General features: G+C 37.4%; 18 protein-coding genes, 1 non-coding gene and 1 pseudogene across 30 annotated transcripts; 12 read left to right on the forward strand and 8 right to left on the reverse strand.

Moving 5' to 3' along the window:
* The first annotated feature begins 423 nt into the window (after positions 1-423).
* LOC126596629 (uncharacterized) lies at positions 424-3,813 on the forward strand. Its single transcript, XM_050263281.1, has 7 exons — positions 424-592; positions 1,359-1,617; positions 1,806-1,864; positions 1,969-2,047; positions 2,138-2,276; positions 2,767-2,880; positions 3,284-3,813. Exons 2-7 carry the CDS (start codon positions 1,451-1,453, stop codon positions 3,473-3,475), a joined length of 750 nt encoding a protein of 249 aa, XP_050119238.1. The 5' UTR covers positions 424-592; positions 1,359-1,450; the 3' UTR covers positions 3,476-3,813.
* LOC126596628 (phytanoyl-CoA dioxygenase-like) lies at positions 3,806-6,938 on the reverse strand. Its single transcript, XM_050263280.1, has 9 exons — positions 6,801-6,938; positions 6,552-6,676; positions 6,379-6,439; positions 5,967-6,035; positions 5,715-5,833; positions 4,983-5,130; positions 4,686-4,830; positions 4,491-4,577; positions 3,806-4,255 (listed from the first exon to the last, which is right to left on the reverse strand). The coding sequence occupies exons 1-9, from the start codon at positions 6,853-6,855 to the stop codon at positions 4,192-4,194; spliced, it is 873 nt and encodes a 290-aa protein (XP_050119237.1). The 5' UTR covers positions 6,856-6,938; the 3' UTR covers positions 3,806-4,191.
* An 883-nt stretch (positions 6,939-7,821) lies between these two features.
* LOC126597320 (protein ESMERALDA 1-like) lies at positions 7,822-13,511 on the reverse strand. Its single transcript, XM_050264105.1, has 10 exons — positions 12,938-13,511; positions 12,093-12,162; positions 11,824-11,891; positions 11,601-11,689; positions 10,971-11,168; positions 10,104-10,308; positions 9,826-9,993; positions 9,233-9,400; positions 8,956-9,146; positions 7,822-8,659 (listed from the first exon to the last, which is right to left on the reverse strand). The coding sequence occupies exons 1-10, from the start codon at positions 13,301-13,303 to the stop codon at positions 8,497-8,499; spliced, it is 1,686 nt and encodes a 561-aa protein (XP_050120062.1). The 5' UTR covers positions 13,304-13,511; the 3' UTR covers positions 7,822-8,496.
* A 3,728-nt stretch (positions 13,512-17,239) lies between these two features.
* LOC126597771 (10 kDa chaperonin, mitochondrial-like) lies at positions 17,240-18,227 on the reverse strand. Its single transcript, XM_050264600.1, has 3 exons — positions 17,987-18,227; positions 17,743-17,882; positions 17,240-17,643 (listed from the first exon to the last, which is right to left on the reverse strand). Exons 1-3 carry the CDS (start codon positions 18,089-18,091, stop codon positions 17,595-17,597), a joined length of 294 nt encoding a protein of 97 aa, XP_050120557.1. The 5' UTR covers positions 18,092-18,227; the 3' UTR covers positions 17,240-17,594.
* A 2,998-nt stretch (positions 18,228-21,225) lies between these two features.
* TRNAS-AGA (transfer RNA serine (anticodon AGA)) lies at positions 21,226-21,307 on the forward strand. Its single transcript has one exon. It is a non-coding gene; the product is annotated as a tRNA-Ser (tRNA).
* A 677-nt stretch (positions 21,308-21,984) lies between these two features.
* LOC126596726 (uncharacterized) lies at positions 21,985-22,471 on the reverse strand (annotated as a pseudogene).
* A 2,409-nt stretch (positions 22,472-24,880) lies between these two features.
* Positions 24,881-30,758, forward strand: LOC126595161 (probable sulfate transporter 3.3). The gene is made up of 12 exons (XM_050261540.1): positions 24,881-26,008; positions 26,350-26,398; positions 26,632-26,839; positions 27,005-27,176; positions 27,387-27,452; positions 28,120-28,233; positions 28,334-28,450; positions 28,593-28,719; positions 29,072-29,358; positions 29,569-29,839; positions 30,141-30,217; positions 30,304-30,758. Exons 1-12 carry the CDS (start codon positions 25,568-25,570, stop codon positions 30,499-30,501), a joined length of 2,127 nt encoding a protein of 708 aa, XP_050117497.1. The 5' UTR covers positions 24,881-25,567; the 3' UTR covers positions 30,502-30,758.
* A 1,743-nt stretch (positions 30,759-32,501) lies between these two features.
* LOC126596589 (SEC12-like protein 2) lies at positions 32,502-35,544 on the reverse strand. The gene is made up of 10 exons (XM_050263220.1): positions 35,224-35,544; positions 35,022-35,116; positions 34,667-34,814; positions 34,426-34,517; positions 34,236-34,335; positions 33,882-33,948; positions 33,664-33,784; positions 33,374-33,490; positions 33,234-33,301; positions 32,502-32,748 (listed from the first exon to the last, which is right to left on the reverse strand). The coding sequence occupies exons 1-10, from the start codon at positions 35,494-35,496 to the stop codon at positions 32,645-32,647; spliced, it is 1,185 nt and encodes a 394-aa protein (XP_050119177.1). The 5' UTR covers positions 35,497-35,544; the 3' UTR covers positions 32,502-32,644.
* A 169-nt stretch (positions 35,545-35,713) lies between these two features.
* On the reverse strand, positions 35,714-43,537 carry LOC126596588 (uncharacterized). 3 transcript variants are annotated; one of them, XM_050263217.1, is made up of 25 exons: positions 43,237-43,537; positions 42,751-42,863; positions 42,533-42,659; positions 42,349-42,447; positions 42,208-42,276; positions 41,975-42,109; positions 41,836-41,904; positions 41,310-41,365; positions 40,999-41,158; positions 40,530-40,697; positions 40,304-40,388; positions 39,895-40,128; positions 39,713-39,807; positions 39,538-39,580; positions 39,199-39,356; positions 38,613-38,723; positions 38,417-38,485; positions 38,145-38,288; positions 37,940-38,014; positions 37,679-37,855; positions 37,416-37,556; positions 37,157-37,282; positions 36,909-37,022; positions 36,535-36,651; positions 35,714-36,427 (listed from the first exon to the last, which is right to left on the reverse strand). In XM_050263217.1, the coding sequence occupies exons 1-25, from the start codon at positions 43,351-43,353 to the stop codon at positions 36,362-36,364; spliced, it is 2,868 nt and encodes a 955-aa protein (XP_050119174.1). In that variant the 5' UTR covers positions 43,354-43,537; the 3' UTR covers positions 35,714-36,361. The 3 variants fall into 3 exon arrangements, with proteins under 3 accessions (XP_050119174.1, XP_050119175.1, XP_050119176.1); XM_050263218.1 differs by having other exon boundaries at positions 40,530-40,694; positions 43,237-43,536; XM_050263219.1 differs by lacking the exon at positions 43,237-43,537 and having other exon boundaries at positions 42,533-42,651; positions 42,751-42,864.
* A 3,271-nt stretch (positions 43,538-46,808) lies between these two features.
* LOC126595717 (nudix hydrolase 25-like) lies at positions 46,809-48,954 on the forward strand. The gene is made up of 6 exons (XM_050262022.1): positions 46,809-47,046; positions 47,375-47,425; positions 47,695-47,787; positions 47,915-48,009; positions 48,486-48,597; positions 48,686-48,954. The coding sequence occupies exons 1-6, from the start codon at positions 46,981-46,983 to the stop codon at positions 48,788-48,790; spliced, it is 522 nt and encodes a 173-aa protein (XP_050117979.1). The 5' UTR covers positions 46,809-46,980; the 3' UTR covers positions 48,791-48,954.
* Positions 48,955-50,181: 1,227 nt separating this feature from the next.
* On the forward strand, positions 50,182-53,379 carry LOC126595714 (uncharacterized). The gene is made up of 4 exons (XM_050262014.1): positions 50,182-50,471; positions 50,951-51,394; positions 51,632-52,150; positions 52,356-53,379. The coding sequence occupies exons 1-4, from the start codon at positions 50,247-50,249 to the stop codon at positions 53,136-53,138; spliced, it is 1,971 nt and encodes a 656-aa protein (XP_050117971.1). The 5' UTR covers positions 50,182-50,246; the 3' UTR covers positions 53,139-53,379.
* A 252-nt stretch (positions 53,380-53,631) lies between these two features.
* On the forward strand, positions 53,632-57,506 carry LOC126595715 (mitogen-activated protein kinase 9-like). Of its 5 annotated transcripts, none has more exons than XM_050262015.1 (11): positions 53,632-54,033; positions 54,697-55,105; positions 55,197-55,324; positions 55,452-55,511; positions 55,705-55,854; positions 55,942-56,097; positions 56,163-56,300; positions 56,411-56,484; positions 56,604-56,705; positions 56,813-57,071; positions 57,167-57,506. In XM_050262015.1, the coding sequence occupies exons 1-11, from the start codon at positions 53,809-53,811 to the stop codon at positions 57,215-57,217; spliced, it is 1,752 nt and encodes a 583-aa protein (XP_050117972.1). In that variant the 5' UTR covers positions 53,632-53,808; the 3' UTR covers positions 57,218-57,506. The 5 variants fall into 5 exon arrangements, with proteins under 5 accessions (XP_050117972.1, XP_050117973.1, XP_050117977.1 ...); XM_050262016.1 differs by having other exon boundaries at positions 54,700-55,105; XM_050262020.1 differs by lacking the exon at positions 53,632-54,033 and adding an exon at positions 54,065-54,178.
* A 55-nt stretch (positions 57,507-57,561) lies between these two features.
* On the reverse strand, positions 57,562-59,361 carry LOC126595718 (uncharacterized). The gene is made up of 4 exons (XM_050262023.1): positions 59,099-59,361; positions 58,899-58,980; positions 58,576-58,692; positions 57,562-57,870 (listed from the first exon to the last, which is right to left on the reverse strand). Exons 1-4 carry the CDS (start codon positions 59,215-59,217, stop codon positions 57,820-57,822), a joined length of 369 nt encoding a protein of 122 aa, XP_050117980.1. The 5' UTR covers positions 59,218-59,361; the 3' UTR covers positions 57,562-57,819.
* Positions 59,362-60,486: 1,125 nt separating this feature from the next.
* Positions 60,487-62,095, forward strand: LOC126595716 (serine carboxypeptidase-like 50). Its single transcript, XM_050262021.1, has one exon. It carries the CDS (start codon positions 60,529-60,531, stop codon positions 61,879-61,881), a length of 1,353 nt encoding a protein of 450 aa, XP_050117978.1. The 5' UTR covers positions 60,487-60,528; the 3' UTR covers positions 61,882-62,095.
* A 2,296-nt stretch (positions 62,096-64,391) lies between these two features.
* Positions 64,392-81,066, forward strand: LOC126596595 (ATP-dependent DNA helicase homolog RECG, chloroplastic-like). Of its 3 annotated transcripts, XR_007614002.1 has the most exons (21): positions 64,392-65,020; positions 65,158-65,247; positions 65,779-65,861; positions 66,012-66,147; positions 66,294-66,551; positions 66,661-66,849; positions 66,950-67,062; positions 67,557-67,788; positions 68,369-68,532; positions 68,878-68,959; positions 69,198-69,287; positions 69,365-69,598; positions 69,925-69,996; positions 70,122-70,274; positions 70,371-70,514; positions 70,793-70,951; positions 79,147-79,230; positions 79,541-80,113; positions 80,357-80,457; positions 80,537-80,613; positions 80,728-81,066. XR_007614002.1 is itself a non-coding variant. In XM_050263228.1 (20 exons), the coding sequence occupies exons 2-19, from the start codon at positions 65,218-65,220 to the stop codon at positions 80,447-80,449; spliced, it is 2,889 nt and encodes a 962-aa protein (XP_050119185.1). In that variant the 5' UTR covers positions 64,392-65,020; positions 65,158-65,217; the 3' UTR covers positions 80,450-80,457; positions 80,728-81,066. The 3 variants fall into 3 exon arrangements, 1 of the variants encoding a protein (XP_050119185.1); XR_007614001.1 differs by having other exon boundaries at positions 80,357-80,613; XM_050263228.1 differs by lacking the exon at positions 80,537-80,613.
* Positions 81,067-84,405: 3,339 nt separating this feature from the next.
* Positions 84,406-87,352, forward strand: LOC126595140 (homeobox-leucine zipper protein HOX3-like). Its single transcript, XM_050261517.1, has 4 exons — positions 84,406-84,779; positions 85,226-85,413; positions 85,532-85,611; positions 86,911-87,352. Exons 1-4 carry the CDS (start codon positions 84,683-84,685, stop codon positions 87,224-87,226), a joined length of 681 nt encoding a protein of 226 aa, XP_050117474.1. The 5' UTR covers positions 84,406-84,682; the 3' UTR covers positions 87,227-87,352.
* Positions 87,353-94,996: 7,644 nt separating this feature from the next.
* On the forward strand, positions 94,997-100,898 carry LOC126596429 (auxin efflux carrier component 3-like). Its single transcript, XM_050263018.1, has 6 exons — positions 94,997-96,595; positions 96,799-97,123; positions 97,228-97,313; positions 99,601-99,758; positions 99,844-99,920; positions 100,259-100,898. Exons 1-6 carry the CDS (start codon positions 95,329-95,331, stop codon positions 100,323-100,325), a joined length of 1,980 nt encoding a protein of 659 aa, XP_050118975.1. The 5' UTR covers positions 94,997-95,328; the 3' UTR covers positions 100,326-100,898.
* Positions 100,899-107,464: 6,566 nt separating this feature from the next.
* Positions 107,465-109,174, forward strand: LOC126595785 (probable aquaporin NIP-type). The gene is made up of 5 exons (XM_050262091.1): positions 107,465-107,808; positions 107,922-108,143; positions 108,240-108,437; positions 108,532-108,593; positions 108,692-109,174. The coding sequence occupies exons 1-5, from the start codon at positions 107,707-107,709 to the stop codon at positions 108,942-108,944; spliced, it is 837 nt and encodes a 278-aa protein (XP_050118048.1). The 5' UTR covers positions 107,465-107,706; the 3' UTR covers positions 108,945-109,174.
* Positions 109,175-112,930: 3,756 nt separating this feature from the next.
* On the forward strand, positions 112,931-117,392 carry LOC126597298 (protein WVD2-like 7). 4 transcript variants are annotated; one of them, XM_050264079.1, is made up of 10 exons: positions 112,931-113,275; positions 113,374-113,454; positions 114,026-114,691; positions 115,158-115,379; positions 115,483-115,526; positions 115,609-115,695; positions 115,793-115,901; positions 116,008-116,079; positions 116,294-116,404; positions 116,650-117,392. In XM_050264079.1, exons 2-10 carry the CDS (start codon positions 113,413-113,415, stop codon positions 117,118-117,120), a joined length of 1,824 nt encoding a protein of 607 aa, XP_050120036.1. In that variant the 5' UTR covers positions 112,931-113,275; positions 113,374-113,412; the 3' UTR covers positions 117,121-117,392. The 4 variants fall into 4 exon arrangements, with proteins under 4 accessions (XP_050120036.1, XP_050120037.1, XP_050120038.1 ...); XM_050264080.1 differs by having other exon boundaries at positions 113,378-113,454; XM_050264081.1 differs by having other exon boundaries at positions 112,931-113,110; positions 113,378-113,454.
* Positions 117,393-120,435: 3,043 nt separating this feature from the next.
* On the reverse strand, positions 120,436-121,258 carry LOC126594790 (uncharacterized). The gene has a single exon (XM_050261045.1). It carries the CDS (start codon positions 121,025-121,027, stop codon positions 120,551-120,553), a length of 477 nt encoding a protein of 158 aa, XP_050117002.1. The 5' UTR covers positions 121,028-121,258; the 3' UTR covers positions 120,436-120,550.
* Positions 121,259-121,786: the final 528 nt, after the last annotated feature.

Here is a 121,786-nt window from a genome sequence, read left to right on the forward strand (position 1 = left end):
TTGAAATTTGAATAATGTTCAGAGTTTATAAATTGACATGCGCTAATTCTCTTTTTTTAAATTATAAACATAAAAATCTAAATTTTATGCTTGAAAAAAAATATTAAAATTTGAGACCTCTAATTTTCATGTTTAAATTATATATAAACATGTGTCATTCCATAAAGTTCTATGAGCGAGAATTTAAATATAACAAATTTCTTATTCAAATTTTATTGTTATTTTAGATTAATCAAATAAAAAAATTGACAAATTCTAAAAAAATAGAACTCAATCATTTTTAATTTTTTTCGTCGAAACAAAGTATCAGATTTCATAAATTAAAATTTGACAAAAGAAAAAAAAAAATCTAATGGTTGAGAGAAGAGAGAGAACAAAACGCTGCAGAAACGAGTGGTCACCGACTCACCCTTTGGCTTTATCATTGCTTATGAAATTAGAATTTTGGTAGGACTTGGATGCGAATTGGGGAATATGCTCATCAGGAGGGGAGATTCCCAGCGTCATGCGCATCTTCTTCCCCTTTCTCCTTCCTCCCAACTCAACTGAATTAACTCCCCTTCCTTTCCTCACCTCCACCAATCCCACCCAGGTTCTCTCTCTCTCTCTCTCTCTCTCTCTCTCTCTCTCTCTCTCTCTCTCTCTGTGTTTTGGTTGTACAATTTTCTGTGATTTTTCTAATGTGAATGTTGGTGTCTTGCCTGCTTTGTAATTAATGGGTTTCTTTTGGTTCTGGGGAGAATTTTATTATTTACTTTCTGGAGAAAATCAGGTAATGGATTTTGGTCCGGGGTCGGGATTATATCATGCACACAACCTGTTTAATAAAATGTCGCTTCGAAATCTCAAGTGCTTCTGGGCCGTCCGGTTATGTTGATTCAAAATTGCACCTTTAACCACATTTGCTCAAACTAATTCCTGCTCGATTGAATCGATCCATTTGTCTTGCATGTAGCACTACAACACACAAATTCTGGGCCGGCCGGTTATCTGGTCTTGTGGGTGATTTCGGGTTTTTACTAGTTCTTTATGACCCTACTTAAGTTACATTGAGGTTTCTACCTGGCTAGCTAATACAGTTCATTTTGTAACAACGGTAACATCATTTCCTATGACCAGGCTCTTACTTTGATTGCTTAAAAGATGCAATGCAGCAGTACAACTTAGAAAAATACACGGGTCCGGGATAGCTTGTAGTACACATGTTTAGATTAATTTCCAGGGTAAATTTGGCGATACGGTTTAAAAAGATTCGAGCTTTTCTTTTCGATGCACGCTTTATTTGTAGCTTCAGTGGTTGCTCAACGTTATGATTTGTTCTGCTCTTAATTTGTGGAAGTACTGCTGCTGTTTTGTAGTGGTGCACTTTTAGGCAGTATATTGGCTCGCAGCCAGCACGCTTCTTCCAACATTTGCCAGCAAGTGATTGCTGGCAAAAGGTATTTCAATTATGAGTCCCAAAAGTACATTGAACCCGAGCAGAGCCCTACAGGGCATGCATGGGGTGCATGTGGTGTCCAGTTCTCGGTTTGAGTCAGAAGAGACTACTCAAAATGACCTTTCTCACTCAACTTATGGAACCTCACCTATTGGAGCAAATCAGCAGCTTTTTATGCAGTGAGTGAGAAACCTAATTAATGAGACTTGTTTTTCAACATATGCTATTATTATTTTGGATTATGAATAGTTCCCATCAACGAGACAAGACTAAGCGATATTTATTTAAGATAATTGTGATGAATTTCTGCAGTCTTGATGTCATGCTACATTCAAATATTTATTTTACTTTGTCTACTTGTTTTCAGGCGAGTGTGGCAGCAAAGACCGCCATGCTTGAAACTCATCCAGGGCTGCTGCATTCAAGGTATTTTAGATACAATAGCATTTTTTTTAATCTTCATCTGGTTTGCAATCCAATTTCTTGCATGGCAAACAAATATTTGCTTACATATTTTCCCATTTTATCAGGTGATCAGAGTGTTGCAGAAACAGTCGTGAATGTGCTCACTTCACTTCCTTTTATAGTTCTTGGAATCCATGCCCCGAGGTAATACTTTTTTGGAAGTCAGTTGATAGACATAAACGTAATCTTACTGATGCATCAGGTTTATTAAATTTATCCTCCTTGGGGAAGCAGGAAGAATCTAAATACCAAGCTATATGCTAATTCATTAATCGGAGTTGGAGTCGCCTCAAGTTTATATCATTCTTCAAGAGGAAAACTAAGGAAATATTTAAGATGGGCCGACTATACGATGATAGCCACAACAACAGTAGTAAGTCAGATAAAAATCCTTAAATAAGCAATAGTTGGCCGCACTCTTTATTATCAGCATCCGTGAGCTTTTTCTGGACGATGGCAAATTGCTTGAGTCAATATTAAACTCATAAAAATATTGTAATGGCAATACTTCCCTCAAACTTGAATGTATGGAATCATGTATCATATATAGAATTGTTAGAGCTTAAGAGGGATTTTCCACTTAGAAATCATTGCTCAATTCAAGCACTAAAAGTTAATGCTTCTCCACCTCCTGCTCTCTGAACATTTACCTGGATTTTATTTATCTGAAGAAGTGCTAGGATTAATTTGTACATACTCAAAACTCATCTTTGGCATGTTTATATGGATTATGCCCTGCCAGTTGCCAATGTGTCATTTCTTGTACGAATTATTAGTTGTATCTGTATATTTTGTTTCTGTAAAGTTTCTCAGTTGCTCACTTAGGCATATAATCGGAAATGGATCAACTCAAATTTTTGCAGTGTCTATCAAGAGCCCTCAGAAATGAAAACCCAAAACTGCTGACGGCAGCTTCCGCATTATTTTTACCTTTCCAGCCTCTGATGGTTTCTGCCGTTCACACGGGATTAATGGAGGTAACTTTTAAGATTTAACCACCGTTCTTTATCAATTTTATGACTAGTGACATCCTTGTTGGAAATGGTGCGTGATCAGCTAGTAATAGGTAAAATCATCCGACCATGATATTTATGATTTGAAAAATCTACGGTTTTAATGCATTTACAGAGTCTAGTATCTACAACTCTGCGTTGTGGATGAAGCTTGACAAATCTGGAAACATGTTTTACGGAAGTAGGCTGTTAAATATCACGAATTTCAGACTTAAAGCTTGGAACTTTCCGGTAATTGTATGGAAAAGGACCATGTTAGTAATTAGTCATAGCCATAGGTAACCTGAAAAGTTTTATGTTAAACTCCTCTCACTTTCTGCTAAAACTGTTTCCACTTTTCTCATCACCCGTTATTTCTTGTTTTCAGGTGGCATTTGCCAAGAGAGCATTGAAAGATCCAGAGCTAAGAACGGCCCACAATGTACATAAGATGTCATCACTATTGGGAGGTGTTCTGTTCATTGCCGATGACATGTTTCCTCAGACTCCGTTCCTTCATGCTGCGTGGCACCTTGCTGCAGCCGTCGGTGTTGGCACCTGCAATAAGCTTCTGGAGTAGCCATCATTCAAACAGATAGAAGACCTGGCTAGCAGGCTAGATGCAATTCTACAACCAAATTTGTCGATCCAACCTTATTATTTTGCAGAATGCCACCGGAATTATTATTTAGTTAATATCTAGGTAAAATCATAGGCGCAGGGACAAGGTACGAGGTACGAGGTACGAGGGACAAGGTTTAGGGTTGTCTGAGAAAGTCGGAACAATAGTAACTGAAATGTTCCGATTGACATGTAAATAAGATAATAGCATTATTATTGTTGCTGGTGGATATTCTGTGTAATTGAAAAATAGTGGCAAACAATTTCAGTACTAAAAGGGAGTATGAGATCACTTAATATTTTGTGTCATTTACTGAACAAACAGTGACTTGAGCGTTAAAGTGTTTTACAAGTTCCCTTCCTCCCTCAACGACGACAAGGGAATATGTGTGTCGTGCTTCTCAACATGTCTACAAGATTATTGTTGGAGGATTTGAATTTTTCCGCTCCAATATAAAAGCGTATAAGAGCGAAAATAAGTGTGCAGAAATCATTTTCTAAAGAAAAGAGAGGCCAATAGCAAGAGAAGATTATAAATTACGATGATATATGGCTCATCCAAAGAAACAAATGTCTCAGCGTTCATCGACTTTCTTGTCGACAACCCCTTGTAGATGTAGATGTTCTCGGGAACTTCGAATACCGAATACCTCGATCAGATGGCCTGCTTGAGATCTAGAGATCAAGTTTTAAGTCAGAAGATACGTACAGAGGCTCTGGCTCCACTTTTCTCCTGATCCTGCAGGTTAAACATAAAACCATGCACATTCTTCAGAAAAATTCAGTTCAGACTTCAGAGGTCGGAGACGCTCAAGAAAACGCCGAAAATTATTCCAAATCCAGAAGGGACATTTAAGTTACAATCCTAGACACCGCACAAGCCCTACGCCTAAGGTGGTACTCGGGAGATTCTCTCATTCGTACCACTAGCAACCGGTAAAGCTCAGTAATTCTACAAAGAGAGACGTAATTACCAGTTATCTTGAGACCATCTGCAGCCATCGGTATCCACCACGTGCAAGCTGTACGCGTGCCTTGATTTTGAGGACTGGTTCTCGAAACTGCAGTTGAAGCATTTGACAGGAAAACGGCAAAATTAAGCTCTTTAGAACCACCCGACTACGAATAAATATTTAAAGGATCAACAGAAAGAGTTTATTTGAACTGACCTTTGATGAATAAGATCACCGTGAATAACAACTAAAGACCCAGCTTTCACTTCGATGGGAACAAAATCCTTTTGATCATACTCAGGGGAAGGCCGATCAAAGGTCACACCGTCTTCACCTCTAATGAACCGTCTCACAAGCCCATCTGTTAAACAACATAAAGACCGATTACAAGAAAGAATTACTAGGCAAAACAATTTCGAAGCCTTTCCGGCTCAGATGCAGAAAATTAAAATAGGCAAAGATATCATTTAGGGAAGAAATAAAATAGAAAGAAGATGTGGAGGAGAATGCTACTCTTTTGAGATCCAGGAATAGCCCGTAGGCAGCCATTCGTTATTGTTGCATCTTCTAAAGCCAGCCACAGCCCTGTGCAAGTTGGTGGATCGGTATAAAGAAATGAGTTATCCTGATGTGGCACTACCTCACCTCCGATTCCTGGTTGCTGCCAACAATATTCTTGCAGATTAGTTTATGCATACTTGAAGAAAAACAACCAGTATAAACATATAACATAACCAATCTCTCAAACACAAACTATGTTCCGAAACTATGTCAACTTAAAATCATGCAATCAAGGTTTAGAGCCTTCAAATCATAATATTGCTAATTCACAACTCTGTGGACACAAGAGATCCCATTGTAGACCTAGTCCCAACAAAATAACAAAAAACTTGTTCTAAGCGGGGTGAGGCAGGTATTTCGATAAAGACTTGCCCCTCTCTCCCTAATTATGTGTGTGCATACCTGTCTAAAAACTGTTGTATTTTTATATGCAAGTGTTTTCATATAAGTGTAGAAATGTCGATCAAGTGTTCCCCATCTGCAACCACGAACACCAGTCTATAGGTACAAGCCTCCATGCCAATTGTAAATTGTATCTAGTTATTCCAAATGCACTGTTTCTAATATTTTTAGGGTTCTTTCAACCAGGTAGCCTTATTTCATCCAAATGGACCTTAAGTCTTCATCAATAAAAACTAAAAAAGCCGCAGAACTAAGCATTAAACACGAGCGAAGATGTAATACCTTGAAAATGTACATAGACTGAATGACAATGGGCCTTTTGTAACCCAAGGAGATGAACAAGCCTGAAACTTTCTCAGAAAAGGTGAACCCTTTAAATACTGGATCGAGCTCATGTAATGCTGCACCAACAGACCACACGTTTTACACTCTCAGTTCGAGTTAAAAACGCAGAGACAAAAACCACAATCCATTTCTACAACTTTTATGATAAAGATAAAACTAAAGGGTTTGTGGAAGTGGTTCAGAGCTTACCATGGCCAACTTTGTTAATCGAAAGTTCCTTCGGCTGTCGCAGTTCTCCATCACTCCCAAAAGCTTTCTCTGCCAAAATTAACAAGTCCCAACATGTTAAGATGTGCTAATTAAGTGTTCAATTTCACTATTGGAACAAATTCAAGTCACTTAAAATTCAAAGTTTTTTAACAAAGAAATGGAATAAAAACATACAAACAGGAATCCAAGTAGGGGCTCCTTTGGAAGTGTATTTAAAATGACATAAAGCGGTTTTACTGAAATTGATTATGGGTTCCAAAAGCACAAGTGTTTTTTTGGAAAAAAACGCAAGATATGTACTTGTTGCAGGAAGCAATTCAAGTGCTTTTCGAAAGTCCAATTAAATGATTTAGCGGTTATCGAAAACTGATTACTGAAACATAAATCATACCTTCGAAGAAAAACGAAATTTTGTCAACGCTATCATAGAAGTAATTGTCAGTAGACTGCTGCTGCAAGATATAATTAAAAGGGAAGATTTAATTACAGAGAAACATACACAATTAGCTAAAAATTATGATAAAAACATGATAAATTAATCAAAAAGAAAAAAGAAACAGAAACCTGGTTGGTGGTGGAGAAAATAGAGGCGGTGGACGAGCAGTCAAAGTCCTGGAGCAATTGGTCCATTCGGTTCCTCATGGCCTCGATGTCCTCCGCGCTCGCAAACGATTCCATCACAAGATAACCTGCGTGACCATAAAAACAATTTAACAACAGACATGATTCAAGTCAAAAACATAAGACCAGTGTTTTCTTAGGACAATACGAGGTAAATAGGAGCTCAATTAAGGTTTGGTTTGGTTGCGTTACCTTGGGAGTGGAAGGTCTGGAGCTGGTCAGGACTGAGATTTCCGACGATTCCCATGGCTTCTAAGGGGGCAAGAAAACAGGTCGTCAAACGTTGGAAGTTTTTGGAGGCGTTTCGGAGGTGACGGTAATCTCCTCCGGTCCTCTGTGCTCTTTTATATATATATGAAAACGTGTAATCTTGGATGAGTTCCATATATTCACGCGGGAGTAAACCGCCGTTTACTATTACCCCAGTTGAAACTGAGCCACTCCACTAATTTGTTTTTGATAAATTAACCCAATGAATAATATGAAATTAGCCATTAACCTCTTGTTGTCGGATTCAATGAAATTTCATTCATTTTGCCGTTAAATATTGGCACGTGATCAACACGTAATTTATTTTTGAGGGTAAAGTCGTGCCAATATTTAACAACAAAATGGATGAAATTTTACCGAAACTGACAATGAGAGGTTAATTGGTTAATATCAAATAGTTTAGAAAGTTAATTTACCAAAAAATTAATTCAGGAGTCAATTCAACTAGAGTAATAATTCAAAGAGTCAAACGAGAGGTATACCCATTCTCGCAGGGTCTGTCAAATTTACTCGTATCTTCTGATAAGATCAAAAGTCAAATTTAATTGCGGCTAGTCTCGTTGTGATATTAAGAGTTTGTTCAAATTTTGTTTGTAAATATCTCATCATTTGTAAAAAAAATTAAAAAAAAAATAAAATTATCAACAAAAATTCGACGAGAAAAAAAGTAAAAATTGACGAATTGCATCTCCGATTGGGTTTATACCGTTGGACCCTCACCAATTTTGGGTCAGGCCAGCGAAATAAATCCCCACCAACGGAAAAACTGGATCAAATCACGTTCTGCCTTTTGAAAGTGGTGTAATGGACAAAATCTCCACATGCCCACGATCCGTATACCATTCCCAAAAAACGCTTCATGAAACGACACTGTGACAGGAAAGTCAATCACGTATTGTTACATGCTTCATAACTTTCCGCTTTATGAAACCACAGAAGAAAAGAAAACGAAACACACTACAATTTTAAAAAATTTGAGGCCAACTGTAATTACATTGAAGCTCCCTGTATCACAAAATGTACATACTGATGGAGTTTAAAACGTATCCTGGGAGCGTCCGTAACGAAGGTAAAACTTCGATGGAAGGGGATAGAGGTCAGGAAATGATACACATATGAAACACCGAAAGAACCGTAAGAAAAGAAAAAAAGAATCGAAATAAAACGAATGCCCTGATCTTGGATAAATGTACAAAAATTATCCTACCTGATCCTGTTTGCAATTGCAGATCAAACTCTTAACTAACCTACAAACACGGCCAAACCAGGGTGTGAAAGGAATGTGATTTGTCAGTGCACAGCTTGTTAAATACAGCAGCTGCAGATATGAAACAATGCTCCGTCAGACACCCGGGAAACTCTTGTGATGGAACGATTCGTGTCTCGCTATCTTGTCTTCTGACATCGTATACAAATTATGCAACTTCCTCACCGTACGATCCCGGGTAAAGAATTAGGCAATTGTGACCTCCAACAAATTCCTTGTATCTCCCAAAAATTGGTGTATGCCCTCTCCGCATCCGGACAGGGGGAAAAAAATGAAAAAATGGCAACACAAATGTGGGGGGGGGTCAGCAGTAAGGTGTGCTCACATAATCGAAGGCATCTTCAAGCAAAATCATGTAGCTGATGCTGCTCTTGAATCTTCTGTCTTGTTTGAGCGGCACATACAATCCGGGCATGGGAAGGTATATATAGAGTCATTAGGCCTCTTGATCTCATAGCCCTTTGAATCACTATGGGACCTCATGCCCAGCAAGTGACGCTTGAAAGTCTTCCATCTGAGGAATAAACAACAAAGCCAAGAAATGTTTACTATGGTGTCCAAGACATTTTTGTTCATATAACTCAAATGCATGACAGTCCATAATGTATTTTCATCTATACTTAACCCACTGCGTCGACTAGAACCTCCTGCCTACTGCCGCAACATCCATAAAAGGCATTGACACAAATATCAGCAAATGTAACCAAACTTCTAGCCATTCAGTACATACAAAGACGCATTTTTAATGAAACTAAACTAAGATTCACCCTCAAAGAAACTAAACTAGCAGCAGTAGTCATGTATACATACCCAATTTGTGGATTATCAAAGAGTAATGCTAGCTTCCGCTTGTCCGGCCTGATAGTCTTTGAGTGTCCACCATACATGTATCTTCTGTGTCCGATCAAAAAATGGGGAAAGTTCCCTCCTTGAGTTGTCACAAATACTTCACTATGAAGACAAACAGTGTAATCTATCGCAGCCATCCTGGAAGAATAATTCTAGTAGCAGTAACTCAAAGTCAGAACAATTGTGTTATACCGTACCACAGAGACAGTAGAACCAAACAGAATTAAACGATTTGGACCTTGAATGGAGCAAGCTCCTCTTCTGACGCTAGCATCTCTTTTGTCTGCAAATTAGGAAACATTTCCAGTAATGGGGCCATTGACTTCTCAGCATTATATATCTTTCCGGATGCCAAATATATAAATGTGTTCTTCTCAAAACCCATTCCCCTCAGCATCAAGCCAACCTGATTAGATGACACATAAAAAGAAATAATCAACTATCCATATCAAGAAATACAAAAGAAACTTGAAAAAGTCATAAAATCTTTCCGAAGTAATAACAAATTCAACAAAGAAAAAAGACAGTTGCAATTGTCTTTGAAAACATCAATTTAGGGGACCCCAGCTGGCAGATGGCATCATAGCACAGTGGTATAGTCTGCCTTGCAATGCAAGTGCCTCCTATTCTGGGTTCCAATACAGGAATGACACAACGGATAAGGGAGGGGCGGCTAACCCCCTGTTATGTTGCTCAACTCGAATGTGAAATTTACATTGCTCAATAGGAATTCATGCAAAACTTTTTTTTTTCCGTTAGTCAAGACTCAAGAAGAAGTTCAGTTTGTAATTAAACACACCAGAAAGAACTACCCAAAAGCAAAAGTTATACCTCTAAGGGAGAAAGGGGACATTTGCCATTGACCCTGATTGCTCCAGGACGTATAACCCTACCAGGTTTGGTAAATTTCCCTTTCCAACCTCTTTCCCTTGCTGCTTTCATATCTTCATTTTCTTGCTCTCCACCATCAAAAACACAACAAGAGAACGCAACCATGTCCTGCAAATAGGATATCAGCAATTCCACTTGTGAAAGAAAAATAATACCTTCTTCATGAGGTTATGAAAAAGTCAATTACAATGCCACACTTCTAGTTTATCAGGACAAACCTCCTCAAACCGAAGATGAACAGAAATATATTTTCCACCATAATTTGTGCTGCGTTCTTTCATTCTTACAACCAAAACTTCTCCCAAAGTTAATATAGGACTTGAAAACTTTAAAGCTTCATAATTTGCCAAGCATCTTAACCGTTGGACAGCAGGAGGAGAATCAAATGATAAACGATTTGCAAAAGGAGAAATCCGTATAACCCTGTTTCATCCACCAATATAACCATAAGGATCATTTTATATAAGCATCGCTTGAATCTTGCCACACCCATTCACAAAATTGATGAAGGATGAATATATCAGATCATCAAAAAATAGATGGAAATATAAGCATCCCTAGAATATGCAATAGATAAAAAAAAATTAAAATTTTCAATTCCTGCACAAAGTGCATAACAGTCCATATTAGCTCAATGCCCCAGAACAAAAACCTTTTTAAGTATTTAATACCAAAAAGTTAAACAGAACATATAGTTACTGGATCTCATTTAAAATAGTGATAAAACAACATATAAAGAATGAATTTATGACTGATGGCCACTAATAAAGTTAATACCAAGTACACAAGTTTATTGTGCCTCAACCCAAGAAACCTCATCCACCATGCAGAAATTTGTTAGATAAAAAACACATAGCAGAAAAAGTGTCCAACCCAAAAACATCATATTCATGTGGGGTGATAGGTCAAGGTTGAAATTTACCACCTCTACCTGCACACAAATATAGGACTCGCACCTAAGGCCTCAGCATGTCTCATTTGATGCAAAGTTTTCATTTTTAGCACAACATTTAGCAGGACAACATAATGAGAAAGTATCTTTAAATAAATAAAGGCAATATGAAGATTAAGAATTTCTGACTCACTTTTCTTCAAGTAGCCTTGGGAGAACAACATCCTCATAGTACAGAATGGGAGACCATGCTTTAATTCTGAAGTTGTAAACATTGGTCATATTGTGATCAAATCGTTCCATTAAATATTCAGGAATCTTGTCAACCACACGTACATCATTTTCCAACATACTGATGAAGTAATCTTCGTCGTAAATTTCACTGAAATTACTGGACAAAAGTAATAAAAAAGAGAAGGCAATCAGATTCCAGTCTATATGAGAATGAAACAGTCGATACTAGATTCATATTTTTGTTCAACAGAAAACTCCTGATAAATCTATGAGGTAATAAGCAAGGTCAGGCCAACCCGATAACTAAAAAAATGCTGTATTTCACCTTATATCATTTTATTCCTTTTATCTCATAATGTAACTTTACACTTTCAACCCTCCTTCAGTTCTGTTTTTAAGCTGAAGTGTTAAACTGAGCCAAGTTGTATGGAAAACATGCCAAACTTCACACACTGTTTCTTCTCAGATTCACACTCTGTTTCTTATGTACCTCAGAATTTTGGCATGTCGTCCATACAAAAGCATGGATATTTGTTGTAAGGCACCCTGATCATACAAGCGCAACAACAAAGAGAAAGTTTTGACAAACCTTGGATCTCTCCAGATGCTATGAAAATGAAATTTGGGAATTACAAGTGTCGCATTAAGATAGCCTGCAACAGCAACTGCATTGCATATCTAGAAAGCATCAACAACAACCATCCATCAAGGAGTCAAGAAAGTTGTTACAAGAATGATCTTCCTTACGCAATAGGCAAAGCACAAACTTAAACATGAAAAGAAACGCTCAACAAGACAGGAGTCAAACTTACTGAAGTCCTCTGCTGATTTAGACCACCATTTGCCTCAACGTATATATAACCATTTGACTCGGCTAAACCTACAAGTATAAACAGTGAAACCACATTAAAAATGTACAGAAATACATAAATGTGCCAAACTAAATAGAAAAGAAAACAAAGCCATTGCTACAGTAGGGGAAAATGTCAAAAAGGAGGGCTGTGAACGCATAGAAATTCAAAAAGTGTACCAGCAGCAATCAGTGTATAAAATTGCAAGAACTAGTTGAGATAACTCATACCTCCAGAGGATTTGTTTACACACGGTCTCCACTCGCCACTTTTATAGGAATGTTTCCAAACAGTTGAAATCTACAGAGAACCTGATGGGGTCAGTAAGTAGCACTGCATACGAGGAACCTAGAATTCTAAGTCATAAGCACATCGAGAGAATCCAAGATCTCTAAGAATAGCCTACAGAACCTAGTAGGTTAACAAAGGGAACATTCAAAAAGATCAACAAGAAATCTTCTTCAAAGCCCACTTCTACACTGCTTCCCATGTAATAGGGGCATTATCTCTAAGTTTTTTCTATTCCCAGCATTTTCTCTTGATGGTGATTTACTTATTGTTGTACAATCCAAGGTTAAGATAACTAAATAGCACGAAATGCGATCATAATAAGTTCAAATTCAACTTCCCGGCATTTTCTCTTGATGATGATCTACTTATTTGTTGTATAACCCAAGTTTAAGATGACTAAATAGCACGAAATGCAATCGTAATAAGTTTGATTACAAATAGTTCGCCGGAGGATTACAGCTACTAGCTTGATTATCTATGGCAAGTTGGCAACTTAGAGATTGACTGTTCAAATCCATAGTCCATTTGCACAAGATTTCAAATCCCTAGAATAAATCATAAGCAGTGTGGCCGATTAATTACTAATCACTAAGCAACTTGGAACGCCCAGCAATCCTATCCAATGTGATCAATGATTTGAATTTCCTCAATAAATTATGTTGAACAATAAACAAAGCAAACAAAAAAAGCAGATTCATTGAAATTCGAATTCATGTATGTTGAATAAGATCTCAAACTGTAAATCAGGAAGGAAGGAAGCAAGGAAGGAAGAGATGAGACGCACCGCATCGGCGGAGGAGTTATCAGCATCCATTTCGGGGCGGAGCTTGGCGTAGAGTTGGGGGCTGCGGTAGACGGAGCCGGGGGCGAGACGATGCGAGATAACGGGAACGACCTCGAAAGAGACGGAGCCCATGTAGAGGAGCATGCCGGCGATGTAGAGGAGAGGGGCGAAAAGGAAGAAGCCCTGGCGGCGGATAAGAACGGAAAGGAGGTGCCAGACGATGCGCTGGATTAGGGTCCGACCCGGCTGGTTGAACCGGCCACCTGGTTTGGAGCGGCCGTGTCGGAGCCGGGGCGAGCGGAGCGGCGAAGGCGGCGGCGATGGGCTGTTGTGTCCGCTACTCGGTAGCCGGTTGTATGGGTGCATTGGAATTTCTGTACTGCTCTCTCTCTCTCTGTGCTACGTCATGTGGCCTTCTCTCTCTCTCTGGCTGTGTGTTTCTTGTGAATTGGGTTTTCTGAGAAAATTTTGAGAAAAAGTGGACGCAGAAGAAATTTAGAGAGAGAAAGAAGAGAGAGAGAGAGAGAGAGAGAGAAGTGTTTGTATTGTATAGATTCGAACAAAAGAATCAGTTGGGCGTGCACGTGCTCGGCGCTTCTCCTCCCAGGGTTCTTCATTTCTTCAATTTTCTTTTTCTTTTTCTGATTTGAATTTTCTTTTTCTTTTTCCAAATAATTACGTCAAAGATTTGTCAAATATCTGGATACATTTTATTATAAATAAATTCGTATCCAACTCGTAGTGAATTCAATTGGATTTTCATTAATTCTTTGTAGTTCTATATGTATTTAATTAGAATTTTAAAAGAGTTTTTAAAAATTTAGATGTATTTAATTAGAAATTAAAAAAGAGAATGAATTCATATGAATTAGAGAAATTTGCAGTATATTTTTTTTGGATGTGATATCCACACACACTATTTTTTACTTCTCACACACCTTTTGTTGATCTCTGTCATTTGATAACGCTAGTTATTTGGGTTAGGAAAATTGAGAGTAGGATTATGCTACTTATTCTATACCTTATCTCTAATCCTAACGGGTAACTTTATATAAGAGGATTTTATTTTTGTATATAAAGGTTTATTCGATCCTTTGTGAGAGGGAGACTGCTAAGTAATAATAATTAATTGCAGAATATTGATATCTTGGCCCTCGGTACAAGTAATTGAACTACCATCTCAATTTCTCAATCGTATTTTTCTTATTTAATTGGGTTAAAATATGATATTCCTTGGTTGTTGGAGAAGAATTTAGATAGATGCGTATACCATCACAATAATGTTGTGGTTCAATAACATAATATTATGTAGAATAAAATTAAAAATTAACATGGTGTTATTAAATTAGCATGGGTTTAAATAAAATTTCTCAAAACACTTAAATGCTTCGTGCAAAAAGCACATTGTATGAAGTATTTCAAGTGATTTTTGATCCAAAATATATTCTCTAAAAATGCTTTTATTCATTTTAAAAGTACTTTCAAACAATCTCTAAGTGTCTTGAAATTTGGAATATTTTCTTATTTTAATTGGATATTAGCATTATCAGTGACCACTAACCACGTCGAGCATGTTTCCTTTTGTTTTTTAACAAATTGGCTGTATTTGTATCACTCCATCCATCACGATTCGTTCAAGTTTGGCAACCATGTGGACATTTTAATTGAAATTATTCTTCTTTTGTTTTTCTATCAGTGATGGTTTTTTATTTAATTTAATTTAATCGATCAGAGTGACTACGTGGCTGCATTACTGTCCCAGTTCTTTATTTTTATTTTAGTTTTTTTTATTGAAATTGTGGTATTTTAGCTCGACAAGAACTTGAGTCATTTTCATTCGTAATTAGTTTGTATTGTTGTAAGTGGTTGTACATGAAAGATTTCAAATTTGATTAATACTTGATAACGAGTTCAATACGTAATCGTTATATATTGACTAGTTATATCAATTCATGCAGTTTTTTAATATGCCGAACTAAGTTAAAATAAACTAATTGTAATTTGTTTGTTTTGATTCAATAATTGCAGTACACTTTTTTTTGTTTGAGTACATTGATATTGGGAGTTCGGTTAAGCTACACAATGGACAGCCTAATTTGATATCGAATTCGTCATCTACGAAATTCGAACCTAAGACCTCTCACTTCCAAATAAAGACTTTTTACAAACGATAAGATATGTACAATGATTGTTTTATAACTATTTTGTGAATCCATGCATCTTTTTCGTAATAACTTACAACTTAGTATCAAACTCTCTACGAGCATATATATATTTTCTTTATCCATATAAATTGAACTTAAGCATATTCCAACTGGGTTGAGAATCAATACCGCTAGACCAACTAGTCACTTCCTGTAACAACTTACATGTCATACAAAAGACGAATGCTAAGACCAATTGTTCATATGCAGCGCAAAAGTTAACTCATTAGCGAGATACGCAAGATAAACAAGTTAGTTGTTGTGTTTTAACTATTTGCACCGGAACATAGCATGCACTATAGCTTTAGACCATTGAATCCTTTAGATTTTTGACCAAACATAAAGAACAAAAATGATTTAGTCTCCCAACTCACCGATGAATACCATACACAAAAACATAATAAAATTTTGTCGGAACCCAAAGTCATAAAATTGGGGAATATTAATCCGAATAAGGTAATCTCAACATGGACCCACTAAATCGTCTTCATCGCCAGCTTTCGATTGGGAAAGCTGAAGTTACGATCTGGAATGTTTACTCATGTGGCCACCTTCTAAGAGCAGATGTAACAATTTTCAGTTATATTTTAATATAAAGAGCAAAAATGATTTAGTTAGACTTGACACACAAGACATCTTTGTTGTGTTTGTGTCATTGTGTAAAAGTCTTTTAATCTAACGGGTCGTATCAGAGCACCCGAATGATCTTAACGGATTTAAAAATCCAGAAAGAATACCATTTTTAAAAGTCCCTTTAACATTTCTCCTTTCATTAAGCACTACATGTTATAGGTCTACATACCACATAAATGTTACTTTCAAAACACATCATAAAAATATAATACGAATGTAATACATAAAACATCGTACGAGCATAACACGTAAAATATATGTATAATCTCTGTATTATACGCAAATTTACTACCATTTCGTTAATTTAGAATTATCTTTTAATTCTAAATAAAATTATTTATTAATTAAAGATGAATTATTTTTGAATTATACATAATAAATAATAACATTATTAATTATATATTATAAGATTGTATTATACAATAAATATAGAATTAGTGAAACAATACCTAAACCCGAAGATGCTCCAGAATCTTTTCGATTGCTCGTTCGAGAACTACGATCTTTGAAGAATTTCCAAATTAATAGGAAGGAAGCTTAATCGGAATGATATGAATCATAATTTTTCTTCTATGATCGATTGGTATAGTCCTTAACGAGTTGACTGGATAACCCTACCTGTTAAGCATTGACCCAAAACCTAATAGTTTCGTGTCATTTCGTATCGAGTTAATAATAGATTGTATATAAAATTACCAAGACTATTTGTAGTTGAGGTTCGAAAACGAAATATACTAATATAATATCTAACACAAAGACTATAACCTTCAAAAAGGCATTAACTTCTCATTAGACTTAAGAAAGTAGGTCCAACGTTTCAATCAAACTCTAATAACAGAAAGCAATCTGATTAATAATACAGAAATTCCACAAGACAAATCATATTCATCGGAATAAAGTCTGCCACTGAAAATTTGAAAGCAACTGCTCTCTTGCAAAATTCGAACAAACAGCCAGCAGGCACCGCAGATTCGGCTCCACAGAAGCATCATATATAGATAAGAGAATGTCTAAGATTTGGCCACATCCAAAGTGCCAAAATAAAACCACAGATTGCTAGCTAGGCCCCCTAATTTCCTTTCTGTACGAATATATTACAGGAGAAGTGGTTTTTGCACTCGCGTCTTAGACTGTTGCCTAAACCGAAAAATAAGCACACACAACCATTACATAGTTTGATATGATCATTTTGATTGCGAACGGAAACACCACAATAATGTTGAAGAAACGATAAGTTTCATTCATGTCTAATCCCCTCAAAACGAAAATGATTCACTTGTACCCTCAATAATATACGAATTGTCCAATCCAATGCAATCCTAGGCACCAATCAAACCATAATGTACACCATATGAAATGCATTATAAACCAGAAAGGCTTCCTTGATTACACTATGAACAAAAGATGACACATTTCACTGAGAAACCGAAGACATTGGAAGCGGATACAGATAAAACAGGGAAAGGACACGAAACCAAGGAAAAGGTTAACATTACGAATTCCGTATCCAATCACTACTTTTGGTTATGATTGGTTAGCTATGTATTGCAACAAAGACAATGCGAAATGTTCCGAGTTTGGAAGCAATGGAAAGTTCACTAATATCCAACAAGGATGATACCATTGTCTCTACCAGTTCGAAACGAAATTTAGCTCATAATTTCCAGTGCCAAAAATCCAATCCAAACGGAAGATGGTGAAATAAACAGATAAAGATGCTTCAAATTAGTTCATTAAAAAGAAAACTAACATCCCATTAGATTAAGAACTTCCCAGTCCACTGTTTCATCAGCTACGTCTGACCCTCATGTTCCGATGACTCAATCGTGGAGAGTGCCCAAGATGTCCTCGTCCCTGTATAAATGGAACCTGCAAAACAAACCAACCAGCCAAAAACCCAAATATAAATCCCAGAACCCTAATGCAAAAAATTGCAGAAACAGGGCAGAATTGGCACAAAAGACATACTCTTTGTCACCAAGCTTCACTTCTGTGCCTCCATACTCGGGCAAGAGAACCGTATCGCCTTCTTTCACGGCCACCGGAATCAAATTCCCGGCCTTGTCCTTGGCTCCTGGTCCCACAGCTACCACCTTCCCTGAGTTTAGCTGCACCGATTGGACCAATCCCAACCGTTAAAATTCAGATCAAAATAAAACCCTATACCCTAAATACATTTATGCGAAGAAGAAGATGATGCCATAGAATTTACCTTGGTGGATGACTCGGGGAGTAGAATGCCAGCGGTGGTTTTGGAGGGCGGGATGATTTTCTCGATCAGGACGCGGTTGAGAGTTGGGATCAAACGCCTCGCCATTTGGGTCTCTGAGAACACTGGAGCTACTGGGTTTAGGGTTTGGGGGAAGAGGACGACGGCTGATGGTTTACAATGTGAGGGTTTGGGGAGGAGGGGGACTGCTTGTTGATCAAGTTCAAGGAGATGATGGAAGGTTCTAGGTCTTAGGGTTTTTGGGGTTTTAGGCGTTGGGAGGTGGGGGTTGTGGGCTTGGGTCTGATAGTGGAGTTTGGGCCTTTGTTTATTGATGTATACAGTCCAATTCTTAGGCCTTGTTTGGTAATAAAATAGCCCAATACATTGGCCTTGTTCTGTTGTTTGGGCTTACCTTCATTGAAAATAGCCCAATGCTTTTAGGCCTTGTTACTGCTTGAGTTTTGGTTCTTAGATGGAGATCAGAACATTGTTTAATCAAAGGGTAATGTTAGGGGAAACAAAATTTGTAGACAAAATCTGCAAATCAAATTATATGTTACTAATAGAAATGATCACGTTTATCAACGCTTAAGTAATAATCTAATCATCAACTTCTGTATCATTTAGTTTACAAAATTTTGTCTACAAATTTAATCTCCTTAAAAAAGAGAAGAGAGAAGAGGAGAGGGTGACGGAGACGAAAGCTTGCGCTCGTCTTCGAACTCGTTTCTGAGTTCAGGTTTTAGAGTCCGAGTTATTTTGGAATTGGTTCAACACTCATGTTTAGTCCGAGTCCTACTTAATCCCACCAAACAACACTTGAAACCCATGTTCATTTTAATTGGAGAACTATGGTCCAGTCCGACCCACCAAACAAGTCCCGAAAACAGGAACCATCAAATTCGTTACATTTATCTTGTACTTGGTTGTATCAAATTAACCAAGTCTCATCCCTAAACGAAATGTTCATACGCAGGGATGGGGTCGGGTCTACCCTTCCTATCCTTATCCTGACAAAATCTCATCTCCATTATCCGCTCCATTCTCCACTGAAAATTCTCCATAGAAAACCGGCCCGTTGGGAATCGAATAACAGATAACTATCAGTAAGTGGGAACCGCCGATCATGGTGGCTTTATCGGAAAACAATGTGAGGAACTTTTGAGCTATTCCTTGGAAAAGATACCTTTTTAGGCTTGACAAGCAGCTAAAGTCATGATAACCTCATGACTTGTCCGAGGCAGGAATTCCAGGCCACACCCAATGCTCATGGCCACTTCGATCTATTTGCAGCAAAAAGTACATCATGCATGTAAAATTTTCCCACCAGTTAATTGTTTCGTGCCAATATATATATATATATATATATGTGTGTGTGTGTGGACCATAAACTTTATGAAATATATATACAAATATATATGGTTGACAAACTTTAGGTCCATAAGCATTCTGCAATCCCACATTGGTCACTGGTCATCCCATGCACGTGATAGGTTTCTGCGGTTCCCACTAAAAGGAAAGGAGCACATATATTTGCTTTTTTAGGACCATCCCATTTTCTTATTTTTTTCAGAAAATTGGATCGATGCTTGTTATCATTCCGAAGACATGTTTCTTTTTTCCTTTCTTTTTTCAGCGTGTGGACTGGTGCTTATGATTTTCATGCAGATTCTTAGCTTTATTGATTGTTCTCCACCCGATCAGAATAATTGGGATGCGTGTACAGTTTGTATTAATATTGTTCATAGAGATATATGGATGAACAATGAACCAATCAGCATTGCCTTTAAGTAAATAGAAAGCCAAACCCATCATTACCACATAGAGCTGGACATGAAATATATGCTAGTTTGAAGAAGTTGAGGTTCTATGGGGAGTAGTCTAACTTCTTATAAACCTTTATATATATGGTTTGGTTTCTCACCGATGTTAGACTTTGTCCTCACATTCTCACATAGTTGTTGCTTAAAATTTAGGGTTTCAAACAGTCAAAGCACACTAGCAAAGATAGGACCCAACTAAACACAACTTCAACACAAGCAAGCAATGTCATTCATAATCTTTCAGAAGCAAGTGTAAGTGGAACTTGTTAGATATTGTAATTTTCATCCTAAACTTAATTTGCACTTGTGGTCCATTATAACTCGATAAAAGAAGAAACGTTATAGGTATCGATGATTTTCACATGAACTTATTTAAAGGAGTCCGAATGCCAATCTTCTGTATACACGGTGCTTATATCAGATTTAAGATCCAGGTTTCCCAGCTGGAGTGGGATTAAACTAGTACGATCAAAGGTTTAAAGAATTTTGGGTTTACATGGTTTTCTTATCTGTGATTTGTGACAATTTCCTATTAGGGTTGAACCGTGGATCCGGATTAACATGCATCCTGCAATATGTAAGGTAATTAACTGTGTCTTTTCGACAAATACGTAATCAAACTAATCATCATCGACTGTAATGATTTGTGAGATCATCAACTTTCAACTGTACGTCTTCCAATATTTTTGGTGGTCGATCATGGTTTCTGAGTTTGACTTTGGTGAATGGTGATCCAAGTAATATATATACTTAATTTGGTGAATGGTGATCCAACTAATATATATATATATATACACACACACACACACGCACAGAGCAAAATCTAATCTGAAATTCCCTGTTTCCATCAGTTAGTGGAGTTTCTTAATCGAGGGCTGCTTAGAACAAGACCACCGAAAGGCACTGAATAATATGATATGAGAACCATATATGGTGTGTTTGATAAACTGAAGCATGATCATTGGAGGACGGGGACTCACTGGTCCTTTTCATTTATTTTAGGCGTCAATGGTTTGAATGATGATGTGGAAATCCTTAAATACATTAATTTATAACATGAACGATTGAATTTAACAATTAAACGTGTACGGAAGAAATTTAAAAAATGTAACGAATAAATATGAGACACTTAAAATACAATATATCTAATGCATGACTCTAAACTTAAGTACAAAGCAAGAAGTTACTATAATGATCAACTCTACTACTAAATTTTTCCTCGTTTAAGAAAGGAAAATTAGGTGTTTTTCCCCCAACGCCAATGGGGATGTCACCTTAGAAGATCCTGCACTTTCCTTTGAGATTATGTGGCTCCTCTCTCAGATACCGGAATCTGCTTTAATTTTGGCAAAGGCTGAGACCCACCTTGAAAGTGACTTAATTAAATTAGTAAAATTCAAAGGATCTGTAGATAAAGTGGACGTGCCGGAGTGGTTATCGGGCATGACTAGAAATCATGTGGGCTCTGCCCGCGCAGGTTCGAATCCTGCCGTCCACGTTTTTATTTTCTTTATTGTTGTTTTTAATTAAATGTTCTTCAAAACAAGTTGTTTAGGATTTTATTCCATTCCCATTTAATTTTTGTTTGTTCCAAAAGAGGTGATTTGGATACTTCCGCTCATGTTTTGACTATTTATATTGAATCGGTAATATATTCTGCTTTTTTTTATATATACGGCAACTTTCTGTATACATATTATTATATGTCATCGTTATTCATGTAAGTCGAATATAACTCTGTTGTTTAAGAGTAGCTTAGCTGCAAGTATATGCAAAGTCACAGAAAATGAACAATCTAACTTTGCGGTTGGTGCTGATCAAGAACAATGGAGGGAAGGCCCATGAAAAGCTACTTGCAAGCTCATAATTCATCTCCACGTTATGTCTTACATGACTTGCTATTTTTGGCCATGATGAAATGTAGTAGGGTTTCAATAATTGAGAGAAAATCCAGCATCATTCTCTGGGTTTAGTGCCGCTTGAATCTCCCATACATATTCGAGAAGTCCCACTTAGAGCAACTCTAGCGTGGGCTAGTGCTCGGGGGACAGGGGATGAAATAGGGCCAGATAGCCCGGCCTTGAAGCTCTAGGGTGGGCAGTCCAAGGGAGAGTGGAGGCCCGAGCTCCGGGCCTGTGAGGAATTGCCAGCCCGAGAGCCCGAGTGGATGTGACGTCATCTTGGTGCAACGACGGCATTCTGAAGCAACTCCCCAAAACCAACCGTCTTCTTCTTCTTCCTCCTTTTTTGCTGCTGCGTTTCGATGGAAGACGATAAAAATGATGAATCACCAATTAAATCACTTGGCTTGCAGAAGATCAAGACCAAGACTGAGCTGTGGGAGAGAGCAATGCGCAGCTTGTGCAAGTTGATGACTTCAACTCCGTCGTCATCGGCGTAATTGGGGAACCGGTGGGGTGAGAGGTTGCAGGCGGTGAAGAGGTCTCGGAGGTCGGATGGGTGTACGTGAGATGGGTTTGTGGATATGAAAATTGGGACCATGGCTTGCAAGGGAAATGGCGATTTGGACTTTGATGGCGTTTTTATGGTTTTTTCCATCTGGGTTTTGCCTTTGCTGCTCACCCATTTCAACTCCATGCTCTTGACGGACATGGTGGCAGCTGGCGGCAGCCGGCGTAGCCACCACTGCACTAACCTCCATTCGCTTTCTCTCTGCTTTTATTCTGCGTCGATAGTGAAAGATAATGGGTATACGTAATTGTCTTTTCGGGTAATGACATCTGATTGAAATATATCCTCAAAGATTCTGAAAAAGTAAGGACACATGACACAACATCATTGGATAAAAATCTTATCGAAATCCATCACCAATAATTGTTTTTTCGGATAATAACATGTGGCGCAACGAGAACGATTAAAAATCTTATCCAAAATTACAAATAAAAAATTATTTTGTATTATTTAAAAAAAACAATTATATTTTATTGCCTATTGCCAAGGCTATTCAAGTACAACGGTGGAGATGCAAAAGGTAGTTACTATTCATTAAGGGCAGTTACTATTCACATGATGGATTGAATATTGAATAGCCTGGAGAGAGGGCTCCCACGTTGGAGTTGCTCTTATCTCTTTCAACTAGTTTGCAAACATGTAATTAGTATTCGAAGGTCAGGCTGCCTTTTTTCTTTTGTTGACAACATGATATAAACCCGGAAAAAAAAAATATTACATAAAAATATCATGACCCCATAACTTGTAATAATTGAAGTTGATTAATTATAAATTATGCAGTAAATGTTGAGTTCATTTTTCAAGCCACACAAGTTGTAACTGGGGGTCTGAGCCGAATATTGCTTCAACCCTAAATTTTGGAATTTTCCTATTTTTGGTTCAGAAATTTATTTGATTCGAGATATTTCGAAAACCTTACCTTTTTGCTCTTCATATATTCCAATTACTTTAGACTTATGGTTATGGGGTTTGCTAGATTTCCTGGTATTCTTTGAAAGCAACAAGGTTTTGATCCTTAATTTCTCTAGGGTTTGATTATCTACACGTTTCCCTGCATCTAGTTCCATAGTAGAAATACTAATTATTCTGCCTTTGTATCGACAAGATATAGAGGATGATTCCTGAATTAGAATTAGTACCTCGAATTTTAATGGAAAATTCAACAACTTCTAAAGTGGATTGTAGATTACTTGAATTCGTAAGTGAATTGCATCCAACCGGAGGAGGATGAATTTTGGTATGTGTTTCTAGAGCCCTACTTTTTTTCTTTTGATAATTGTCCCGTGTTTTAATTAATTTAGAATTTACATTGAGGTAGATTCACCAGATATATTATCATATAATTATATTTTGGCTCATCTCATAAATATTCTAGCAAACCCATGCATATTTTTATAAGGGAATTGTTATTGACACTCCAAAAATCTCGTTCTACACTCTTCATAAGTGTATTTTTCTTTCATAATATATAAAATTTAGAGTGTAGAATGAGATTTTTGAAGTACTAATAACAATTCCCTTTTATAAAAAAGAAAACTAACGAAAAGTCCAAAAAAACTTCTCTTTTAATGAAAATGTCTTTTTAAAGGTATAGTGAATAGTGCCAGTTAAAGGTAAAAATGTGGTTTTTCGTTAAAAGTGAACAGTACCGTAAGTGTTTTGTTAAAACTCCCTTTATAAAATGACAAATAAATTTTTGTTTTTATTCTTTTGGAAGGGGCGAATAAAATTCTCAAACCTGTGAGCTTTTGTCTGTTCATACGCAAACGGTGGTTGGCAAGAAAGAGTTATATCATAAATAAGTAATTTTTTTTTTTTTTGGCAAACCATAAATAAGTAACTTTACGTATGAAAATCTGAAATAAAACAGTATACATTTTCCTAGCCCCGACCAGAAATCACATTGTATTGTCCTCATCTCCTTTGGTTTCTTTCGAGCACAAAGTTGGCTCTTGCAGGTCTATGTTTTTAGTGGAAATCTCGTAGCTGTAGTTAAACTGTTTACTTATCGAAACAAATAGTTAAACTGTTCACTTATCTAAATATTCTTACATTCCAAAGTTCTAACAAATATTTGTCTTAAGTAAGTAGAAATCAAATTAAAGGTGATTGATGGAATAAAACTGACAGAAAGTTTTGAACTTTTTTGTTGCACAAGATACAAATATGGAGTTTTTGGCATCACATATTGTGGCACGTCATAATTAAATATGTTCTTGACCGTACTTATTTACCATAAATTAAGTTAAAGATAAATAATGTACTGGGGTTTAATCAAATTGGTTAGATCATTTTCTTCTTTGCACTCGATTTGAAATCCCACTCCTTTTAGGTTAGGTTAGAAAATCAGTTGGGTTTAGAATCACTCTCCGTGGATTAGGTTAGAAAATCAAACGAATCAAAAAATTTATGCGAAGACAAATAATTTGAGAATGGTGCTAGGCTGCTAAATCCTGATCAGAACAAGCTACCGACCCAAACCGAATTACAGATAAAGTGATAATATAACGTGTGTATATCTATATATTTATATTATATACACACAGCAGCACCGACTCTCTTCTTCTCCTCTACTCCTTCTGAGAGATTGAAAGTTTGTAACTTGTGCGTTTGTATTGGAACATGCCCAGCAGCTGCAATCGTCCACGTAAAATTCATACAGTTTGGCCAAGTGTGCACCATTTTTTACACGTCTTCTTCCACCCTGTAATTATTTCTACAAACTGATGATATTCAAGAACACAGAGAATATCCCTCGAATATTACCTGCTGATCGTCTTCTCCACCCAACCCTAAAATTGCATGGCACACTCCTCTATGTAACCTTCTCCAATGTCCATCAATCTTTTTCCCTTCAAACTTAAATCACTACTGCATATATACATAGATACAGATACACACACACACACACACACACACACACACATAGATATATATGGGTAATGGGCAGTGAGAGGTATTTGCTTTCCAATCATCAGGTCTAGTACTTTTCAGCAATATTTTCTACCTATAAGCTGTCCTTTTATCGTCTCCTTCCTCCTCTACTTTTTTTTTGCAGATTCTTCCCTATATATTTTTCATTTTTATTGTTTGACCACCCAATAGCCTAGCTTAGCTTAAATGTACATATATGTGCAGGTATCCAGAGATATCAGATAGAGATAGGTGAGCTGATTAATTAGAGAATTAAACATAATTAGTCGTATCATCAGCAGTAGTTAGTAAAAGTTGTGGGGGCTAGTAGTAGTAATTTGTTTGATAGCGGTTCTTTGGAGAAAGTTGATTGATGGGAGAAGTTTCACATGATAAAATGAAGGACTGCTGCTCTCCCACAAGGATAAATATCGAGAAGCAGCAGCAGCAGCAGCAGCAGCAGCCCACCATAGACATGCAGCAGCAGCCCACCATGGACATGCAGCAGCAGCCCACCATGGACATGCAGCAGCAGCAGCACCACTGCATGGAAATCCCAATGGGGATGGAGGTGCACAAGGTGGTTCCACCGCCTTACAGAAGCACTTTTCGGAAGCTGCTGGCCAGGCTCAAAGAAACCTTCTTTCCAGATGACCCTCTCTACCAATTCAAAGGTCAGCCACCAAAGAAAAAATGGATTCTTGGAGCGCAGTATGTCTTTCCAATCCTTGAGTGGGGCCCTAATTACAGCTTCAAGCTCCTCAAATCAGACATCATTTCTGGTGTCACCATTGCCAGTTTAGCCATTCCTCAGGTAATTCAATTATTAAAATTTAATCTTTACTTTTACTTTTGATTTGGACAGTGTTAGGCTAGTTCAGGCACAATGTCTTAGGCCCATTAGCCTATTCAGTGTCTTAAGTTAGTTGACAAGATCAATGTCTTAAGTCAGTTGGTCACGTCAGAGTGTTAGCTTAGTCGATCAGGTCAGCGTCTTAGGGTGATTGGCCAAAACAATGAGCCAAGACAGTGCGTAGCTCTCTATGTCCAAGTTTGAATCACCCTTCCCGTACATAAGTAATTGAGAGAGACAGAAAATTGCCTTGTCTACATGTGCTCTGTTCTTAATAAATCTCTATTTATTTATTTTTTCAGGGAATCAGTTATGCTAAGCTTGCGAATCTACCTCCAATTGTGGGTCTCTGTGAGTAATTTTTTTTTGTGGTATTTCTTTACGTATTCATATGTATCGATTGAAATTTCTTTATCCCTTTTCCCAATTTTTATTTCTGTTGCATTCGTTAACTAAATGACTTGGACGCAAATTCGAGCGTTGTGACTTTCTAGAATTCATACAGCCAACCTCGCTTAGTGGAATAAGACTATGTTTTTGTTGTTGTTTGTTGCATTTGTTAACTGTTGTAATGGAATTTGTAGATTCAAGCTTCGTTCCTCCTTTGCTGTACGCCGTGTTTGGAAGCTCAAAGGATCTTGCAGTAGGACCTGTTTCCATTGCTTCTCTAATCATGGGATCAATGCTCATGCAAGAAGTATCTCCATCCAAAGATCCAAGCTTGTACCTCCAACTTGCCTTCACTTCAACCTTCTTTAGTGGCATCCTCCAAGCTTCCCTAGGTTTATTAAGGTAATTGGTCCCCCACCTAATTTTCGATACAAGCGACATTGAGGAGGGGGATCAAAAACCCGGAAATTTAGCGTCATAAATTGAATGCTCTTAACCAACTGAACTGCTATAATTTTGGGTTTTTGTTTTTAAGAACCCGAAATGATTTAAGATTGATGTGTGCAGGCTTGGATTTATAATCGATTTTATTTCGAAGGCAACTCTTCTTGGTTTCATGGCCGGAGCTGCTGTGATAGTCTCTCTGCAACAGCTTAAGAGCCTCCTTGGAATCAAACATTTCACCAAGAAAATGGCAATCGTCCCTGTTTTGAGCTCCGTTTTTCATGAACGGAAGGAGGTAATTAATTAAACACAACACAGCAAATTAATAAAACAGTTCGAACAGTGATTACTCTGTTAATACAGTGTTTAGCTTTTCTCAGCTATCATTCAGTAGATAACTATCAACTAAGATATTATTCAAAATTGAAGATAATGTACCTTTCGGTATATTAATCATATTTGTGTTCTTTTCTCGTTGCCTAATTTGGGTGCTTTCTCTGTGCAGTGGTCATGGCAAACCATATTAATGGGCGTTTGCTTCCTTGTGTTGCTCCTAATCGCAAGACACGTTGTATGTTCTCCTTTCCACTGTTGTCTTAAAACTTATCTTCGCTTTAGATTTGACGGTATCATAATCTAATCACACATTGTTATGTTTGAAAATTTAAAACCAGCATGACAATATTCTCCACTTGCCCATGGCCACTTTGACATGTTCTCAACATGCATACTAGCTCTGTTTAATAACTTCATTAATTAAGTATTAACATCAATTCCTGATTATTATAACGACTATTTTTTCTTCAATGATCCGTAGTATTGAATGACACCAAAAAAAAAATGATAGAGTTTAAAATAAAAGATCTAACAGATGTGGAAATCAAATATAATGACTGAAACATCGACGTTGAAGCCAACAGTTTTCATGATCATATTGGATTGGGCTGCGTTATTTTACCACTCCACCATGATTTCTGTTGGCCAAATGGCCACATACCTCTATAATTTGCAATCAAATACTTTATTCAAATTCTTGCATTCGGATGCCAAGGTATCAGTGTCTCTTTACATGTAAGTCCATCTTGAGGAGGAAGAAGAATTGACAAATTTGACTAATTTAGTAGGATAACCAAGCGTAGTTGCGTTTGAGAATTTATACAACCGACTTCATTTAGTGAGATAAAATTATGTTGTTGTTTGACTAACTTTCACATTGGGCTGCTTGCCATGGAATGCAGAGCATAAAGAAGCCAAAGTTGTTCTGGGTCTCAGCTGGAGCCCCTCTGGTGTCTGTGATCCTCTCCACTGTGATTGTCTTTGCATTCAAAGCCGATCGCCACGGCATCAGTGTGGTAAGTAGTTTGTTTGCTGGGACCAACACTCCACCATCCGTATCCGGACCCACACCATATTCTGAGATGATGATTATCTTGGGGTTTTCTTTATTGGCAGATTGGGGAATTACAGAAAGGACTGAACCCACCATCATGGAACATGCTGGTTTTTCATGGATCCCACCTTGCACTTGCAATCAAGACCGGGATTGTCACTGGCATTATTGCCCTCACTGTAAGTTGAATTCTGCGATGATCGATAATGTGTCAATATTATTAGTAATAATGAAAAATAATGACATGTTATCGATATATTTTTTACAGTATCAATACGTGATTGGTTTGACTGATTGGTTGATTTTTTATCAAATTTATAGGAAGGTATTGCAGTAGGAAGGACTTTTGCTAATATAAGAGAATACAGAGTGGATGGAAACAAGGAGATGATAGCAATTGGGATCATGAACGTTGTTGGCTCCATCACTTCGTGCTATATTACAACAGGTTCACACTCATTGATTACAGATCACATAAATTAATAATATCGAACAAAGAACACTATTCAGACTCTCTCGAGAACAAGTTTACATGGACTTGCTGGTACTCGTAAAATTTCATCTTCATTGTGTCAACTTATACCGTGCAAAACTGCAACGTGAGTTGTAGGGCAAAAATTATAGAATGGAGCGGCTCATAACATGGATCAGGTGAAAGAAATGCTGGATGTGTGGCCAAGGATCCAATGGCTACAGATCCAACGACCAAGAATCCCGACGCATGCTATGCTCCGGTCCATAGTAGAAAAGCCTAGAATCTGATAACAAAGTTTTGATTTTAGTGATGGGTTTCATTTCAGGATCATTCTCAAGATCAGCTGTGAATCACAATGCTGGAGGAAAGACAGCGTTGTCCAACATTGTAATGTCGGTGACAGTCATGGTGACACTGCTGTTTCTGATGCCTCTTTTCCACTACACACCCAATGTAATTCTGGGTGCAATTATTATCACTGCCGTGGTCGGCCTCATTGATGTCCCAGCTGCTTTCCACATTTGGAAGATCGACAAATATGACTTCCTTGTCTTGATCTGTGCTTTCTTGGGAGTCATCTTTATCTCTGTCCAACATGGCCTCGCCATCGCGGTATCTAAACAAACAATGAACCGTATATTATTTGATTAAGAACCGGTAATTAGAGAAGACACTAAGCAGACTATAAGCCGCATGTATACCATAGTTTCGTGCACAGTTATTGTTTGTTTAGTGTTCTTCCGAATAAGTTTGTAGCCAGTTTTATTTGTGTATATTTTCAGATGAAACCCTAATTATAGATAAATTTGACGATATGAACAGGTTGGGATATCGGTTTTCAAGGTTTTGCTGCAAGTGACTAGGCCGAGGACGGTGGTGTTGGGAAACATACCCGGGACGGACGTATTCAGAGACCTGCACCAGTACAAGGAATCAGCAGTGAGCGTGCCTGGTTTCCTAATCATACTCATCGAAGCTTCAATCAACTTTGCCAACACCACTTATCTCAATGAAAGGATTTTGAGATGGATAGAAGAAGAAAGCGGCGAGGACGAGGTTTCAAACATTAGATTTGTTGTTATAGACATGTCAGGTAAAAGTTTGTTAACCTTGAGCATCAATTCATCCTCTTTCAAACAGAAACTTACATGAGCTGGGATGTCATGACATTCTAAATCAATCACTCGCTCTAGTGCGTTTTAACTTTTCAACATGGCAGTGCATGGTTGGGATGTCATTGCATTTCAAACCAATCATGTACTCTCATGCATTTTAACTTTCTTGCATGACAATGCGTGATTAACTTGAAATATGGACACACTGACATTCTTGTTGCATGAAAGTTCTTCCCGCCAATTGGGTATCTCAGGCTCCTTTGTGTCCTTTATTTTCAGCTGTGAGCACAATAGACACAACTGGGATCACACTTTTCGTAGATATAAGGAAGTCAATCCGAAAGAAGGGAATTAAGGTAAGTTGGTAGATTTGATGTCTACATATGTTGTTGTTGGTTTGGATGTTCGGTAAAATGGACAGTAAATAATGAAATAATTGCAGCTGGTGCTGGTAAATCCACTGGCGGAGGTGATGGACAAATTGCAGAAGGTGAACAATGGAGGCGAAGAGTTCATGCTTTACCTGTCGGTCGGAGAGGCAGTGGCGTCGCTGTCGATGGGAATGAAGAACAATCATGCACCGTCAAATTCAAACACGTACGATGAAGAAATGGAGACGATTGCCAATGGTGTTCCCTAATTAATCATTAACTAAACCTAATTACTCCCGAGTTAAGCAGCATCACACGTTCCAAGTTTTGGCTGTTGGCTGTCTTTGGTAACGAGTTCCTAGTTGGTGACCAATAATATTGTCAAGTTAGGTTGTAATTCTGTACCACCATGCAGTTTTAGTGGGTCGTTTTCGTTCATTCCCCTTATGTAAATAAATAGTTTTCTAATTTGGTCTTTTTCGGCTCTTATATACCCTTATTTAATCTTTGGTCGTTGCTAACAAAACGTGTGTTACTATCACTTCCTTAAAATTTTCGTTCAAGTTTCCTCCATAACTCATGTATGCACTTTTATTTTATTTTATTTTATTTTACATGAATGATATATTACACTAAGATGGCGAAGGGATAAATTGATTTGGGATTTGAAATTCTTGAAATTCAAACATAAAACATCCCGCTTACAAGATTGGTATGAGACATGCATCAACCATATCATAAAGATAGCGCCCACAAATGGATAATTTCAACTACAAATGAGTTGGGCTTGAATGGATCTAAGTCCAACTCGTTAATGTCTTATTTATCTAATTTTTTTGGGCAAAACACTGTTTACTACCCTTATGTTTTGTGGTTTTCAACATTTAGTACATCAAGTTTTTTTCGTCCCAGAGTCATACCTAAAGTGTAAATTTTGGGACAGTCTCATACATCCGTTAGTCAAACTGTTAAGTCTGCCATTAACAGTGACGTGGCGCCCATGTGGACAATGACTGGGCGCCACGTGTCATCCACGTGGAATTTAATATATATATATATATATATATATATATATATTATAAAATAATAAATTAATTAATTAAAAAAAAAACGTTTTTTTTTTTTTCTTTCTTCTTCCACCTTCCTTCTCCTTCTTCCTTCTTCCTTCTCCTTCTTCCGAATCTGCCCATTTTTTTTTCTTCTTCCTCCTTCTTCTTCTTCCTCTTTCTTCTTCTTCCTTCTTCTTCTTCTTCTTCTTCTTCAAATCTGCCCAGTTTTTTTTTTTTTTTCTTCTTCCTCCTTCTTCCTCCTTCCTTCTCCTTCTTCTTCTTCTTCCTTCTTCTTCCTTCTTCTTCTTCCTCTTCTTCTTCTTCGAATCTGCCCAGTTTTTTTTTCCTTCTTCCTCCTTCCTTCTCCTCCTTCTTCTTCTTTGAATCTGCCCAATTTTTTTTTTCTTCTTCCTCCTTCCTTCTCCTTCTTCTTCTTCTTCCTTCTTCTTTCTCTTCGAATCTGCCCAATTTTTTTTTTCTTCTTCCTCCTTCTTCCTCCTTCCTTCTCCTTCTTCTTCTTCTTCTTCTTCTTCTTCTCCTTCGAATCTACCCATTTTTTCCTTCTTCCTCCTTCCTTCTCTTTCTTCTTCTTCCTCCTTCTTCTTCATCGAATCTGCCCAGTTTTTTTTTTTTTCTTCTTCCTCCTTCCTTCTTCTTCCTCTTCTTCAAATCTGCCCAGTTTTTTTTTTTTTTTCTTCTTCTTCCTCCTTCTTCCTTCTTCCTTCTCCTTCTTCTTCTTCTTCTTCTTCCGAATCTGCCCAGATTCGGTTTTTTTTTTTAATTTATTTTATTTTATAATATATATATATTTTTTTATATATATATTTTTTAAATTTCCACGTGGATGACACGTGACGCCCAGTCATTGGCCACATGAGCGCCACATCACAGTTAACAGCTGACTTAACAGTTTGACTAATGGATGTATGAGATTGTCCTAAAATTTACACTTTAGGTATGACTCTGAGACGAAAAAAAATTGATGTACTAAATGTTGAAAACCATGAAACATAAGGGTAGTAAACAGTCTTTTGCCCAATTTTTTTTATCCCATAACAACATGCTAGCAAAGACAAAAATTTCTATCATATTTATGAGAACTTTAACAAAAAGCTCCCGGCGTTGTTCACTTTAACAAAAAATCATATTTTTACACTAAAAAATCAATCATGATACCATTTACTTACCATTTATTTTGTCCTTATCGTTAAAACTCAAAGTTTTCAAGCCTTTTTCATTAGTTTTCTCTAGAGAACTTTAACGAAAAGCTTCCGATACTGTTCACTTTAACGAAAAACCATATTTTTACACTAAAAAATAAATCCTGGTACTATTCACAACCATGAAGCTGTTTTCTGCAAACTTAAAATCCTTTCAACGCCGAAGGCAACTTGTCAGGATTCTTCTGGAAATATGCAGCAATGGCTATCAGGATGATGAGTATGATGACCCATAAGCTCAACACTCCTGCAACCAAACCAAAGAGAAATATGTCTCATTCTTAATGAACTCAACATGCAATGACGTTAAGGGACTCGATACTCGTCCCGCCATACAAACAAAAGAAGTTTAGGCATTTTCGGGTAGAAATAATGGACTCAAAATTTCACATTTCAGAAAGTTCAGCACTGGTGATCCTAATCATCCTGTTACCGTCCTAATGTTGTATGGTTGAAATCAGAATTAGTTATTGTTTCAACTTTGCATTTATTCATACCGAGTTGCTGTTTTAATTTCTAAGTTCCTAGATAGCATAAAGGATAAAGTGAGTTGGAATTTAGTTGCTTATACCACCAGAGCCATGACCACAACCGGAACGGGCTCCAAATATTGGTTAGGTTTTCTTCTACCATGATGATTCTACTAGGTTGTAAATAGCAATTCCACAATTTCCAAGAAAAGTGACGACATGCGATTGAATTATCCAACTAAAAATGATGGTATGCACTTACCATTTTTCTTCTCCACCTCAAGTGTGGACACCCTTGCACTTGAATCCATGGATGCCGAAGCCAAAGCTCTGTATTTAAAACCACACACTTTACTAACAGTTCAAGGGGTAGAAGAAACATAAAGTTGAGACGTTGTTTACCTTGAATCATGAGAGAAACTCAATGCAGTTACCAAGCCCATGTGTGCTTTCTTAACCACTTTATGAATCCGCATTCTGGTTGGATTTACTATCACAAGATCTCCACCAGCTGTCCCACTGCATTTTCATCGATCAAACGTGTTAATTTTCTCCTTTATCCAGAAAATCAATGCAAGTACTGTTAAACTGATGATCTCAAACAACATGATATGCAGTCTCATTTGACACATTGTGCTATATGAAAAGCATCTCCAAAAATGTTAACGGTAAGCTTCTAATATAAATTTTACCATGCAAGGAGTTTTCCATCAGCTGAAACATCAAAGGCGGAAATAATGTCTCTACTAATGGTCTTTGATCCAATCCTCTTCCAAGTGGTCGTGTTCCATGTTATAATGCTTCCCGATTTATCTATATTATAAAATAGGTACAGATAAAAATAATTAAATCATGCAGAGGTAGAGCGATGGCAGTTATCGAGAAAGCAGATGAATTGTTTTCTATCTACCTGCAATATATAAAATATGAACCCCATCATCAATTACAGAAAATCTGCATCCGCAAAAAACCTCATCCTGCATGTATTATACTCATTGGTTACATTAAAAGAAAAGCATGAGGAACCTCTAATTCATACTTAATGACCAAGTGGTAACAACAGACATGTAGGTTAATGATTCGCAACAATGCAGAGATATAGGTGTCGGAGGCTCGATATATTTTTTAGTCGGTGTTCAATAAGCATACAACTAAATACAATACAAGCACCCATGTCAATCTACAAAGTTGAAGATAATTTCCATCCACATAAAGTTGGATATCAAATATTTTTATTTAGGAAAGAATTTCAGATATTGCTAACCTTTTCCGCTGGTAGAGAAGCTACAATGGTAGATGAAGTTACATCCCACACCCTACCAGGGCCTCTATCTCCTAAGGAGATGAGAAATTTCCCATCAGGGCTGCAAGATAACCAAGCCAGATCATCAGCAACGACTTTACAAATAAAAGACATACAAAGTAAGTTTTTCAATGTCACCAATATTGCCGACCTGAAATCTAATTGCTTCATTGTAGTATGAGCTTTAGCTTCATCGAGAATAATTTCCATGCTAGGCCACTTGAAAACCCTTAACTTGCCATCCTGTGCTGCACCAAAGGAGAGCATTATTATACGGTATGCTATCCAATGTCACGTCTAAAAACAATCCAGAAAATAAAACTGTAAGATACTAATAAATTTCGACAAATGCAATTGAATCCAAAAAATAAAAGGTGAAGGATGGTCCATACCTCGCCTCCAGCAGCAAGCATGGAACCGTCCCCGTCAAACACCAAAGCTAACTGTTGTCCAACATCTTGCAATTGCTCCAGCACTCTCTCAGACTGCCTCAATGCCAGTTTAGGTACTTCATCGCTTTCTTCCTCCAATTCAAACCATCTGCACAAGAAAATATATATGCTCTTATAGCATCCTACAGCTCAAGAACCTGAAGATATAATCATGGAAAAAAAATAGTAAATCTGAGTTGGGTTTCACTTGTTTCAAGCCAAATGAATAGGTAAATAAAGATAAATCAAATCAGTAAAAGATTGAATCTTGTGCTTTCAGTATGACAGATAGATGGGAAAGTTGAACAAAAAAGACCTGCAACTATCAGGGAAAGAGCAAACGAGGCCGCTACCGGCGGGGTGAACCGCCATTCTATACGGCAAATTGGAGCCAGTGTTGAGCTTAGCCACCTGAAAAATCAAACACCAAACACCCAATTACACGCAGCCAGGCAAATCTATGCAACACCACATATATGCAAAAACTGGAAGGGTGGGATTGGGGATTGAAGTATTACCGGCTGATTGGAGAGAGAAACGGAGGCGGGATCGAATTGGGCGATAAGGATGGCGTTTGGGACGCCGCTGCGGCCCTCGCCGCCACCGCCGGAGAAAACGACGTAGTTTTGGCTGGAATCGAATTGGGCTAGTTCAGTCTGGGTCTCGATTTCCTTTTTGTCGTCGCCGGCGTCGTCTTCCTGGTCCGGTCGTTTAGATTTGCCGAGACCCGGAAGCCAAGCGGCGGCGTAGAAAGGGACGCCGTACTTCTGGTAGTTATTGGGAGTGTCCATTGGCACTTGGGATTTTCGGATCAGATCTTTGTCTGAGAAATGACAGACAAACTGAATAATATATATATATTTTTTTTTTAAATAAGCACCCTTTTTAAAATTTATATTTTCCCAACAAAAAATTATTTAGATTTGATGAAAAAATAAATTAATCCAGAATTTAAATTAGGATATCCTTTTGCAAAAATAGCATTCTTACGTCCTACATTTTGAGATATGAACAAATATTTTTGATAATTTACTTCTGCATATGTGTAAAATTGTTACGTACATAAATGAAGAACTATCGTTACAACTTTAATTTTGAAATAACAAAGTTATACTAAAAAATGCACATCTGTTATAGCCAATATATACATCAACGAGTTGATATCAACTCGACTATCGTTTATGAGATTTCAACTCAGGAAGTCCTCCTTCTATCTTCACTAATTAATTTCACATTCAGTGGTCAAATTTGGCTGTGGGTTCAAGACAAAGCGCGAAGGCTCTTTCTTTGCAATCAGTACAAGTCCGTCTGCCAGAGTAAATGGGGCCGCCCATCAATAATCTGGACACAAATTTAGCCACAAAAAATATGGATGTGTATTCTCCGCCTGTAATTTTCATCTTCATCAGAGTATTCCCGGAGAAGGGATCACTTAATACATTGATTCATTGCGACTTAAATCGATCCTAGTTCCGAAAAACAGGTAAACTGAAACCGTAATTAGGAAGTTACTGTTCAGACTCAGGTATTCGGCGATTGATTTGAACCCGCAAAAGGAGATGGAGGGGCTCTCTGTGGCAGCCGCAGTGAAGATGATATGATCAGTGCAACACGAAAATCTCTTTCTTGCAACGCAAAACAGAAAACAAAACGACATCATTGACGCTTCCTTTCGTAGAGTGAGTAACCAACGAGCGCAGACATTAAAAATGTCCATAGTACCTGTCACAGAAGCACACGAACGGATTAGCACAAGTAACACCTATTTATCCAACAGATGGACAGATAGCAGTTCCAGAACTTTGTGAGGAATAAGGTATTGGAAGCACCGTATTGATTGTATGCCACCGCTCAAGTCTTCTAATCCTTGACTGGATGTCTTCGATAACTCCTTCAACCGGAGAAACTTCCCTGATTGGTGAGGATTCAGAAGCTGAACTGCTGCCCTGTTCATTACACCATGATATTTTCACTGAACATTAGAAATGCAGAATTGCAAGAATGAGTTTCTCTCGTTGGCTTATGCCATTATTTCTCTCATTCACAAAGTCTGCCAAGTCTCTAAAGTCAGCATAATTCGTGTGAGTTTTTTTTTCCACCATTGGACATCAATGGTTACCTCAACTGTATTTGTTGTGACAGTTTTCTCAACTAAATTCCAAAAATAAATGGGATGCCATCCATTAATTTGATAGCAAAATACCTGAGATTGAATAAATTCCACAAGTTCCTGCAACCTTGCAGCTTGCTGAGCGTGAATTCCACCTGAGCCTCTTCCCAATGCTGGCAATCTTTCCAGAACTATTTGAAGATAGCTCTACAACAAACAAACCAACTACCAAGTCAGATGAAATGTAACCAAAAATGAAAAAGAAGAAAGGTGTCATCCAGAATTCTGAATTCGAAACCATGCAAGAACAGAAACTTTGCAGTGTAAGTAAAGGCAAAAACCTTCGTAGTATATGAATCATCCAGTTTAAGCGTTGACCCTGCAGCTGCTACAGCATCTTTATCAACCCCCTTGATTTGCAAGTAAGGGTTTGGGGCATCTTGTAGATGATCGACCTCAACCAAAATCTGAAGAGAATCAGAACCAATTCTAAATTAAACACCAACTAAAAATATACATGTTACAACCACAGACAAAGTACTTTCCAGAAAGTATACATGTAAAAAAAAACCAGATAAATCTCATAGAAGTTGATCTGACCTTTCCATCTTGGTAGATAAATGCAGATGCTTCAATATAAGCTACGGCTTGATACCCAAGGTTAAGAAGCCCCGCAACTGTGCTAATGCTAATATCAAAATCCACTTTAGGTTGGATGATGAAGTTTCCTTCTCTTATAGGCTAACCAAACCAAATTCGGGAAAAAGAAAAATAGAAGAATTAAGTGTATACCGTAGGTGGAAAGATAAAACACTGTATTTATTAACAAAAAGAGCAAACTATATATAGGACACATTACAAACCTCCCGTATCAGCAATGCAAATCTGCCCTCACATATTCTGACCCTAATGCAGTCACCCTCTGTTAACTGCCCATTAGTGGGAAGTCCAGGAAGCTTCAAGTATATATCAATGAACTTCTGCACGGAGCTGCAGAACTTTGAAGGATCCAGTATTTTTAAAATATCTTGGTATGCCACCTGTAAGTAAACGGAAAAAGTTAGAATATGTTAGGTGCAAAACAAATTTTATGGATCAAGATAGAAGCAAGATGATTCCCGTACTTGCTTGTTACTCTTCAATACAAACAATGAGCTCTCAGGGGAAAGCACTGGATCAAAGTCATTTCGAATTTTGAGCTGCATTAAGATAAGGAGAAACGAACACCAGATTTAGCCATTGAAAGTTGCAACCAAATATCAGCGGTAAAAGAAGTTCTTTCACATGGCGACAATTGAACTACTGTTCTAATAAGGTTAAAGTCCTAACATGTGCATGAACAAGATGGGGTTCAATGAACTGCTGGAACATTGGAAACACCGTCATCATGATCTCATTCTGGGACATAAAACACCCCACTCTACTTTTATCCCTTTGAACTCTAGAAATGAGGTGTGAATGAACACCTCCAACCTGATAACCAAAAAACAACAATGGATAGTTCCTGGTCAGTCTTTCTCATAAACAGCTCAAACTGACTTAGAAACACAATGAATACATAGATATCAAAGCTCTAACGGTACAGTGGGGGTTATACTTACAACAGCAATCCACAAGTCAAGTGATTTTCGGATATGTGGATGCAAAGCATAAACTCCTTCAAAAATAATCTGTTACAGAAAATACAAAGTATAAACTAATAGATTTGTTTTAAGGAAAACACAGAACAATAAAATATTATCCCAATGGAACAAGCCAAAATTCTGGGAGTACTGTCAAGCCTGTCTGATAACTTACCACTCCACAGTCTTCAGAAACTTCAAGTTCCTTAAAGTCACTCCGAGCACCAGTTTCCAAATCAAATAAAGGTACTTTTGTCCTTTGACCATTCCTTATATCATCAATGTTCTGCAAATGGTAATGTAAGACTACTAAGTACTGCAACAAGAAAGCCAGGCGCACACAGTATATCTAAATTTGGCGCTGTGAATTTTGAAGTCAATGAAATCATATTTTCACTGTTGCCATCATAAATTGTAACTTAAGATGTGATTCAGCAAAGGTCAAAAGGATAAGCCATCAAATTGGCAGTTATTTGGCAACTGGAAAAACAAATTAGGGAAATATGACCGTCAAGGCTTCAACAACCTTCAGGGCTTACTAAGGGATGAACTTTACATGGTAACTCAAAAAACATAAACATAATGGGCATATGGAAGAAACTAACATAAAACAAGGCATGCTTTCTGTTTCTTCATGGGGTAACATTTTATTGTCTAGCACAATTATACCAATCATCTGACTGGCCATCCCATATGGCCCAGAGTTGTACTAAAAAGAGAATACAAAACTAGTAAAAAAATATCCAGTCATCAAACCTTACTTTTGAAAGCAAAGACATATCCAGCGAGCTGAAGTCATCATACTTGAAATCCTTAACTTGTTCAGATTTATAATAGCTTTCAAGCGAAATAACTTCACATCCTACTATGTTTGCCATTTTATGAGCCAAACTAGTTTTTCCAGAACCACTTGGACCTCCTAGAAGGACAACACCAGCGACAACATAAGGACGTACTTCAAGCTCAATTAAGTTGGAATGGTAAAAGGTACTGAGAAATAACAGTTCTTGAAATGAATTAGGACTGTATTTTTCTGTTTACAGAATGGAATAGAAAACACAAAAAGGAGAGACGGTGAGAGTAGATAAAGCCTGTATTACCAATTCCAACTATAACTGGAAACCCTTTATTCTCCAACAATGCCTGAAAAAGATGAATAATGTATGAAGGTACATTCCAACAAAAACATACTACTAAGTTTTGTCTTTTTTATACACTTTTAAGTTTTCATCATGGAAATCTCTCAGACAATTCCTTATTCACTTCACTCCTTACCTGTATTGCTTGCACAGCAAGAAGCAATCCTCGATCCAAGTCATACGAGTCAGGCATTGGAGCAAGTTGCATGGTATCCCTGAAAGAGGATGGATCTGTGGTTGCTTCATGAGAGAAGTCGAAACACAAAGAGATGTAACACATCCAAGAAAGATATATATCTCTAAGTCAAAGTAACTTACCTATGGTTGAGCTTTCGGCTTGGGAAGGATCAGATGAGATGAAATGCCATGTTGCTAATATAGGTTCCATCTTAGATTTTGTTGGAGATCTAGTCCATGGCTGAGATAGATCCTCAAGCCGAGTAACAAGGTTTGGAGGAACGCGAATTGGTCTTGGTGCAACAATTGTTTTGTCCTGATCACTGGCCATAGATGTATTTGGCAAAAGGGGTGGTGTATTAAGGCGAGGTACACCTGCATCAAGAACAAACATGATCTACGTTACACACACAGCAGAGAGAGAGATAAATAACAATACAAACCCTTGTGTCTTAGTACCAAAGGTGCAGGCATAATGGTTCAAAACCAAAAATACAAAAATAACTTGGAATTAAAAAGATGAAAAGATGAGCTATTTCTAGCTTCCGACCTTTGCTCTCAAGAATCATTTCTAGATATGATTTAGTGATCCAAGGCTCAGTGATACCCATTTTCAATGCTTCAGTTCCAACTGTCTGCACAAGAGTAAGAAACAAATGAACGTTTAGTTATTAACAAATGACAAGCCAATATCTCAGGTTCCAGAATCTATATTTCCTACATTTCAAAACCAAAAAAATGCTATAACGACTATAGTAAAAATGCAAAGTTCATACTTTTCTATTTGTGCCCCTCAGCACCATGAAGGTCTCACCAAGGGAATCAATGGTTTCAAGTGACAAGGAAGCATTGCCATTATCAACTGATTTTGATGCTCGTTTGTAACTAACAACCACAACATATCCCAAAGCCAGTAACCCGCCCAGGGTCATCCTTCCAACCTGCTTTCAATGTTAAAAGGAGCAAACAGATAAGAGTTATTAAACATCTAGAAACTTTACAGTAATATTATGCAAGGAGTCAGCCTTTACAAAATTTCATAAACAGACATCTCATCTAAAATGCCCCAAAGAATAACCCTATTATTTGCTCGTCACTGACTAGAAAGCTTGCATAAGAACCATAAACCCTAAAACAGAATGTAGATAGATGAGGAACCAACCTAAAGTATATCCCGATGATCAGTGGCTTTGTGTATTATCTAGTGTCCATACTATAGTCGAAACCAATGAAAATAATTCTTACCTCAAACTCAGCTTTTGGTCTGATAATGAAATTTTTGTCAACAATCCTCTGGTCCCCCAGTGAGAGATAATATCTTATACCCGATTGACGCACCTTGATCCAATCATTTATCCGTGCTTCTTCACTCGCCGAAGGAGGCCTAAGATACATCTCAATAAAACTGAAAGAAAATAAATTATGCAAAAGCTTCAGTTGCAGTAGAATTCAAAATTTTAGGAATAAAAACAATTTACTTTTCTTTAGTTCTATAACATCAAAAGAAATAGACAAGATATATATATAACAATCATCCACCAGAGTCCCAAACTCACTTATCTATTTGAGGTTCACCTCCTTGAAAGGCATAAGCAAAATGCCCCTCTGCTGCCTGTAATGAAAATGTGAAATGTAAGTCATATTGATGAAAGCATGAGGGTGATGAATAACACCCTATCTCAAACTAAAGTTTCAAGAAATAAGATGGAGCACCAGTAAAAGCTAAAGGAAAAACAACACTATAATTGACAACACTATTGCCCACACGCATACACATTACAGTTAAAATGATTTGATAGGCTGTATCATACTAAAAACTCACTTGATTCCACTATATGCATTCATCTTAAAAAGATTGGGCCAGTTTATTTCTCAAACAAAAAAAAAAGAAGTGGGCCAGTACAAAAGCCATTTTCTCTAAGCAAGTTAATGTCGTCAAGGAGTTAAGATAATACAAAAAATGTTAAACACTGAAAGAGGGTCTTTTCAGGCTTTAATCAGATCACCCAATCATATAGCCAAAAGAGAAATTTAAATGGACCCAATATCCATTGAAATAAATTATATAAGGCACATACAGACCTCACTCCTGCATTTCAGCTTGTAGATTGCCTCCCTAAATGATGAGACAAAGCTGTTGTTAATCCTAATCTGCAAAATAAATACTATATATTGAGAATTAACAGTGAAATTTCAAAGGTAAGATCAGTCAAAGACCAACCTGTGCATGATGAAGGTCTGGTTCAATGTGCTTCCTGAACAATGGGAAAATGCTGTCAATAAGATAATCCAATGAACAAGAATCTCCGATATCATATCGAACTTTGGATAGAAGGCTAAAATGAACACCACCAACCTGATATACCAAAAACACATATCAACTGTCATGTCAATTTTCTGTTAACTGATATTCTAGAAGCCCCGACAAACCAAATAGGATTAAGAAGATTTTACCACTGCAACTCGAATATCTAGCAAAGAGCGAAGCTTTGCATGCAAAGCATAGGTACCATCAACTATTACCTGTAGACAGGGGGAGGATAAGAACCTAACAATCAAGGAAAATCATACAGGTTGAGGGCCAAACAAACTTACCACCCCAGATGAAGCACTCTTTATTGTTTTTGAACCAACACGTTTCTTTTGTTGATAGTCAAATACTGGAATCAATGTATCCTCACCCTTTGTCAAATCCTGTTTTGAGCATACGCTTGTCTTACTAAGTTCACAGACATAATCAAGTAATGTGAAACATGACAATAAAGAAGTGGATGCAAACCTCAAGATTTCTGACCAGCATATCAAAATCTATTGAACCCAGATCATTCCCTTCATCAAATCCATCACGATAGTTCTCCATTGACACAACAGTGCAACCAATAACAGATGCCACCTTTTCTGCTAAGCTTCAGGAAACATTAAAATGGAAATAAAAATTAACACCACGACAAACACGAGAAGGAATGCTTTTTGCCCTATATAAAACTCTATACATACCTTGTTTTACCAGAACCACTTGGACCACCAATGCCAACTGTTACAATGCCCTCTTTTTTCTCTCTAAGTTCTTGGATAGACTTTACTAGCAAATAATATCCGTGATCGAAAGACTGCACCATCTCAACACCAGCAGTAATTAGGGCATCTCATATAATATCAGAAATGAATAGGTTCAAGTAATGTATATATGTAATGGCATCTTAACCCGACTTCGAGATTCAGGTCAGTTCCTAGAATTCTCATTTCCTATTGAACCCGCAAGCAGCAAATGAGAACCCAAACAAGCCCAAAATCTCACGTAACCAGTAGAAACAAAAATTACAGCTCCAAAACACAAATCCCAATTCCATGAAAACCCATAATTTCAACGCAAAAAATCACTCCAACAATTCAATATTACGAGCAAAAAAAATGGAAAAATGCCGAACTGCAAAGCAAAGTACAAAGAAGCCAAGTGCTAGGTGAAAGTCTGAACTGCCATACCACATGGAGAGGAAGCGATTGGAGAATTGAGGAAGAGGAAGAGGAAGTGGAGGGTTGCTGCTGAAAGTAGTCGCGGCCTCCTTCTTGGAAGACTCGCTGTACGACGTCCTCGTCCATTTCTGGGGTCTCGACGAAGAAGATGAAGTCCTGGAAGTGGAGGATTCGCGGAAGAAATCGCAAATCCCCAACCAATTCGAGCTCTGCACCTAATCTTTTTTTTTTCTTTTTTTGTTCTCAGATTGTTTGCTAGAGAGAGGAAACTTATGCTCCAATTAAAGACAGAATCTTTATTATTTCTTTTCCTCGTCCCGCCTTGTTTCTGTTGCATCTTTTGTGTTGGGAATTTTGCTTACTTTTAACGTTTAATCTAACAAAATTTATCAACCGAAAAGAGGTGGTTGGAAACGAAATTCTAACCATCTTTTTTAAGTTTTGATTTAGCTATGGTAATGATTTTTATCAACTGAACCAATCATCATTGACTTAGCAAATGAAATCATTCCACTCGTTATATATTATTTAAAAATATATATGGACGATAAAATTTAAGATTATTAAGAAATTTCAAAATGGCAAAAATATAATTGACGAAATTTTGTTTTGTATAATTTATAAATTTTCTTGTTTAATTAACTTAATAGAACAATGAAATTTGAATACGGAAATTTTTTATTTTTAGACTCTCGCTCATGAAAATTTAGAAATTAAACATGTTTACATGAAATTTAAACTTCAGAATTGGAAGTCTCAAATTCCAAATTTTTTTGTCTACGTGAAAATTTGAAATTCTTATGTTATAAATCTAAACAAAAGAGCATGTAATGTAAAAATTTTATCAAAATTTATAAATTTATTTTTCTCGTTCAAACATAATATAAGTTAAATTTATATGATTGACAATGATAAAGAATGTTGACACATAAACCAATTCATTTTCAAAAAATTCTAAAAGTCTACATGAAAATAAAAACTAGAGATTTAAAACTACAAGAGCCCAAAAAGCCACATCCACATAAGACGATAAGAACCCAAAAACAGAAGAGGAGAGTCCAGTTCCAAATCAGCCGGCCCAAATACTATTTCAGTATCCAATAAGGAAAGTCCAGTCAAATCCATGTTATAATTCGTAGATTAACTTTAAACCTTTTTTTTTTTTGGTAAACAACTTTAAACCTTTTTGTCATGGTGATTTGACATGTATTAACAACTATGGGTCTCTTTTATATTCAAGCGATGTATTTATAGTCCAAAACATGTTATTCTATACAATTTGGGTATATGTTTTATACGCAAGTAATGCTAGAGATATTGAATTTGTAAATAAAATTTTGAAAATTAAAGGACATGGAAGTTATTTATTGATTACACGTTGATAAATGTGCTTATTCTTATTGATAACACGTTATTTAGTTTGTAAATTTAATCTCCAAATTTGATCTCTCTAGCATTGCCTCCTATACACACTTGAGGGACTTTAGTTACAGGAGTTTATCGCCACCTTAAAATATCATGTCACTTATCAAGGTCATGTGTTGAGAGTTGTTAAACCGTCACTAATAAAATCCATGTGAAAATAGTCTTATCCATCATTTGTGTTAGTAGCTCATGACATCATAATGATAATAAATTCGTCTTACTCCAGTTATTATCCATACGTACAGAATACGAATACAATCAACTTGAATAAAACAAATTCATTTCTTCACGACATTCTAAATCTAATAATATAATACTAAATATCAAGAAACTTAATGATTGAGAATGCAAAATATAATGTACTCGTTCCATATAAATTTGTTTTTACGGTCGACAATAGAATAACCACGGAAATGTAACGATAATGATAATTAAAGCAGAGATGCACTTTCTGACACTCAGGTGCCAAAAGTCAACGGCCCTTCTGGCCACTTTTACTATGTTGACTCTTTGTCTTTTACCGCTGCCTCGTTTTTACGCTCATTTTTTCTATGCGCATGTTCGGTCATTGACTTTCAGTCCCGTGTCACCATCACGCGCCACATTCGCCCACCAAAGGCATGTTCCTATGTGCGCGCCCTCAACTCCTTACCATGAGCTCTACCCATTTTTACCAAAATTTATTGTAAATTCAAACAACTAAAACGTCAAATTGCAGAAATCATCTTCGAAGTTCACCAAGATTTCATTTCAGTCCTTGTAAAATATTTTGTTTCACATTACTCATCCAACTTAATGAATTGGGTGAGTAATAAACAAAATTGATCTACAAGGACAAAAATGATACAAAATATCCTAAAATGGTTACAGTAATTTAGAGTATATAAAATAGGAAAAATTACACATAGAGTCAAATTATAAGACTATATTTTAGGGAGAGACGAAGTTTTTTATTTATTTTAAAGAGGAATGTGGCATGATGTCACGGTTGTTTTTTTTAATTATCCTTGCATTTACAATTTTACCTCTCTATGTTTGAAACATGGGTCTCTTTCTCCTCATTCTTCTCTATCTTCTCTTTGTCTTCATTACTTCTCTCTTTCTCTCTCTCGTTCTTCTTCCTACCTCTCTCATACTCGTTCTTCATCCTACCTCTCCCTCATCCTCGTTCTTCATCCTACCTCTCTTCTCCCTCTCCTCCTCTTCTTTGTATTGTTTCTTAGATTTATGAATGTTTCTTTTTCTTTTATGAGAACAATTGAGATTTTTTTTTTTTTGGTTTTTTTTAAGTGTTTGATTTTTTTTTATGAGTTGGATGCAATCATTTTGAAACTGATCTTGCAAAAGTGCTAAAATTTTGAAACTCATATTGTAGAAGTGTTGAAAATTTTGAAATTGATCTTGCAAAAATGCTGGAACTTTGAAACTAATATTGCAAAAGTAATAGAATTTTGAAACTGATATTACAAAAAATTATGAAATTGATCTTGCAAAGGGGCATGACTAGTGAAATTGATCTTGTAGAAGAACATGAATTGTGAAACTAATATTGCAGAAGTGCATAAATTAATCTTTACGAATTTAAAATTAGTTTGAAGTTTATAAATGGTGTTAGTTTGTAGTTTTGGTTTGGTTAAGTAATAAGTCTATTACAAACATGTATGAAAATATCAAATTTTAGTTTTTTTATTTTTAGCTAGATTTTTAAAAAATTTGAACTTTTGTATCTCTTTAAAATAATTTAAAACTACTTGTATTTATAGGCAAAGCTTCCAATAAAATATCAGTAGGTTGTCAACTTTTCATAATTTTTTTGCGAACATATTTTTTTCATGAGAAATATTAAGACACAAAAGAAAAAGACACATGTCTACATATGAGACGGCCGTCATGGCAAGAAAGTGAGGGGAGTTGCATAGAAGAGTACGCTTGATTGGAATGAAACTTTTAAGTTATTAACTTTTTAACACACATATTTTATTATTTATATAGTGATACGTGATGTATCATCTCGTGTGCTGGTCACATTGAAAAATCTCTAAAGAACCATATGGTGTCTTTTATCTAATATATTGCTAAAAATTTTATAATGTATTATTTTATTAAAACGCGATATTATTACATGATTGTGAATTTATATCATGTAAGTTGCTGTCTGAGAGGCGCACAAGATAAAGAGTCTGATTCACCATTTTGTCACAGCCAGCGTCACTAATTCCCACAATCCCAAACCCCCACTATTTTTTATTTCTTGGGATTGGGCTTCTGATTTTCCGAGGGTCAATCATTCGCAGAGCAGAGAGAAGGAAGAAGAAGAACCAGAGGAAAATGGAGGATCTGCCGTCTGGTTATCGTCCCAACGTGGGCGTTTGCCTCATTAACTCCGATAATCTGGTACCCAAATCTTCTTTTCCCTTCTTAATCTCTTTAATTAACTTAATTAATTACCCACTTAATTATTCTTCGACTCTTTGGTGGGGTCTTGCATGCTTATGGGTTAGATTTGATCTAATTTTGTCACCATGTTAACTCTGTGACAAAACCCAGTAAATCAAATCCGTTGTTCTTGTTGTTGCATATGAGTTTGAATCACGGCCGTAGATTATAGTAGTTTAGAATATCGTTTTGCGTAAACCATCTTTTGATGAAGAAGAGCGGTTGTAAATTTTAAAGTAAACATACTTGAGGGAGGAAATTTTAACGGTTGAAGATTTTACTGCAGATTTTCGTTGGATCAAGATTGAATGTTCCGGGTGCATGGCAGATGCCTCAGGTAGTAACCACTAACCACACTGAACGGATCTCTTTCTTTTTCAACCATGATAGAGCTTCATATATAACCAATGTTCTTTTGTTGATGTACAAACGATATTGGGAGGAGGAGGAGGAGGAGGAGGAGGAGGAGGGAATCAAACCCGGGACTCCGGCGCTTCTTAACCAATGTCGAAACTTGAAAATGATTCTTCTTTAAGAACATAGGGTTTATGGTTAATTTATACTTTACATTGATAAGTGAATTGTTTTTGGATCCTCATTTCTCAGGGGGGTATTGAAGATGGCGAAGAACCCAAAAAAGCAGCTATCAGGGAATTACGAGAAGAGACGGGGATAGAGTCTGCTGAAATTATTGCTGAGGTTTGTATAGCTTGGATAGAGTTCATAACTGAAGAATTAGGCTGAGTTTCATAACTATGCTGGGTGAGCAGCTTGATGTTGCAGTCAATTTTGCACGCTTGTGATTAACGACGTTGCATATTGACAGGTTCCGAATTGGCTAACTTATGACTTTCCACCTGCCGTGAAGACCAAAGTTAATCGTCTGTGGGGAGGTGAATGGCACGGGCAAGCACAAAAATGGCATGTCCTTATTCCTTCACATGCACACACTTGATGATGAACTGAAAACAACATGAATTTTAAGTCCTGCCTTCCTCAGCTTGCAACTTGTTTGCCAAAACTTATATTTCCTGTCTGTCTGAACGTGTCTGATCGATATGCTAGGATTATTTCCTCGTTAGTCACCAGATATGTACTGTTGCATACTCGAAGTACCTGTCGAGAAACATTTTGCTAGTAATTTACTGTGTGTAGTAGTGACTCTGGCACATGAAATACCTTTGTATTTGTTGCGATGACTGATAAATTTCGATATTGAGCTTGCTAACCACGAAAATGTTCAGTCATCATGCTCCTCTCCCGGTTAAAATATGAACTTGCTTGATGTAATCTTCCAGTTGTTAGAATGTGCTTCATGTGTTGCTACAAATCTGTATGGATGGAAATAAGGATGCTCAAGTTTCTGCTTCCTAACAACCGAGTTAGTGCAACTGCAGGTTTCTTATGAGGTTCACAAAAAATGAGAGCGAGATCAACTTAGCTAATGGGGCAGCTGATCCAGAATTTGCAGAGTGGAAATGGGCCACCCCTGAAGAAGTTATCGAGCAGGTGCGATGAAAAACCATCATTCTACTCAATTACTTTCCCAATAATGTTTCACGGACATGATCAGATATGGGTTGTTTGATGATTACAGGCAGTGGACTACAAGAGGCCAACGTACGAGGGAGTGATGAAGACCTTCGAGTCCTACTTTGACGGAAGTAGTTTATCTGCGAAATGTAAATCGACAAAATGGTGAACGCCATGGGTGTGCTTGTGCAGTTATGTCCTCATTGGATTTGGATCGAGTAGGGCTCCTGCTTTTTGTAAATGATAAGGAGAGAACCTGGTAATTAGATCTATGTTTGGGTTGTTGTAACTTGGATCGATAAAATTCTATGTGGAATTACTCGTTGCTTCAAATGCTTTTGCCTGGCATGGTGATTGCAAAGAGCATCAGAATGCAAAAATCTTAGAGATTTCAGTTCCATTCGGAAGAATCAAGTCATTAGGTCATCTCCAATCGAAGGAGGGCCAAAGGGCTCATTTTAGCCCCGTAACTCTGCAATAAATTATATTTTAATAAACAGTGTTAGGTCATATTTTATACCATCTCCAGTCGAGGGGGCCAACAGGTCATAGTCATAGGCCAAACATAATTTATTATTTTAATTAAATTAAACTACCATATTAAAATAAGGTTTTTGGACATATTTTGAGTGTCTCTTGTCACCAAATGAATAAGTCTTCGGATTTCTCATCTTTATATAATCTCAATAATTTTTTTGATAGGATTTCGAGTGACATGTGAGTAACTCTTCAGATTTCTTATATTTATGTAATCTCAATAATTTTTCGAATAGGATTTCGAGTCACATGTCGAGATGTAATTGGTTGTGCAAAATTTAGATAGAATTATTATCTACGTGGCACTTATATTTAGCTTTCAATGTTGTAAAAAATGGTGTAGGTATTTATAGGAAAAAAATTAGAATTTTTTTTTAAATTCGACCAAAAAAAAATTTCAAATTCCAACGGTAACCTGACAGCAACATGACATTAGTTAGCTGGCGTCATTCAAATAGGGTGAGTTGGAGGGCTGGCTGGCTGGCTAGTTGGAAAAGGCCAGCCCACTAGCTTGGTTTGGGGGTTTGGACTCAGTGGGGCCCACAAGCCCTTTTGCCTAGCCCTCGGTTAGAGACGGTTTTCGTGTCATTTCAAGCTATTTTTAGCTCTATGGTCCTTTGGTCGGATCGGTTGGAAATGACCTTAGATTGGGTCAAGTAGCCTTTTGTTCGGCCTCAAGTAGCGGTAACGCTCACCGCTTTATTTATCATCGTTAAATAAATTTAAATTTTTCAAATTTAAATTTATCTACTAGACAGTTCAAAAAACGAATAAATATGAAAAGTGAGCAAAAACATTCCCGTTAAAATTTCAAACGCATGAACATGGATTTGCTGCATTCTCATTACTGTACTTGCCGACATCCAAAATCATGCTCAAAGCCTCCAAAAATTCTAATTTTGAGAAGAAAAGAAATTCTAATTAAAGCTTAAACAAAAAGTTGACTAATACACTGTTACATTAAACAAGGTTGACTGATATATTTTTCAACATTTAATCAGACAGAGTACGAACGAGCGCACATTATATACAAACTTACAAAGTGTGTCTCCACTCTCCACCCGCTCTCAATTCTCAAACCCCCAAAAATGGCAACCCTAAAACCCGACCCGCTCCTTCATCGTCTTCGAAACGCCGATGACCATAGGCTGAAACGCTTCAGGCGCAGGCTCTGCGACGCCGTTTTGGCCCGCATTGCCGCTTCCGAACCCTCCAAACCCATCGACTCCGACCGCCTCAAGTCCAACATCGAGCGCGGCCTCCGGCTGCTCATCCCGGCATTCCACATTCCGAATCACCCTCCTTATGCCTCGGTAAATTTCACTTTAATTAACACAGCAAAGTTGTTTAATTTCTTGTTTCACTTCATTCAGTATATTAAAAGTGCTTTTATTGTTGGTACTGCTTTTGGAAGTAGCCTATCTGCTCATAAGTACTACAAGTGTTGAAGTTCTTGTAAAAAAATTTAAGTGCTTTCTGGAAAAGCACCTGCTCAGAAAGTGCTTATACGACCGAAGTTAGTTAGAAGCGTTTTTGTTTGTCCTGAAGGGCTAGTTTGGGACTGCTTCTAAAGGAAGCATTTGTGCTCAAAAGGGCTTTTGCTAGAAGTTCTTTTATTGTAAACATACTGACAATTTTTATCAAAAATCCTAATTGCTTCTCCCAAAAGTCCTTCTTCACCGTAGAAGTGATTAGTAAGTTTAAAGTGAGTAGAGCCTTTTTTCCCCCTCTTTTTGTGTGTAGTGTGGTTTTACGATCTCGTTTGTTTGCTTTGTGTTTTTGTTTAATGTAGATGATTCAGAGGGCAATAAAGGTGTTGAATGAGGATGGTGGGGCGAGTGAGGGGGGCATATCGGAGTTTATCAAAAGGGAATACAAGGATTTGCCATTGGCACATGAAGGTTTTTTGAGGCATCATTTGAGGAAGCTTTGTGAGAGTGGAGTGGTTGTGAGTTTGAAACGTGGGAGGTACAATGTTGCGAATCAGGATGATGAAGATGATGATGGGAATGTGGAGGATAGAGAGTGCCATAGCAAAAGGCGGGAGGGGAAAGGAAGAGTACCGGGTAGACGGCAAGGAATTGAGGATGGAGGTAGGGAGGAAGAGGCGCATAAAAAAGTGTTTGGAGAAAGCATTGCAGAGATGCAGCTAAAAGATAAAGGTGACGCGGGGGAAAAGCAAGAGCATTTTGGAGTGACTGAAGACCAATGTGAACCAGAAACAAAGCAAATGCAAGTAAGTGGAGGACAATTTGTTTACATTTTTAACTGCTTATTTTGTTTGGTTTGAATTTTGTTGAGCAATGCTGTTCACGTATCACCATTATTGCATCTTCACTTGATATTTTCTTCTTGTATCTTGTTTTTTACTTTCCGTTGATTTTCGGGTTCTTTTCATCATTAGCACTTTAGTTCTTTTTTTTTTGCTGCTGGCAACATTGTGTGTGTGTGTAATTTCTGTTTGACAGTGCAGATGGCAAGCAAGGAGTTGGATGAAGGGGGTTTGAGTGAAGAAGGAATAGTGGCATTTGTTGAACCGAAATATAACCATGGAGAAGTGGTTAAAAAAGAAACGGTGAAAGAACATATTGAAGCTGAAGTGATCAAAGAAAATCATCATAGAAAAGAAGAGCAAAGTGGGAAGATATGTAAGCAAAGCGAACCACAAGCTCAAAATGTTAAAGTCGGAACTAAGATATTGGGCATAAGTTTGGAAGGTGGGAGGTACAATGTTGGGGTTAAGGATGGTGGTGATGGGGGCGTGGAGGACAGAGAGTGCAGGAGCGAAAGGGGGCTGGGAAGGGTAAAGGGTAGACAGGGCAGAAATGAGGATGGAGGTAGGGAGGAAGGGGAGCAAAATGAAGGTTTTGGAAAAAGCATTGTGGTGGGAAGACGTAATGAAGAAAAGCAAGAGCATTTTGGAGTGACTGAAAACCAATGTGAATCGGAAATGAAGCTAATGCAAATGATTGAGGAACAATTTGATTTTGAGGTACGGCCTGTAACTTTTCGTTTTCTGCCTTTGGTTTCTATTATATTCATATTTACTTTGCTTATCTGGTAAATCTTTTTTATTGGTGATACCGTATGGAAGGTAGTAGGCTCACTCAACTAAAAGAGAAATATTGAAACTGCCAAGAACAATGAAAACCCTTCGTGACTTTCAGTTTGTGTGTGGTTTCTGTTTGACAATGCAGAGGGCAGGCATAGAGTTGGATGGGGAAGGGGGTTTGAATGAAGAAGCAATAGTGGCATTCCCCAAACCAGAATATAACCCGGGGAAAGCGAATACAAATGAAATGATAGAAGAAAAAACTGAAGCTGAAGTGATCGAAGAAAATCATCACAGAGAAGAAGTGCAAAGTGGGGAGACCTATGAGCAAAACGAACCACAAGCTCAAGAAGTTGAAGTCATCGAAAATCACTGTCATCCGCAACCAGTAAAAATCAGAGAGTCTGGAGATGTAGTCCAAGGGCAAAATTTTGAGGTTGGAAGTAAGATATTGGAATGCCATGGTGATGAAAACCCGAAGACTCAATTAAAGGGACCCTTCGCTCCTGATGGTCAGCAACAGAAACCACCACTGCAAGGACAAGTAAAGGGACGTAGAGGAAAGCCTCGTAAACCAAGAAAAGATTCGGAAAGTTCTTGGCAATGGGTACCCTTTGTTCCTGAAAGCCCTCATCAGGAGCAGCCACCAAAGCGTCGAGGCAGGCCTCCTAAAGCTAGAAACAATGTGGATGTAAGCACTAGGGCATTGGTACCTGAACATGATCAAAATGAGCAGCCACCAAGGGGCCGAGGAAGAGGGAGGCCTCGTAAGCCAAAACAAGGCGGAGGGGAGCCTTCTCTACCTTCTCAACCCCATCATCCACAGCAGCAACCGCAGCGCAGAGGCAGAGGAAGGCCTCTTAAACCAAAATTAGTTGCAGAAAATGCTGAGATCCCAGAGAAGCTTGAGATTGAGCAGTTGCAGTGAGGACCAAAAACAGAAAAATTGCTCCAAATGCGTCCTGGAAGTCGTAGTGACATATTGCTCTCAAATAGGAAGTCACAACTTGTTTTCTTTGCCACGGGCATGAATTTTTATCAGTGTGTTGGAAATGTGGTCCGTTGTACCAAATGTTCTAAAACAAGTGCATGAATTTTTATTTTCAAATATCTAATTATTTGTATTATGACACGTAATAAATTGAGTCGTGTTTTTAGCATACAAAAAATCTCGCCGCGGACACACCTCTTATAGCTTATTCCAATTGTGATTCACGTACTTGTATAATAAAATATCAACCGTTCAAAAGAAAATTAAAATGAACAGTTTCGATTATAGATAAACCACGACACAAGGTGCAATCGTGGCGCGGCAGCAAGTGTTACCCAAATAAACAACTAGGTGGTCGGCATCTTATCCAACAGAAAAAAAAATTAATTGGTAACTTAGGAAGCCAGCGATGTTACTCATAATATTTAATGTTTTAATATTACAAACGCCCCGATTGATAGACAAAGACAGAGACACAGAGAGAGTCTTTGAAATCTCGGACGTTTCCCGAACCAGCAAAACAGGGAAAAAAACAGAGTACATAGGAAGAAAACGCTCCGCAAAACGCGGGCAATAGATTCATCGCTCTCGATTCTCGACTCTCGACATGGATGGCATTCGCCGCTGGTTTCAGGGCCTTTCTTCTTCTTCCGCCGATCACGGTGATGTTTCCTTAAACGACGCCGTCGAACGGCCACCGCCGTCATCGGCCAGCACTGATGAGGAGCAGAGGGAGTTGATGATGACGGTGGACCTGGACATGAGTGGATTGACGCCCATCAAGGTGCCGATGAGGACCAATCACAGAGTCGCCACTATGGACCATCATAAGGTCAGCCGCACTAGTATTACAGACTGTAACCCAGTTGTTGCTCTCAAATCATAATATATTCTCTCTTCTCTCTCCTCTCTCCTCTCTCTCTCTCTCTCCCTCTCCTGTCCCTCCCTCTCTCTCCGTGGTTTTCTGATAAGATAAGGTCCGCGTTTCTAGGGGATTACAGAGCTGAGTCGGTCGCCATAACTTGTCTTTTGCTCAACTGATTTTTTGTGATCAATTTTAATATTTTTCGGCTTCCATTCTTTCTTTCCCTCATGACTCTCTCTCTCTCTCTCTCTCTATTTCTTTTTCTTTACTTTTAATTTTTTTGACTTTTCTTCCGTTAATTATTACTGTTGTTGGTGATCGCTCATAAGAACTTTTCTGTTGACAAGTTCAAATCTGCACTGCTGTATCCTGCACACAGATATACATACATACATACATACATACATACATACATACATCTGATGGGTTCATATCCTTGATCATTTCATACCTGTCATATCCTTTTCTGGGTTTTTTTTTTTGGTTCCCGGAGAGGATCAGGAAATCTTATCTTCTGGGTGGTTTAATTGTTGTCTGATACTGATATACATCGAGGTTCTTCAAAGTTTCCCTTTTTTTTTTTTATGTAAAATCCTTCTTTTTTTGTTTCTAATTTGGCTGATAATTCAGAAGATGCTGGACAAGGAATTTTTCACAGAATATGGTGAGGCGAGCCAGTACGAAATCCAGGAAGTGATTGGGAAAGGTAGCTATGGAGTTGTTGCATCTGCAGTTGACACTCACACAGGTGAGAAAGTGGCCATTAAGAAGATCAACGACGTCTTCGAGCATGTCTCCGATGCTACGAGGATTTTGCGCGAAATTAAGCTCCTTCGGCTGCTGCATCACCCTGATATTGTCGAAATCAGGCATATAATGCTACCCCCTTGCCGGCGAGAATTTAAAGACATATACGTTGTGTTTGAGTTGATGGAATCTGACCTTCACCAAGTTATTAAGGCGAATGATGATCTCACTCCCGAGCATTATCAGTTCTTCTTGTACCAGCTTCTTCGCGCCCTCAAGTATATACATACAGGTTTGACGATCATTTTATTGCACTACCATGGAATTTCCTTCGTTTTCGCATAATCTATGGATCTGATGACCTTGTTTTCTTCTTTTTGCAGCAAATGTCTTCCATCGAGATTTGAAGCCGAAAAATATACTTGCTAATGCAGACTGCAAACTGAAAATTTGTGACTTTGGGCTCGCTCGTGCTGCGTGTAATGACGCTCCATCAACCATTTTTTGGACTGTATGTGTAACTCTTATGGAGGAAAGAAAAAAAAAAAGTTGTGGATTGCCATTGATGCGGTAGTTATTAGCCTTTTTAGCTTCCTTTTCGTTCTTATTGCTGTATTTTTCCTTTTGCTTGTTCCAAGGATTATGTGGCAACTCGATGGTACCGTGCTCCTGAACTCTGTGGTTCCTTTTTCTCCAAGGTGAGTGTGGAAATATGGTGTTGTGAGATTTTCAGCTTACAGTGATATAAAATGAATAATTTGCTGACAGTGATATAATGCTCTTTGCTGCAAGGCTTTCTGAATGTTTTAACTCCGATAATTTTCGTGCAATTTGTTCTAAAACTAAACCCTTTTAGATTTCGGCTAAGCATTTTGTAATTTGTATATGCAGTACACCCCTGCTATTGATATATGGAGCATAGGGTGCATATTTGCAGAAATGCTAACAGGAAAACCGTTGTTTCCCGGGAAAAATGTTGTGCATCAATTGGATCTCATTACCGACTTACTTGGCACTCCTCCCACTGAATCTATTGCAAGGGTTTGTTATCTCTTTTTGTCGATGTCATTTTTTATTAGGACAGTGTTAAAAGAACTTGTTCCTGTGGGATCATCTTCATGACTGCAGATTCGGAACGAAAAGGCCAGAAGATATTTAAGTAGCATGAGGAGAAAGAAACCAGTTCCTCTCTCGCAAAAAATCCCAAATGCGGACCCATTGGCTCTTCGTTTGCTTCAGCGTTTGCTTGCTTTTGATGCTAGAGATCGTCCTTCTGCTGAAGAGGTAACGTTTGTTTGCTTTTGATGCTAGAGAACTTCTTCTGATAAAAGTCATTGCTTTCTTTACAGGCCTTGGCAGACCCATATTTTGTTGGATTGGCAAATTTGGACCAGGAACCGTCCAGACAGCCCATTTCAAAGCTTGAGTTTGAGTTCGAGAGGAGTAGATTGACAAAAGATGATGTGAGAGAGCTAATTTATAGAGAGGTATGACTATCGTCAGTGATGGTTTTCTTCGGTGGCATTATCCTTCACTTCTTCTTGTTGGTAATTTCTTTCCTTACCACCTACTCATAGCGAATGTTCTTATCGTTCAGATTTTGGAGTATCATCCGAAGATGCTGCAGGATTACCTTCAAGGTTCAGATAATATTGGCTTCATGTATCCAAGGTCAGCATTTGTTCGTAAAACTACTACTTGTTCATGATGCGCATGCTTGCATATGTTTATATCGTGATTTCATATTACATGAGAATACGTATAGTGAAAATTCATCTTGTGTCCACCAGTGGAGTTGATCGATTTAGACGACAGTTTGAGCATCTTGAGGCACACTACGGCAAAGGTGAAAGAAGCACTGCGCTTCAAAGGAAGCATGCCTCGTTACCTAGGTAAAATTTTGAACAAATTGCGTTGAATTCCCTGTTTTTTTTTTCACTTCTACTCGAGTTCCGTTATCATCTTCACAATATTGATGTCTTTCCATTATTGTCCATAGGGAACGAGTGTGTATGTCGCAGGATGAGGCTGCGGAGCAAAATGGTAACGTTAAAAAGAGTACAACGGCTTCAGTGGGTCGTGCAGCTGTTCATAGCCCTCAAAGGTCTCAGGAGGTAAAAGTACCAGAACCAATAGATCAAAATGGATCAACTATACCGAATGGCGTTAATAATCCAAACCATAGTCCCCACAGCCTGTGGAGGAGCGATAGCATTAGCGCTTCGAAGTGCGTGGTAATGAAAAGCCAGTACTGCGAGGTAAGAGTTCCCGGATTTTTCAGTATATTTAGGTAGCTGCCTCCCGATTTTCTTTGAAATCCAAATTTGTAAATGCACATTGTCCACCTCTGCAGGAAGATCGAATTGCAGGGCGAAACGAAGAGATGGTCAACGTGCTGTCGTAGAGGATTGCAGCAGCAGCACCATACCACACTACAACTGGTAGTGTTATATCTGATAGGATTGAGCCTGCACTACCAAGTGGGATGGATTTATTTTGTTTGCCATATTTTCCCGATAATTTACGGTCGTTTTACCGCTGACTTGCATTTTATTTTCATTTTCTTCTGTTTTCTTAAGGCCAGAAGGCAAATGCCACTCATTTGGCAGTTATACTATATGTCAAACCTATATGATGATTTGTTCTTAAACCTATGTGCCGGAAGAATGCTAGTAAAGTTCACAATTGCGGTATCGGAGAGCTGTTAATTACCTTGATTAATTGTGATTAGGAAAGCACAAAAACGGATTATTCGGAAAACGCTTCATACAACAAAAACAGATTATTCAGGAAACGCTTGTTACAACCATGATTTAGATTAATGTATGTTGTATTGGGTGATTGAACAACAAAATGATTCAAAGGAAGTTCCAGCATCATGGGATTCATCTGCTCTATAATCCTCACATCTTATGATTGGCATCGTACATTACCAGCACGAGCGTCAAGTTTCTTAGAGATATGGTATGCGATGTTCTACTTATCTTCCGGCGAACAACGCTACTTCTATCCACTTCCATCGAGCTGTCCGTGCGATAGAAGGTGTGCCATGTAATGCTGCAACCATGCAGACAAAATGCATAAGTGAAAAAAAACACTGAATGAGCTTTCATTCTATGTAACAGTTTACCCAATGAATTGTTGAAGTCAAATTTGGAGCATCAATACATAACTGAGCTAACAAGAATCATAACCGCTTCTTATGAACGCTGAGGAGAGTTCACAAAACAGGTCAATCGACATAAAAGTGCACGTTAACAAAGACGAGGAGGGTGGAGGAAGCAGTTTAGCGAGCGTATAATGGTGCTTGTTAACGCTTGCATAAGACCAAAGGTGTCTCTTTTGAGCTAGCTGAAAACCCTACAAACGACTCCTATAGCCATTCGTTTAGGAAAGAAAACAAGCATAACAAACGTGAATGTAGATAGTCACCGCTCTGGTAGGGGTCGAAACTTTATTTTCATGAAAACTTTATTTTCGCCACGATTGGCGCAGTTTGTAATTGCCTTACGATGGGAACATATGAAGTCTTAAACCAAAACTGAGAACCATTCTACCCTACGGGATACGAACAAGATGGAATGACGAATGAGAATGCTTATGCAATTTTTCTAGCTTCTAAAAATGAGAGATGCTGAATCCAGAAGCGTCAAAACACCAGCAACAGAAAAATTTGTGCATTAACATAGCAATTCTCACAAAGAAACCAGAATATCAAAACGTAATTAGAAATGCAAATTCAAGTAGAATTGAGTAACATACAGCATGGTACGCATAGGGCCCTTTCCCCTGTCGCTCGAAGTGTTTGGCCATAATGCAATACTCAATCGGACCCCATTCTTCGTTTTCGAAACAATTACCAAGCGCAGCTTTATACAACTGTGCAACAAACCAAGAATTATTCACATAGCATATCAAACATTCAATTTTTATTTGACAACACGATATTCTGAACTACTTTAATCTAATACAAACTCGGGGTGCAAAGGCACGGACACATAGAAGACGAAACTAACACAAATCAAATCAAACACATAGAAAGCTAAAACCCTTTGCATTCAAATAAGTAGAGTTCTCTCACAAACCTTTGCTGTGTCCGTCAAGAGCTCGGTTCCAGCTGGGTAAGAAGCATAGAACTGGTCCGCTCTCGAAAACCCAGCTCGGGTTCTGCAACACCAAACACAAATACCATGGATGACAACAGTTAAAAACAACACCAGCTTCAAAACCCAGAAATATTTTTCTTATTTCATACGCGTTCGAGGTAGGTTGTAAAGCGACTCACGTATTGCTTGTGTAAGCGTAGGTCAGGACTGCTGTGAAGCAGTAGAATCCGGCATACGACACGATTCTCCGAAACTTCTGAATCTTTAGAATTTCTTTGCATCCATTGAACACATTCATCTTGATTTGAGACTATAATTTGAGGACCTGAAGGCCAAAACGTTTGGGAATTTTCAGCTCGACATTTGATCAAACAGGTGGTGTGCCCTTCACTTTTCAGGCGTCTTGGGACTGGTAGAGGTTGCAAAATGGCGATATATTAAGCAACTTGGGCCGGGCACTATATGTTTGGAACCCGGCTGGGCCCAAATTACCTTTTTTTTTTTTTTTTTTTTTTTTGAGTGAAACGATAGCATTTAGACTTTAGTAAGTTAAATGTTAGATTAGTCACCAACGGGGTTCTAACCTACGTCGTCATGCAAAGGTACAACACATTTCCACCACTATGGTAAAGGGCCACTTGCAACTTCTTTTTTTTTTTTTTTTTTTCAGAAAGACGAGTTAATTTTTTTTTTTTAATAACAAAAATAGAATATTTCCATGTCGTCCCAAACTAGCGAAATAAGGACATTTAAAAAAATTTACTTATATTTTTATTTTATTGACACAAAATGCTATCATGACAGTGTACTCATGCAGTGTAAGTACTAATCCGAAAAAATGTAATATTACGTGAGCGTGATGATCGCCTTAGGTAATTTGCATAGTTGTTCTTGTACGGTTGTATCCGGAGAAAGCAAGAAAAGAAGTAAGTTGCATAGCCGGCAAGGGCAGCAGAGTCCAATCAACAAGGCTTGAGGGGAGGAAGGTGAGAAGCCAAAGCAAATGAATGTTACAAGAAACGCGTTCAATTTATTTGGCATCTTCCATTTGGAAGATTCCCATCATTGTAATATGAATCGAATAATTATTGAAAATAGAACTTTAATGAAAAACTTTCAGTACAATTTATTTTAACGAAAAATCATATTTTTACATTAAAAATTCAATCTTGGGACTATTCATTTTACTCTTTCTTTTATCCTTATTGTTAAAACTCAAAGTTTTTAAATCATTTTCATTAGTTTTCCTTATTTAAAATCCTGCTATTTTTTGTATGATTAGTTTGAAATACCACTATTTTTCTTGTACGGTTCAAAATCGAATGCATCATTCGAGAAATTTTTAATTGTGACGGGAATACAAGTGCTACACCACGTGTTTTAATAGAAGTGGTGAGAAATTTTATTTTTTAAGTTATTAATTTTTTAGCACACATATCTCATCATTTGTATAGTAACACGTGATGTACCACCCGTGTACCGATCACACTAAAAAGTCTCTCTGCAGCAGTCAAAGTGCTTGTAGCTACGTGTCATGCAAATGAAGAGTCGTACGTAGCTACTTATCGTCAAAGAAAGTGTCTGCACTCGCTCCCTCCGCATATCATCGATGGAGTCAAGTGCCAGAAACCATCTCAACCTCCTCTTCCTCCTCCTCCTCTTCTTTCTCCGCCGCGTCGCCGCCGCATCGTCCCCCCCTCTCTTCCCCAAACAAGCCCACCCCACCAAATCAGGCTACCTCCCGGTCAACTCCACCAGCGGCTCTGCCATTTTCTACACTTTCTACGAAGCTCAGAACCTCACAACAGACGTTTCCAAAGTCCCCCTCCTCATATGGCTCCAGGGCGGCCCCGGCTGCTCCTCCATGCTCGCCAACTTCTACGAGCTCGGCCCATGGCGCGTGAATTTCAACAAAGACCCTTCCGATCCCCTCGCTCTGGAACCCAATTCTGCCTCCTGGAACAGAATCTTCGGCCTGATATTCCTTGACAACCCGATCGGTACCGGATTTAGCATCGCTGCGAACTCCGCAGAGATCCCGAGGGACCAGCACTCCGTCGCGATACACCTCCTTGCCGCGATCACCAAGTTCATTGAGCTCGACCCGGCGTTCAAAACCCGACCCATGTACATAACCGGCGAGAGCTACGCCGGGAAGTATGTTCCGGCGATCGGGTACTATATTTTGAAAAGAAACGCTGAGTTGCCAGCTGGGTCTAAAGGGGTGAACTTGCAGGGCGTTGCGATCGGAGACGGTCTCACAGACCCCATAATTCAGGTGAACACTCACGCCGTCAACGCTTTCTACTCTGGTTTGATCAATGAGAAACAGAGGAGGCAGCTGGAGAAGCTGCAATTGGAGGCGGTAGGGTTCACGGCGGCGATGAACTGGAGCGCGGCTACGGATGCGAGAAACAGAGTGTTGAATACGCTGCAGGACATGACGGGGCTAGCCACATTATACGACTACACGAAGAATGAGCCTTATAAGATGAGTTTGGTGGATGAATTGCTGAGCAACGAGGCGGTGAAGGCGGCGCTGGGGGCCAAAGGGGAGGCGCCTTTCGAATCGTGCAGTGATTTTGTAGGGGGCATATTGCACGAGGACGTGATGAAGAGCGTGAAGTACATGGTGGAGTATCTGCTGAAGGAGAGTAAGGTGTTGCTGTACCAGGGGCAGTACGATTTGAGAGACGGCATCGTTTCAACGGAGGCGTGGATGAAGACGCTGAAGTGGGAGGGGATTGGGAAGTTTATGGCGGCGGAGCGGAAGGTTTGGAAGGTGAGGGGAGAGGTTGGTGGGTATGTGCAGAAGTGGGGGAGCTTGAGCCATGTTGTGGTTTCAGGGGCAGGGCATCTTTTGCCGGCGGACCAGCCGGTGAGGGCGCAGGTGATGATAGAAGACTGGGTTTTGGGCAAGGGGGTGTTTGAGCAGTGCTGTGGTTTAAAGGCCAGGGCATAAATCCAACACCCTTGAGTTCTCAGGCGATGTGTGACATTCTTGGTTTCTTGATGGGTGATATTATTGTGAAGTTTAATTTTCGTGGTTATTGTATTTTGGGTGATAATTTTGTATATTAAGCTTGCTTAATAATGTGTATTTGGCTTTGTTCACCGCCACGTGACGCTTCTCATTAAATAATTCATTGCTATGCATAAGTTTTTCTCTACAACAATGTATTATTAGATCAAACACATCAAAGTTATTTTTTGTTTTTAATTCTATTATCATCAAAGGAACGAGGAGAATTCAAAATTATTACAATAATTTAGGAAAGAGAGTTTTTAACATTTGACGCATGGATATAAATCCAACACCCTATCCATTAAGGTAATCTCCAACCAACCCGCCCAAAGGGTCATAGGGTTAAAAATAGCTCGAAATGACATGAAAACTGTCTCCAACCAAAGGCTAAGCCAAAGGTCTTGTGGGCCCTACCGGGCCCAAACCCCCAAATCAGGCTAACGGGCTAGCCATTTCCAGCCAACTAGCTAGCCCTTCAGTGCCAGAATGTTAAGGTTGACATTTTGCCAACCTTCCAGCTCCAGAATGTCAAGGTTGACATTTTGCCAGCCCTCCAAATTAGCCTTTTTGAATGCCAACGGCTACCTAGTGTCAGCATGACGCCAGCTGACAACAACTAGCTAACATCATGCTGCAGTTAGGTTACCGTTGGAATTTGAATTTTTGTTTTTTTTTTTGGACTAATTTAAAAAAAATTCTAATTTTTTTTCCTATAAATACCTACACTATACCTACAACATTGAAAGCTGAAGATAAGAAGTGTCACATAGATAAGAATCCTATCCAAAATTTGTAAAACCAATTACATCTCGACACGCGACACTTGAAATCCTAATCGAAAAATTATTAAGATTACATAAAGATAAGAAATATGGAGAGTTACTCACTTTAGCGACACGTGTCACTTGAAATCCTATCCGAAAAATGATTGAGATTACATAAAGATTAGAAACTTGGAGAGTTACTCACGTTAGCGACACATGTTACTCGAAATCCTATCAAAAAAATTATTGAAATTATATAAAGATAAGAAATTTGAATGCTTATTCATTTGGCGACCAGTAGCATTCAAAATATGTCTGAAAACCTTATTTTAATATGGTAGTTTAATTTAATTAATCATATTAATTTAATTAAAATAATAAATTATGTTTGGCCTATGATCCTTTGGCCCATTCGGTTGAAGATGATATAAAATATGATTTAGTACTGTTCATTAAAATATAATTTCTTGCATGACTATAGAGCTACAAGAAGTTCTTTGACCCTCTTGAAGATGACTTAAGATATTGAGTCACATGCATAGCATTTCAAGGTTATTTAACTTTACTGTCATCTCAGTTTTATTTATAAGTGAGCCACAATGTGACAATTTATTTGGCATCTTGCATTTTGAAGATTCTCATCATTACCAACAACCCCAATGATTCGCTCTACAATTCTGTCCACTTGTGAAGTCTTTAAGCAAGAATGCTTGCACACATGAAAGAAAATGCTTGATTATTAGTGCGTAATTTTATACTCATTGAACGGTAATTTTTTTTTTTTTTTTATAATATTACCTTTGTGCCACATGGCATGTTCTAGTGCGTCTAATTTTAAATGTACAGAGAAATCAACAATCAAGGTTAATTCAATAGTGAAATTTTTTAATTTAAAGAAGTAAGAATTTTATTATTTTATAAATACGCATCTTCTCAATTTCTTACAATACATTTCAATATTTATGTTTATTACTATCTCCTATATTTATTTTTTACTTTTCACATCTTCTTTTTATTCAAAAAAAAAAAGAGTGAAAAGGGATAAAAAAAAAGAGTTTTAACAAAACACTTCCGATATTGTTCACTTTTAACAAAAAATCATTTATACCTTTCTATGATACTATTCATTATACCTTTAAAAAAAGTTTTTTATTAAAAATAAAGTTTTTTTGAAGTTTTCGTTTGTTTTTCTTTGAAAACAAAAAAGAACAAACTTACAAAGAATAATCTCCTATACATTTGATCATTTGATCATTGAGGTTAAATAGAGAACTTTAATAAATTTAAACAAAAAGACATTCCTTAAATTTATCGAATTTCAATTGAAAAACCAATAAATTTGATTAGTGATTAGAGTTTTTTTAATATTAAATAATTGAATTAAAATTTTATATGAAATATTTACAAATGAATTAAATTTGATCAAAATTAATGAATTTCTCAAAATTTCAATTAAATGAACCACATAAAATTTGAAGTTATTCATCGATGTCTTATGTTTGGTTTTCATCAAAAAAAGAATTCGAACCATATTATTGTTAATATATTGTGAGAATATATTGTGAGAGTTACCTATTCGTCCACGTATAGATAATATCATTTATTAAAAAAATTTGTTACATGGACAAAAATGTAATTTGGGATGATTGGGGGAATGTAATGGCGATTGGAGGCGGGTTTGTGAGAGGAGAAAAATGGGAAGGAGGCGGGAAGGGAAGATATGGGAGTCCCAAATTTCCAAATCCACAACCAACCCATCATTCAAGCACAAAACCCGTACTATGATGCCATCGTCTCCCACAGAAGAGTAAAATCTGTGGAAGGACTTGATCTCCAGGGCTTCCATGGCAGGGGGTCCTGTAGAAAACCTACAAGTAAATCAGAGCCATTGATTCATTGCTCTGCCCTTTTGCCTCAGCCCTTTGATTCATTCAAACTTGAGAAAAAAATTGCAGAAGGAAGATATGAACATAAACCCAAACGTCTGCTAACACGCTGTGACGCTGCGCCCTCTCTCTGTCGAAACCCTAGCTGAAAAACTTTGCATCTTACTGTATTTATAATCGCTAAAATGGCTAAATTGCACTAATAGCTTCCGTATTTACTCGGTTTTTCAGTTTCGTCCTTGTAACTTTTCAGAAAGGCCCAACGGGGTTCGTGAGGATCTGTCTGGGCCGGTAAAGGCCCGGCCTTTTCTGAAGGAGTAAATCGAAAAACAGAGAAAAGTATCCTCAGACATGGAGTGAGAGATATCTAGACGACAGAGAGAGAGAAAGAAACAGACTTTCCTTTCAGTTCCGAGCCATAATCTGGTATTTTAACGTTAAATCACAAATTTGACGTTGTCTTGTTCCTTGTCAATGTTAAGAATGTTGTTTCCGAGGTTAATTTTTCCATGTTTTGACACTTTGCATTCTTCCTGTGTACCTGTTTACTCAATCGTGTGCAGGTTTTGATGTTTTTGCTGTTTAGGGATGTCCAGTTCTTGGGGTGAGCTTGCTTGTTGCACATGGCACCCACAGTCTCAGCTGTGCAACCTGTAAGTTTCTAACTTTTTCATTTCCTCTCATCAACAGCCTTAATTTTATGAAGAATTTTCGATTTCCAAGTAAGATGTGGTAGAGTTGCTTACTAAGATGCTTTGAAGTTTTGAACTTCCCGAATCGTGTTTCTGTATCGTGCCGTGTGAGAGTTGAGAATTCACGTCAAACGTCAATACCATCGGAAGGAAATAGCCGCAATATCTTACAATTTTCGGTAGCGCGTGAGATTTGAGTGAGAGTTGCAGAATCACAATGCATAGAGTCGGGAAAATGGCCCAAGAGAAACAAAATGCCTGCGGTTTTGAGCATATAGAATGTGATAATATGCTAGTGTCCATGTCCGGCGTTGTGGAGTTTGAGGAGGAAAATAGAGTGCAAGCGTGTGCGGGATGAGAGTGATTGGGAGTGGCTAATGCGTAATTGCTATGTTGTTGTAAATTATTTTGACATATTCTAAAACTATTTGAAAACATAGGGATAAAGTTGACATCTTTTATATGATGATTGACAAAGAGTTTCCATTTCAGTGCTTCAGCGGGAATGGATTGAGAAGTGCAATTGCTTTTGAAGCTGAGAAGGGATATCGGAATGCTTTGGGTAGAAAAATGAGGTCTGGAAGTTATATACAAAACCGAGCGCAATGGCGTTCTAGGATTCACATAGCCGACCCCACTTAGTGGGAAAAGGCTTTGTTGTTGTTGTTGTTGTTGTTATGACAGCATGTAAGTAATAAGGTGGGCATGCCTATTTCGATTTGCAGGTTCAGTAATTTTCTCTTTTCAACGGTATCGAGATTATGTTCTCGTCCAAAGCATAGTCTTGTCAAAAATAATTTGGAGGAAGTAGATATTTTTGGCATAGCAAGCATCTCAGATCGGTCAAAGTTGCTCAATAAGGTAGGTTTTGTGTCTATACAAGTTTGATTCACAAAAAGTTGTACTGTTTGTGTTTGATTGCTGTAACTTTTTCTGATGTGCATGGATCCTGACTAAGGGAATGCGTAAGTTTGCTCTTCATATTCTTCTGTTTCTTTTTCTTGTAGGTATCTGCTTTGGTTGGTTATGATAGTCTTGATGATTTGATTGAGAATGAAGGAGCTGAAAAGCAGTCCGGTATGCATGTTAGAGATGTCGTAGATGAATTTGATGTCTCCTTGGTGTGTGCACGATTTCCATCAATCATTTTAGGTAGTTCCCCTCGGGTGGAATTGTATGATGGAACCACCAGTTTCAATGAAAGGATGCTTTTGTCAACTCAAAGTGGTGAAGGATTTCTGTCTGATACTATGTGTGAAGAGCAGGTACGAAGATTATCTTTTGTAAATATGGGATTTTATGTATCCTGCTTATACAGGTGTAAAAAATTCCTTATTAAGAGAAGATTCTTAAATACTGCCCTTATTTCTCCAGTCCACAACTGTGGTTATTGAGGAAAACTCACATCAAACAGTTCCTGTGGAGGAATCTTCTAGCAAGGTTTTGCTTAAATCACAAAATCATACTGGGTCTGTTCAGTTTTCCCTGGACAGTTCTATCAGTTTCATACCTGGAATAACTAAGAAGCGCTGTCGGCAGCTAGAAGACTGTGGCTTTCATACAGTGAGTTTTAGGAAATTATGTTAAAGGACACATTACTCTTCTTATCGAGAATCTGAAAGAAGCCTTGTGTTTATATTGCTTTGGTTTTGTTTCCATACAGTTGCGGCAATTGCTTCACCACTTTCCTCGGACCTATGCGGATTTACAGAATGCTCAGATGAAAATTGATGATGGACAGTACTTGATTTTCATTGGGAAGGTATTAAGTTCGAGGTATTAAATTTTTTCCAAAATATCTAGTGAATTTTTTTTTTGTGCTAACCTTATCAATTGGATGAGGTAAGACCCTACATGTGTAATCTGATAGATTCCAAGTTAGCTTACTCGTTAAGGTTTTTAGTTTGTTTCATAGTTATGGTTCATGAAATAATGAGAAACAAATTTGTTTCGAAAAACAATGAGGCACAAGTGGGAATGTAATTTACTTGGTGACCGACACCTTGATGTTTTGACATATGAAGTGATGTTAATCTGTTTCTGTACGAGATAAATGGATATCTAGTTCAATGACATAATGAAGAACATTTCATGACATATTATATGCTAGGATTGTGCTTTTGTATCTCATATCTGGTAAAGCTTCTCTAGACATGTTACATGCATTTATATTTACTTGTGTACGTAGCCACTTATTCACTCACTTTTTGTTGCCAATCTGCAGTAAAGTTTTTGTTTTTAAAATCGATATCTTACCTCTTCTGTTACAGGGGAATCAAAGCTAGTAGTTCTTTCTCATTTATTGAGGTAGTTGTTGGATGCGAAATTATGGACGATGAATCAACTGAGCATTTGAATGATTCTGCTGATGGTAGAAGAAAGAAGACAATTTCTTTGCATCTGAAGAAATTTTTTCGTGGCGCTCGTTTTACTTCTCTACCCTTTCTTAGACTTGTTGAGGGAAAGCATAAAGAGGGGGACTTTGTATGTGTTAGTGGCAAGGTAAGCTTATGGGTTTTTTCTCTGTTGTTGGACTAATTGCTTGCTCCTCAATTTGTTTTTATTGGTTTAGAATGCAATGATATTTTGTGTTATTATTATTATTATTATTTGGACTGTTACTTGGTGCTCAAATATATAGTTAATCACAAGAAGAATATAGTCCAGAGAGTAATATTCATATTCCTTCTGCGCACCTATAAACTATTACTTTGGGCCAGTTTCTACTGGATGGAAGATGACAGAATCTATGTGTAACTCTTCTGTTGTTGTTGGTCTTTGTTTGCTGATTACTCTTTGGATTCCTGTAATGTTACCAGAAATTAGAGTCCTGCATGTGAACTACCTTAAAGACCTTTTGATGAGTTTATGGTCACTCGCTGGTTAGTGCACTTTGCAGCACTTTTAGTGACAATGGATCCACATCAATTGGCTCACCCTTTCATGTGCTGAAACCATTAGGGCGTAAACAGAATCGATTTATGAAATTCTGTACAATTGCTATCTTGAGATTTTATCATTCATTTTCTAATCTTTGTCTTAATTTAGAGCCTTGTACTTACCATGTTGCCTTTTAACATAGGTAAGGACAATGCCTGTCAAAGGTCACTATGAAATGAGAGAATACAATATTGATGTGCTTAAAGATGAAAATGAAGTGTCTTTTCATGCAAAAGGGAGGCCTTATCCTATATACCCTTCAAAAGGAGGTTTAGATCCAAATGTTTTGAGAGACATCATTGCAAGGTCTGTGCCTCTGACCTTTTATGAAACTTCATTTCTAACATCATAACATAACCACTCTCTTTAGCGGGGTTATAGTTTCCGATTCTAATTTAGTTTCGCCTTATTCTAAGTTCTTTATACAACATACCCCAGTTTCTGGGCGCGTGGCTGGTTTCTCAATATTAGAAATCTAATTTTGTGTTTATCATTTATGCAATAACATTACTCCGTTCATCCTATGGGGGTTACTTCTTAGTTCTTTGCAGCTGTTTTGAATTATTTGAACTATGGTATTAATTAGGTAATCTCTTTGTAACTTGCTCCAATATCAGTAAACTAAATCTTTACTATTTTTACTTGTCCCAGAGTTGCACAAGTTTTGGCTGTCGATGTTGATCCTATTCCTAAAAATATCACTCAGGACTTTGGGCTGTTAAGCCTTCATGATGTAAGACACTTCACTTGTGTCCTTATTATCAAGCATATATGCAATTGAAATTCATACTTTTGACTATGGTCACTTATACCCCTGTGAACCTTAGCATCTCAATTGGCATCACTTTGTCTTAGTGTTTACCTGTATTTATTAAAGAACTAGCTATATTTACCCCTTGCTGTTCTTTTAATAACTTGTTTTGGCATACAGAAAAACTTGAGCTGATGTCCTTTTTGCACTAATAATACAGGCGTACAAGGGGATTCACGAACCAAAGAGTATGGACGAAGCTGATTTGGCTCGGAAAAGGCTAATATTTGATGAGTTCTTTTACCTGCAGGTGATGTTGACTAAAATTTCGTAATTAGTTCTCTTAGATTTGAAGTTTGAACTGACCTAGTTGTTATTGCCCGTCAGTTAGCGCGCCTTTACCAAATGCTTGAAGGTCTTGGTACACAAATAGAGAAAGATGGATTGCTGGATAAGTACAGGAAACCTGAATCAAGTGCTGCTTACGTGAAGGAATGGTCCATTCTTACCAAGAAGTTTTCAAAAGCTCTTCCATATACCCTTACTCCTAGTCAACTCACTGCCGTTTCAGAAATCATCTGGGATCTAAGGCAACCAGTTCCTATGAATCGGCTTTTGCAGGTTGTAATCTTGTGTACAGGATGTATCCAATTGTTCATATTTGTTACAATATGAAACAGTATTTTAATGCTGATTTTGACGTTCATATCATGTAACTAGAGCACCTGCAGTATATATAAAAAAAAGTGAGGACAAAACATGATAATTTTTTCTTGGCATCTGGTTGAATACAATTTTAAGCCTAGACTTTTGCCCTAATTCTGTTCCTCTCTCTTTTCAAATTGGCCGCCCGTGTTCTTCATCCTAATTACCATGGCATGCACAGTAGGTATACTTGAAACTAAAGGACATTCTTGATTTATAAATGTTGTTACACTTATTTTCAGGGTGATGTTGGTTGTGGGAAAACCGTGGTAGCTTTTCTAGCATGCATGGAGGTTATTGGCTCTGGATATCAGGTTGGTCTTGTTTAAAGGTTTTCATTTCAGACCTTTTTTCATTTATATTTTCGTAATGTAATAGGAGTTATGATCTTTGTTACTAACAGAAGGTAACTGGTTGTTTTTATTTGTTTCATGTAAAGGCAGCTTTCATGGTTCCCACTGAGTTGCTTGCAGTCCAGCATTACGAGCACTTAAATAAATTGCTTGAAAATATGGAGGATGTTGAACGAAAACCTTCAATTGCTTTACTAACAGGCTCAACCCCATCAAAACAATCACGGATAATTCTTGAGGCATGGATTAATGTCCACTTCTTTTGTTTTGTTAAGTATAACGTTTCACATCCTAGTTATTGGCAGTGATACTAACATTGATATTGCGTGTATCAGGGTCTCAGGACTGGAGAAATATCGATGGTCGTTGGAACCACCAGTTTAATATCTGACAAAATCGAATTCTTTGCATTACGCATTGCAGTGGTGGATGAACAACACCGTTTTGGTGTGATCCAGAGAGGACGGTTTAACAGTAAGGTTGTTTGCTTCTAATTGAACCAAGTATTCTAGTTGTGTCCTCTGTGGTGTAGTACTCCACTTTTGTCCTGTATGCAAACTGTTTCATTTAGACCTTATGTAATATGGATGATTAGATTTTGATGGTATTGTTCTAGGAGTTCATTTTGTGTGAACATTTTAGAATGTCCTTGGATGCTGCTTGCTGTTCTCGATGTTTCCATGAAATTTGAAATGGTTCCGTTTTATACTGTAATTCTTTTTGTAAGATGAGCTAACTGAGGCACTAATCCCTGCAGCTATACTATACCTCCATAAATTCTAGAATGGTAGCCGCCAGTTCAGATGTGACCTCAAAAGGTGACAACCATATGGCTCCTCATGTTCTTGCCATGTCAGCTACTCCTATCCCGAGGACACTTGCTCTTGCTTTATATGGGGATATGTCATTGACACAGGTAAGCATTTCTCTTTTCTCATTTGGATATCAGGCTCCAAGACTGTGATTTACAACAACAACAACAACAAAGCCTTTTCCCACTAAGTGGGGTCGGCTATATGAATCCTAGAACGCCATTGCGCTCGGTTTTGTGTCATGTCCTCCGTTAGATCCAAGTACTCTAAGTCTTTTCTTAGAGTCTCTTCCAAAGTTTTCCTAGGTCTTCCTCTACCCCTTCGGCCCTGAACCTCTGTCCCGTAGTCACATCTTCGAACCGGAGCGTCAGTCGGCCTTCTTTGCACATGTCCAAATCACCGGAGCCGATTTTCTCTCATCTTTCCTACAATTTCGGCTACTCCTACTTTACCTCGGATATCCTCATTCCCAATCTTATCCTTTCTCGTGTGCCCACACATCCCACGAAGCATCCTCATCTCCGCTACACCCATTTTGTGTACGTGTTGATGCTTCACCGCCCAACATTCTGTGCCATACAACATCGCTGGCCTTATTGCCGTCCTATAAAATTTTCCCTTGAGCTTCAGTGGCCTACGACGGTCACACAACACGCCGGATGCATTCTTACACTTCATCCATCCAGCTCGTATTCTATGGTTGAGATCTCCATCTAATTCTCCGTTCTCTTGCAAGATAGATCCTAGGTAGCGAAAACGGTCGCTTTTTGTGATCTTCGCTAGATTGCTCCGGTCATTAGTGTGGATAAGTATATAAATGGATAGAGATAGGAAAGCAAACACAAGATGTACGTGGTTCACCCAGATTGGCTACGTCCACGGAATAGAAGAGTTCTCATTAATTGTGAAGGGTTTACACAAGTACATAGGTTCAAGCTCTCCTTTAGTGAGTACAAGTGAATGATTTAGTACAAATGACATTAGGAAATATTGTGGGAGAATGATCTCGTAATCACGAAACTTCTAAGTATCGGAGTGTGGTGTCGTCTTGACTTGCCTTATCTGTCTCATAGGTAGATGTGGCATCTTCTCTGGAAGTACTCTTCCTCCATCCAGGGGTGGTATCTTTAACTGGTGGAGATGCACAAGGTAATGTATCAATTTCACTTGAAGCTTACTTGTAGTTTCAGGCTTGGTCAAGCGCGATACAAACCATGTAGTAGGAGTCCCCCAAGTCGCCGAGCTAGGGGGTCTGCTGAAAGAGGTGACAGACAAGGTAAGCAATCAGAGCTCCGACTGATTGTTCACCTTCTCCCCATCTTGCAGCAGCATGAAGGATAAAGAGAAGAAAAATGAGAAGAGATGATATGAGATACTTTTGCTTTTGAAGAAGTAACTTTCCACAGGCTTATTCTTGAACTGAGCTGGAGGGTTTTCTGGTTTCCTCCAGAGTATAAGGCCGACTGAAGAATTTGAGGGTCAAAACAAGTCCATCAAATCTAGAGTACGTTCCACCCTGCTGATATGGGATACTTTTGCTTTTGACAGAGTAATGGATGTATCGGCACGTGTGCTGTTACGCTTGTCTCCACATGCTTCCTTGTATCCTTCGCACTTGCCCTATCTGTTCCTCAAGCAGATGCGGAATCTTCCCTGGAAACATAAGATGTTGAAGATGAGTACTCGAGAGCAATGCCAGGTAAGTAATCAGGTAAGGGGTTCCAGGCAGTCAGTTCCTGGCTGGAAGCTTGATTCCAACTGCTGACTGATTGCTCTCTTTCTCCTTGTCTTGCAGGTAAAAACAAGGCCAAAGGAAAAGACAGGGAAAAAGCATGATATGGGATACTCTTGCTTTTAACCCTGATGATATGAGATATTCTTGCTCTAGTATAGCTTGTTTGCAGAGGTATTATCGGGGGGAAAGAAAGCTGAATATTTCGAAAGGCTTCGTTGGGAGTGCCCTCTCAGATATGATGAAGGGTTGAGCATTTTTGCAGGTCTGCCTGTCCGTTGGGGATGGAGGTCGACATATATAGGAGTCTCCCTAACAACAAGTAGTAATGCTATTCCTTTACCCTGCTTGGTCATAGCACGGTAGTGGGAGCTGCCAGTTTCACATGTTTTAACTCTGTCAGAGCACTTTGAAAAAGTGGTCTGTGGTATCTGGCTCTCGAGATTCGGAAAACGATGCCTCTTCGATTTTTGAGAAAGCAATCATGTTGGGGGTCTGACTCTCGAGATTCGGAGAGCAGTGTCTCTTCGATTTTTGAGGAAGTAATCATGTTGGGAGTCTGGCTCTCGAGATTCGAAGGGCGGTGCCTCTTCGATTTTGGAGCAAGCAATCTTGTTGGGAGTGTTGTCTCGAATGTGAGTAAAGGTTGGGCATGTTTGCTAGTCTACCTTGCCACGAAGCACAAAGGTTGACACACAGGGACTTTCCAATTATCCAGCAATGGTACTGTTCCTTTACCCTCTCTTCAATTTTGAGAAAGTAGTCATGTTGGGAGTCTGGCTCTCGAGATTCGGAGGACGGTGCCTCTTCGATTTTGGAGCAAGCAATCTTGTTGGGAGTGTTTTCTCGAATGTGAGTAAAGGTTGGGCATGTTTGCTAGTCTACCTTGCCACGAAGCACAGAGGTTGACACACAGGGACTTTCCAATTATCCAGCAGTGGTACTGTTCCTTTACCCTTGTGGGTAATAATATGGTAGCTAGACCTTCAAAATTTATGTGTCTAAACTTTGTTAGTGCTGTTTCTTTGCTATTCTTTTACCTTTCTTGGTCAGAGCGATGTAGTGGGAGCTGCAAGCTTCACGTGCTCAACTTTGGCAAAGTTATATGTGGTACCCATGAGCTATTGTTGCGTGTGGGAAGTGGGTGATTGAACAGTAAGATTCATGTGCTTTCTACTTCACCAGAAGTCTTCGACAGAATGCCCATAATTTCTGCAAAGCTGAGTGTGCGTGTGACCGGTGCTGACAAGGCTAGAAAAGTAGGTGCCTCTTCGATTTCTGAGATTGGCCCTCGTGGTCTCTGAGCAGCCCAGCTTTTGAGAAAGCGAGCGCCTCTTCGATTGATTCGGAGAACGATGCCTCATCGATTTTTGAGAAAGCAATCATGCTGGGGGTCTGGCTCTCGAAGATTCGGGGAGCAGCGTCTCTTCGATTTTTGATAAAGTAATCATGTTGGGAGTCTGGCTCTCGAGATTCGGAGGGCGGTGCCTCTTCGATTTTGGAGCAAGCAATCTTGTTGGGAGTGTTTTCTCGAATGTGAGTAAAGGTTGGGCATGTTTGCTAGTCTACCTTGCCACGAAGCTTCTCTTCGATTTTTAAGAAAGTAGTCATGTTGGGAGTCTGGCTCTCGAGATTCGGAGGACGGTGCCTCTTCGATTTTGGAGCAAGCAATCTTATTGGGAGTGTTTTCTCGAATGTGAGTAAAGGTTGGGCATGTTTGCTAGTCTACCTTGCCACGAAGCACAGAAGTTGACACACAGGGACTTTCCAATTATCCAGCAGTGGTACTGTTCCTTTACCCTTGTGGGTAATAATATGGTAGCTAGACCTTCAAAATTTATGGGTTTAAACTTTGTTAGTGCTGTTTATTTGCTATTCTTTTACCCTTCTTGGTCAGAGTGATGTAGTGGGAGCTGCAAGCTTCACGTGCTCAACTTTGGCAGAGAACTTTGGCAAAGTTTTCTGTGGTACCCATGAGCTATTGTTGCGTGTGGCAAGTGGGTGGTTGAACAGTAAGATTCATGTGTTTTCTACTTCCCCAGAAGTCTTCGATAGAATGCCCATAATTTCCGCAAAGCTGAGTGTGCGTGTGACAGGTGCTGACAAGGCTGGAAAAGTAGGTGCCTCTTCGATTTCTGAGATCGGCCCTCGTGGTCTCTGGGGAGCCCAGCTTTTGAGAAAGTGAGCGCTTCTTCGATTTCTGAGATCGGCCTTTGTGGTCTTTGAGCAGCCCAACTTTTGAGAAAGCAAACGCCTCTTCGATTTCTGAGATCAACCCTCGTGATCTCTAAGCAGCCCAGCTTTTGAGAAAGCAAACGCCTCTTCGATTTCTGAGCAGGCGCCTCTTCGATTTCTGAAGCTCCGTCGAGTGCAGATTTTTATAGGGGCTGGCATTAAGTTCCAAAGCACACTTGAATCTCCACCAGTAGAAGCTTCATTCTTGCACTTCTAAGATCTTGATTTGTCCGACCTCTTCTCTCTTCAACACCTTTGAAAATGTCTGGCCCCTCCGACCGTCGTTTTGACTTGAACCTTGTTGAAGAGGCAGCCCCGCCTTCTCCAGACAACATATGGCGTCCATCCTTCGTCTCCCCCACTGGTCCTCTTACCGTTGGGGATTCCGTGATGAAGAATGATATGACCGCTGCGGTGGTGGCCAGGAACCTTCTCACTCCCAAAGATAACAGACTACTTTCCAAACGGTCTGATGAGTTAGCTGTTAAGGATTCGCTGGCTCTCAGTGTTCAGTGTGCAGGTTCTGTGTCTAATATGGCCCAACGCCTATTTGCTCGAACCCGCCAAGTTGAATCATTGGCGGCTGAAGTGATGAGTCTCAAACAGGAGATTAGAGGGCTCAAGCATGAGAATAAACAGTTGCACCGGCTCGCACATGACTATGCTACAAACATGAAGAGGAAGCTTGACCAGATGAAGGAAACTGATGGTCAGGTTTTACTTGATCATCAGAGATTTGTGGGTTTGTTCCAAAGGCATTTATTGCCTTCGTCTTCTGGGGCTGTACCGCGTAATGAAGCTCCAAATGATCAACCTCTGATGCCTCCTCCTTCTAGGGTTCTGTCCAGTACTGAGGCTCCAAATGATCCCCCTCCGGTGCCTTCTCTTTCTGAGGCTCTACCGACTGCTGAGACTTCTCCTAAGCAACCTTTGTGAAGGCTCCCTCTTGTGTGTTTATTTTGACTCATGTATATGTACATATTTGTAGCTTATCGGGGATATCAATAAATAAGTTTTCCTTCATTTCAACGTATTGTGTTAAATACACCAAAGCCTTATTCGCTAAGTTCTTTGAATTTTCTTTTGTTGAAGCTTGTATGTTGAAGCTTTCTGAGTGGAGCATGTAGGTTGGGGTAGTGTTCCCTTAATTTTCCGAGTGAGGAAAACTTCTCGGTTGGAGACTTGGAAAATCCAAGTCACTGGGTGGGATCGGCTATATGAATCTTAGAACGCCATTGTGCTCGATCATGTGTCATGTCCTTCGTTAGATCCAAGTACTCTAAGTCTTTTCTTAGAGTCTCTTCCAAAGTTTTCCTAGGTCTTCCTCTACCCCTTCGGCCCTGAACCTCTGTCCCATAGTCGCATCTTCTAATCGGAGCGTCAGTAGGCCTTCTTTGCACATGTCCAAACCACCGTAACCGATTTTCTCTCATCTTTCCTTCAATTTCGGCTACTCCTACTTTACCCCGGATATCCTCATTCCTAATCTTATCCTTTCTCGTGTGCCCACACATCCAACGAAGCATCCTCATCTCCGCTACACCCATTTTGTGTACGTGCTGATGTTTCACCGCCCAACATTCTGTGCCATACAGCATCGCCGGCCTTATTGCCGTCCTATAAAATTTTCCCTTGAGCTTCAGTGGCATACGGCGGTCACATAACACACCGGATGCACTCTTCCACTTCATCCATCCAGCTTGTATTCTATGGTTGAGATCTCCATCTAATTCTCCGTTCTTTTGCAAGATAGATCCTAGGTAACGAAAACGGTCGCTCTTTGGTATTTCTTGATCTCCGATCCTCACCCCTAACTCGTTTTGGCCTCCATTTGCACTGAACTTGCACTCCATATATTCTGTCTTTGATCGGCTTAGGCGAAGACCTTTAGATTCCAACACTTCTCTCCAAAGGTTAAGCTTTGCATTTACCCCTTCCTGAGTTTCATCTATCAACACTATATCGTCTGCGAAAAGCATACACCAAGGAATATCATCTTGAATATGTCCTGTTAACTCATCCATTACCAACGCAAAAAGGTAAGGACTTAAGGATGAGCCTTGATGTAATCCTACAGTTATGGGGAAGCTTTCGGTTTGTCCTTCATGAGTTCTTACGGCAGTCTTTGCTCCTTCATACATATCCTTTATAGCTTGGATATATGCTACTCGTACTCCTTTCTTCTCTAAAATCCTCCAAAGAATGTCTCTTGGGACCCTATCATACGCTTTTTCCAAATCTATAAAGACCATGTGTAAATCCTTTTTCCCATCTCTATATCTTTCCATCAATCTTCGTAAGAGATAGATTGCCTCCATGGTTGAGCGCCCTGGCATGAACCCGAATTGGTTGTCCGAAACCCGTGTCTCTTGCCTCAATCTATGCTCAATGACTCTCTCCCAGAGCTTCATTGTATGACTCATTAGCTTAATACCCCTATAGTTCATGCAATTTTGTACGTCGCCCTTATTCTTGTAGATAGGCACCAAAGTGCTCGTTCGCCACTCATTTGGCATCTTCTTCGTTTTCAAAATCCTATTGAAAAGGTCAGTGAGCCATGTTATACCTGTCTCTCCCAAAAGTTTCCACACTTCGATTGGTATATCGTCTGGGCCTATTGCTTTTTTATGCTTCATCTTCTTCAAAGCTACAACCACTTCTTCCTTCCGGATTCGACGATAAAAAGAGTAGTTTCTACACTCTTCTGAGTTACTCAACTCCCCTAAAGAAGCACTCATTTCATGTCCTTCATTGAAAAGATTATGAAAATAACCTCTCCATCTGTCTTTAACCGCGTTCTCTGTAGCAAGAACCTTTCCATCCTCATCCTTGATGCACCTCACTTGGTTTAGGTCTCTTGTCTTCTTTTCCCTTGCTCTAGATAGTTTATAGATATCCAACTCTCCTTCTTTGGTATCTAGTCGTTTATACATATCGTCGTAAGCCGCTAACTTAGCTTCTCTGACAGCTTTCTTCGCCTCTTGCTTCGCTTTTCTATACCTTTCACCATTTTCATCGGTCCTCTCCTTGTATAAGGCTTTACAACATTCCTTCTTAGCCTTCACCTTTGTTTGTACCTCCTCATTCCACCACCAAGATTCCTTTTGGTGTGGGGCAAAGCCCTTGGACTCTCCTAATACCTCTTTTGCTACTTTTCGGATACAACTAGCCATGGAATCCCACATTTGGCTAGCTTCCCCCTCTCTATCCCACACACATTGGGTGATTACCTTCTCTTTGAAAATGGCTTGTTTTTCTTCTTTTAGATTCCACCATCTAGTCCTTGGGCACTTCCAAGTCTTGTTCTTTTGTCTTACTCTTTTGATATGTACATCCATCACCAACAAGCGATGTTGATTAGCCACGCTCTCTCCTGGTATAACTTTGCAATCCTTACAAGTTATACGATCCCCTTTCCTCATTAGAAGAAAATCTATTTGTGTTTTTGACGACCCACTCTTGTAGGTGATCACATGTTCTTCTCTCTTCTTAAAGAAGGTGTTGGCTAAGAAGAGATCATATGCCATTGCAAAATCCAAGATAGCTTCCCCATCCTCGTTTCTCTCCCCAAAACCATGGCCACCATGAAAACCTCCATAGTTGCCTGTCTCCCTGCCCACGTGTCCATTTAAATCTCCTCCTATAAATAACTTCTCCGTCTGAGCAATTCCTTGCACCAAGTCTCCAAGATCTTCCCAAAATTTCTCCTTCGAACTCGTATCCAACCCTACTTGAGGTGCGTACGCACTAATCACATTGATAAGTTCTTGTCCTATTACAATCTTGATTGCCATGATTCTATCTCCTACCCTCTTGACATCTACAACATCTTGTACCAAGGTCTTGTCCACGATGATGCCAACACCGTTTCTCGTTCTATTTGTGCCCGAATACCAAAGTTTAAACCCTGAGTTTTCTAGATCCTTTGCCTTACTACCAACCCACTTAGTTTCTTGTAGGCACATAATATTTATCCTTCTCCTCACCATAACTTCCACTACTTCCATAGATTTTCCCGTTAAGGTTCCTATATTCCACGTTCCTAAACGCATTTTGCTCTCTTGAACTCAAACTTTAAAAATTACATTGAGATGCCTAATCTTAAAGTCTTGTTTGCAGTGAAAATTTGAACTTTCTTAAGAAATAAACCAATCTAAGATTATTTCTTATTGCAATCAAGGTGTTCGTGCCACATTTAGTTTAAAAGGGAACTATATTCAGTTTAAAAGTTAATAGGTATTCTATTTCTTGGTGGCCGCTGCATTTGTATAGGTTGATACCCTGTATTGAGTATTTGTTGATTCTTTCGTTTCTATTTTCTTTGAATAACAGATAACAGACTTACCTCCAGGAAGAATTCCAGTTGAGACATTCATCATTGAAGGAAATGACAATGGATTTGAGGATGTTTATGAGGTGATTGTCCTTGTTTTAACTTTGTTACAGGACTCTAATATATATATATATATATATATATATATATATACATATTTTTTTTTTGAAACACAATAAAGCCATTTGGTGCAGAAAAGGTTTTGGATTTGAAAAAAAAAATGAAGAACATCACTGGGTTCATCATTTTGTTAAGAGATCATGGTCGTCTTCACAAGATACTTGACAGAATGACAGATATATTATTTTCTTGTTAGACTAGAATAGAAAGATTTTACTAATTCTACCCTTTTGATTTTATTATTTCTGACGCAAATGATATAGCATGTAACAGATGATGCTGGATGAGTTAAAAGAAGGAGGGAGAGTCTATCTTGTGTATCCAGTTATTGAACAATCTGAACAGCTGCCGCAACTTCGTGCTGCTGCGGCAGATTTTGAAGCTATATCTGATAGGTTTCAGGGCTACACTTGTGGATTGTTGCATGGAAGGATGAAGAGTGATGAGAAAGATGAAGCGTTGAGAAAGTTCAGATCTGGAGAAACAGATATACTGCTTTCCACACAAGTAATTGAGATTGGTGTTGATGTTCCGGATGCATCTATGATGGTTGTTATGAATGCTGAGAGATTTGGGATAGCTCAGTTACACCAACTTAGAGGACGAGTTGGACGAGGAGTGAGAAAGTCTAAATGTTTACTATTAGCATCTTCTTCCAGTAGTCTAACTCGGCTGAAGGTCCTGGGGAAATCGTCAGATGGTTTTTATTTGGCAAACATGGACCTTCTTTTACGTGGACCTGGTAACTTGCTTGGCAAGAAACAGTCAGGACATCTTCCAGAGTTTCCTATTGCAAGATTGGAAGTAGATGGCAATATCTTACAAGAAGCGCATCTTGCTGCTCTGGTAAATAGTACTCCTGCTGTGTCCTTTTAATCTTATAAATTCAGTGATAATTTCTTGGTTACCATTCTTTTACATGGTTCTATTTATTAGACTATTAGTACATAAAACTAATCTGTGTGCAAGAATTTCTTGCTGTTTAAGGTTTAATTTTCTATGGTACAAATGCATAGTTGACTCTGCAATTCATGTTTGGTTGATGCTCTAGTTCATGTAGTATAACACATGCGGTGATTCTTTTTACAGAAAGTTTTAGGTGCTTCCCATGATTTGGAGCAATTCCCGCTGCTTAAGGCAGAGCTTAGCATGAGACAGCCGCTGTCTATTCTGGGTGACTGAGTGTCGTGGTAAAATTTGGAACCTTGCAAATCTATACAAGATTCTATTGGTTGTATTGATGGCATCTTGTCCTTTTTTGTGTAATAGTATGATTGCTTTCGGGAACCATGTCGTGTATACCATATCTGTTGCAAGCTTGATGCTTCTGCGTGATTTCCTTAGCGGTAATCCCAACTCCAACTTAAGGATTGTACTTGTGATATGAATTAGTTTGATTAGAAATACTTGTACACAAAGAACAGTGATGTCTTGCTGAAGATGTTTGCTCGATTTCTTAGGTTGCCTCCTTGGAATGGAGCAAAGTCGTGACGTAGAGTTAAGGGGAGCAACTGGTAATGGCTAGTCATGAAAAACGTTGCCCTGGTCGAATTTGGAGAGCAAACACTGAATATGCAGACATGCCCATTTTTGCACACCAGCGAAAAGGAATGCCATATTCAAACATGCTTTTTGCCATTGAAGTAGATTGTTAATCACTGTTTAGTAGGCATTTTTTTACATAGTTTGATATGTCAGCATCCTAACAATCCGCTTGCTTGAATTTCGAAGAATTCTCAAAGATGTATAAAGAAAGTGAGTAATCTGCTATGTAATTTTTATGTTTTTGCTTCTGTTAACGTTTTGATCTCTACCTAGGTTTCACATGTTTAGGAGATTCTTTTCCTTAATCGACTCGTCTTCTCTACGAATTTCTGTTTCAGAACGTAACGATTTTTCGACGAAATTCGGTAATTTTCATTGAAAGACTGCTCCTCACGTACTTCCTTGTATAGCTCTCCGTATCTGCTGAACATCCTGCCCAGAAAAGGACTTGAGAATATATTGACACAAATTATTGAAGAAAGTCAATGCGAACATTTGTAGAAAATGAAATCTTTGTCGTTCTGTTGGACCATATGTCGCGTAGAGATATTTAAGGTCCATATTTCTTTTTTCTGCAATGACACGCAAGTAAAAGTAAAGAAGAATACGATTATATCGTAGTGCTTTATGACGACTTGAAATTTTACATTATCATTTGAGACTTTCGCAAAGAAAAATAGTTTCTTGAAATTGTCGAGGAGTATACATCAGAATGAAGTCATCGAAATTATTGAGGATTCTCTGTTACTTCACAGTTTGACGTTAATTTTTTTATCATCATTATACATCATTGTATCAAAAACATGGTGTGTCAAAGAATTTATGAAGAATCTTATTTTTGCGAGAGTCTCTTTAGCATTTTTTTTTAGTAAGTTGATGATATCACGTAATGGTGCGACCATCGTCACGAGTGAGTGTGAAACCACAAGGTCGACGGAGGGACCCACCTGTTATCCACTGGTATTACAGGCACGGCAATGTTTGATGGAATGCCCAATCAGCAATTCACGAGAGGGGGACAAGCAGACAAGTGGGTCCCAAACGGTTCCCTACCAATCATTCAAAAGTGGGGTTCACAGCCACCATGTTCCATGACTTGTCTTCCACGTAATGATCAAAGTGGACCCCCACCCCCACCCCCACGCCTTTGCCAAATATGCAATAATAATTCTCTTTTCTCTTCAGAAATATAATAATTCCTACTAAAAAGTTAGGACTTTACGACCGAAAAATCAAATAAATAAAAAGAAAGAAAAATAAATAGAATTTGGCCTAATGACTGAGCGATGAGGGCGTGGGAAGGCCGTGCTGTGTGCACAAATGACTGCATGCGAGAGAAGCTGAACTAAGACCAACGGCTGATGATTTGACATTCTTTTCACGTAACAAGGTTCAGTAATATTACTTAAATGAGAATATTTAGGTGTAACGAGTGTATATTTTTTGTGCCTGTCTTTCTCCTCATTTGATGTGTGATAGATAGAAAGACGAAAATATATATTATACGCTTTGTTGCACCAAAGTCACTCTTTAACTTAATGCAAAAGTAATCAACTACTCTTCTATCTAGTTGTATTCATAAGGGATGTAGAGAGTTGTTTCACGAACAAAGTTAAGAAATCTTACATAGGCTAAGGCTAAGTCTACTTCTCCAATTGCCTTTCCATGATGGAACTTGAACTTCATGTATCAACTTAAGTTTGCACCACACGTGAAGCCTAATAGTCACACGTTCTTCACTTTACTTATTAAGATGTATCGTTCATATATTTAACGTGAACTTCACAACACGTGAACAAACGTGTGAGAGAATATTGAGAGTTGACGCACATTGGAAAATTCAGGAGCATTAGTGTGGCACTTGGGTGCACAGTAAAAGTCGTTGTAAACATCATATATACTTTGTTAAAACTTTAGCATTCATTTAAAGTAAAATGACTAATGATGTTAGATGGGTTTAACAACATGATAATTTCACGCCAGTTGTCTGACTTTAACCAATAGAAATGTCGGTGTGTCTCACAAGTGTTTGATTTGGTTTTTGACATACATTATAAAACAAATGGCCGGTTGTAATTCTTCACTCTGTGAAAAGATGGAGAGATTTTTTACTGTGATAGAAATACGGTTCAATATACTAAATGTAATACTACAAGTGGTTAGATACTTACAAAAAAAATTATAATCACTTATATTATAACATTTGATGTACTAAACCGTGTTTCCGGCACACATAAAATTATCTTGAAAAAGGGAGGGAGGTGATCAATTATTTGGGACATTGGATATTGATATTCATGGTCAAATCTACTGATTATACATTTCAGTTTTTAATATTCCTAGATAAATCTTCCATTAATTGTTCCTCAATAATTATGATCTTTATTTTAATTTTGCTGACTAGTCTTCTGATGCAATTTGGAAAAACAAGAACATGTTTCCAAATTCCAACCCATGAATAATTAGTAGTAGAACCTCATGAATTCCTATAACGTCCCATCGGGATAAAAATGGATTTCTACGAAATAGGTTCACCGAAATAGTGATGTCTCGATTCCATAATGTAATATTGTGTAAATCTCTTTCGGTTGTTAAAATAATGCATTACTGAACCAAAACGTCATTGTAACAATAAGCTCATTACAGAAGAGAGAGAGCGAGAGAGAGAGAGAGAGAGAGAGAGAGGCATTAAAGCCCCAAAACGGTCTCCAGAGTCCACACCAGAAAATTTATTCTAAAGTCGTTGGTGCAATTACAGAGGCATTAAAAATTAAGAAGGTTGCAGAAAATTAGCAACGCTCAATTGCTTCATAAATGACTCTGCTCCAAAATACCATACCTGCCCAGAATTATGTCATTTTCTTCTTGAGCAAACGTTACAACTCCTTTTGTGCCAGCAAATCAGATAACTCGAGCAGCATTCAATTTTCCCATCATCCAAACACTACGTAACAGCACAGTCCCATTAATATATATGCCCACCTTAAGCATATTTTAAATAAAAAGATTAGAATTTAAAACAAAAAATTACATCCAATGTGCCCCACCCCATGCCATCCTTTTTCCTCTGCATCGCTGATCAAACTCTCAACGGCCCTGATTCAATCAGTTATCATGAAGTATATGTTTATGGGTCGGTGCTTTAATAGGTTATCCCTTTTCCTTTAAAGGGTATAGGGGCTCATTGAAAATGTTGTATGTATTTGAAAGAAGATTTATATGAAACAAGTATATTACAAGATTTGTAACAATAAAATTTCGAATACAATACAAAGATTTATCTATTTTATGTAAGTTCTTCTCCCGTGACAAAATTGAGAAAGAAGGCTCAAGAACCAAACTCATCGTTCCCAATCATTTCACCGGCTGACCTTTCAACCGACAACCACCATTCAACACCCCCTCTCTTTTGTAATCGCCTTCAACAGGAGAGCTTGCCGGTCATTCTCCCACACTGGTTTCTCTTCAGTCCGACACCTCGCAAACGAACGGTCAGACCTTTTGACTTGACGACAACGGTCAAGAAAACCCTAGCCCAAACTCCATATATCCTCGTCCCATCCATACTTTTTTTTATGTTTTTTTTACTCCTTTGCCCTTCCCCCATTTTTATTTGTTGCTCTCTCTCTCTCTCTCTCTCTCTCTCTCTCTACCCACTATTTATTTGACCTTTACACCTTTTAACTTTTTCTCTCTATTTCATCATCTAGTTGTGTGGTTTTCATCTCTGTCTCTTCCTGTTTTTACTTTACCCTTTCCCCTCTCTCTCTCTCTCTCTCTCTCTCTCTCTCTCACTCTATCTCGTCCTCCTTTCTTCTTCCTCTTCATTCTTCATCTTCTATCTCACACCTGCGACTAGCTAGGGTTTCTATGGCGGTTTTACCGACGGCGATGGGATCGTCGAGCTTGGAGTTGACTATATCCGTTCCTGGCTTCTCTTCGTACCCGTCTTTTCCTAATTCATCTGGTAAATGAACCCACCGAAGCTTTTCTTCCTTCATTTTTCTACACCATATTTTTCTTTTTTAAAGTCTATTAATTAGCCTTAATCGATTGATGTTTGTGTATTATTTGGAAACATATTATTAGCTATCAATATTTTCTTTTTTTTGTTTAAATTTTTTATTAAACATACGATTTTTTTGTTTTTGGTTGATCCTTATCATATATACGATACGATCTTTCACCCGGATATCTTGCATGCCTTTCCTTTTAACTTCCACCCCCAACAAACCCTAATAAACTCTCTCTTTGTCATGTCTCACAGAGACAGGTTTGGTGGCTAATATTTGTTTAAAAACTGTTTTTATTGGTACATATATATTAAATTCATAAAAAGTTGAAGTTTAATCCCCCTCCCTCGATATCGTTGGTATAAAAAAATCTTTAAAAATTGTGAATTGGGTTTTGCAGTGAGAGACTTGGACATAAACCAAATACCATCACTACAAGGAGATCAAGAAGAATGGATGACAGCGGGCATGGAAGACGAAGAAGAAAGCAGCAACGGATCGGGTCCTCCCCGCAAGAAGCTTCGTCTCACAAAGGAACAGTCTCGTCTTCTCGAAGAGAGCTTCAGACAAAACCACACCTTGAACCCTGTAAGCTTAATTATAATTAGTAGTCTGTGATCTTAACTAATTAAATATATATTAATTACTAAATTAAACATGTTCATCTTGTTCAAAATAATAAATACAGTTTTGGAATGTTTTGTAGAAACAGAAAGAGGCGTTGGCGATGCAGTTGAAGCTGAGGCCACGCCAGGTCGAGGTGTGGTTTCAAAATCGTAGGGCCAGGTAAGTGTGTACCCTAATAGCTCAGCCAGCATCACCTCATGGACTTGGAACTTTATTTTCTTTGGCCCTTCCATTAATTTTTGTTTCCTTGGTGGTTGGGATTTTTATATCTCTCGTTATGTCCTTTTCACAAACTATACTTATGCATTTATCATTTGAATCTAATTCTATATATATATATATCTATGTGTATATGTGTGTATAATAAAATGTCGAACTCTGGGTATTCGTTGCTAAGATTTTTTTGTGTAGTTTTCCTTTTTTATGCTAAAAGATGTCATAATATTCTTGTTCTTAGATTCCTCGGAAGAAAATGATTGAATTTTCTTTCTTTTTTTTGGCAAAAACTTTAAGTGTAACATATACATAATTAACCCTAATAATATTGGCAGCTACAATTAGGTGGGTAAAGTAGGCACTCAAATTTATGATATTTTGAAGGAAGATAACAAAAATGTTATTCTTACTAAATATTTGTATCATTATTTTTTAGATGAGATTCAAGTGTATTAGTAGGCCCTACCTGTATATAAATAATACAAATATGGAGTAAGTGTAATATTACTCGAAAGATAATAATAGTTTTGTTCTTAAGAATCAAACATAATGATGATATAAAGAAGTGAGCATTGATGAAGAAGACGATGTTTCTGGTGTTTGATAACCTCGTGTGCTCGTCAGTTCCATCACTCTAATAAGTGCTTTCTTTGACTCATGACTCACTCTAGCTGCCTGGTAGTCTTTACTCTTTGGACTTGTTGCCATGCATTTATGATTTCATCTATGTCATCCACCACGCGTCTCATATTTTGCTCAAAACGTACCCACGTACGTGTATTACATAATTTAATGATGTAAACAATTTGAATATATAAACATATTCAATTCGATAACATTTGGATTCTTCAGTAATTTGGAGCGGGGTTTACAACTTAGTTAGTTAAGAGTATTTGTCCTTACACTTTGGGTGTTGGGTTCGATTTCTCATCCGAACTTTAGGTGATGATTCCTCCTCCCCATTTAAGTTCGTTTGTACACATACATATGTAAAGTATTTGGGAATCGCTCAACTGAAGTTCATTGTATATATAGATGCATATACACACATACATACATACATGCATAAACACGTGCTTATTAAAAGGTTTGCAAGTGTTTTGTAACTCACGTATGTCATAACATATGAGTTATCTTTTACTTACGCGTGCACGTAGTTTTCCAGGTTTTTAAATTTTAAAACAATTTATGATTTTGATATTTTAATTAATTAATTAATTAACGTGGACGGTGAGTTTGTAGGAGCAAGCTGAAGCAAACAGAGATGGAATGCGAGTATCTGAAGAGATGGTTCGGATCGCTGACTGAACAGAACAGGCGGCTGCAAAAGGAGGTGGAGGAGCTGAGGGCAATGAAAGTCAGCCCGCCCACCGTGCTTTACCCCCACAGTTGCGACCCTCTTCCGGCATCCACACTCACCATGTGCCCTCGTTGCGAGCGAGTCACCACCACCACCACTCCCGACAGGAACAGGGGCGGCGGGCCAACCAAGACTAATAATATCCCGGCCACCGCGGCCCCAACCTTGTCCACTAAAGTGGCGACGCCTGCCCTCTAATCGCGGCTGCGTGTAGTTAATCTTAATCAGTTTGTAATTTGACCAACTTGATCATGATCGTCATCGATATCAAAGGAATGAATAGTGAAAAGAAATTAATATTAGATAATGTTAATGTTAGTATAATGATTGACGTGTTTGGGTTGGGACTCTTGGGACACAGAACACTGACTTCGTTTGGGAATCTGCGTAAATGTTTCGGATGTTCTGGCATGTTTGCCACTGTGCGCAGCAATGATTTGAAACCATGGACAAAGAACCCGATTTTCAAAAATGCTACAATCTTTAAGTGGACAAGTCGAGGCAAAAATGGTGATTTCATGACAACAAACTTCTCCACTTTGAGAACGTTGAGAAAACATCAATCGTACACAGTCGTACTCTCTCTTTAAGAAGAGACCGTATACCCTCGTATAATTTTCTTTTAGGAATTGAAGCACTAAAAAGAACTGAAAATACCGCTTTTTTCCTTTTTATTTTTCAAAGAAGAAGAGCCCGTGATGATGATTTTTTTCAGAACAAATAACAAATCCTTTTATGATATTCATTTCCTGATATTATTTAATTGTTTCCTTATGTCCATAACATGAGAAGCCCGCACATTTGGGCTTAGTTTTAACAAGGCCCACAAATTTGGGCTTCAGTTGAAACAGCTAAGGGAAACGATGGGCTGTAATGCCGAACAAAATAATGAAACTTCTTGGGGAAATCTGGAAATCTTGAGCTGCTCAGCTCGAAAACAAAGACTAAAATTATATATATATTTTTAAAGAAAATTACAATATCAGACAAACCTTGATGGAATTGGATCACCTCGGAGGAAGAACAGGTAAGATATATATCGGAAATGCTGGAACACTTTCCTCCTTGAGAAAATATGAGGAAACAGTGTTTGATCCTGTCTGAGACAAGGACCATACGTGACAACTAGTTTTCATGTCAATTGTTTGTGTAGGGCACACTCCCATCCCATATATAATCATGTTATAATTCTCCCATGATCCATAAAGATTTCTCATTTCTTGCTAAAAATATGTTGATGACCTCCATTGATCCACTAAGAGTTTGATAAGTTCTTGTAAAATGTAAATTAAACTGAATATTAATTTAAGTTTGCAATAGTCACCTCCAAACATTAACACCTTATACAATTACAGAACCAAAAGATGACCTAGCAAAAGAAAGTATGGAAATATATAGAACCACAAATGAGGGTGAGTTTAGGTTCGATTTTTTTTAACAGCGAGATGAGACCAATTATTATCCCACCCATTAGTCTAAATATATCGTTGTGTTTCAAAAGAAAAGAAAAGGGGTCGGTTCAGTTGTAATCTTGTTGATAACAAATTTAAACCAATTTATTCCTCCACCCTTTAATGTAAATATATCACTATATTTCGAAAAAGAAAAAAGGTCAGTTTAGGTTACATTTAGGGGCTTGTACACCCTAAATAATTCCAAACAGATTTGAGAATATGGGGGTTGATGCGTACCATCCGGTCCTTTAGATTGGGATTATGTAGGGCAAAATTTAGCATCTTCAAAGCATTTAATTGTCTGATAAGTATTTTCAAGTTTCAGCTGTATAAATTTATGATCACTTTATATCTAAGGCACGTAATATAACCTCCCTTCACCTCCCAACCCAACATTTAGAATATGCTGCCAAACCATGCACATATCACATGGGCCACACAATGGATACGTAGATCCTTATTCCAAATGGACGGCCATGGATTCATCTGCCATGACAAAGTTCATTTCCAACATATAATCTGTCAACCACCATTGGGTAGCCCAATAGTTGAAACGAATTTTAGGCTTATATTCAACACAGTCACACAGTTGGTCTTGAGTTTGAATTTTGATGCGTGTGAATCACACGATGGTGGTTAGAAAAAAACTAAAATGTCTCAGTGAGTCCTCCGACCCTTGAAAGAATGGACTATCATGGCTTCACCACCCGTTGATTTGTTTAAAATAAAAAAAACATATATAATCTGTCAAACAACACACTCAACATGTCTCCAATTCCCATTTAACATGTTCCCCGTATTTTAACTTTTTCCTAATAAAACCAGGAAAATTCCAAAGAGATAGTTTCTTTTTCTTAGCTGTATTTTGGAAATTTATGCCTCTTTGGGAGGGATTTAGGGTAAAAAAAATTATATATGTGAAGGGACATTTGCAGAAGCAAATGGCAGAGACGAATGCGAGTTTGTGTCACACACACCGGCTGATCCGAAAGAATGTTCCTTTCACATGGTTGGCTATGAATTCAATAAACTATAACCTAACAAATCACGAAATCTATTTGGCTTGGCTCACAATTTTATTGTTGTTACATTAACATCTATGTTTTGATTATTATAATTAATCTTGATTCGCCCTATCTTTATCTTGATCACGGCCCAAGATTTGAGTCAACCTTGTAGTCACGTGTTGGAACGGATAATTATAGTTTAATAATCCACATTACGATGCATGCGAATGGCGTCGTTGTAATATCATATGATAACGTAATACTCTAATTAGATACATATGGATTTGGAGCTAATTTGAAGTTTAATTATATGTACGTGAAGAGTACAATTATGTTATGATCATCCAATTAAAGGTGGGATTGTGAAAAACGAAATGCAAGTTGGTTTTTCTTAATTCGCATTTTGTATGTTTATTACTGGTGGGGAATGTGGCCTGAGCTCAATAATGGCAGCAATTGCTTGAAAACCCTAAAAATTGGGCCAATCAAGGTTGACCTAATTTAGTACGAAGAAGAATATATATGAAATAGGCCCAACGAAAAGCAGAAGAATTCCTTCACGGGCAGGTTGCGTGCCACACATGCATAGTTAGAGAAGGAAAATACAATACAAATTAAAGGCTTGTTTGACGGTGTTTCTAAAATGACAAAGCATTTTTTGTAAAATTATTTTGGAATCATGATACATAGTAAGAATGCAAGTAAATCTTTATAAAAAATACTTGAAGTGTTTCTTACAAAAAATACTTAGCTGATGCTTCTTGCAGGGAAGCACTTTAAGTGCTTTTGGAACCCAAAAACATTTTCTTTAAAAAAGTTTTCAGTTATTAATAAGCACTTCCAAACGAATTCTAGTAGTACATAATTCATTGGGTTACACATGTTTTTTTTTAAATTAATTTTAATTTTAACTTTATTTTATTGAGGCTAAGAAAACCTCAATTAGATTTTCGTCGTTAAGGTACTTTTGAGCACGATCTTAAGTTAATAATGCAAATATGTTGTCACAAACCCTACCATATAAACTAATTGTTTTGATAAGCCTAAACAACGACCTCCACAATGATACGTACACAAGGCATGGTCCTAGATTCTTGATTAAGTTGTGGCATGCGATGCAAGCTTCTTTTTAAGTACGATATCACTTTAGTGGGGTTTAAAATCTGTACCCTTTAGGGCAAGAAAGTGAAAAAGTATCAGCAAAAGGAGTGTGATTATTGTCAAATTGACAATGCACCATCCATTTGGGTCAAATGATGCACGCTATATGATCACATTTTATACTAAATTATGAGTTTAAGACCCCAACTTAAAGATAGTTTAAGACCATATATAATCACGATGACCATTTTATATGTACTTAAGAAAGAGACTTACTTGCTTGAATTCGAGTCGTGGAAACAGTCTCTTTGTAAAATAAGGGTAAGTTTGCATACAATAGACTTTTAAATTACCCTGACAAAACGAAAAGTTTGTTAGTTTGAAGTCGTTCGATTAAAGACAAGCCTTAGTGCAACAAAAATGTTTATACCAACTATGTAATTTGTGTAAGTAATTACAAGTCCTTGAATAGAGAAGAGCATGCATGTTGGCATCGGGAAAGGGAAGATGATGAGGTTGGGGGCTCCAGCAGCATGGCGATGAGTCATGAGTCGTGAGCTAGCATGGGTTGTGGGGGAGGTCCAATGGCCCGACAGGCTCACTTTTTTTTACTCACACGTTCGCCTAACTGCACAAAAGAGAGAGCCACTTCGATCCATTCGTCTTTTAGACCCCTGCAAAAATTGATATTGCCTTTCTCTTTGGCCCCCTTGACATGTCAATCATCCCTTCTCTTTTAGCCCTAATAATAGAACTCTCGAGCTTTCAAATTATATATAGCTTTGATTCATCATTTACTTACTAACTAATGAAGCTATTAATTTGGACACAAAATTTCTACGTATTTGTTGACACATTATCTAATATATATGACTATACGAGGTCTAAATATAATGGTAGCGCTCACCTTTATTAGAGTGTGCCAGTGAATGTCACATTTATTAAAATGCTAGGACACATTATTAACATGTTGTCCAATAAAAATGAGACTCACATACAATGGTATGACTCAGCTATATTAGAAAGTGTTAGTTTTGTGTCAAAGTAGTTTTATTATTAACTAAAGGGTGGTGCTATTCATACCCATTTTTACTTTCCACACACACCTCTCAATTTTCGATCGTCAGATCGAGTGAATTGAAGAGTATCAAAGGACAAATATTAACATGAATGTAGAAGAAGTAAAAAAATGTGTGTGAATAGTTTCACCTAACTACATACTCATATTATCTTAATTCTTGAGTTGAGTTTTCTTCCATATGATAGTGAAAACTTAAAAAAAACAAAGAATGTTAGGGAGACCATGTTTTTAGACTATATTTTGTAGATCACATGATGTGGCGGATGATTGTTGGATTTTTTCTTTAATGTCATATTTTGGAAGTATTTTAAAATAACTGAAAGCACTTTTTGTGAAATTGTTTTTGGAAGTGTTTTTTTCATAATTCACTTGCATTTTTACTAAGGATCAATTCCAAAAACACTTTCATGAAAATGCTTTTAATCATTTTATAAACACTTCTAAACGAACTCTTAAATAAAAATTGCAACCATCAACCGCCAAAGAATATCATAAAAAAGGGAAAATGTTCTAAGGGAATACGATCTTATACCGAGATATTTCATGCATGCATATCTTTTTCACAACAAAAGAAATCCTCGTATGGCTGCTAAATTAAAGCACACCATATTTTTATTTATTTAATTAGTATGATACGACCCCGTGAAGCTTCTATACCTATAAGGTCTTATATATTCGCATTGACCTGTTAATATATACTGCTACAAAAATGATTAGTCAGTCCAGTTTTGTCATTAGCTAATCAATCGATTTAACACGATGATGAATAATTAATGGCCAAAATGTAAGATTAAGTGAATGGTTGATCAGCTAATGATTTGGATGATCGTATATATGTCGATGAGAAGGGAATATAACAGAAGGTGGGAAGTTCATGATTGATAAGCATCAGTCGCATTCACGTACCTAAAATATCATGACTGAAAATACAGTATCGTGTCAAGAAAAAGTAGGCACCTTTTGGCTCTGGTTACCCACCCTAAAATTCATCACGATCACAAATAACATAAAATCTTGAAGATCCTCTTTCTTTCTGTCCTTCATCATAGAATGGGTTGGTCTGGTTCGACCCAAGAACACAAATTTGAGCAGAGAAAAATGTTGAATAGGGAAGGTAGTACCTGCTAGCCCAAGAGATGTTGGAGTTTCATCATAAAAAACGCTTCAACACCAAATCACGTATTCGACAAAAGAAACACACTTGACCACGTGATGAAAGAGAACGAGATGTAGCATGATTACGTGCGAGAAGCTCTTGCTAAGTGGAAGAGCGTGATTGGACTTCGTTGGGTAAATGTTTGAGGATGTGATGGTCAAAATTAATCTGATATGAAACAATCAATTTCTGATCAAAATTGCGAAGTCCTTGCCAAGGTACTGTGATATCGCTTTGATTGATTCTCTGAGTTTTGTTTGAAACGGACCAGATTTTGTCGCCTTTAACCGCAATCCACAAGTGCGGAATCTTACTATTGCCTAGCTAGGTTAAAGTTCAGTTCCAAGGGTAAACCTGCTAGGGCATTGCGTTTTAAATTATTTAGCAATCGCCGCATGATTAACTTGGAATATCGTAACTTTGCATCTCCGTAAGTCATTTTCATAAATTAGATTAACTTTTTCTATTCACACACATTTGGCTTCTACTTTGAAAGAAAAGAGCAACCAGAACCAGGACCAAAGAAACCAGAAAGTAGATATGGAAAGAAGATAGAAGGTTGTCCACGTCATTGAAGAAGCTCTACCACATGAATGCCGCCGCGTGTGCGAACCCATGTCGGGTTAACCTAAACATGTCAGGCGGTCAATTCCTAACCCACCCTTCACATTCGCCTCCCGCCTCCCGTCTCCCGCCGGCCCCAATGCCCTCGGATCCAACTACAACACATATTTCACGTTCAACCTCTATCACCTCCGCCGTATACGCTTCCACACCCGTGTGCCTCCCTTGCCTGTCTGTATTTTTTTGAAAAATATAGAATACTTTTAAGAGAACTTTAACGAAAAGCTCCTGGTACTGTTCACTTTAACGAAAAACTACATTTTTACACTAAAAAGTCAATCCTGGTACTATTCACTTTACCTTTTATTTTGTCCTTATCGTTAAAACTCAAAGTTTTCAAGCCATTTTCATTAGTTTTACTTACTTTAAAATGGTTTCTCTTCTTTTAAAATAGCCTAGACGACTGGCAAGAATTTAAAAAATAATAATAATAATAATCTCGTAACATAAATAATATGGTTAAGATAGCGAAAGCTTTGAAATCACCTGCACGTCGGAAGTTAAAAGATGCTTTTATGCATTGAAAATAAATCAACAGACAAATAAATTGTTATAAAATGCAAAGTTCTGGGTAGATGGTCGAGCAAAACTCGTAATTTAAACACCATAAATAAACTTAATCATATATTAACAAAGAAAGTTGGCCACGATTAACAATCAATTGTTAGTCACACTTTTTTTTAAGAAGCAATATAGTATTGGTTCTAGAAGACTTGCAATTTTGAAGTGATATAATATTGATTCGTTTTTTTTCACATTTTATATACAACATTGTTTGTAGAGGCATAGGAATTGCACCACTATTATCCCATTTTTCTTTAAAAAGAGGATTACAGGTGGCAAACTACTATTATCCATCTCTTTCGAGCTTGAATAAGAGGCTAATTAGGAATTGCACCCTACTTGTCACGATCAATGTTGTGTGTTCTGAGGCTGGTGTCCTCAATGGAAGTATAACTTGTTAAAAGTATTTCATTTATATTAGTTTCTTAAATTTGTACTCTACATTTGAATGGGATAATTTAATCTATTTATTTAGGTATAATAGAAAAAAAATGTTCGAACAAAATTATAGAAATAAGACACGCTGCTTTAAACATGGCCCTAATAAGAGGAGAGATTTTTGTGTGTCTAGAATGCGAGATAGTTTTCAGTGTGCAAAAAATACTGATCGGTACACCAAGTATAATAATACAATTAGTTGGAAACTTAAAGAAAAAACATAATTCAACCAATTGTGTTGTGACACTTTATATGCCTGATCGTATTCCCGGCACACTAAGAAATTTGTCCTGGAATACAGACCAGTACATCATGTTTCCTATGATAAATAGGAGAATTCTTTTTCAAGTGTCAATCCACTTGTATTATAAAACTTAGTGTACTGAGTTACGTCTATCCACTTGTATTATAATAATATTTAAATTTTCTTAATCAAATTATTATTATAATTAAAAAACAATTAAAAAAATCTGCATGTATACACCCCCGTGTATGTATCGTTATCTACTCTGTTCTCTCTGTCGGCCTATATATACTCCCTCCAAAGTTACTACAACCCAATCCTCCCCTTGTAAAATCACTGCCTCTCTTCCGTCCTCTCTCTCTCTACTTTCTCTCTCTGGGTTCATCAGCAGTATCAGAACCTGAGATAACACACTGATCGAGCGCAGCCAACACCAGCTGCGCAGAGTATCCTTCCCACTCCCAGTTCGTTAACTAACGGTTTTATTTCTTCTTCCCATTTTGCCCCCTCCCTCTTCTTCAATTCACATCCAAATGCCATCCCACCTCCACCAGATCTGAACACCGAAAGTGCCAGTAGTAATTAAGCACCACCCGTTTCACTCACGCGCACTCCCAACAGCCAATCAAAAATGATTTCGTGGCACGACCTTTACAAAGTCTTGACGGCGGTGGTGCCGCTGTACGTGGCCATGATCCTAGCCTACGGCTCCGTCCGGTGGTGGAAGATCTTCTCCCCCGACCAGTGCTCCGGCATCAACCGCTTCGTCGCGATATTTGCCGTCCCCTTGCTCTCCTTCCACTTCATCTCCACCAACGACCCCTACACCATGAACTTCCGGTTCATCGCCGCCGACACCCTCCAGAAAATCATCATGCTCTTTGCCCTCGGCCTCTGGACCAACTTCACCCGCAACGGCAGCCTCGAGTGGATGATTACAATTTTCTCCCTCTCTACTCTCCCCAACACTCTCGTCATGGGGATTCCGCTGTTAATCGCCATGTACGGCCATAAAATCCCGGAATCCGGCAGCCTCATGGTGCAGGTGGTAGTACTGCAGTGCATCATCTGGTACACTCTCCTCCTCTTCCTCTTCGAGTACCGTGGCGCCAAGCTTCTAATCATGGAGCAGTTCCCGGAGACCGCCGCCTCCATCGTCTCCTTCAAAGTCGACTCCGACGTCGTCTCGCTCGACGGTCGCGATTTTCTCGAGACCGACGCCGAAATCGGCGACGACGGAAAGCTCCACGTCAAGGTCCGGAAGTCCAACGCATCAAGGCGGTCACTCTCCGCAATGACCCCTCGGCCGTCGAACCTCACCGGCGCCGAGATTTACAGCCTGAGCTCCTCCCGAAACCCGACACCGAGAGGCTCCAATTTCAACCCCTCCGATTTTTACTCCATGATGGGAGTCCAAGGGTTCAACACCCGGCACTCCAATTTCGGACCCGCCGACTTGTATTCGGTTCAGTCCTCCCGCGGTCCGACTCCCCGACCCTCCAATTTCGAAGAGAATTGCGCCGCTCAGACCGTTACGTCTCCCCGGTTTGGGTTTTATCCCGCGCAGACGGTACCCGCGTCGTACCCGGCTCCTAATCCGGAGTTCTCGGCACCCATAGCGAAAAGTAACAGCAAAAATCAGCAGCCGCCGCAGCCCCAAGTGGAGGCGCCACCGGTTTCGAATAGTGCTATTGCTAAAACGAATAGTCATCACGATGCTAAAGAGCTCCACATGTTTGTATGGAGCTCCAGCGCGTCCCCGGTTTCCGATGGCGGTGGGCTTCATGTTTTTGGCGGGAACGATTCCAGTGCGGCCGAGCAATCTGGACGGTCCGATCAGGGCGCCAAGGAGATAAGAATGATTGTTGCTGATCACCCCCAAAACGGAGAAAACAAAGGTAACTAACTTGTAATTTTCCCGGCAAAAGTAATAATCACACGTCATTTTTCCTTCTTACAACCTCTTGTTTATTTCTATTTGTCGAATTAAATCAATTAAACGAAAACGATTGACAGATTAGGAGTACTGTCGTTATCGTTGCTTTAATGCAATGTTTTTTTCCCAATTCAATCTAATTTAACCCTGACTATGATTGTGCAGCGGCAGTTCCGGAGAGTGCGCCGACGGCGGAGGGGTACGGCAGGGAAGCGTTTAGCTTCGGCGGGAGGGGCGGCGAGGGAGAGGAGGCTGAGAGGGAAAGAGCGGGACCCACAGGTCTTACTAAGCTGGGGTCAAACTCCACTACGGAGCTGCACCCAAAGGGCGGCGCACTTGGTGATCCTCATGAGTCAAGTGTCGGAAAGCAAATGCCTCCCGCGAGCGTTATGACCCGTCTGATCTTGATCATGGTGTGGCGGAAGCTTATCCGCAATCCCAACACGTATTCGAGCCTCATTGGTCTCATCTGGTCCCTCATCGCTTTCCGGTGAGACAACTTTATCCGGTTTTATTAATTTTGTTTTTGATATGTTTGTTACAAACATTTTTATACCACTTTAAAATTTATGATTTGAATTATTTGATTTGTAGGTGGCATGTGGAGATGCCGAGAATAGTAGAAAAGTCCATTTCCATACTATCTGATGCTGGCCTTGGAATGGCTATGTTCAGCTTAGGTAAGTCAATTTGTTTCTTAATTGCCATACTCTCCAAATTAATCAAGCTATTAACTTTAAAAATTATTATTAGCGCTACAAAATATTTCTTATGCATTCCTCTCTTTATTACGCCTCTGTCCAGTGTGGGTAAGCTATCGACTAGCCTAGGCACTTGGGAGGCGCGCCTGAGGTGTTGTCGATGGTCTACCCGGACAGCAAATTTGCACTATTGAATTTAGTTCAAGTAACATCTTAAACAAAAACGCGTGATGGACATTTCTAATTAGATACGAAAAACAAACTTTAGAGTTGCAGTTCTAGTCGAGCGGCGGGCTAGCGCCTAGCGCCTAGACGGATTTAGGTAAATTTCTTGTATATCTTGTATATAAGTGCATATTGACACCTAAAAAAAATTATACTTGTATGGATAATAAAATAATGATAAAATGCAAATTAGGTACACTATTTCCATAAGTATTGGATGAACTTGTAGTAGATTCATAATTTGCAAATTAGATACACCATTTCCATAAGTATACCACCATGAAATCAAAAAAGAAAAAAACACGCAATTAATAAAAAATAAATAAATAAAACCTCCTAGGACCGCCTAGCTCGCCTAGCTCCCCAGCTAGAACCCGATTTTTTCACGCGATTTGCCCAAAAACGCCTCGTTTGCTAGGCGGCCGCCTATGGCATTTTTTAGAACACTAAGTTCAATACTTCAATATATTATGCAAGTAGATAGATATTGTTAGAATGACATGTATTTTGTCAAAATAAAATAAACTGTGATAATATCTAACGTCAATTACGCATTTGTTGCGATGTCATTTCAATTACAAATAAGTTTTATGGGTGTGGATACTCCGTACTCTGACGAGTCACAACCAATCAGTGGTTCTTACGGCCGCTTGTTTGCTCATAAGAAATAGAAGTTGAAGGGTGTGGACTTGTAGTTTTAGTGGACTTTAAACGGGTATATTGACCACCCGACATGTGGGGCAGATCTTGCGGTCCAGGGTCGGTGGACACTGGTTGTGACAGATGCCCGATTTGGTCCAAATTTGTGAAAGTAGTTAAAAGTTTGAAATAACCAGCTGAAATCCAAATTAAAATAAGAAGAGATTAGGTTAAAATCGTTTTTTTTTTATTTTTGATCAAAATCTTTGGGTATTAATAACATAATTAATTATTTCAATAATAACATCATTAATTATTTCAATAATAAAATATTTTTTTATTTCTGAATATATTCATTTAATGTTAAAATGTTACAATTAGTATATTTATAATTATGACTAAATTTTTTATCATATATTTTTAGTTTTAGTTTTAGTTTGTACCCATTTTTAATTTGTAATTCTTTTTTAACTTGTACCAATTTTTTTTTTAGTTTTAATTTGTTCCCATATATTAATTTCTTTTTGTGCCCATATTTTTTAAAGTTTATTTGTATTTGTACTCATATATTTTTTTGCATTTGTACTTTTTATTTTGCTAAATGTACCCATGCTAATTATATGTACCTATTAATGTAAAACTTTTTTATCTTAAAATGTACTCATTCTTAAATATACCAATTTGTTATATATAAAATGTACCCATACTTATATGGGTACATTCTTTTTTCTTTGATTTTAAAATGTATCCATGTCAAGTTAAAATCGAAGAAATTTACTAATGTTATTGAGGTTAATATCTTCTTTTTTTTTTTTGTGATTTTGAAGAATGTACCCATGTTTTGATACAATAAATTTTTTGGTTAATTTTGATGAATGTACCCATGTTTATATATATACCCACACACACACATACAATAGTATATTTATATTTTAATATTTTTAATCCCACAAATTATGGTTTTTTTTATTTAAAATCTCATTTATATAAACAACTAAAATTTCTAATTTTTAATTTAAAAAAATATAGTAACATACATAGAAATAAATTATCACATTAATTTCAGGGACCTCGATCAAAAATTAAAAACCAACAAGGTTTTAATAAAATAATATTCATAACTAAGCACCACATCTAAAGTCTCCCTTAAAATAAATTATATATTTCGTTTACAAATGATTTTAACATTTTTTTTTGTCAAAAATATGATCTGATACACCAAATATTATGATATTTAATGTAGCGAATCGTGTTCAAAACACATTGAAATTTTTTTTTCTCAATTACTTTTTCTTACTTTTTATGTATTTTATATTTAAATTTGCAGAATAAATTGTGGAGTACGAAAATCACTATGGCAATACTGATTATTTGATTGTTACTGGTGTGATAACAATGGCAGGTCTTTTTATGGCACTTCAACCCAAGATAATAGCATGTGGGAACTCAGTTGCCGGATTTGCAATGGCAGTAAGGTTCCTCACTGGCCCCGCCGTCATGGCTGCCGCCTCCATTGCTGTTGGCCTCCGTGGCACCCTCCTCCACTTAGCTATTGTCCAGGTACTTTTAAACTACCCATCATGCCCTTTGTTTATAATTAATACATAATTACTTAACATTGTTAATCCATCTGTGGCAAATGTAGGCTGCTCTTCCTCAAGGAATTGTTCCCTTTGTATTTGCCAAGGAGTACAATGTTCATCCAGCCATTCTTAGCACTGGGTAAGTAACAAAAAATTATGCGCTTGTTTGGAAATACTTTTAAAATGACTGAAAACGTTTTTTTTTTTTTAATAATTTTGAGTTCCAAAATCACTTTAAATGATTTTTATAAAAAAACTCCAATTATGTTTTTTTCTTTCTAAGAAATACTTCAAGTGTTTTTCTTAGACTCATTTGCATTTTTACTAAAGATTGGTTCTAAAAACATTTTTATCAAAAATATTTTCAGCAATTTTAAAAGTATTTCTAGACGAGTTTTATATTTTAAAATTAGTTCCTTATTATCTTAAACTTAATTTGTTTATATTTTAACTAATTAATTAAATAATTTACTGCAGGGTTATTTTCGGAATGTTGATAGCTTTACCAATTACTCTGGTCTACTACATTCTTCTGGGATTGTAAATGTTGTTGTCACAGAAGCACATATGGAGATACACAAAGCTAGGAAAACGAAGAAGAGGCTTCCAATCGTATGTTCGTGGCCGTGCATATATGATCAAAATGTGTCGCTCTTTGAAACCGACGAGGATTTTCTGGCAGAGAAGAAGTTTAGCTAGCTAGATTAAGTACGATGGAGAACGAAGAATCCGTCGAGGTTTGAAGGTGTTTTAATCCAAATTTTTGGGAGCAAATTAATAGATTTTGACTTTTATGTAATTAAGAAAAAAGCCCTGTTTTTAAGGACTATGCTCCCATGAGAGGCCAAAGTGTGTCTAAATTTGTGGGAGAGCTTGTTGGGAGGGAGCAAAACGCACAAGAGGAAAACAGGGAAGAAAAGCAGATGATTTATTATTTAATTAATCAATTTCGCTTCGTTGCGTCACGCATTTGTTGTTGTTTACAGTGATGAGATTATTTCAGGCAAAATTCGTCCTTTACCATATAAAAGAAGTGGCGGTTGAAATTAGTTCATGAATATATGGACGACAAAGGATTAGGGGACAAAATTACTAAACAATGATTAATTTTTTAATATTTTTTCTGGTGTAGTTTTCTTAATTTTGTTCTCAGATATGGTTTTGAGGTGTTGTCCGTGGAATGTGGATCGGAAATTATTTGCATTTGTCGTGTTCCTTGGTGTTACTTCAAAAGAAATTAATTGGTTAAGCCTATTCACTTTTGCATTTTGAGAACATTAATTAGTTAATCGTCCTGTTATTTAGTTGTTAATATAAAGTTTCACGATAAAAGGGCGCAGTTTTTAGCGAGTATCGATTTTTGCATCATTTTTAGCCATGTATACTCCAAACTCAAGAATCTGTAATTTTATTTACGAGATATCAATTGCAGGAAATTAAATCAGGAGTGCTAAAAACTCAATGATCTCTCAATTATTTTCTTGAATTTTTATTTATTTAATTATTCGTAAAGCTTTGTTTTTAATCATTTGAAAAACACTTTTAAATTAATCTCAATTTGTCACTTACACGGCTCTTCTAGATTTGAAGCAATGAAAGCAACTTGTGGTTCTGTGAAGACTTTTACCACTTGGGGTTGGAGGATATTGTCTTTTCAACCAAGCGAGATAAAGAAAAAGCGGAAAGGTAGATAAGCAGGAGTCAAAAGCAATTTTTTGCTTAGGTTACTTTTTAGCTTTTTGCTTTTCGCTTTTGATGCAGGCACACCAAGTCACCAAGTCACCAAGCCACCAAGCCACCAAGCCCACAACCCTACCCTACTTTTTAGTTTTCATATAGGCCGTAGGCCCACTAGCCAGTGGCGTGCTGGTCAGCACAATAATTTTGTTTTTTTTTTTTTTTTTTTAAGCAATGATGGCACGTGATGGGTACCAATCAATTTGTATCATTCATTCAGAATGATCACAGGACATGATCATCACATTCACCTCCCGAGTAGTCGGTGGTGATCGATCATCAGACGTCAATTCGAATCTTAACTGCGACGTTGAATCGATCCTTCACCCGATTGCTGCCGTACGGATTTTGCGTTGAAACTTCACGGTTGGAGAATTAAGAAACTTTGCAAAACGCAAATCGTTTTTGTTACATAAATGTCAATATTTAAACCGAGGCACAAAATGACGTTAACAATGTGTGTTTAATTACCTCTTGTTGGTAATTAGCGAGATAGTTAGGCATTTTATTGGATGTAATGTTTGTATTTTCTCTTAAAGGGATGAGCTTGTTCTCCAGTTGCGAATAATGTATCTTCATCGTAAGATTTTCATAACCGGAATCATTTAATCATTTAATCTTCATTTGAAGGTTATGCCTACAAAAAAATCATTCGAATCGAAGATCATTTAATTATCTAAATGTATCAAATAAATTAATGGTAAATGTGTTAAGTAGCATATTCTTGATGAATTGTTGATTTATTTGATACAGTTCGATGATTAAACAATCTCCTATTCAAATAATTGTTTGTAAAGATGATATTTAATGAAAATTAAGAAATTGAACAATGGATTATGAAAATTCTACAATGAAGACACAATAATTGCAATTGTGGATTGAGTTCGTTCCTAAAAAAGTGCAGTGCAAGCATTATGGTATTTTATTTACCAAGACAGAAGATTAGTGATTAAAGGGACTAATGGAAAAAAGAATCTGCATTAGCTTTCGTGCGTATATAAATCAGCCAATTAACTTAAGGTGGTAATTATTTAATTTTTTAGTAAAAACGATATTTTATACTAATTTACACTTAGAGAGAAATGAAAGATTTTAAACTCAAAACACAATAGATTGAAGGGAAATACTCTAATTATCAACGGAATTCATCATTTGTAAGTTAAGGCGGTTTCAAGTTACCAATTAATTTAATCAATGTTAATCCGTCGACAAGTTGGCAAGTTTTAGGATTAGACATGAGGGCAAAGGGGAACCCCCGTATCCCAAGATTTGAAGTAAGGAGGGGGTGTGTAGTTTTGGGAGGGAACACACGTACACACTACACAGTATCAGGTGTTAACATTTAACCTAAAACTTAGCCTTAGTTTAATTATTATCCCCGTAAAGAAGGTAAAATGTAAGGAGTCAAAGAACAAAATTAGGCCGTAAAACACGAAAGAGGGAAGAAATTAAAGACCAACATGTTCGACGATCGATTCGATCAGTCGGCCAACAAGAAAACGAAAGCGATGGCAGTCGTGTATGCATGTTGGAGGTTGCGAATTGGCGAGTTTCGAAACGGCGGACTCAGCCTTAACATGCAGATGGGTTCGCTCTCACATGCGATTGTAGCCACAATCCAACAAATGCAATTAAGCAGGTAGCTCTCACCTCACCCCCACGTGTGCACTGTGTTTTCAACCTCACGATCTTTTCAATAACACAAGAGTTCATGATTTATATTCAAATTTCAAATTACATGAAGACGTTTTGTGATAAAACTCTTGCAATTGTCATGTTGTATAAATTGGTAAAATGCAAGTTGAAAGATAATTTATCGGTGTAAACTTATTACTTATCTTCCTAAAATCTTGACACCTTCTAACTCACTATCCCGTTTTAGTGGCTATTGCTTGTTAATGGCTAAATGGTTAATGATATCCCCAAATTCAATTAATTATTGATCATTACTTTTTATATAAAGCAATACCCTACCTTTTAACTTGTTGCATTTGGAAATGCTAGGGTTTCATGTTATTAAATCAATTAATCTTATACCAAAAATATTCGATGTAAACCCTAAACCCTATCTTTTACTTGTTGGACTTGAAATGCTAGGGTTTCATGTTGGTGAAAAGTTGACATGCGGCAAACAACATTAACTTCCGTAAAAAAAGTCTAACGCATTAATCTTGAGATTATGGATTGGAGAAAGACTTGCATAAAGAAGTTTCAGTTTAATTAGTAATACAACATGTGTGACAATGTATTATTGAAACAGAATGTAATGGTAACGATAAAATCATTCTATATAAATCGCCCCGATGCATTAGACTGTACATGGCATGCATGCATGGCGCTAGTATGATTGATTGAGGTGGACTAATTCTCATGGGCATGGCGATTAAGTGACGACCATCGTACAGTTCCCGCTTGCAAACACGTGGCCAAAGTGGCGGGGGTCGATGCTCATGTGGATGCCCATACCTTGTTCATGTGGAGCTGGAGCCTGGAAAGCTAGCTAAAACTGTTCAAACAGCGATTGCAGCCAAACATGCCATTGCTGTCAATTATTGATCGAATTGCTCAATGTGGCCAAGTAGATAAAAGATATATATAATCCAAGCAAGGTAGGGACGGTTTGGGAACCAAGTTCCTCTGAGGCTTTTGGACTTTGTTGTTGCAACTTTCTCTGGATACAAAAGGGAATGGACCCCAATGTGACACGAACCACACTTATATATACATATAGTTAAGTAGATATAAGAGTCAAGGTCCTACCATTTTACGACTCCTTACTTTGTAAAGGGATCGAACCCAACATTGTGTGGATGATAAAATACATGGAAGGGAATTATATTATATATAAGAGTCCCCACGATATGGCAGCAGTTGAATTATGAGGTCCTAAAAGTCCAGGCCTTTTGAAGTTTGAACTTATCTCAATATATGTGCATATATCTTTTTGCAGCTAACGAAAAGAAGCCTCTGCATATGCAATGCATGATTGATCGTTTGCTGCAGCTAATTATATTCGGTACTTTGGTCGTACACAAATGCCGTCAGCTTGCACTTCACACACTAAAAATCCGATTGGTGCATGGTTGACAAACTAAAAGATATAGCTGACCATGATCATCTCAGTGCACACATAAAACTCTACTTATATAAGGTTTTTAATGAGTATTTTCATAAATAATGTTCCTTAGACTCAAAAAATAATGACATGTTACTAACACGTTCTTTAATATAGATGAATGTGCCAAACTAATTGTAATATATTTGTACTTGGACGTAGTAGAACATAGATTATGTAAAGATTAATGGGTGATTAGGTTGGATTGAAGATGAGTAGGGTACACCATCAAGAACATATGGTATGTCCTCGTGCGCGTGGCTTCATTCTTGAGCATCCATGGGGGCCATGCTACCCTTCTGGTCCTAAAGTCCTGCAGGCACACCACCTCATGATACAAAAAAAAATATCTGAAATATGGAACTATGATTATATACTGCGTGACTTAATCGGTTCCTTGCAGTATATACACCCAATTTCATAACCAAAATTTATTCAGGTGGAAAATTTTCAGTAACATAAAAATAATATACCCAAACCCAACCATCATTCGTTAGCTTTTTCATTAATTATATGATAAGATAATGTTTGTGTGTGTGTGTATGCATGAATCGATAGATATCAGAAGAAGTGTTGCGCAAGTTGGAGAATTGGCTAGGTGTTGGACCAAAACATTAAAGGCGTGGTGCAGATGAAATAAATACATAGAAACAAAAATGGATCATCAAAAGATGGAGAGAGCAAGAGAGGAGGTGGTCATGCCATCGTGGTCAGTGTAGGGTGAACAACGAACACGAAAGCTAGAGAGATGGACCAGCTGCGGCTTTGGGACCATTATTTGTTTGACTGTTGAGAGAGCGATCGAGAGAGACATTGCATGTAATAGAAACGTTGCTCGTCCAATCCAATGAGATACAATAATATTCATAAAATTAAATTCAATATTAATTAAAAAATTTAATAACAAAAATGATTAAATCCTTTCTAAAATCATGCAAAAATTAATACCAAATAAGAATTTTGTTTTTCCCTCAAATTTGAATCGTGAAATATGATCTGCGCTTTTTTATTTTTAGTTTTAAATATTTGTATATTCTAAATTAAAAAAATTGGTGCATTTTACATATATGTAACAAAGGGGTACATTTTACATATGTATAACAAAGTGGTACATTTTCTTTATGAAATACTAGTACATTTTAAATAAATTATGGGTCCTAATAAAAGATTAAAAAAAATTATGGGTACACATAAACGTTTAAAATATGGGCATAGAAAAAAAAAAGAAATATATAGGTACAAATTAAAACTAAAAAGAAAATTGGTACATATTTAAAAAATGGTTGCAAATTAAAAATAGAAATATACAATACAAAATTTAGTTATAAATATAAATATGTCAAGTGTAACGTTTCTAACACTAAATGGATCTTTTTGAAAATGGTTAAATAATTTTTAGTTTAAATATGCTAACATTTAAATATTTTATTATATATTGAAATAATGACGTAAATAAAAACCCAAAGACGTTGATAAAAATAAAAGAAAAAGCATAAGATGTCAACCAATGAAATACAACAACAAGAGATGAACATCTGATTTCTCCTATATCTGATTTGGAAAATGAAGTTTTCTTGCAACCAATGCACCACATTAATAGCATAATTTGTTCGATAGACTTTTGACTTTGGACTAGAGATATACTTTGCATCAGGTGAATGGTCCCATGTTCCTCTCTTGATTGCATGTTTTTGTAGTTAGCCATTTTTTCTTCTTTTCTCCCTTTGTATGAATTCATATATCCTCTATCTCCGTTCAATTAAATTAGTTAGACCAAGAATTCCATAAATCAATACTCGTATAACGAGGAAATGTCGAGCTCTGTCAAAGCAAACTTCACTTTAAGTTGTGTGATTAATGTACGGACGCTTTAACCTACTTAATTCATTGCTTTATTTTTGTTTCAAAAGAAAGAACGTCAAAAGCATATAATATTTCTTTTGTAACTAAATTAAGAAGATATTATAAAAAAATTCTACCCCTGCACAAACAAGGATAAAATTTTAGTCAAACATTTACTAACTAAAGTCAAAGTATACATGTAAAAAAACGCTTCTTCATTTGAAAGTAACGTATATTCATTGTATAAATTATATAATTGGAATCATCTAATCTCTTAATCTTTATTTAAAGATTATCCTTGCAAAAAATCTTTAAAATCTGATATTATTTCGTCATCTAAATGTATTATGTAAAACAGTTCATCAAGAATATGTTATTTAGTATCTACACCATTGATTTTTTTGATACATTTGGATGACTAAATGATATCGGATTTGAATAATTTTTTGTAGGGATAATTTTTAAATGAAGATTATGAGAATGAACGGTTCTAATTATGAAATTTCTACGGTGGTCATACGTTATTAGCAAGTGGAAGAATGGTCTAATTTACAGGGCAGACACCTTTGTATATGTTTTCAAAGAGTAGGATTCCTAATAAAGAACAGATTACATCAACCTACAAAATATCATGGAGTAAAATGTCATTTGCTTGCACCCTGCCAAAACAAAATAAATAGGTAAGCAAAATGTGAGATACGTGGTGGGCTGGAAAATATTAGCCCAATTGTTAAATGTTTCTGAATTGGGCTGGGTTAGATAATATCAAATATTCATAGCAACAAATTAAAGTAGAAGGACTTCGGAGTTCGGAGCCTCGAAGTAAACTGGTGCAGCCGTTTTTAGTAAACCCCAACCCTTAAATAAAAGTTGAAACCCGATTTGAGACCCAAATTTTCGTATAAGGTTGGCAAGTATCACCAAGATGCAACACCATAAGTTTTACTGATTCAAGATGAATGTTGGGTGTTAGTTGCGTATTTTGGGGATGAAATTTGATAAATAGTTAGGAACAAACTCACCAAAACAGCTAAACCATCCATTTTGTTTATCCAAAAACAAGGATAATTATCTTTGCTGTTTAAATTTCTTCCAGTAACACCAAGATCCTTTTCTGCTTATTTGCTTAAATAGATCAACAAGAGGAGAGAGATAGACACGAAGAAATCGTTAAGAGGTTAACTAGCGTATAGGAAAGTCCTGTATAGTTCTTGATTAAAAGGATAACAAGATGTCTGATCAAGTTGCGGTAACGTTGGAAGAAGGGCGCAGTGGTAACTCGGAGCGTTCTGGATTTTGGCATTCTCCAGAGATTGTTCAACTTACCCAAAAGGTAACAACATACGTGAAAAAAAAAAGACCCCATTTATTAGATTAAATAAATTATTAATTAAGAGTATACATATATATATATATATATATATGTTTATGTAAATTAATGTGCAGGTAATTGCAGAGGTGATAGGGACATATTTTGTGATATTTATTGGATGTGGCTCGGTAGCAGTGAATAAAATTTACGGTTCAGTAACATTTCCAGGAATTTGCTTTACATGGGGATTAATCGTCATGGTTATGGTCTATTCCCTTGGCCATATCTCCGGTGCCCACTTTAATCCGGCCGTTACCGTCACCTTCGCCATCTTCCGCCATTTTCCACTCAAACAGGCATTAATTAATCGCAAATTATCTCCAATCAATTAATTACTTAATCATGATTGACTTTTTGCAATGTATTCATGCATTGCATTACATAATTTGCAGGTGCCTCTGTATATTGCAGCGCATGTGTTAGGATCCATCCTTGCAAGCGGGACGTTATGCCTTGTTTTGGACGTGCCCCAAACGGCATATTTTGGAACAATACCAGTTGGACCAAACATTCGATCTTTGCTCATGGAGATCATTGCCTCTTTTCTCTTGATGTTTGTTATTTCAGGCGTCGCCACAGACAGCAGAGCTGTTAGTAATTAACACTATCTTCGTTAATTAATTAATTAAACCTAAACCCCTAATATATCATACATATATGCATATCTGCACTGCATGCATGCAGATTGGAGAATTGGCAGGAATTGCTGTAGGAATGACAATAACCATCGACGTCTTTGTTGCCGGGTACATGCATACATATACATATAGCAAATATGCAGCATACAATAATGTTGTTTGGATACATAAAATTAACGTACTTGAATACATACAACATGATGCAGACCGATCTCAGGGGCATCGATGAACCCAGCACGGAGCCTAGGGCCAGCAATAGTGATGCACACATACAAGGGAATATGGATCTATTTTGTAGGTCCATTCATTGGCACCATACTCGGTGGATTTGTATACAATCTCATTCGGTTCACTGACAAACCATTGAAAGAGTTAACTGACAAACCAGTACTGCGGGAGTTAAGCAAGAGTGCTTCCTTCTTCAAATCCGTCTCCAAAAACAATTCTAATAGAACTTAATAATCCTAGCTAATTCATAATAAATTATTACGTACTGCTTTGATGAAATCGATCGGTTGTTGATCTCTTCCCCTTCTACAGCCTGCTGCTGCATGACATGCATACCAATTGCTTAAGCTTGTGCACATTATCCTAGGCCCTAGGGAATATGCTGATTTTTTTGGGAGGTCAAATAGGCCATTTGCTGTTTGGAAGGGAGTATAAAATAAAAATCGACTTCTTTTTGTTGATTTCATAGTCTGCTTTAAATTAAATTGTTTTTCCATATTTAAAAAAAAATGATTGGTAGCCTTTGTGCCATGCTTACGAGTTATTATATAATCGTTTACTCAAAATACGATCATTGTCGTAATATGATCACTGTTAATTTATACAAAATGAACCAGTTTATACACGGTAAGCTTTGTAAGAAAAGAAAGAACTTCAGAGAGAAAATGAGGTAAGCTTTGTAAGAAAAGAAAGAACTTCAGAGAGAAAATGAAGAAGAGGAAATGAACAGTTGTTTATTACATTTCTTATTGAGGTAGTAATACAAGGAATGAAGTTTTATAGTGGTCGATACTCCAAGATTAACAGTTATCTAACTAACTATATATCTAATCAATTAATTGACAAGCCCTAAACAACCACATATTAACTCTATCTATCACACGGTAAAATACTATTTTACCTAAATTATAACATATGTAATTGCTAACTTAAGTTCCGAAAGCAATAGACAGTTTCTCAAAAATTTCAACTGGTAACCATAATTTGGCTTAAATTTTCCATAATTTGTTACTCTATCAAAATCATATTTGATTGCAATTGATGTGTAAACATATACATAATGATAGCTGCCTTTGTTTAATATGTATATATATGACCTTCCTGAGATGCTCCATTCATAAACTTTGAACGAATTAATTTAATTAGTTATCAAACATTAATCGCACTTAGTTAAACAAAGAAGGTTAGATCCAAAACACATGGAGCTCCTCACATGCATGAGTTATACGTTGCATAGAGCAAATACCTCACGTGTCTTTCGATTCGAAACTACCACATCCTGACTAGTTACCTTTGAACTTTTACCAATTGTTACATCTGTGGTAAAAACTTGTAAAATCAATTAAATTGTGTAGTGATATATATTCGTCAAAGGACCCATATAAATCTAAGTTGCCGAGTTATTTTCACAACCTTCTCGATCGATCCTTTGTTTTTATTCTTCAAAGTTATATATATGGTGAAGCCATAGACTTTCCATCTGATGTATCCCTCCCTCCCACCAAATGTCTCTAGGCGAAATCATTGACTCTCTGATCTTCTGGTGCCACATGGGTAAGGTCTAATTTTGGGTGCAAATGTGGCATACACGTCAATAAATATGTGGAACTTGCACTTGCCACAACATCAATTAACAACTAATTAATTTGACTAATTGACTAACAGATGTAAAACAAAGCTTGAACTTACAATGTTTTTAAAATAAAACATGAGTTTGCAATTACATTCAATCGTAAGAGTGCAAAATGTAATTTATCCAAAAAAATACGTAAGTGTCATTGATTAGGAAACAACATTACAGATCTGTTTGCCTGGTTGGAATTAGTCCCCTTTTGTTCATGAGGATTCCATGGATCTGTCATGTTTGGTTGATATATGATTAGTGTTTATATTATTTTCTAAAAAGCGAAACCAAAGGATAAAGAATAAAAATAAATAAAAATAAATAAATAAAAAATAGTTTTTTTATTAACGGAAGGATTGCAAGAACACAATTCAATAAACGGACAGGATCCGAGTTTAGATAAGGTGTGGCTGGCCCTGTATCTTGAATATGTAGGGCACAGCGAGACACATGGCTCCTCCAAAGGTTTAGACTTTGTCCAAATTGTGAATTTGTAACTGGACCGCCCATCAATATCCCCAATATTTTAAAATGTAACGGCTCTAATGTTTCCTCTAAATACAACAACCAATATTTTTGACATTTAAATAGAAAAAATGTCGTCACTAACACTATGGTTTAGTGTTAAAAATTGTGTAAAACATTTTTTTTTTCGTCAATATGAAAAGCTGAGATCGATTGCGTGTTTAAAATTTGTTGACCGGTGAATTCATGAATTTGTTAAAAAAAAAATGAACGAGTTGGAGATCAACTAATCAATCTAATTATTTATTTTTTAAATATGGCTTACGTATTGTACTGGATTGAGTTATGTACTATTTTTATTTTGTATGTGGTAATATACACACGTAGTGGCGAAGCTACAAAGGGACAAAGAGGGACATCCATCCTTCCCCTTGCCGAAAATTAAGCCTAGGAGCAATGGTTCCGCCTCTCTGGTCCCACCGGAAGTTATGGCTGCTCAGCTTGCTTTCTAGTTTATGGGTTTTTGCTGCTGTTATGCATTAGTGTTTTATTTTTTATTATTTTTTTAAAATCCTTAATCAAATAATGCGTTTCATTTAGTTGATTAAAAATAATAATTGACATGGGTCCCCTGTTACCTTTGCCTTCACACCATTAAGTCCTCCATTCCATTAAAAAAAAGAAAACTAATGAAAAATAAAAAAAAACTTCTCTTTTAACGAAAACCTTTTTTTAAAGGTTTAGTAAATAGTGTTAGTTAAATGTAAAAATGTGGTTTTTCGTTAAAAGTAAACAGTACCATGAGTGTTTTGTTAAAACTCCCATAAAAAAAAGAGCAAAGATCTTCATGTTTTATTTTTTCTTAATTTTTAAATTTATATTATCCTTAACTCTAATTGATTTTTTCCAACCTTAACCCTAATTTGATTAATTAATATGAAATTTTGTTTAATTAATAAAGAATCATAGAGTAATACACTAATATAGTTATTGATTACTGATTATTGATTATAGTTATGAATCCTATGTATGATTATTGATGAATGAAATTGTTTTTTAGGGTAAAAATTTAATTATTGATTATTGATTAATTAATTATTGATATTGATTAATGGAATTGAATTTTGGATTGTTGAATAATTTATATGATTATTGGTATTGATTAATTGAATTGTTGGTTTAATTAGTTAGTAGTCATATAGTATATTTTACTCTAGGATTAAGAGTCTAAGACTGGGAGGAAGCAGTGATCTTGCAAAGGAGTTGGTGAAGATCAGGAGGTGTGCAAGCTATATGATAGCGTATAAGCTTCTTACATTGGTTTTGGTATTACTGGCTACAACCGCTTCAGTTGTGAGAGCTTTTTCTGCTATGAATATTGTGAAAACACTACTGTGTACAAATGAGAGATCAATGGTTAAGTGGTAGCATGATTGTTTACATTGAGAGAGATGTATTTACTTTAATTGATAACGAGCTTATTATGCGATATTTTGATGACCTGAAATCTCATCGACAACAATTGAAATTTGTTTGTACTGATAAATTATGGAAGACACTACTATATAAAAGGATTAGATTGTTGCCAGTTTTTTGAACCTTGCACTCTTTTAAGTTCACCCTCTCCCCAACAATTCCTGGCTTTGCCATTATACACACGCGAAGCCAAAAACCAAAATATTTTCGATGCTCACTCAACTTATTCTTAATGTCCATTCGTCAAATTCATAGTTGAAAATGCAAGTTTAATTGTATTGGCGAAGGAAAAACAAAAAAAACAAAAAAAAAAAACCTGGCCAGGCAAGCAATGTCCGACTCCATTTTCGCCCAAGTTAAAATCTTTATCCATAAATTAGAGAAATTTAAAGGGGCACCTTACTAAAAATTGGCTCTATTTCAAAAGTAAAAAATCATTAAAAATTGAACCTATTTAAAAAAATGAATTATAATATTGGACCTCTTTCAAAATTTTCCATAATTAATAATAATATGATGCGAAAGGGCAACCAAAACCCTCACCGATTGAGATTTGTCGTTGATTGCTACAGTTCACAATCCAACCTTTTCAAGCAAATCCGACTTCACACTTTGATGTCGTACGTGGAAAACAACTTATAAGTACACTAATCACTTCTCACTCATTCACCAAAAAAGTCTATGTCTCTCTTTCTCTCTCTCCTGCTCTTTCTCTCTCTAGAAACCTCAGAAGCTTGTTAGCCAAACAACAAGATCTAATCTTGCAACCCAAAAAACAAAAAACCAAGATCTAAAGACAGACAGACAAGTGGGTTTTGTGCCTTAGACTCATGTGAGTGTGTTTTCGCTCCTAACACGCTTGCTTCAGATTCCCGACTAACATTTTAGCTCCTCCATCCTTCATAACCCAACTTTTTAATCCTCTGGAATTCTATCCAATCCCAGATCACTGTTTGATATGCTTTTCTTGTAGCTGTGAAATGGGGTTTTGATTAAGGTAAATTCTTAACGTTTCTTGCAAGGTTTTCTGATAAATTAATGGACTTGCTTGCCCATGTTTGTTTGCTTACTAAACTCAGATTTTGTCTCTGAAAGATAGGCATTCCTTTGAGATTTCGAGGGCAGATTATAGTCATGTCTGGGGAGATAGAAGAGCCTGTTGGTTTTAGCTGTCAGGTAACTTCTTTATGCTTGATTGATTTTTTATTTTTTTATTTTTTTTTGTCGAGAATAATTTTCTTGATTAATTATGTTTGTTAGTGAGTAATGTTTCTTAAATTCTGCACCAGTATGAGATTAACTGCTTAATCAGGAAGATTTGGGCCCGTTTGATAACCATTTTGTTTCCGGTGTTTAATTTTCAATTTTTGCGCTAGATATGGGATTCAAAGAATGAAAATAAATATAGGCCTAGAGGTTGATTAGCTGGAACAAATGTTTCCCTTACATGAAATGTTTTGTGCACGATATGGTTTTTTGTAAGTCATATGGAAAGCGCGATGAACTTGCATTTCGAGGCAATCAATGAGTTCTGATCTGCTTTTCCGATCGTTGATTTGCATCCCTTTGGTTAATTTTCAGTAGAAGTGCCCAGAAATTGATATACTAGTGCATCCAAATTCTCCCACAATGTGCCATTCTGCTATGAATGTCCAAACTAGTGGATGAATTGACAAATTATATTTAGTGATTCATTCTGTTTTGTAGTCCTCCGCTTTTATAACAGCTACTTCTTCGAAATGGACAGGCAGACTCTTTACACTCTGGTTCCATATCATTCGGGAGGTTTGAAAACGAAGTTTTATCTTGGGAAAAGAGATCGTCTTTCTCGCATAACAGATATGTTGAAGAGGTTGAAAAATGCTTGAAACCGGGTTCAGTTATTGAGAGGAAAGCTTACTTCGAAGCTCAATTCAAGAAGAAGGGTTTTCCCAAACCAAATTTACTCAAGTGCTATAGCGGTTCAAATCATCAAGTCTGTGAAAATGATGTCTTGGAGAGTGATGCGTACGGAGAAGAATTTGAAGACGGAAATGAAGATAATAGTTGCGCTCATTTTGATGAGACCTCGGAGGGTTCAGAGTACCTCGGAGACTTTGAAGTGAAAGAATGTGAAAGGGAAGATCCTGAAGTTTCATTGTCTGATCCTCAGAGGGCATCTGAGTTGAACGATGAACATATTCTGGTGGATATTAAAGATGATAATCCCGAGGAAACACATCAAACTGGAATAGGTTGTGACATGTTTTCTTCAAGTATCGATGAACCAGAGACCAATGTAAATGAGAATCATAATGGTGATGCTGTGAATGCTGATGAATCATGTAATTCTGTTAATATGAACCCCAAGACTGCAGCAGATGAGGAAGTTAACATCACCATTGTGGAAAGTTTGCACAATTCTTCTTCAAAGGTATGTTCTTATAGAACACTTCGTACTGGTTTGGTATTGCTGTGCTTTGAAAAAAAGCTGCTGTGAGAATAATCGACTGTGCTGTGAGAATAAACGGCTGTGAAATAAATCAGCAGAGTGTTTGGTAAACTTTTATGTAAAAGTGCTTTTGGAAAAAGAAAAAAAAAACAATATGATAGTGGGTCTTTTCATTAAAGGAGTACTGTAGCTCCGTGTGCTTTGAAAAAAAACCAGTTTTCCAAAGCTGCAAATAGCAGCTTCAGCTTTTTCCTTTGATTTCAGCTTATTCTCACAGCAGCTTCCAAAATAAGTCTTTTTTTTTTCAGTTTACTAAACACCTAAAACCCTCACAGTTTTTTTTCATGGGTGCTTTTTTTTTTAAGCAACTCACTCCCAAACCACCCCTAACTCATTTTTCTTTAGTTAGTAACAATACTAACTATAAATTCCTCGGTTTCCTATCTAGTTGAAGGCTGGAAAAGAATCCAAAATTTCCAAGTCCAGAGTAAAATCTAAGGCCAGCATTTCTCCGGTTAAGAGAAGCATTTCTGCTGAGTCGTCTAAAGTTCCTACAAATAAATCTAATACAAGAGAAAGAGAGGGTACACGAAGAACGGATAAAGAAAAGCTGTCATCAAAAACTGCAATTCCACCTACACATTCTGTTCGCAGGACTCCAAAATCAGAGGTAAGCATTTTATCGTCTTTATGACGTTCTTCACCCTCTACATAGTACATTGTAAGCATATTGGTTTCTCAAAAACTGGTGTGCCTTTGGATTCTACACGCAGGATTCTACAAAACTGAAGGGAAATTCTGCTCATGAGAGTCGAAGGTATATATTGTTGATTGCAAGTAGAAATCCAAAATGTTTTACTGAATGGAACCTCATATGCATAGTTCTTGCATTATTGTAGTGATAAAGAGTACTGTGTTAAGAACCTTGGTGAACCTCAACCTCCTGCCGTCAAGCCTGAGTCCCGAGGACGCCAAATGGCAAACAGGTTTATTAGAATTTCTTACTGATGCTATCAGTGTTTCTACCTCTCAAACTGTAGAATTTTTGTGAGGTCACCCTTTCCATATTCCTCTCTCGTATAGGCTTAACCAAAGAGTCAATTTGACCAAGTCTGATACAAGATCAAGTGTTGCAACTTTCAATTTCAAAAGTTCTGAACGAGCAGAAAGGAGGAAAGAGGCAAGCCACCATGTACTTTTTAAGAATTTGGTGTTCCTTTAGATTTTGGGTTAAGATTTATATTGCTTACAATGCTGAAATGACTTGTTCCTTTGTCCTTGTGGCTCTTACAATCCAGTTCTTCACGAAGATGGAAGAAAAAATGCATGCCAAGGAAGATGAGATGAATAAGATCCAAGCAAGAAAGCAGGTAAATGAGACGATTCATCTATTTGACAAGTTCATTGTGGGACATCGGTGTGTCAAAGAAGACAATTATGTCTTTCAAACTAGTAGAATGCTATATTTGATGCTTGGAGCAAGGATCCAAATGGTTAATGATGAAGCCACTCAAATTTTCCTTATTGCATACTTCCGAAACTTTGCTTAAGAATCTCAGCGGGGTTACATTACTGTTATTGCAGGAAAAAAACGAAGCTGAGATTAGACAATTCCGCAAAAGCCTCAACTTCAAAGCAGCACCAATGCCTTCTTTCTATCATTCAGCTGTGAATTCAGTGCATGATGCGAGCAAGGTAAATAAATGCCATCCATTGCATTTTAAGACAAGAACTTCCAAGTGAATCGAGCATAAATTTGAGATTAGAGGATGACTTGTTGCTGTTCCATTTTGTTGCATGGTTTCACCACCTTGCCTAAAGCATGACCAGATGTTCTTTCTCGCACCAAACAGTTCAGTTCTGAATGTGATTAAGATTTCGAAATGGAAAATTGGAAACTAATGGCCCAGTTAATCATGGATTTTCAATATGTTTTTCAGGCTGTATCTACCAAATCCTCTAAAGTACAAAGCATGTCAACAAATCCAGGGAGTGGAGCTACCTCAAGATTGCTATCACATTCGGAGACAGGAAAGTCTGAAGCTCCTACTGATAGTGATTCTGTAAACACAACAGATTTGCCCGAGGCCTCAAGAGAAACTAACTTCATGATGGCTGAGCCCTCTGAAGCTAGTTCAGTTTCTTCAACCACATTGAGCAGCAAAAACTTGTCCCGAGATACAACAAAAGGTGAAGTCACGAGGACAAAAGAAAGAGAGAAGAATGTTAATACACAGAAACATCGATCATTAGAGAGCGGAAAAATGGCAAAAAGTCAGAAAACTGAGGGGAAGCAGAAAGTAGGAGGTGAAAGGAACAGCAGAGAGATGGCAAGGAAGGGTGTGAAAGTCAGCGTCGGCTTTGGAAGCAGTTCAAGAATGGGTCATCTAACAGTTGGTGTTGCCTCATGAATGAACACCGAGAGACGGAATATAGTCAGCCGTGCAGGGTGAACACTGCAAGCCTGAGTTTTAATGGAAGCAAAGCTTGTAACAAAACATGTAGGCGAAGAGAGAATAATATATGGTTGTGCTGTTTGAGGGAGTAGAAAAATTGGAATCCTAGGCCCTCTTGCCACCTTTACAATTAAATGTTTTATTAAATTTATTTATCATGTAATCAAACCAAGTTATCTTCTATGCTTTGACACTGCGGACTATGTAATAAGCGTTTTTTCCGTGCACTGTGAATTCTTGTTTTGATTTCTTCATATTTTTCACGCATCACCTTCATTTTATGGTTTCGTCATCCTTCGAGCGTCGGCCAACATGCTTTGATCTCAGCATTCACGTGGATATTTGGTTCGGGATGTGTCAGATTAGTACTGTGTAATCAAGTACCTTAAAATGAATTAATGAGTTGATAAAAAGCATTTCACTCTTGCACTCGAGATTCTAAATTCAATTCCATCTTCTTCGTCATCACTTGTACAAAAAATTGTGGTAGGGAAAGTTGGAAACTTGACCCATCTTTCACTGATTGGTGGATCAAGATTTCTCCTTGGCATTTATCTTGCGTATGAAGCAATTCACAAAAGTCACCAACTACTTTGACTCGGATTTCAATTTCATCCTTATTGTTTCAGCTGTTTCAAATTTCAATCAAGTACTTATTAGTCGTTTCGGTTAGGTTGCAACTTATAGTTCCTTCTCTTTTTAGAGTCACGTGCACGGCATGTGGCACCGTATCTAAGAGCAATACTGCGTTTTACGCGAACAAACGGCCATACCATGAATTAAGCCTACCTAATAGCCTAATTGCTATTGGATTTATGCTAATTGGGTTTGATTAGTGGTTGTATATCTTATTATTGTGGTGTAGACCAGCTAAACCTCAGAGTTTGAAAACAATATCCTTTATGTTAAGACTATTTATTTATACCATATTTTGTAGATCACATGACGTGGTACAATGATGGTTAATGGTTGGACTTCTTACTTAAATCATTATAAAATAAATCCAACGATCAATCACTACATCATGTGATTTACAAATTATAATCTAAAAAGATAGTCTCCCTAACATTTTCCTTCCGTTAATTACACGCCAAATTATTAGTGCTTGTGAAAGGATTGACCTAGATACCTACGTAGTCACCCCTCATTACAACACACATGCAAAGAAATTCCTTATTTGCTTTAACAAAGCAATTTCATTCCCTATTTTTAATAAGGTCGTGCTATTTATACACTTCTTTTTATCTTTCATACATTCTTATTAATTTTTGTCTATTGATCTTCATCAATTCATTTCGATTTGACATTTGAAAATTAAAAAGAGTGTCTAGAGATAAAAATAAGCGTGTGAATAACATCACCCTTTATTTATACTATTCAAAACTCTCTTCTCTCACGGTTTAGATTAGTTTTAAATAAATATTGTTTCTAAAGAAACATATTTGGATGCTTAGGTTCATTAGTCATCATACAGTTTCCCAATGATAAATTTTATTTGAACCCGTTGAACATCTTTCTACACCCAGCTTACTCTTTACACACATATTGTTTTTAATTAAACTTTCAATATCTCTTTAAACCCAAATTTATTGCCTAAATTATCCTCACAAACCCAATTTAAGGATGTAAATTTATCTTTACACTCATTTAAAAAATAAAAAACCAAAATCAAATGAAAAGAGCTGGGAAACATGCGAAAACAATGATGCAAAGAATGCAGCTGTTGGTGGTTTGGCTAATTAGAATTTAGATTGCAAAGCAAAGACTAATTTTATCAGTAAGATATTATACGAACGCAGACATGAGGAACTTAGCTAATCAATGCTGTCTATTATCTAATTGTAACTCTCAAATTAAGTAGTAGCAGATTGATATGTAATCCAATAACAAAAGCAGGATGTTATGGTTATATGTAAATTAAGAAGTAGAAGACTTTGGTAAATGGTGTCCAAAAAGAACAAATACTTGGTAAACTTATACAGCTAATAGTCAAAATGTTAGTATATGGCATATATGTCAATAAATCAATAATTCAACTCTCGCATAAATAAATTTATATTTTAGTTGGAGGATTAAAATTTTCAAAATCACCCTCTATCCGTCAAAAAGAGTTTATTTTTTCTTTATGGAAGCGTCTTAGGGTTTATGCTAGAACAAAACGTACGTTAAAAGTTACGTAATGGTTAGAGTTTAGTTACTGATTGTGGGTTTATTAATATCTTATTTTTCTTGTTAATTTTATCTTAATTATGCAATAAAGTAATAAAGATATTTCACATTTAAAATCTAAATTAGGTGTAAAAAAAAATTAAATGAGTTCAAATAACATTTCCCTTTCCCAATTGACTTGATGGTCATGAGGGGTCGGTCCTTAACTCTATACTAAAAGTTTGGAATGAAGACAAAAAATGAAAGAAAGGAGCCTAAGGAGCATAATTGACTAGGAATCGTGAAGTTTCCATGGTCCTGCCCGACTGTTAAATTAAACATATTTGCTGTCCTTTTCTGCAAATATCACCAAAACAAATGATGCAATACACAAATGGTTGGTTACAATTTACAAATCATGCACCTTAGGACAAAAGAAAACGAATATAGTATCATCATCTTCATTTTCTTTCTTTAACGTTTGCTCTGTTTTCTCTCACTTACATTGCCAATGCTCAATTCACCTCATCATCTTACATATTTCTAAATATGACTAATTGGAAGTACATCTAAAACGAGTGAAAATGCTTTGGTGAAAATGTTTTTAAAACTAATCTTTAGTAAAAATTCAAATGGATCCTAAAATAAACACTTTAAGCGATTCCTGCAAGAAGCACATATTTTGCGTTTTTTTCTTTCTTTCAAAAAGCACCTAAATTCGAATACAGGCCTGAAATTTATCTTCAACTATTGGACTATCCCATGGTGGTCACCAATGCTCAATTCATCTCATCATCTTTACAACTAAATATATGGGTAATGCTAGGGACATTAAATTTGAAAACTAAATGATTTATCAACAATAAAAATAAGCATGTTAATCAACATTTTAGTAATAATTAACTCATCAACTTCTATGTCCTTTAGTTTACAAAATTATGTCTGTACAGTTTACAAAATTATGTCATTTAACATATGTTTGTAATTTAACGTCTAGATCACTCAAGATTTTAAAGAAATTTAAAAAAAAAATAATAGGCGTGATCTAGTAATAATAGTGTATACCATACATTATGTGTAACAAAATGCGTAGCATAAAAATATTTAACATGATTAATCTCATTAAACAAAACAAATGACGTTTGATATCATTCCAACGAGAGATAATTGCGACTAAGCTCATTAATTCATTAAAACAAAGAAGACTTTCTAACAAACAAAGAAGACTTTCTAACTTTTACAGAAAGTTAAAAAAGAAGTAGACAAATACAACGTAAAGATTGGTGGTGGCAATAGTGTTGAAGAGCGTTGACGATCTTCTGATTACAGAGGTTGCCGACGAAGCGTCTTGGTTTCCATGAGCACCGTTTTTGTAGTAGAACGGAAAATAAGGTAAGATGGGGTCCGGAGGAGGATTAGCACCATATCCATAGCCGCCGTTATAAGTAGACGGAGGAGGGTTGTACGGGTAATATCCAGTTGGGTTGTTGACGACGGCCGGAGGCGGGTATGCCGCGGTTTGGGACGACGGAGGAGATGGCGTTGTGGTGGTCGGAGTTGTTGGAGTAAAAGTGCCTCCGGTGCCTGTAGGTGGAGGATAACATGGATACGCGCAGGGATTGTCTGATATTGTTGTTGCAGGAAAGCTGAGAATTATTGAGAACAAAAAGAGACCTGAGAGAATGAGTGGGTTTATCTTTGCAGCAGCAGCCATGGGAGATTGGGCTGAGTATTTTGTGGGAGTTTAGGAAAATGAGTGAGAGAGTGGAAGGAAAAGGGATGTCTGTGTGTGTGTGTGTTTGGGAAAGAAAACAAGTGGAGTGGGTGGAGGTGGAGGTGGTTGTACAACTTTTCTTATTAGAAAGAAGACTTTGAGGGTCTTGTCATGACTCAAAGAGTAAGAAAAAGAAAGAAAATATAGAGGGGCCAAAAGGGATTGTTGAAGAAAGCAAATTCTATCTAGCAGCGAGCAGCTACACCTAAATAGTTTTAGACCGTATATAGTTAGAAGATGTCTCATTACACTTTCGCTTTATGAATTTCTTTTTGATATGTGGGAGGTTTCGAATCCTGTACTTAGTATATTCTTACTTATCATTCTACTTACCATCACTTTTACGTTTTGAATTTGGCTATTAGTGTTATTTAAATTTTAAAGTCAATAGTAGCCTGCTAGATGAACAAATTTTGAAGTTATTTAATATGTATAAGGTAAACAAACTTCTTAAGTAAGACGTAGTCGAAAAAACTCTAAGATTGTTCACATAGCTTCTAGTTATTGGATGTCAACTCGTTTCGAACTTCCTAGTCCTTAAGTTAAGAAAAAAAGAAGAGTATATAGTTCAATTAGGCTAAAATCACGAATTATTCATTTAAGACGACCCTAAATCAGGTTACTTAGTAACCTTTTTGAGCTCAAACATTATCCGAATTTGTCGAATTTTAGATCACTGATAATTATACATCTTTTGCC

The sequence above is a fragment of the Malus sylvestris genome, chromosome 13 (assembly GCF_916048215.2).
Source record: "Malus sylvestris chromosome 13, drMalSylv7.2, whole genome shotgun sequence".
NCBI classification, from domain to species: domain Eukaryota; kingdom Viridiplantae; phylum Streptophyta; class Magnoliopsida; order Rosales; family Rosaceae; genus Malus; species Malus sylvestris.

What these genes read in the sequence shown, in the direction of transcription:
- LOC126596629 (XM_050263281.1), top strand. Translation starts at nt 1,451, where the DNA reads ATGAGTCCCAAAAGTACATTGAACCCGAGCAGAGCCCTACAGGGCATG. An exon ending in AATCAGCAGCTTTTTATGCA is followed by an intron (nt 1,618 to 1,805) that starts GTGAGTGAGAAA and finishes ACTTGTTTTCAG; the next exon opens with GCGAGTGTGGCAGCAAAGAC. An exon ending in TGATAGCCACAACAACAGTA is followed by an intron (nt 2,277 to 2,766) that starts GTAAGTCAGATA and finishes AAATTTTTGCAG; the next exon opens with TGTCTATCAAGAGCCCTCAG.
- LOC126596628 (XM_050263280.1), bottom strand. Translation starts at nt 6,855, where the DNA reads ATGGGAATCGTCGGAAATCTCAGTCCTGACCAGCTCCAGACCTTCCAC. An exon ending in TATTCCTGGATCTCAAAAGA is followed by an intron (nt 4,831 to 4,982) that starts GTAGCATTCTCC and finishes GTTGTTTAACAG; the next exon opens with ATGGGCTTGTGAGACGGTTC. An exon ending in AGATGGTCTCAAGATAACTG is followed by an intron (nt 4,256 to 4,490) that starts GTAATTACGTCT and finishes TTTAACCTGCAG; the next exon opens with GATCAGGAGAAAAGTGGAGC.
- LOC126597320 (XM_050264105.1), bottom strand. Translation starts at nt 13,303, where the DNA reads ATGCACCCATACAACCGGCTACCGAGTAGCGGACACAACAGCCCATCG. An exon ending in ATAACTCCTCCGCCGATGCG is followed by an intron (nt 12,163 to 12,937) that starts GTGCGTCTCATC and finishes GGTTCTCTGTAG; the next exon opens with ATTTCAACTGTTTGGAAACA. An exon ending in TAAATCAGCAGAGGACTTCA is followed by an intron (nt 11,690 to 11,823) that starts GTAAGTTTGACT and finishes GATGCTTTCTAG; the next exon opens with ATATGCAATGCAGTTGCTGT.
- LOC126597771 (XM_050264600.1), bottom strand. Translation starts at nt 18,091, where the DNA reads ATGGCGAGGCGTTTGATCCCAACTCTCAACCGCGTCCTGATCGAGAAA. An exon ending in TCCCCGAGTCATCCACCAAG is followed by an intron (nt 17,883 to 17,986) that starts GTAAATTCTATG and finishes CAATCGGTGCAG; the next exon opens with CTAAACTCAGGGAAGGTGGT. An exon ending in GTGAAGCTTGGTGACAAAGA is followed by an intron (nt 17,644 to 17,742) that starts GTATGTCTTTTG and finishes TTTGTTTTGCAG; the next exon opens with GTTCCATTTATACAGGGACG.
- LOC126595161 (XM_050261540.1), top strand. Translation starts at nt 25,568, where the DNA reads ATGGGAGAAGTTTCACATGATAAAATGAAGGACTGCTGCTCTCCCACA. An exon ending in CCAGTTTAGCCATTCCTCAG is followed by an intron (nt 26,009 to 26,349) that starts GTAATTCAATTA and finishes TTATTTTTTCAG; the next exon opens with GGAATCAGTTATGCTAAGCT. An exon ending in CTGGCATTATTGCCCTCACT is followed by an intron (nt 28,451 to 28,592) that starts GTAAGTTGAATT and finishes TCAAATTTATAG; the next exon opens with GAAGGTATTGCAGTAGGAAG.
- LOC126596589 (XM_050263220.1), bottom strand. Translation starts at nt 35,496, where the DNA reads ATGGACACTCCCAATAACTACCAGAAGTACGGCGTCCCTTTCTACGCC. An exon ending in TCATATTTTATATATTGCAG is followed by an intron (nt 33,785 to 33,881) that starts GTAGATAGAAAA and finishes TTTATAATATAG; the next exon opens with ATAAATCGGGAAGCATTATA. An exon ending in GATGGAAAACTCCTTGCATG is followed by an intron (nt 33,491 to 33,663) that starts GTAAAATTTATA and finishes ATGAAAATGCAG; the next exon opens with TGGGACAGCTGGTGGAGATC.
- LOC126596588 (XM_050263217.1), bottom strand. Translation starts at nt 43,353, where the DNA reads ATGGACGAGGACGTCGTACAGCGAGTCTTCCAAGAAGGAGGCCGCGAC. An exon ending in AGCCGAAAGCTCAACCATAG is followed by an intron (nt 39,808 to 39,894) that starts GTAAGTTACTTT and finishes AAGCAACCACAG; the next exon opens with ATCCATCCTCTTTCAGGGAT. An exon ending in TTGCTGTGCAAGCAATACAG is followed by an intron (nt 39,581 to 39,712) that starts GTAAGGAGTGAA and finishes CATCTTTTTCAG; the next exon opens with GCATTGTTGGAGAATAAAGG.
- LOC126595717 (XM_050262022.1), top strand. Translation starts at nt 46,981, where the DNA reads ATGGAGGATCTGCCGTCTGGTTATCGTCCCAACGTGGGCGTTTGCCTC. An exon ending in GTGCATGGCAGATGCCTCAG is followed by an intron (nt 47,426 to 47,694) that starts GTAGTAACCACT and finishes CTCATTTCTCAG; the next exon opens with GGGGGTATTGAAGATGGCGA. An exon ending in CTGAAGAAGTTATCGAGCAG is followed by an intron (nt 48,598 to 48,685) that starts GTGCGATGAAAA and finishes TGATGATTACAG; the next exon opens with GCAGTGGACTACAAGAGGCC.
- LOC126595714 (XM_050262014.1), top strand. Translation starts at nt 50,247, where the DNA reads ATGGCAACCCTAAAACCCGACCCGCTCCTTCATCGTCTTCGAAACGCC. An exon ending in CAGAAACAAAGCAAATGCAA is followed by an intron (nt 51,395 to 51,631) that starts GTAAGTGGAGGA and finishes TTGACAGTGCAG; the next exon opens with ATGGCAAGCAAGGAGTTGGA. An exon ending in AGGAACAATTTGATTTTGAG is followed by an intron (nt 52,151 to 52,355) that starts GTACGGCCTGTA and finishes TTGACAATGCAG; the next exon opens with AGGGCAGGCATAGAGTTGGA.
- LOC126595715 (XM_050262015.1), top strand. Translation starts at nt 53,809, where the DNA reads ATGGATGGCATTCGCCGCTGGTTTCAGGGCCTTTCTTCTTCTTCCGCC. An exon ending in CATCAACCATTTTTTGGACT is followed by an intron (nt 55,325 to 55,451) that starts GTATGTGTAACT and finishes GCTTGTTCCAAG; the next exon opens with GATTATGTGGCAACTCGATG. An exon ending in ATCGTCCTTCTGCTGAAGAG is followed by an intron (nt 56,098 to 56,162) that starts GTAACGTTTGTT and finishes CTTTCTTTACAG; the next exon opens with GCCTTGGCAGACCCATATTT.
- LOC126595718 (XM_050262023.1), bottom strand. Translation starts at nt 59,217, where the DNA reads ATGAATGTGTTCAATGGATGCAAAGAAATTCTAAAGATTCAGAAGTTT. An exon ending in TACGCTTACACAAGCAATAC is followed by an intron (nt 58,981 to 59,098) that starts GTGAGTCGCTTT and finishes TTGGTGTTGCAG; the next exon opens with AACCCGAGCTGGGTTTTCGA. An exon ending in TCTTGACGGACACAGCAAAG is followed by an intron (nt 58,693 to 58,898) that starts GTTTGTGAGAGA and finishes TTTGTTGCACAG; the next exon opens with TTGTATAAAGCTGCGCTTGG.
- LOC126595716 (XM_050262021.1), top strand. Translation starts at nt 60,529, where the DNA reads ATGGAGTCAAGTGCCAGAAACCATCTCAACCTCCTCTTCCTCCTCCTC.
- LOC126596595 (XM_050263228.1), top strand. Translation starts at nt 65,218, where the DNA reads ATGGCACCCACAGTCTCAGCTGTGCAACCT. An exon ending in GCTTTGGGTAGAAAAATGAG is followed by an intron (nt 65,862 to 66,011) that starts GTCTGGAAGTTA and finishes TTCGATTTGCAG; the next exon opens with GTTCAGTAATTTTCTCTTTT. An exon ending in GATTTGAGGATGTTTATGAG is followed by an intron (nt 79,231 to 79,540) that starts GTGATTGTCCTT and finishes AGCATGTAACAG; the next exon opens with ATGATGCTGGATGAGTTAAA.
- LOC126595140 (XM_050261517.1), top strand. Translation starts at nt 84,683, where the DNA reads ATGGCGGTTTTACCGACGGCGATGGGATCGTCGAGCTTGGAGTTGACT. An exon ending in GTCTTTTCCTAATTCATCTG is followed by an intron (nt 84,780 to 85,225) that starts GTAAATGAACCC and finishes TGGGTTTTGCAG; the next exon opens with TGAGAGACTTGGACATAAAC. An exon ending in TTTCAAAATCGTAGGGCCAG is followed by an intron (nt 85,612 to 86,910) that starts GTAAGTGTGTAC and finishes GTGAGTTTGTAG; the next exon opens with GAGCAAGCTGAAGCAAACAG.
- LOC126596429 (XM_050263018.1), top strand. Translation starts at nt 95,329, where the DNA reads ATGATTTCGTGGCACGACCTTTACAAAGTCTTGACGGCGGTGGTGCCG. An exon ending in AATGGCTATGTTCAGCTTAG is followed by an intron (nt 97,314 to 99,600) that starts GTAAGTCAATTT and finishes TAACAATGGCAG; the next exon opens with GTCTTTTTATGGCACTTCAA. An exon ending in CCAGCCATTCTTAGCACTGG is followed by an intron (nt 99,921 to 100,258) that starts GTAAGTAACAAA and finishes AATTTACTGCAG; the next exon opens with GGTTATTTTCGGAATGTTGA.
- LOC126595785 (XM_050262091.1), top strand. Translation starts at nt 107,707, where the DNA reads ATGTCTGATCAAGTTGCGGTAACGTTGGAAGAAGGGCGCAGTGGTAAC. An exon ending in TTGTTCAACTTACCCAAAAG is followed by an intron (nt 107,809 to 107,921) that starts GTAACAACATAC and finishes ATTAATGTGCAG; the next exon opens with GTAATTGCAGAGGTGATAGG. An exon ending in GCCATTTTCCACTCAAACAG is followed by an intron (nt 108,144 to 108,239) that starts GCATTAATTAAT and finishes CATAATTTGCAG; the next exon opens with GTGCCTCTGTATATTGCAGC.
- LOC126597298 (XM_050264079.1), top strand. Translation starts at nt 113,413, where the DNA reads ATGTCTGGGGAGATAGAAGAGCCTGTTGGTTTTAGCTGTCAG. An exon ending in CTGTTGGTTTTAGCTGTCAG is followed by an intron (nt 113,455 to 114,025) that starts GTAACTTCTTTA and finishes CGAAATGGACAG; the next exon opens with GCAGACTCTTTACACTCTGG. An exon ending in TCTGCTCATGAGAGTCGAAG is followed by an intron (nt 115,527 to 115,608) that starts GTATATATTGTT and finishes GCATTATTGTAG; the next exon opens with TGATAAAGAGTACTGTGTTA.
- LOC126594790 (XM_050261045.1), bottom strand. Translation starts at nt 121,027, where the DNA reads ATGGCTGCTGCTGCAAAGATAAACCCACTCATTCTCTCAGGTCTCTTT.